At 46.5% G+C, this 132,636-nt stretch overlaps 10 protein-coding genes, 2 long non-coding RNA genes and 1 pseudogene across 22 annotated transcripts; 8 read left to right on the top strand and 5 right to left on the bottom strand.

Moving 5' to 3' along the window:
* Positions 1-9,398: 9,398 nt before the first annotated feature.
* On the top strand, positions 9,399-14,729 carry LOC120702698 (peroxisomal acyl-coenzyme A oxidase 1-like). 2 transcript variants are annotated; one of them, XR_005686503.1, is made up of 15 exons: positions 9,406-9,800; positions 10,621-10,729; positions 10,842-10,903; positions 11,158-11,367; positions 11,518-11,605; positions 11,677-11,839; positions 11,939-12,137; positions 12,303-12,500; positions 12,968-13,099; positions 13,270-13,390; positions 13,471-13,581; positions 13,689-13,758; positions 13,869-14,052; positions 14,138-14,513; positions 14,544-14,729. XR_005686503.1 is itself a non-coding variant. In XM_039986600.1 (14 exons), the coding sequence occupies exons 1-14, from the start codon at positions 9,645-9,647 to the stop codon at positions 14,345-14,347; spliced, it is 2,013 nt and encodes a 670-aa protein (XP_039842534.1). In that variant the 5' UTR covers positions 9,399-9,644; the 3' UTR covers positions 14,348-14,729. The 2 variants fall into 2 exon arrangements, 1 of the variants encoding a protein (XP_039842534.1); XM_039986600.1 differs by having other exon boundaries at positions 9,399-9,800; positions 14,138-14,729.
* Positions 14,730-16,099: 1,370 nt separating this feature from the next.
* On the top strand, positions 16,100-18,024 carry LOC120701798. The gene is made up of 3 exons (XM_039985612.1): positions 16,100-17,305; positions 17,416-17,607; positions 17,716-18,024. The coding sequence occupies exons 1-3, from the start codon at positions 16,100-16,102 to the stop codon at positions 18,022-18,024; spliced, it is 1,707 nt and encodes a 568-aa protein (XP_039841546.1).
* Positions 18,025-31,529: 13,505 nt separating this feature from the next.
* LOC120702697 lies at positions 31,530-34,328 on the top strand. 6 transcript variants are annotated; one of them, XR_005686502.1, is made up of 5 exons: positions 31,530-32,277; positions 32,418-32,491; positions 32,784-32,909; positions 33,052-33,146; positions 33,352-34,328. It is a non-coding gene; the product is annotated as an uncharacterized LOC120702697 (long non-coding RNA). The 6 variants fall into 6 exon arrangements; XR_005686500.1 differs by having other exon boundaries at positions 32,985-33,146; XR_005686501.1 differs by having other exon boundaries at positions 33,009-34,328.
* Positions 34,329-35,174: 846 nt separating this feature from the next.
* Positions 35,175-35,565, top strand: LOC120705008. Its single transcript, XR_005687749.1, has 2 exons — positions 35,175-35,263; positions 35,350-35,565. It is a non-coding gene; the product is annotated as an uncharacterized LOC120705008 (long non-coding RNA).
* Positions 35,566-50,559: 14,994 nt separating this feature from the next.
* LOC120702696 lies at positions 50,560-57,786 on the bottom strand (annotated as a pseudogene).
* Positions 57,787-62,299: 4,513 nt separating this feature from the next.
* Positions 62,300-63,541, bottom strand: LOC120701797. The gene is made up of 2 exons (XM_039985611.1): positions 63,029-63,541; positions 62,300-62,614 (listed from the first exon to the last, which is right to left on the bottom strand). Exons 1-2 carry the CDS (start codon positions 63,539-63,541, stop codon positions 62,300-62,302), a joined length of 828 nt encoding a protein of 275 aa, XP_039841545.1.
* A 4,850-nt stretch (positions 63,542-68,391) lies between these two features.
* LOC120702695 (starch synthase 1, chloroplastic/amyloplastic-like) lies at positions 68,392-75,564 on the top strand. Of its 2 annotated transcripts, none has more exons than XM_039986598.1 (15): positions 68,392-68,725; positions 69,919-70,304; positions 70,782-70,859; positions 70,943-71,067; positions 71,778-71,859; positions 71,950-72,123; positions 72,228-72,309; positions 72,731-72,822; positions 72,929-72,991; positions 73,070-73,159; positions 73,617-73,741; positions 73,857-73,938; positions 74,018-74,070; positions 74,210-74,249; positions 74,950-75,564. In XM_039986598.1, the coding sequence occupies exons 1-15, from the start codon at positions 68,407-68,409 to the stop codon at positions 75,106-75,108; spliced, it is 1,950 nt and encodes a 649-aa protein (XP_039842532.1). In that variant the 5' UTR covers positions 68,392-68,406; the 3' UTR covers positions 75,109-75,564. The 2 variants fall into 2 exon arrangements, with proteins under 2 accessions (XP_039842532.1, XP_039842531.1); XM_039986597.1 differs by having other exon boundaries at positions 73,830-73,938.
* Positions 75,565-76,350: 786 nt separating this feature from the next.
* LOC120702693 lies at positions 76,351-78,106 on the top strand. Its single transcript, XM_039986596.1, has one exon. The coding sequence runs from the start codon at positions 76,436-76,438 to the stop codon at positions 77,957-77,959; it is 1,524 nt and encodes a 507-aa protein (XP_039842530.1). The 5' UTR covers positions 76,351-76,435; the 3' UTR covers positions 77,960-78,106.
* A 3,923-nt stretch (positions 78,107-82,029) lies between these two features.
* LOC120701796 (ethylene-responsive transcription factor 2-like) lies at positions 82,030-82,998 on the bottom strand. Its single transcript, XM_039985609.1, has one exon. The coding sequence runs from the start codon at positions 82,996-82,998 to the stop codon at positions 82,030-82,032; it is 969 nt and encodes a 322-aa protein (XP_039841543.1).
* A 4,900-nt stretch (positions 82,999-87,898) lies between these two features.
* LOC120702692 lies at positions 87,899-92,277 on the top strand. Of its 2 annotated transcripts, XM_039986595.1 has the most exons (6): positions 87,899-88,296; positions 89,082-89,131; positions 90,016-90,174; positions 90,795-90,911; positions 91,785-91,939; positions 92,092-92,277. In XM_039986595.1, the coding sequence occupies exons 1-5, from the start codon at positions 88,050-88,052 to the stop codon at positions 91,917-91,919; spliced, it is 708 nt and encodes a 235-aa protein (XP_039842529.1). In that variant the 5' UTR covers positions 87,899-88,049; the 3' UTR covers positions 91,920-91,939; positions 92,092-92,277. The 2 variants fall into 2 exon arrangements, with proteins under 2 accessions (XP_039842529.1, XP_039842528.1); XM_039986594.1 differs by having other exon boundaries at positions 87,900-88,296; positions 91,785-92,269.
* Positions 92,278-108,998: 16,721 nt separating this feature from the next.
* LOC120702691 (histone H3.2-like) lies at positions 108,999-109,768 on the bottom strand. Its single transcript, XM_039986593.1, has one exon. The coding sequence runs from the start codon at positions 109,588-109,590 to the stop codon at positions 109,180-109,182; it is 411 nt and encodes a 136-aa protein (XP_039842527.1). The 5' UTR covers positions 109,591-109,768; the 3' UTR covers positions 108,999-109,179.
* A 1,040-nt stretch (positions 109,769-110,808) lies between these two features.
* LOC120702690 (villin-5-like) lies at positions 110,809-122,183 on the bottom strand. Of its 3 annotated transcripts, XM_039986590.1 has the most exons (23): positions 122,026-122,183; positions 120,856-120,978; positions 120,213-120,312; positions 118,083-118,151; positions 117,772-118,014; positions 117,519-117,696; positions 117,310-117,442; positions 117,036-117,198; positions 116,554-116,704; positions 116,363-116,463; positions 115,843-115,998; positions 115,471-115,539; positions 115,333-115,401; positions 115,103-115,240; positions 114,871-114,999; positions 114,032-114,179; positions 113,901-113,911; positions 113,673-113,813; positions 113,449-113,574; positions 113,254-113,319; positions 111,823-112,135; positions 111,519-111,724; positions 110,809-111,443 (listed from the first exon to the last, which is right to left on the bottom strand). In XM_039986590.1, exons 2-23 carry the CDS (start codon positions 120,909-120,911, stop codon positions 111,330-111,332), a joined length of 2,880 nt encoding a protein of 959 aa, XP_039842524.1. In that variant the 5' UTR covers positions 120,912-120,978; positions 122,026-122,183; the 3' UTR covers positions 110,809-111,329. The 3 variants fall into 3 exon arrangements, with proteins under 3 accessions (XP_039842524.1, XP_039842525.1, XP_039842526.1); XM_039986591.1 differs by lacking the exon at positions 118,083-118,151; XM_039986592.1 differs by lacking the exons at positions 120,856-120,978; positions 122,026-122,183 and adding an exon at positions 119,476-119,824 and having other exon boundaries at positions 118,083-118,203.
* Positions 122,184-124,727: 2,544 nt separating this feature from the next.
* On the top strand, positions 124,728-125,410 carry LOC120702689 (histone H3.2-like). Its single transcript, XM_039986589.1, has one exon. It carries the CDS (start codon positions 124,792-124,794, stop codon positions 125,200-125,202), a length of 411 nt encoding a protein of 136 aa, XP_039842523.1. The 5' UTR covers positions 124,728-124,791; the 3' UTR covers positions 125,203-125,410.
* Positions 125,411-132,636: the final 7,226 nt, after the last annotated feature.

Raw genomic sequence — 132,636 nt, 5'->3', positions numbered from 1 at the left:
TAAGATTGCTGAATCGTGTGAGGAGGCTTGCAACACCAGCTCCAAAGTCATGCCGCTCAAATGAAAGAGAAACGTTAACGGTCCGGTCAAAGATCTGATGCGAGGGAGGTGTGGTACCCTACTCTTTATGATGTCCACGTCTTCCTCGAATACCTTATCAGAGTTTTTTTAAGAAAAAACAGTGAGGCAGTAGATAACATGTACATTATTATAGAAAAAAAGAAAAGAAATTCATGCACATCCTGCACGTAGAACATATTCAAGTCTAAGAAAGAAGGTATTCGACGGAACAGACTGCTGTATTCATGCAAGGAATGCTTGTAAAATTGCCAATCCTGTGAAATTAATAGTAACGTAAAGTCGGCTATAGATGTACAAGAAAAAAAAACAATCCATTTTCAACTTACAATCGATGTAAATTTAGATTAGTTCAAAGTTTTATGAAACTGTAATATCAAACTTGTACATTTGTTTCTTGAAGTTGACGATTTATAGAGTATCGATTTGAGTTTGGGGTTCAGTACCTTTTCAAAAGAAAAGAAAAGAAAAGAAAAGAAAAGAAAATTGAGTATGGGGAGATAATATAAGTGCCGGGAAACGTACCTTCGGACCGTCAAGAGTCACGTCAAGACATGTGACTGAGCTACAACGCTCGAGGATGATCATGCTACCATTATATTGTTATTGCGCTCACCCCAATTAACGGCTTGGTGACAGAAATTTGACCAGAGATATAGCTTGAGGACACGCACGCACGGCAGGTCTCCATCGACCTTGACGATCCGCCTGGGCGAGCACCCTAGTTGGAACAGCAACGCGAGCTCTTCCAGCCTCGGCGCCGAGACCCTGAGCTCCTTGTGGTACAGCTTGTCTACGTGCAGAACCCGGAGGCGAGGGGTCCTCAGCTCCAGCGCCGCCACGCTGACGTCCTCCACCCACAGCTCCGAGAGCAGCTCAGCTTCGAGCCGCATCCCTTCGCCGGGGTTGGCGAACCGGAGCCTGGCCACGCGCAGCCTCTGCAGAAGCGGGCAGCTCGGCGGCGACACGAGGCGGGCGAAGAGGCGAGCGCCGCGCAGCCGCCGCCGTCCACGATCTTGATCCTCTCGAGCGAGAGGTCCTTGAGCGATGCGAATTTCACGGCGGCGGGGAGCCTGAGTCTCGCGCGGCCTAATCCCAAGCGCATGGTCTCCAGGCTTGCTGGGCTAGGGAGGCCATCGTCAAGGAGCACCACCACTGGCTTCTTCTTGCCGCCGTTGCCGCCATGGTCGTCCTCGCCGTCGCGGTCATAGTACACTCCGAAAATGTTCGTAGGCTCCGGCAGGCGCAGGTCCATGATCAGAGACTTCACCCCGTGCTGAAAAGCGTAGCGGATCCACCGTTGTGCCGCATCGACGGACGCCGACATCAGATGTTCCATCGTGCTGTGCTCGGGCATTGGTTGGTCCAGGTTGAGCTCAGGCTCGGAGTCGTCCGCGGCGCCGTACGAGATATCCAGGCTCTCGACGGCGCAGTCGGATTGGGCACTTCGCCGGAGGAGGATGCCGTCGGCGACGGAGACGAACTGGTCCAAGGCGGCGCGGTGTTCATCGCCGCTGGCTGCCCTGGGCACCGGCCGGGAGGCGAAGCGGGGCGCGGGGGCGCGCGTCCAGAGGCCGAGCCACCGCCGCGAGAGCGCGCCCGTGCGCACGACGTCCCTCGCGTCGCCCACGCGCGCGAGGACGCGGAGGAGCACGTCGTCGTCGAGGCCGCTGATCAGGTCGGCGTCGTCGCCGGACGGGGGTCGCCTCGCTCCTTCCGCGTTGCACGCGTCCTCCTCCGCCGTGGCCATGCGAGACAGAGAGAGATTGGCCGGGTGCCCTCGGTCGACTCCCTTCTCCAGAGGGGATTGATCGGGCGCCCGGCTGGCGGCTAGGGCTTTTGAGTACCGGACGACGGGTTGCTGGAATAATGCTTTGGTTCAGTTTTTTAAAAAAAAAGAAGTTTATTTCTTTCTAGGAACCTTTTTCCCTTTTCCGTAGAGTCTGGAAGAGAGCCTGACGAATCTTCATTTTTTTTTTGCGTGGGAACCTGACGAATCGGTACACAGGGTAAGCAGCTGATCTGGTGTCATCACTCTGAAAAAATCGTTGCAGACAAGACTTCAAGGTATAGATGGGCAAAGGACCGTGCTTAACGAGCAGCTCGAGATATGACCCATTAAGCACGATCCAAAGCATGACACGGTCCAAGTCGTGCCTGGGCTGGCACAGCCTGATGCACTTTAAGTAAAGGAGCCTTACTAATGGAGGAAGCAGCCTACCCACCCTGCTCCCGTTGAGGCGGTAATGTTTTTTGTAGAATGATGTTCTTTTCTAGGCCATATGATAAAAACTTTTATTTGTAAAATAGTGTCCGTCATTATGATCTTAGAACTGGAAACATTGTGCATTAAGCTAAGAACAGTGCATCATCATTTTGAGATTTTGAGTAGATGAAGAATTTTATTTGGCGGGATCTTATATATAGTCATTAGAACATGTGTTTGTAATTGAAAAATTATTATGTTCTATCTGTGCTCACGAATAAGATATATAGTTTTAATTTTTTTCCCAAAAAGAACAGTACCTGTGAACTGTGGTAGAGCTGGTGGAGCGGAGCTGGATTCGTGGAGTAGAGCGGTCTCAAATAGGCCTTTTCAGTTTCTTCAGTTCTCTGTTCCGCACTTTCCTGTTTCTATTCTCATGGGAAGTGCTCTGTTGATTATAATTGTGGGAGTAGATACACTAACTTCAATACCATGTACCATTGCCCATATGCTCAAGGCAGTTCTTTACTTTGAAATTTGCTGTGACGAATCTTAGTGTTGTGCTGATGACAAAAGCTGTAAATTGCCTTGTGCAGTTTAGCTAAGATGTTCAAAGACAATCTAAAAAAAAAGATGTTCAAAGACCATTTGTAGTTGTGTTTGGGAAAATTCATACAGAAACTTGTTCGATCGCCATATATCTCATCAGTTCAGAACAAATAAGCTATTGTTGTGCCAGTAATTCGATTCATTTTCTAGATATTTCAGCACTTTGTTTCACTTGTAGGCCAATATGCTGATCGATCTTGTTACTTAATGTTCACTCCATACTTTAGAACTGTCGCAACACCAATGCATGCTGACTAGTGCCTAACTGTTCGACTGCTTGCTCCCATGCGAATTCAGCGGCTTTGGAGTTGCGGCACCCGGATGTCGATGCACCGTAGAGGAATACCAGAGCAGAGCAAGACTTCCGACAACAAAATCACAGCCCGTATCTTTCCAGATCAGAAGTGTTGCTGCTTCAGCTACATTGAGATGGGAATCGGCTGTACATTTGTTCTAACATCTTCAGAAAACCCAGCTGGCTCAGATATAGGATGTACATCTTTTTGTTCTGATTGCTTGAGAAAACCTACCTGATAATTGGGATACAATGAGATTAGATTCGGCTGTACTTATTCTTTTTTGTTTTTGATAGCTTCAGAGAACTCAGCAGGCCCGGTTTTTGTTACTAATTGTAGGGTAGATCCGTAGGTGTGTTCTGCTGACCTGAAACGTTAACAATTGGCCATTGTATTCAGTGTTGAGAACTTACAAAATTCCTGAAAGCATTATGTGGAAACAAACAATGCTTGAGCATCTTTGCACAGTAACATTGATTTTGCAGTCACCATCTCCATCTCTTTTGTGTGATAACGATAACACGAATATGAATTGCTGCTTACTTTGCGAATCATGGTTGTATTGTGTTGTTTGGTGAATATATCAGACATACAGCTTGAAGGCTTATCTTTCAGTCGTAAATTGACAGTGATGGTTTTATGACTTCATCGCTTGTGTGGTTGAAGGCCTTGATTTAAAGCACTGCGTAGAACTTCATCGATGCAGCGTACAATACATCCACAAACAATGACTGCAAGAGGAGGAACTTTTTTTTTTGCGGTAAGAGGAGAAAGTAAAAGAATTATCTTGCCGGACGGAATGGATTGCCAACCGCAACTTGGTATGAAACAACAGAGATTTTTTTTTTCGAGACGAACGAGTTCTTGCCCTGCAGCTGCAATTGAGCAACTCCCAGCAGGCCAGCTCGATCCGGAAGAACGACACTAGGCAAGAATTAAAAAAAAAAACACCCCAAGCAAGTTGCGACGGCGGCCGCGTCCGGGCACACTGTTGGGCCTTTTCATTTTATATCGGCCCACAATTGCAGGCTTTTGGTCACGGACTTTTCGTGCGAATACACACTAAAAAAATGTGGATTTCGCTAAAAAAACTAAAAAAAATGTGGATTGCAAACTAGACATTCGAATCAAATATAGAATTCCTAACTACCGCTCGAGTAATTTTCGTCTTTACATCTCACTCAATATTTTAACACTGAATCTGGTGTTTCTGTTCAATCAAATAAGATGACACCTTTGTATTTCTCTCGACAAGATCTTTAAAACTAGACCACACTTAATTATATTGGAATATAACTTTTTATAAACATGGAACTTTTTTTTTGCTAAAATGGGACAATTGTTCCAATTTCATAATCAAATTGTTCTATCTTCACAATTAGATTGCTCTAACTAAACATATATGTAAATATAGGTATTGAAGCGTCCCCTCATAAGAGAAGACTTAAATGTGATACAAAACACCAGTCCTAGGAGGCTGATGCCACATTTATTACATCAGACGGTTCAAAACCGTACAAACCTTGGAGGACACTCGATACAGATAATGATAATAACTAACCAAGCTACGACATAACACCAGACCGCAAACCACATAGGGTCTACCACGGGCTCAGAGTACGGCGACAGCGGAGGCATCTCGACAGGGCCGGTTCCACATGCAAGGTTGGGTGTAGAACGATAACCCTACTCGGCGTCGTCTGGTATGAAGTCTGGGTCTTCTTCTGTAAAAAGTAAGAGTGGGGTGAGTACAAACGTACTCAGCAAGTCCAACCACACCCACGGAGGGGGTTATAACATAATAATATGCATAGGTAAATTAAGGATAAGGTTATGGTTTAATTTGCAGAAAAATGACATTTTATGCAGGGGTTTATTTTACGGTAAACCTTTTAGAAATCAGTTTTTGCAGTAACACAGAGTTCAGGTTTTAAAACTGCTACCGGACTCCCCGTCCGTCGTAGCACACGGCACAACTGCCGGATACGATTCCAAAACAACTCACACCAGCCCATCCCAAAGAAACACTAGTTATGTGACCACACCGTAACTCGCCCAATACCGTGGGCACGGACTATTCGAATAGATTCTTAACTCTGCAGAGGTGTGCAACTTTACCCACAAGTAGGATACCACAACTCGAACACCGTCGTGTCGGTGTAGATCCCAACATAGCCATTACCCACCATAGCTAAGTCTGACTAGCCATCACGGGATGCACCAAGGGGTCATTGACCGTTCACTTAGGTATAACCGGGCATAAGTCACTCGGGGCTTATCCTTTTTCCTTAGTCACCCGTTGCTCTCAGCTCTCCTGATGGCTACCACACCAACTAGTGGGATTTATGCTACGCCGTTGCCCATTCAACGGTCGAGTGGTTTGCACGATAGCGGAGTTAGGTGAGATGACACACCAACTCGGTCCTTAGACACGACAAGATGGATATCTCCCTCCTTGCTCTGCCACACAGGCACAAGCACACCAATCGGCATATCACACAGAAATGTCGTCCATCCCGTCTACACTTTCTTTACAAAAACACCACTTTTATCCCAACCCATACGCTCACATTTTCCTTATAAAAAAATCAATTTTATTATGAGTAAAGTCCTAAGCGTTCTAATATCGATTAACGTCCAAGCAAAATCAGACATTAATCTAGGTGGTCAAGGAATGGTTATCACAAATCAAGGGGTGGCTATCCAACCGTGTTTTCATGCAAGCAAAACATATGCAATTTTATAAAACAGGCCATTGGGTTGTGTTTATAAAAACTAGGGCAGAAACATGCATCAAAGGATGGGATTGAACTTGCCGTCTTCAAAGCCTTCGGGGAAGTCTTGTCCTTCGGGCTCGGGGTCGCGGAACGGGTCCTCGTTCACCTGCTCACAGCACTGCTCATCAACGGGTTCTCCTTCGATTACTCCATGGTCTACAGCGCACACAAACAGGCACACAATCAAAACACAGAAAATAAAGATTTGTCGTCGAGCTTGAAACGGGAACACATGAAATATAGAGCATAGAGTACTATTTTTGAATGGTTTCTGAATGGTATGGCCAAAACTGAGTTAAGAGAGGCGTGGCAAAATTTTAGGTTAATCCGGGGTCATTTGGTGCATGAAATGATAGGTCAAAGGAGTGTTCAGGGCCTAAACAGGGTTCTAGGGACCTAATTGTAATTAAGATTAAGTAGGCAGGGGCTTGGTTTATATTTTAGAAACTTCATGGGTCATTCAAAAAGGGTCAGGGGCTTATTTATAACTAAGTTTATATGGTGGGGGTTTGTGTTGAGAATATAACAGAAAGGGGGGTTCTAATTGCAAAAATATCAAGAGGTGGAAGGGTTCTTAAGGAAATAGGAGAAAGGGAGGGTGTTCTGGGCGAAATCGCCCTTCTTCTTCCCCCTTCTCGCGTCCAGAACAGGGGAGGGTGGAGGCGGCGCTTGGCGCCGGCGATTCGGCGGCGTCGGGGCTTGGCGGCGGCTGGGATCGGGGGGAAAAGAGAGAGGGAGCTGCGGTGAGATGATCCCCTGCCTCACCTCGGCCGGAGGTGGCGTGTGGCGGTCCGGCCACGGCGGCCAGCGGCGGCGGTGCTACAAGGCAGGCGGCGGCGGCGCTAGGGGAGCAAAGGAGAAGCTAGGGCGGCGGCGGTGGCTCTGGGTGGTGGATGTGATACTTGGGGATGCTCCGCGGCCCCTTTTATAGGCGGCCAAGGCGGTGGAGGGGTGAGAGCGGGGCGACGGCCGGCGAGGCGGCTCTGAGCGGCGTCAATGGTGTGGGGCGGCGAAGCTCTGTGCGGGCGTCAACGGGGGGTTGAGGCGGGATGCGTGCTGGTGAAGTGACGGTTCGAGGGGCGGCGCTGTGCTTCGTCAATGGCGCCAGTGGACGGCGAGGTGACGCGAGGCGGCGACCGCCGCAGGCGGCACTGTGCCGTGGTCGCCGGCGCTGTGCGCCGGGGCGACGGCGTGCGCGTGCGGGACAGGGCTACGGCTGTCGACGAGACGCGTCGTGGGCAGAAGCGAGCGGGGCCGGACGGCGAGGCGCCGCGCGCGTATGCGTGCGTGCGCGTGCGCGCGACGTTGCTGCGGCGCTGGAGCGGCTCGGCGTGGCGGGTCGGGGTGTGCGGGCTGGGCAGGCGGAGCACGGCCAGGGGGCGCGCGTCGGTGTGCGCCGAGCAGCCGGCCGGGCCGGGCGTGCTGCGTGGCCGGAGCGGGGTCCAAGGGTGGCGTGTCCGGGTGGAGGGCGCGGCCGGGTGGAGCAGGGGGCAGAGGGGGCCGGGTCAAGCGCGTGGCAGAGAAGAAAGGAAGGGGAGAGAGGGAGAGGGAAGGAGAGGGAAAAGAAAAAGAGAAAAAAAGAAAGAGAGAAAAAGGAAAAAGGAGGGAGAGAAATAAAGAGAGGAGAGAGAGAGGCGAGCGCGCCGGCGCCGATCGCGGCCGCGGTCGGCCACGCGTGGCGCCCGGGCGCGCGCGAGCGCGACGCTCGGGTCGAGGGGAAAAACAGGGTGTTGGATACGGGTGTCGGGACAAGTTTTTCGGGAATCGGGAGATCGGAACAGGGAGATTCTCGGAAAGCTGGGGTTAGGGTTTTGAGGAGGGATCGAGCTCAACGACGAGAAACAAACTTAGCGCACGATTTAACTTTGGTGAGTTTTCGGGATGTTACAGGTATATGCAAGTCTAGTCTTGTTTTGAACATCTCACCGTGAAGAACACAACAATGAAAACGCTTTCTAAGTAAAAACGGTTTCTAATTTGATTGTTTGGTTGAAAAGGTCTTCATATTTTTTTTCATTTGGAATTGTATCCCAATTATCAGTCCGTGGGCTGGAGGTCCACCAATTAAGGCCCATATAGATTCCTGTGTATTGGGCCTTAGCGCTTCCTTGGCTAGCGCGGCTTTTGCGATCGCGCGTCTGGCCCGTCAGAGAAGAGGAGAACAGCACCCGTCATGGCCGTGGGGTACGAGACTACGAGCTGCACTCCGAGTGGGCGCACATGAACCGGAGCTTTGCAGGGGTGCACTGGCCGAGTACAGCCAGAGCGATGGAGGCCGGTGCGATGGCGACTGGCGGCTGTAAAGTGTATTGAATGCTGTGGTCTCCTACATGGTGAAAAAAATGTGAGTCCACCAACAAACCACCCGTTGCGACAACGAAGACCGTTATGTGGACAGGTCGCACCCACAACCACATTGCCGGCCAGATCAGACATAAGTGGACGGAGAGGATGTGACTCAAAAAAAAAGTGGACGGAGAGGATAATCTGCGAATATTGAATCTCTCTCTCTAAAAAAAAGCAGCATGAAGCACGTGCCCGTCCAATGCATGTGAAAGTAGTACTTAGCTAGAGGTGCCAATGAGTGATTAGCTAGAGGGGCCAATGAGTATCTTTAGGAGCACCTTCAATCTTTTTTAGTTCAAAATAAGTACAAGTTTTTTAAAATAAAATATTATTTTAGAGAAGTAGTATAAAATTTTGAATTAAAGAAGGTTGGAGGTGCCCCTAAAAATCATCCATTGACACCCCTATACTTAGCCGATATGCGAATAAGTTCTATTTCAGACACGATGTATGTGATTTGGAAAGAGTGAATAAATATGTTTTATCATTAAAAATTCAAACCACGTCTCGGTACAATATATTTGTATCATTTCTAAGGCCCTGTTTAGTTCGCAAAAATGTTTGGGTTTTGACACTGTAACACTTTCGTTGTTATTTGATAAATGATGTCTAATTATGAACTAATTAGACTTAAAAAAATCATCTTGTGCTAATCAATTAGACTGTGTAATTGGTTGTTTTTTCAACTACATTTAATACTCAATGTATGTGTTCGAATATTCGATGTGACGAATACTGTAGAAAATTTTTTAGGAACTAAACAGGACCTAAATATCCAAATCTGCCACTAAAAAGCTCTAGGTAACCGCCCACTATTTGTGAGTTTAGGTGTATGGTAAATCCTTACCGATTGCCCTAGCAATAAAGAACGCAATATACATTTTCACTGGTTTCCACCTAGTATCCTTCAAATTTTAAACTCGTTCGGTTTTCTTCAAATTCGGTAAAAAAAATACCGGACGACTGTGCACATGTGAAATAAAAACACGCACCGACGCACGTGGGTAGAAACAGGCAAAATTGGCAAGGCCGGAGGCCGCGGCCAACTACCACGCGTGAGGCAGGCACCAGGCAGGCGCCCACGGTATTCTTGAATTAAATGGAAAAAAAATTGGGTGTGAAACGACCCCAACAGAAGACGGAGCAGCAGTAGAGTCCTCCACTCTTCCTCCTCCGTCTTCCGCATCGCAATCCTCGCCTCGCCCGCCCATCTTTATTTATCCGCCGGCCGGATTTCCAAAGGGAATCAAGCGAGGCGGCGAGGACGAGCAGTTGGGGGATCGCTGCACCCGGAATTCAGCCAGAGGCTTTGGGACCCGGGCAGGGGCGGAGATGGCCGTGGACCACGCCGCGGCGGAGGTGGACCACCTCGCCGCCGAGAGGGCCGCGGCGCGCTTCGACGTCGAGGCGATGAAGATCGCGTGGGCCGGCTCGCGGCACGCCGTCGACGTCGCCGACCGCATGGCGCGGCTCGTCGCGTCCGATCCGGTAAGCGGTTGCTTCCCTCGATCCCCTTCTTCCTCTTCCCTGATCCCCCCAATCACGCCTGCTGCCGCATAGATCAGAAATTCAGAATCGTATGCGCCGCCTCCGCTCCGCGTCCTGCTGCTTGCTTGCGGCGTCCTGCATCTGGCTAGCTCTGCACTTGCCCCGGCGAGATCCCTCCACCAACTTTTCAGCTCCGCGTTAGTTGACTTCATAGAATCCATGCTTTGCCTTTTCCGTTCACGCTAATTAACTACAACTTTCACTTTGTAAAATAACATGACCCTTTGCATCTGATTTCCCTATATTCTATCTGTGCCAAAGGGGGAAAAGAAGCAATCAAGCAAACGGATTTCGCATACCACGGTTTACCCGCTAAATTCAGCTTTGAACGCGTCACCTCACCCGCTTTTCCTTACATTATTAGGATTTATGAATATTCTTAGCTCCACTGCTGACTACCAATTTTCTCAGTGCTTCCCTATTCTTTATCGTTGGTCATCTCACGATTCTGACTCAGACCATAAACTTTTGTCTTCAACAGTAACTAATGTGTCGGCTTATTCCTTCCTTTTAGATACATGATTGTTTTCCGGTTTCAAACTGGATATTAGGCTCCATGTGTGTTGCCCAAGAAGGCAACAGTAAGATTGTAACAGTCACGCTAAAGGCTAAAATTGAACCAAACGAACACCCACCCTTTGGCTCTATCATGCGTGTGTTCATGACAAGACATTGCATCAAGAAACATGTTGCTTCAGGCAACTATTAAATTCCCTTCTTGACAAGTTTTCACTTACATTTGCACCTGCTTGATGCATAGGTCTTCCGCAAGGATAACAGGACCATGCTCTCCAGGAAGGATTTGTTCAAGGACACTCTAAGAAAAGCAGCCCATGCGTGGAAGCGCATTGTTGAGCTACGTCTTACAGGTCCCAAGTCAACTTATGGATTACCAACCAAAGATCTATATTCTATCGAGCCATATTTCTACATACAACAGCCTAAACTGATGTTCTACTGCCTTCTGTTGTGGATTGACAGAGGAGGAAGCAAGTCTGCTGAGGCAATATGTCGATCAGCCTGGTTATGTTGATCTGCATTGGGTACGACTATCAATTCTTTATTGCATCAAAATATGTTCTGATCATACTATGAGAAGCCTTTGTTGCCCGTGTTGTGTGCTAATGTCTTCTGGAGCTAGTACTAATCCTCAGCATATTGTTCTTGGATTTATGTAAAAAATGGCCTTCCTTTTAATAAGAAACTAAAATAAGGTTCACACTATTGGATAACAGATAGTTGCTTTGAAGAAGCTTCATCTATATTGTTAACTTAAGAAAACTATGACATCTTGCAGGGCATGTTTGTTCCTGCTATAAAAGGGCAAGGAACTGAGGAGCAGCAGAAGAAGTGGTTACCTCTGGCTTACAAGTTCCAAATAATTGGGTGCTATGCTCAGACTGAACTTGGTCACGGCTCAAATGTTCAGGGCCTTGAAACAACTGCTACATTTGATCCAATGACTGATGAATTTGTCATCCACAGTCCAACTCTGACCTCCAGCAAAGTAATTTTTTTATGAATCACCTGCTGTCATATTGACTTATTTAAAGGATTTATTATTTTCCTTTTCCTTTTTTTAATGTTATGTTAGCCATTTATATCTTCTTAAAGATCTTCTGCCACAATTCGTTACATGTTTCCTTCATGTTGGCAGTGGTGGCCTGGTGGCTTGGGGAAAGCTTCCACTCATGCAGTCGTGTACGCTAGGTTGATAACCGAAGGAAAGGACTACGGCATACATGGTAGAGTGTTTGCTTTTTGGTTACCTTTAAGTGCTCTCTTTCTTTGTGACTTATGCATGTCCTGGTTCCAGGTTTCATTGTGCAATTGCGAAGCTTGGAGGATCACTCCCCGCTTCCTGGTGTTACCCTTGGTGATATTGGTGGAAAATTTGGTAGTGGTGCATATAACAGCATGGACAATGGTGTTCTGCGATTTGACCATGTGCGCATCCCAAGGGATCAAATGTTGATGAGGTTTGCCCCTTGGGTTATTATGCTTCGTTCTGTCACTTTATCGATTATTTTTTTAGGCTAACCCTCTTCAAACCTGATGTTATTACCTTTTCTTTCTAGACTTTCACAAGTTACAAGGGAGGGGAAATATGTTCAATCAGATGTTCCAAAGCAGCTGCTTTATGGGACAATGGTTTATGTTCGTCAATCAATTGTGGCAGATGCTTCTAAGGCGTTGTCCCGTGCTGTTTGCATTGCTGTACGATACAGTGCCATTCGAAAGCAGTTTGGCTCTCAAGATGGTGGCCCTGAGACTCAGGTATGTTAATACTGAGCCTTTTGTATTGTCATTTATTCATTTTCTCTGCTAGTTTTTGAACAAATTTGTGAATCAACTGCCAGTGCTACTGCCTACACTTAACATGTATACTTTCTTCATCATTTGGTTATCAACAGGTGACTAATGCATTCAAACTGGTTACAGGTTCTTAATTACAGGACTCAACAAAGCAGACTCTTTCCATTGCTGGCTTCAGCATATGCATTCAGATTTGTGGGTGATTGGCTCAATTGGCTTTACACGGATGTCACTCAGAAACTGGAAGTTAAAGATTATTCAACACTGCAAGAAGCTCATGCCTGTACTGCTGGTTTGAAGGCTGTGACTACATCTGCAACAGCTGTATGTATGATTAATTAATTCCAGTGATTCTTTAGCTGTCCACTTTTTAATGGTTTATTAATGTTTGTACTGGATGGGGTATATTCATTTGTCCTCATTGACTATAATTTACAATTAGTTTGAAGCAGAGTTGGATTAATAATGGTTATTCCCTAGTAGTATAAAGTGGTTTGTAAAACTCTTCCCACTACCAAAAGGGCAAATGTTGCCTTTGTCACTTGGATCTTTCTTAGGTATTAGTAGTTCATAACTCATAAGCTGGAACCACGTGTTACCCAGACTGTCACTTGATACGAATCATTCATTGATTTACCTGTATTCCTGAAGCTCCACTCTATTTTCCAAAAGAGTAAATTCTTGCCTGAAGTTTGAGCCATATGCATGTTCTATAATGGTCTAGTCAGTATGTATAACAAAAGATGTCTGACAATTCATTGTCCTTATGGTAACTCTTCTCTGCTATGCAGGATGCAATTGAAGAATGCAGAAAGCTCTGTGGTGGACATGGTTACTTGAACAGCAGTGGGCTTCCTGAATTGTTTGCCGTCTATGTTCCTGCATGCACTTATGAAGGAGACAATGTTGTTCTGCTTTTGCAGGTTTGTATGGTTCTGATGATACTAATCAACAACAGTACTTTTGGCTACTGTTATTGGTTGAGTATGTGTGGCATGGCATATTGTATTCCATAGAAGCGGTTTTTGCCTTTGCCTCTACTCCATTTTGGCTAATGGTATATTAATAGGCAGCCTTCTGATGGTACCTGCAGGTTGCAAGGATTCTAATGAAGACTGTTTCTCAATTGACCTCTGGAAAACAGCCAGTTGGTACAATGGCCTACATGGGCAAAGTACAACATCTGATGCAATCCAAATGTGCTGTCAAAACAGGTACTCATTTATTCCAGGCATCTTGAGTATAATGCCTGCAACGATGATGGTAATAATTCATGTTTGATGACTCCCAACAGCTGAAGATTGGCTTAACCCTGCTTTCATACAAGAGGCATTTGAAGCTAGGGCTCTCAGGATGGCGGTAAACTGTGCCCAGAACATAGGCCAAGCGTCAAACCAAGAAGAAGGTAGTATTTACATCATACAACATCGCTTTCCTTTTTTTTTCACTAAATTGTACTTGCTCGGTTCTATTTGGAATCAACTGCACTAACAATGATTGTGTGCCTTGCAGGTTTCTATGAGCGGTCCCCAGATTTGCTTGAGGCTGCGGTAGCTCACATTCAATTGATCATTGTAACCAAGTGAGTATTACTTCTTTTTCAACCTTGTTGATGAAACATGTGCCATTCCTTCCATCATCTCTTTAAAAATGGGTGACGATTCATTGCTACTCTTCTAAATGTGGTGCTAGGTTCATCGAGAAGGTACATCAGGACATTCCTGGACATGGAGTGAAGGAACAGCTCCAGAACCTCTGCAATGTTTATGCCCTCTACACACTTCACAAACACCTGGGTGACTTCCTGGCAACTGGGTCCCTCACACCCAAGCAAGGAGCACTGGCAAACGAGCAGCTGGGCAAGCTTTACGCACAGGTATGCTGGTCTCTGTTTATTTCTGCTAGTAGCATTATAGTGACAACAAAGTGTAAGTCGGTTGCTGGATGGTGACCTGCAACAGGTGCGTCCAAATGCTGTTGCGCTGGTGGACGCGTTCAACTACACCGACCACTACCTGGGATCGGTGCTGGGGCGGTACGACGGGAACGTGTACCCAGCACTGTACGAGGAGGCGTGGAAGGACCCTCTGAACGAGACGGTGGTGCCAGAGGGGTACCACGAGTACCTCCGCCCCTTGCTCAAGCAGCAGCTCAAGCTCTCAAGACTCTGATCTTACCGGCAACCTCCAGGAATTCACAATCACCATGGTGGTGGTTCTCGGAGAATCCAGCACTCCCTCCTCTGAATGGATTAAATACCGGGTGAAATAAGCAACTCTCTTCTTTGTCAAAGCCACGAAATATACATGTATACCTTAAGTGAGGATCATATCAGAGGTACATTCGATCAATAAAGAGAAGCGGGAGGTTGAGCGTATCTACTCTGTTGCTAAGTATTCTACGTAGTGTGATTAGTAGAATATGTATATGGACAGGTGCGTGTAGTTGATGAAGTTCCATTTGTTTGCCGGTATCTATTCGTCTTGTCACCAAACAGAGATTAAGGTGGTACCTACAACCTTAATTTGCAAAATTGTTCAAGCATTATTTCCACGTAAAGCTTTCAACAATTATTAAGCCCTGAGTCTTTTTTCAAAAAGGAATAAGTTCTGAATGCCTGTTCAAACACTTGAGGAAGCCACTCGTGCCAGCTGTGTCAGTGCGTGGAACTGTTGCAATTCCCGCCACCCGTTTGAATTCAGTCTCTCGATTCTTTCTAATGCAAGGAGTTTTCTGGTGGCGATTCCACTTGTCTCCTTCCGCTCCAAGGGAGAGGGACCGCGGGATCGCCTTTTGGATGTATATAGGGTAGGTAGTAATCTATCTAGATTTAGGTGTTGCTCGTCGCTGGTGGGGCTAGGGTTTGACAGGGGTTGTTCTTCTACGGTGTGTTTCCTCAGCAAGGCGAAGGCGATGGCGGCTTTGGGGAATAGCTTCTTCTGGCTTCTTTCTCGCCCAGTGGCGTCTTCCTCCCGGTGCCAACGGCGAGGCATGGGAGACTTGTATTGGAGTCCGCAACCGGTACATGTTCTCCTCTATTGGGCGGGGGTGCTACTGGCCTTCTTCTCCAAGGACGCAGAGTTGGCTGTGGGTCTTGTGGCATTGCTTGGCGGCTGGATCTAGCTTGGCCTTCCCTCGGCGACGGCGGTCATTGACGCGAGCTAAGATCCAGGAGCTGGAGGAATTGGGACGCGGCCCCAGTCGATGGGCGAACGCCGACAGCTCTTTCTGCTGCGACTCCGACAAAAGCCAAGGTGGGTGCAATGTAGCTTCTCCAATGCATGGTGGTGTTCGTCGTCTTCTTCGCCGCCTTCGTGAAGTTTGGTTGGAACAACTGTCTTTGTATCTTTTGTGTACGTGTCTGTATTCGTACGTCTTCATGTACGTTGTCCTTACTAATAAGAAATACATATACGTATTATCAAAAAAAAACTCAGCATTACTTACATTATTCAGTTACTGGTTCAGTCGTGAGGATATACTCAAAGCCTGGAAATGGGAGACGTCCAAGTAATTTAGAATAAAGGTTTGTACCCCTCCGTTCCAAATTATTAATTATTTTAGTTTTTTAAATATATTAATTTTGCTATTTCTAGATATAATTTGGGACGGAGAAAGTAGCATGCCAATGGCAATGGCCCTTTCGGAGATGACGAGGCGCAGTAAGGTCTCCTATTCGGAGATGAATCAATCATATCTCCTATTCGGAGATGATCCGGATGAGAACATGCCGGGATTTTTTTTTCGAGGAATACTCCTAGTAGGACTCTAAACACGGAGTACTCCTATATATATAATAACAAGACGTGAACAAGTTTTGAAGTAAAAAAAGATCCAATTCTGAGATCAAGCACGATTCCTGGCGCCTTCCAATTCATAGTGACAAAAGCCCAGCCAAGCCTGTCAGGCCAATAATCTCGCGCATGGATTCCACGGCGGAGGGCGCGCGCGACGCGAAACGAGCGAGACTAACCCCATCCCCACCCGCACCCGGTGACGACGCCGACCTGATCAGCGGCCTCGACGACGACGTGCTCCTCCGCGTCCTCGGCCTGGTGGCGGACGTGCGGGACGCGGCGCGGACGGCCGCGCTCTCGAGGCGGTGGCTCCGCCTGTGGACCCGAGCCCCCGCCCTCCGTTTCGCCTCCCAGCCGGTGCCCAGGGCCGCAGCTAACGCCGCCGAAAGGCGCGCCGCCGTGGACCGGTACGTCGCCTTCGTCAACGGCATCCTCGCCCGGCGCACCACCCAATCCGACGACGGCGCCGCCGCCATCGAGAGCCTGGCGATCTCGTGTAGCAGGGACGACGTATCAATCGGCGGTGCCAACTCTGACCACGATCTGGAACGACGGCTGATGATGGCGGCGTCCGTCGACGCGGCGCGAGGGTGGATCCGGTACGCATTTCAGCACGGGATGAGGTCTCTGATCCTCGACGTGCATCTGATGCCGGTGCGCCCGAGGCTCTGCGGAGAACGCGAGGATGGGGAAGGGGATGACGAGAAGCCGGCGGCGGTGCTTCTTCCCGACGACCTCCCTAGCCCCGCAAGGCTGGAGACTATGCGCCTGTCGTTGGGCGGCGCAAGGCTCCGGCTCTCCTCCGCCACCGTGAAATTCGCATCGCTCAAGGATCTCTCGCTCGAAAGGATCAGGATCGCTGACGGCGGCGGCGCTCGCCTCCTTGCCCGCCTCGTGTCGGCGGCGAGCTGCCCGCACCTGCAGAAGCTGCGCATGAGCAGGCTCCGGTTTCCTAATTTCGGCGGAGAGATGCGGCTCGAAGCCGACGCGCTCTCCGAGCTGTGGGTGGAGGACATGAGCATGATGTCGCTGGAGCTGAGCACTCCTGGCCTCCGGATTCTGCACATAGACGATTGCTACCTCGAGGTGCTTAGCCTCTCAGCTCCGAGGCTGGAACAAGCTGCCTTGTTCTTCGGACAAGGATCAGGATGGCCGCTTCGGTTGTTTCAGGTCGATGGGGATTTGCCGTGCTTGCTGAGCCTCAAGATCTGCATGTGGGCATATCGTGCTCTTGACTTCCATTGCATAGGCGAGCAGAACGATTGCTACACACTCCTCTTGAAGCACTGCAGCCTACGCACACGCCTTGAAGTCACTCTTGGCGGTGGAAAGGTATGAGTTTTTCTTTTCTTTTTGGTTACTTTTGTTGGATTTGCATTTGTTATGATGTTCAATTTCACTGATCTATTGTCTCATTGCTTGTTTTTTTTCACTCTGAGAAGAATAATCTGTCTAAGGAACACGAGGACGTGATAAAAGATAAGGTACCACACCTCCCTCAGATCACATCTCTGACTGTTAATGTTTCTGATGAATTTGAGAGGCATGACTTTGGAGCTGGCGTTGCAAGCCTCCTCACAAGATTCACCAACCTTAGACACCTCAGCCTACATTTACCCTTCTTCGTCACCCTGGTGAGCACCAACTCTAATCTCGTCAATCCTATTTATTTCCCTTTGCTTCAGATAATCAAGCCTGCCTCCAATCTGTTGCACTCTAAACCTATACATACTTTACTGCAGTACTATGATCTAGGTGAAGGATTAGATCTGGAATGTGATCACCCAGACCATTGGGCATCCTATGAGATCTCCATGGCTCACCTGCAGGAAGTAGAGCTTACTGGGTTGACAGGAATTGATTGTGAACTCTGGTTCATGGAAGCCGTGATCGCAAGTGCCAGAAGACTTCGTAAAGCTTCTATAAGTTTCAACACTGAATGTTGGCAGCATGAGTGCAAGATGGATGCATTTGAGCGTATGCTACTTGATGAAGGAATGCGGACTTCCTGTCGTGACAAATTTAAGCTCACCTGTCTTATTAATAAGTGATTAATATACATTTGGTTTCATCCAGTTTTGCTCATTCCATTTTACCACCCACTTAGCTTTTGTAAAGAATATAATATTATAATTTATGCATGCGTTGGCCCATTTGGGATCAGTGCTACTGTGCTAGCAACATAGTTAAGATACCGGAGACAGGTATGGGCCACAGCGATGTTGGGGAGCAATAGCAAGCGGCAGCAGCTAATTGCAGCGCTGCTCATGTAGACTTCCTGGAACTGACACAGTGGTTGCAGTTACCATTTTCATTTTTATTGGTTGATAAATAAATGTTGCTGTTTACCCTCCACGCCTGGCAGCTGTAAAGTCAAAAGTTTTATGAACTTAGTTTTTCCACTTCCGCTATTAGAAAAAGAGGCATTCGTCCACCTCCGGTCAGTACCAGTTGCTTTAAACCCGGTACTAATACCAATTTAGTACCGGTTCTACAGCACAACCTCTCCCCTCCCTGAGATCATTTAGTACCGGTTTTTAACACCACCCAGTACTAAATGACATCATTTAGCACCGGTTGATGTTATAACCCGGTACTAAATAGCTCCGGGGCCTTCGGCCATTTAATATCGGTTTTTAACACCACCCGGTATTAAATGATGGCATTTAGTATCAGATAGTGTTATGGCCCAGTATGTACTAAATAGTCATGGCTCCGTACTAAGGCCTCGTTTAGTTGCGGCGTGTAAATTTTTTGAAATATGATCTTTTCACATTTGAAGTATTAAATATAGACTAATCACAAAATTAATTACAGAACTCGTCTGTAAACTACGAGATGAATTTAATAAACCTAATTAATCCATCATTAGTGCATGATTATTGGAGCAATTTAGTGTCTAATCATGGTCTGATTAGGCTCATTAGATTCGTCTCGTAATTTACAAGCAAACTATGCAATTAGTTGTTTATTTCGTTTAGATTTAATACTTCATGCATGTAAGATTCCCGTTCGATGTGATAGATTTGGATTTTTTTAATTTTTCAAATAAAAAAAGCATAAATGGTCTGCCCCAAATTACTTCAAAGGGATAACATCTTCTATATACTCACATGTGTTTTGTGGGTGGGGTGATAGAAGAGACTATGCACGAGGCCATAGGTCACGGGTTCGAACCTCACGGCGCACGCACATTTATCCAGATATATTTTTTCTAAGTGGTAGTGCATTTAGTACCGGGCGCTGGGACCAGTACTAAATAGAGGACATGCATCTGTGCTGAACATCATCAGCTCTCTGTTTCTTATTTATAAGTAAAAGGTCTAAACCACTCCTATCAACTATAGCCAAATTCTAGATAACCTCCTAAACTATAACTTGATTTTGTTTACCTCCTAAACTATGTCATTTAGTTCATTTTACCCCCATAATATAATTTGTCTTTTTGTTTCTCTATACACAAGTTGAATTTTAATTTCAAATTTTACAGGATAGTAGTGGATATCACAATGCATGTTGAGAACAATGTTATGATTTTTTCATCAATATTTTTCATGTAATTTTGAAATCCAATGATTAATTTATTGTTAATTATCCTAACCTATCAAAATTATGATATATTTTTCTAACATGTTTTATGATGTCTACTATCATGTTGTAAAATTTCAACTTAAAGCTCCACCTATGCATAGAGAAATAAAAAAAGATAAATTGTTTTATGGGGTAATTTTATCCGAAATGCATACTTTGAGGGGTAAAATGAAATAATCTATAATTTAGCGGGTTATCCGAACTTTGGCTATAGTTGAGGGGTTAATTTATACTTTTTTCTTATGAGGAGATTATGCTGAAAACAAGGTACAGCAGACAAGTGTAATATATCTTTTCTTTTGAGATTAAGGACACTGTTGATGGTAACTCTCCGAGAACCTGTTCCTTGCTCGTAAAAGAACAAGTACAATCATGCAGTGAAAGTGATTTTGTTTATGGTTAAATATATGGCCCCTGGTGTCCCTCCTACGCTCACATTTGCACGTGCAGCCCCTGGTGTCCCTCCTACGCTCACATTTGCACGTGCAGTGAGAAGATGGGCTGGGTTTTTTTTTTTTTTTTTGATAACGTGTGGGCTGGTTACTTGGGTTGGGTGTCCAACGGATTCCTCCGAGCTCGCACAACCCACCCTCGCCACTGCTGTGCCCCTTGCCGGCCGGAGCTCGCGTCCACCGCGGCATGCCCTTTGAGCCCGCCGCTGTCCGCCGTTGACCTTGTTGCTCCCTTTGTTGCCAAAGCTGCTCACCGTTGGCCTCGCGGTGCCCTCAAGTTCGTGTCCCGCATGTGCAGCGTACAAGGGAGCGCCGAAGCTGATGCAGGCTTGCGATGCAGCCGCACGTACGTCCCGCAGCGCCACACCTGCGCGCTGCAGCCGCGACCTGCGCATCCGCAGCTGGCCGCCATGGCCTGCACGGATCTCGTCGCTGCCTGGCTACCGCAGCAGCCTGCACTGACCTCGCCTCGCTGCTCGCGCAGAGCTCGTTGCTTCCGCCCGGTGCACGGCTGCACGCACGCGGCTTCAGTTTCGTGCTGCTCTTGTTCCTAAGCGAGAGAGATCCAATCCCATTCGTGATTTTGGGAGTTTGGCGTGCTGCGAGCTGCTGGATTTTGTGAATGTAGTAATTAAGGAGGTGGATTAATTTTGGTGACTTGCTCTGCTATTGCTCAATGGAGCAGATCAACGGAGAAGGAAGAAGACGCGCTGCTTGTTGCTGCTGTTCAGATTTGGATAGAGAGATCGATGGAGAGAGGATTGAGGATGGTTGTGCTTCTTGTTTTGCCGATTAGAAAGAAGAGAGAAGAAATGAGGAGCTGCTACTTTGCTTCACGCGTGCCAAGAGATTAGGGACCCACCTCAGAAAACTATGGGTTGAAAGGTGAAGTTTCTAAAAGAGATGTGTTGCTATATGGTATATATTATATAGACACTTCCTATGGACATTATAGTTGAGACTGCCCTTAACCGTTTCAGATGATAGTTTGCGGTATTATCGCCTGTTGAAATTGGGGAAATTTTTCTTGGCTGGGTCAACCCCTCCATAGTCTCTTCTCTTCGCTTTATCTCTTTCACTTTACACATAGGTCCTTATAACATCACATATTACAATAATAGACCAACTCTCCCCCTCAAGATGGGCTAAAAATATTCAACATGCCCATCTTGTTACATGCCGACTCATTGTCCTTAGTACCTAGACCTTTTTGTGAGACAATCAGCAAGTTACTCACGAGACTTAACATACTTTAATCTTAAGACACCACTGTCCATCTTCTCTTTGATAAAGAACCGGTCAATCTCCACATGCTTCATTCGGTCAAATTGGACCGAATTGTTGGCTATATTGATTGCTGCTACATTATCACAATTGAGCAACATAGTCTCATTCTTCAATACTCGAAGCTCCTTTAAAAGACTCTTGAACCACATCATGTCGCATAAAGCCAAGGCCATTGCCCGGTATTCGGCCTCCGCAGTAGACTGTGATACCACTGCTTGCTTCTTGCTTCTCCATGAAAAAAGGTTACCACCAACAAACACACAATATCCAGATGTGGATCTCCTATCGTCCCTGCAGCTTGCCCAATCAACATCACAATAACCTTCCAGATTCAGGTGTTGATTTGCCATAAACCACAACCCCTTACCAGGAGTTCCTTTCAAGTATCTAAGGATTTGGTACACCACCTCCATATGCCCAGTTCTGGGATCATGCATATACCTGCTTACCACGCTCACCGCATAAGCGATGTCAGGTCTTGTATGAAAAAGGTATATCAATCGGCCAAACAACCTCTGATATCTTTCCTTATCGACAAGGTCTCCTGATTCACCACAAGTTTGGTGATTCCTGTCAATGGGTGAGCCACATGGACGACACCCGAGCATCCCTATCTCTGCCAACAAATCAAGGACATACTTTCTTTGGGAGAGAATAATTCACTTTGATGACCTAGCAATCTCAATCCCAAGAAAGTATCGAAGTGGTCCAAGATCTTTTACCTCAAAGGCTCTACCTAGCCTTTCCTTCAGTTTCTTGATCTCCTCTGTATCATCCCCAGTTATCACTATATCATCAACATATACTGCCAGGATAGTGATCCGAGAGTCCTGATGTCTGTAGAAGACTGTGTGATCTCCATTGCATTGTGAGTACCCCATATCACACACTACCCATCTGAATCTGTCAAACCATGCACTTGGTGACTGCTTCAGGCCATAGAGTGACTTCTTCAGTTTGCACACCTTCCAAAGAGTCTATTCGTTCGCAAACACAGGTGGAATTTTGATATATACCTCTACTTGCAGATCCCCATGAAGAAACGTATTCTTCACATCTAGTTGATGAAGTGGCCAACCAAAGTTGGCTGCACAAGATATCAATGCCCTTACCGTGCCCATTTTTGCTACAGGTTCAAAAGTTTCATCATAGTCGATTCCATATGTTTGACTGCACCCTTTTGCAACCAATCTTGCTTTGTACCTATCCACCTTTTCTTCATGAGTCTGCTTTATCGTGAATACCCACTTACAACCAACTGCTTTTTTTCCTTTCGGGAGAGAAACAAGTTCCCATGTATTGTTCATTTGAAGGTCAAGTAGCTCTTCTTCATTGTATCTTTCCACTTTGGATCCTGTTTAGCACACCTCCAATCCTTCGGAATAGGCACTACTTTTAATGATGCAACAAAGGTTCTATATGCAGGAGAGACGCTAGAGTATGAAACATACTTAGCAATGTCATGTTCATAGCCATAACGAACAAGAAGTTTTCCAGCATTGATTCTATGATCTCTACTTTGTGCAAGGGGTAACTCTACATGTTCAGAGGGGGGAGAAATATTACCAGCTGGGGTTGGTATGCTTGATGGAGAGGAGTCCGAGGAGAGATATGGGACTAGAGCTTAAGCTTGTTCGGGTTGTGGTTGCTCCCCCTGCTTCTTAGTCCTCCTTCGAAAATACAAAATGGGTCACTCCTCCTGCTTCTCATTCACCATCTCCCCCTGCTTCTCATTCACCTTCTCTCCAGTGGGGCACGGGATTGTCCCAACAACTACATCTTCACCATCCTCCATCTCCTCCTGACAGACAATACTTGGACCATCATGATCCCCACTCACACCTCATGAAGCCTCATCTTCCTCTGCACCACCAGCAATCACACCTCCTGAAGCCTCACTGGCAAAATCTCTTGAACCACCAAACTCATTTATAGGACACGAGATTGTCCCAACAACGTGAGTTACACCATCATTCTGCACATCACCATTGTTACCATTCTCATTCCCCTCTTCTCTACTGTCACTCTCAGTGATTGAAGAGAACTCCTCCAAGAATGGATCAAGATCACACTTATTTGTGTAGTATGGTTCTTCCTCGTGGAATGTTACATCCATACTCACAAACAGTCTTTTTCCAATGGGATCCCAACATTTGTATCCCTTTTGTGTAGATGAATAGCCAACAAAGATACACTTCACTGCTTGTGGGTCCAATTTTCCCACTGAAGGCATGTGGTCTCTGACAAAACAAACACAACCAAACACCTTAGGAGGCTCCTTAAACTCTCGACAACCCAACATGAGCTCGGAAGGTGACTTCATGCCAAGTATTCTAGATGGCATGCGATTGATGAGATATGCCGCTGTCACCACAGCCTCACTCCAGAGGTATTTAGGCACATTCATCGGAAACATTAGAGACCTTGCAACCTCCAATAAATGTTGATTCTTCCTCCCAGCTACACCATTTTGCGGTGGAGTACCAGGACAAGTAGTTAGATGTATAGTCCCATGATCAGAAGTGTATGCCCCAAAATCATTGTTCACATACTCCTTTAAATTATCAATGCAGATACTCCGGACCTTTGCATTAAATTGATTTGCGACCGGCTTATGAAAATCTTGGAAGCATAGGAGAACTTCATTCTTACCCTTGATCATATAGATCCATGTCATACAGGTATAACAGTCAATAAAGGTGACAAATCCTTTGAATCCACTTACAGATGTGACTGAACAGGGACCCCAAACATCAGAGTGTATCAACATAAAGGGTTTGCAGCTACAAAGACCAATGTTTGGGTAAACTGATCTTGTATGCTTGCCAAGTTCACATGCATCACATAAAAGTTTACTTCTGTCTACCTTCTTAAACGTATCGGGGTGTAATCTGCTCAAGCTCTCAAAAGGCACATGTCCTAACCGATGATGGAGTAGCAGGATTTCCTTCACATCTCCTTCAACAGCTGTTGTCAATGCTGACTCCTCATGATTGACAAACCACAACCCATTACGCCTAATTCCAGTCCTAATCATTCTCCCAGTCCCCATCTCCTGAAAGACACAAGAGTTTTCACCAAAAGTTACTGTGCACTTGAATTGATCAATGATAGAACTTACAGAAAGAAGATTGACTGGAAATGATAGAACATGCAAGACTGATGAAAGGCAAAGAGATGGTGTACACTCTATAGACCCTACACCATTAATTTATCGGGATGTGCCATCAGCAATTTGAACAGACTCGGAATGAGTATATGGATTGTATGTTTTGAAGGGACTAAACATGCCCGTGACAAGTTTGGATGCTCCCGAATCTATGACCCATTCTATGTGATGCCTATATGATGATGCAAGTGCCTGTGCCTGAGTACCTTCGCCCATGTGGGCGTAGTTGGCGCAATTACTAAAGTTACTGATGGCAGCTGCAGGATCAGCTGTGGTGGCGATAGAAATCTCCTCCTTCTCCTTCACCAAATCATACTCCCTATTCTTCACCAACACCTCAGCCTCCAATTCCTTTTTTTCAGCCAATGCATCCACCAACCTCGCCTCCAATGACTCTGCTATGGCTTCAATCTCCGCCTTCAAAAAACGAACCCTCAATTCCATCTATTTCCTCTTAACACTCAAGGCCTTCAATTCCTCCACCTTTGCCTTCAGTTTGCCCTCCATTTTCATCTCCTCTGCAACTTCTCCACACGGCACACCACCACCTGCTCAATAAACACAACCAGGCTTCTTTCTCCAAAATTCAGCTGCCCAAATATATCAAGTAGCACTTCACCCTTTTTCTTCTTGCGCAGCAGCTTCCTCGAGTCTCCGTGAGGCAGAGTAGCCGTTTAGCACCACCAGCACAAGCTCACGCAAGTTTGTCTCAGCAATCAACACAAGCAGGCAGGAGTCACCTCGTGGCCCTCTGGTTCAAGCACAGCAATCAGCGTCAACACAACAGTAGCCACCCACAGGACCTGCGCCGCCTCACATGCCGCCCGCCCCTAGACTTGCGCTGGCCGCCTCATGCGCTGCCCGCACACCTTGCACCACACGCGCGTTGGCGCCTCCCGCAGGCCACACTCGTCGCCTCACCTGCAGGGCACACACACGGCCGTGCGCCTCCTACGGCCGTGCGCAGCCATGCGTACAGGGCCCGCACGCCTCCTGCACCGCCCGCGCGCAGCATTGCGCCGCCTCGCCTTTGCCGCCGGCACGCGCCTGCGCCGCAGCGACCTCACGCGCCGGCCGCCGCACGAGCTCCGGCAACATCCCTAACTCTAGCTTTGTATACCATGTTGAAATTGGGGAAAATTTTCTTGACTGGGTCAACCCCACCATAGTCCCTTCTCTTCTCTCTGTCTCTTTCACTTTACACATAGGTCCTTATAACATCACATATTACAATAATACACCAACATCGCCTCTAGTGACGTATAGTGGCACCCGGCTCTCATTAAGTTGCATCCAAACTAGAGAAGGGAAATGCAATCCTTTTTCCTTCTCGACGTGGCCTAAGACTAGGGCTAGACGGCTAGCAGCATCTCTAGCGATCTTCCAATAAGGTCCTGTTTGGCAGGGCTCCAAAAGGAGCTCTAGCTCGGGCTCCACGCGGAGTCCTGCCAAACGAGGTGGAGCACCGCGGCTCCGGCGATGGAACCCGGAATTTCCGCTCTCTGGAGCGGGATAGCGGAGATGGAGCCACGAAATCATGGCTCAATGAGGCTCCGCGGAGCTCCTACGGTCATTTGGACTGTGTTGGGGATGAGGATAACGGGTACCCCCAACTAAGCTTTCCGGAGTAATTAAACCGAGAAATAATGTAAGATGGTACGAAATAACCTGGCCCAGGAATACGCTAGGTGGGCCTGGCGGCCCAACATGGGCGGAACAGCCCACTCCCCCCGAAGGGTAACATCTCGCCCGACCCCCGAAGGAGGGGGGCCGACACGACCGATCTCCGAGAGGGAGCTCCGCCTCGCCCGACCCTCCCGAAAGGGTCCCGCTTCGCCCAACCCCCGAGAAGGGGTTCCGCCTCGCCCGACCCTCCCGAAAGGGTTGACTCGGTCCTTAGTCGTGACTCTCCGGGAAATCAGGAGAGTCTTCGGTCAAAAGTTGGTCGCCGGCGTGGCCCCAGAAAGTCAGGGATGTGAACGTCCTCCACTCTTGTACGGAGACAGTGGGCGATGGGTCAGCCCACGCTGTTCGGGCGGAGATGTGGCCTTGCCACTCCGCCTGATGCCATCAACAGTGACAAAGGGACGTGTGCCACGTCAGGATGGGACGGGGTGCCATGCCCCACAGTGGATGATGTGGCTGCTAGGCGGGAATCCCGTCTCCCACGATGCTACAGTGGACACTTTGTCAGGATGAACGGACTAGACACTCCCAACGACTCATGTCAAGATAGGTCAACAGGACCCGCCGTAGAGTTAGTAGGCTGGGGTCGGGAGTCGTCCGACCCCCACGCGCCCTTCTTTTCTCTCTGTGTAGACTCTCACCCCTTGGGATATAAAAGGGGGGGGGACGTACCCCTTGCAGGGGCATCTGAACATTCGCACTCACATCCCACAACCGAACACACACACACACGCACATGCACACACACACACATACACACACACACACACACACACACACACACACACACACACACACACACACACACACACACACACACACACACACACACACACACACACTCACTCACTCACGCACGCAACACAGAGACTTGGGACTCTCGCTCCCTCTTGTAACCCCTACTGCAAAATTTGAATACAAGAGCACAAGAGCTCGAACTGGACGTAGGGACATTCAGCCCGAACCAGTATAAAATCATGTGTCTGTCCTTGTATTACCATCCGTTCCTGTGACGCGCACACAAATTTACTAGCCGGTGATCCGAAACATTGACAGACTACCTTGCCCTCGCTAGGGTCTAGAAAGAGGAGGCGCGGGCAGAGTTCGGCGGCCCGGGCAAACGCCAGGAGCCGGCGGCGCAGGCGGAGCTCGGGAGCCGACGGCGCAGGCGGAGGCCGGTAGGCGGCGGCGCGAGTAGAGGCCGAAAGGCGGCGGCGAGGGCGGAGGGCTGGGAGACGGTGGCGCGGGCAGAGGCGCAATGAGGTGGGCGGTGGAGGTGCAGCGAGTCGATGGAGGTGGCCGGTTGGATAAGGAGAGAGGAAGAAAAAAGAAAAGGGAGAGAAAAAGAAAAGGAGAAGAAAATAGGAAAATAACTAAAAAAAGAAAAAAAATAAAAGGTAAAAGAAAAATATAGGACAAAGCAATTTGGACATTTCACAACCTCAATCTAATATGTGAATCTGTTTTGCCAAACGATTTTCAAAACGGCTCCAGCTCTGCGAAAAAAGCCGCTCCACCATAGGAACCGGAGCTGGAGCCATTTTTGGAAGAGCTACAACTCTGTGAAACAGACCCTAAGTCTCTTCTATCTCCTCTCTTTAATCCTACACATCTGATTATAGGCCAGGTTGGGTAAAAAATACTTTCGTCCGAACCCAGCCCAATCCAACCATCAGGCTGGATTTTTCGATTTGAGCCTGACCAGCCCAATCCGACCAAGTATCTTTTCTTCAGCCTGAACCCTCCCAATCCGACCACCAGACAAGATTTTTCGGTCGGAGCTAATTACCCGACATGTGGCGGGTCAGGCTGGATTGAGTTACGGTTCGGGCTAAACTCAAATTTTTATAATTTTCAAATCGAATTGGGTTTTAGGTTAAAAAATCGGCCCGGAGGTGGCTTGGTTTTTATTGTAAGTCAAAATTTTAGCCCCAGCTTAGCCCATGTATTGATCAGGTCGGATCGGATTCTTTGGGTCACCCAGTCTATGATCAAGTATTCAAGTATATTTAATCATAAATTCTATGGGTAGTCTCTATCTCTACTAAAAAGTTGCAATTGGCGACTCGTACGTCGCCCCCCAGCCCTCCTCCCTTCGTATAACACCCCGGTGTTAATCTTGATGCTAATATCATGTTTAATCACTAATTAAGACTAATCACTGTCATTAGCGCTAATCGAGTTCGCATAGTAACCTTCGTCTTAGCTACGTTCGATCTCGTTTTTCTCCCAAATCCGAGCTTCGAATCAACTTTCGCCCAAAACAAAAGTTGTAGATCTTCTCTTCCTCTACAACTCTTATTTTGGTCAAATCTCAAGTTGTTATATGAAAATTTGAGTTCTGGGAGGTCAAAATTGGGTAAGAATTAGTCAAACAAGTTCATTGTGTTTTCACTGTGCTTCCACTGTGTTGCCGACGCTCATACCGGCGACTGTGGCCGCCGGCGAGTTCCTCCACGCGTCGGCGATCGCTCCCCGAACTCGGCGTGGGCTCGTGCTTATCCCCTCCCGGCGTTCCACTTCGTTTCCCCCTCCCCTTCTTCTTCCTGCTCGAGCTCAAACTGATCCGAGCCCGTGCAGTGCGCCGCCGCTTGCCGCGCCGGCCATAGTTTGCCGTCTCTCGCCTTTTCCTCGCGCCAAAACCTTCCTAGCCCTGCCCCGCACCTGTCCCGCCCCTCCACGAGCTCGATTGAGCCATTCCCCGGCCGAATCGCGCTCGCCATCGCCGGCCGCCATTGCCAACCTCGCCGGAGCTCCGCTCCTCTCGTCGATTCTCCCCTCTCCGGCCACCCTCCGCCCAACCCGAGCCCTCTGTGACCATCCCCGTGCGTCCCTCATCCTTCCCGTTCTTTTCCCCGCGCGAATCCCGTCTCGCCGGCGCGGGAACGTCGCCGCGCCGCCGGTGGCCGCGTTGCATCCGCCGCCGGTGGCCGCGTTGCATCCGCCGCCGCCCGCCCCGGGGCCGCCGGACTCCCATGGCCGCAGGCCAGCTCCGCCCGCCGCCGGCCGGCCGCGCCACAGCCGCGGGAAGCCGCGCTGCCGCCGCGCCAGCCAGGGCTGGCTGTGCGCACGTGCGCGAGCACAAAGCAGAGCAGGGGAGCTGGTTGCTGGGCCTCCCACTGACATGTGGGGCCCAGTCGTCAGCCCTTCTTTTTAGGTTTTGTTTTCAAATTTCATTTATTTATTTCGGCTAAAAATTTTGAAATTGTGTAGAAAAATGCAAACTAAATTTTGTTGGGTTGCTTAGATCAAGATCTTCAGAGGAAAAATACCCATGCATGTGAAATGTCACTTTTGCCCCTGCTAAAATTTTTGTTTGTATTTAAGCTAGTTTATTTTATACCGGTTGTTCTATTGCTCTAAAAATTATGAAATTTATGCAGTAGCTTACTCTTTATGTGAAAAATTTTCAGTAGCTTACTCTTTATGTGAAAAATTTTCAGGTGCATAGCCTATGTGCATGTTTGTGGATCTGTTGTTGTCCAGTTTATTTTGCTAGGGCAAAAATAAATATTTTCTTTTTGCAATAAAAGTTAATAAATTTTTCTTGCATGTGATATCAATGTATCTTCATGCTAGTAAATTTTGTGGCTTTATTCCTGCCTGCAAGTTGAGTTCTTGCACATGTTTCGCTCCTAACCGCAGTTTTCCTTTTTGCGCTGCCAAATAATCTTTCTTTCGGTAATATCATTGCATCATGAACACTTATATCATTTCATTGCACCATTTTAAGTATTGCACTGCATCCTTTTACATACGTGTAGACGCCGCGAACGAAGCCGTCTACGAGCTAGTTGATGAGCCGGTCCAGGAGCCACCAGCAGGAGAGCAGCAGATCGAGGAAGCCGTTGAGCAAGCTCCGGAAGACGTTGTTAACCCCGCTGACTTGCAAGGCAAGCCCCGGAGCATAACCCTTACTTTAAATTTACAAAGTGTTATTAAATTATGTACTTGTGCATTAAGTTTCTAGGAGTTGTATGTAACCCTATATGCATAATCCCTAGATTACTCCAGTGTCTCTACTAGTATGTGCAGGACGATAGCACTGCTACGCGTAAATAAGATTCGGTAGAAGACGGGTGATTTTCTATCACCCGCGAGATATAGGGTTGTTAGTTCAGAAGGTTATGGGAAAAGAGTACTCTATGATTGAAAGTGGAGACCGGGTGGAGAAAAGTTGGACATGACTATGGCATAAAGGAAAAACCGAGACTCCACCTGTGTCGATTGAGGACCGTACCATTATTGGCACTATTGATCGAGGATTGAACAGTACTAACTACATGCCGGGAGTAGGAGGTAGTCGAAACCGGTAAGCTAATTACCTAAATTGCGTCGAACTCTGATTCTCGACGGATGGTGAAGTCGTCCATGGGTTCACCGGGTGTTCGCACGTGCGGGGCTCATCATCCGGGCGTTTGCGGGTTTGATTCAGACTTCGGGGTAATCATGGGAACGGTTGCTCGGTGTGACTCGACGGGGTTGCATTTGGCATGTGAGTTAGGTCCACCTTGTAAGGTTAAATCGGATCGATTCGCCGTGACTCGTAGATATGAGAACCTTGATCTCTCTGTCACATCGTAGTAAAGAAGTGGAATGGGACTGGAATGGAAATGTTGAGTTGTATGTTACTAAAAGATAATATGATCAACCATGTATGCTCTAGAGAAATAGGCGAACCTAGTTTGTAGCTGTCAAATCAATTGAAGCTAAAATATTGAAAGTAAGGATTTAGTATTAGTAGCTTTTCCGCAAAACAACTCCAGAGCCAAAGAGTTTTGCATGTCTAGGTAATGGGCTAAGTATACCCATAGACGAGTAAGTCTTGCTGAGTATTAGAATACTCAGGGTTTTGGTTGTACCCCTTCTGAGCAGGCTGTGTTCCGGAAGACTTCGAGGAGATCTGCGCGTCTTGGATTGGTCAGCCTCTTCCTCCGGGTTGGACTGTCGAGTGGGTCCCGTCTTCTCCGTGAAGTACAGGCAGATTGGCCTCACATCAGTGGGCAAGATGTGAAGCTCGTCTTTTGTCGTCGATGGCAGTTATCGTATTGTATTTTGGGTCTCTGTTTTATTTCCGCTGTGTTTGAACTCTGATGTTTGAAATGTAACCCTGGATTGTAAAACTTTGTTGTAAATTATTTCTGAAGCTTGTGTTAAACTCTGTTGTAAATTAATTTGAACTCTGCTTTTGCTTGTAATCACTTGTGCTCGTCTTTTGTCGAGAGTTCCCGTGTAATCGATCCTAGTTACAGCAGACAGTCTGGGTGTACTGGTTGAGTGCGGAAGTTGTGGTTTAAACTTAAGTTGTTAATTATTACATTTGATCAGTATTATTTGGACTAGTATTATTTGCTGTTCTGTGACACTTCGTCGGTCTGCCTCGCGTGATTTTGCATCCGTCCGATCCCATCAGTCTGCCTCGCGTGATTTTGCAGACGTCCAATCCCACCCGTCGTGCGATCCTGACGCCTCCCCGTCGTCGGCCTGCCGCGAGCGATCGATCAGCAGCCATCCGTTCCTGGTTTCCTCGCAACGAACGGCAGACTGCAATAGTCGTCTCGCACCGCCCCCGCCCTCCCCCAAACCCTAGACAACATCGCTCGTCTGCTGCCGGCGGTCGAGCACGCGCTAAAGCGGCAGCTCTGGGATGGTGAGGTGATCCCGTACGCGACCTGCTGCGCGTGTGCTAGGAGGTGGGCACGGCAAGGACGCACGACGCCGTTCCTGCTGCTACCGTTGGTACATCGCCGCCGGCGTTCCACCCGTCGCCTCCCAGTTCTCCTCCTCAAATCCGGCTGCGTTCCGAGGCAGAGCGCCGCTCCGCCGCTGATCAGCACCAAAATGGAACCCCCCTCAATAGCCTCTCTATTTTCCTCCGCTCAACGCACTCTCCCGTACCCTAAATTTTCTGGATTTTAGGCTGTAGGTGCCGCCGGCCACCATGGCTGTTGCCCGAGGTGCTTGCTTCTCCTTTCAAGCACGAGCATCCCTGGAGTAATCTTCTGCAGGTTACTGAATGTACATCAGTACATCACATTTGATGCTACAATTCCTATGCAGTTGCCAGCTACAATCCACTGGAACATGATGCCAATCTTACCGTCGATGGCATCCTCTAGGTATACAATACTGTCCTCCCATCAGGTGTTTGATAGAATGTTTAAGAGAGATGGAAACTGTTCTCCCCTAACATTTCTTTTTCTATCAATAACTATAGAAAATATATTAAATAATTTCCATTGCTATTGTGGAATTCCAGGGATGAGACTAAAAGGTCATAAACAGGCATGGAAAGCGTCTGATATCAGAGAGATATCAACAGTTGATCTGGAAGTTTGTGCTCTAACACTAACCAAATCTCAGTTGATTTGTTGTCTTATTGACATTAGTCTTAGGCACTTTTATTAATAATTTTGCCTAGAGATTTATCAAGAAGCTTACTATTATCGAATCAACAACATATAGCTAATGTTCAGAAACAATACAATACTTATTGATTGACTACGGCGTGGTGGAAGAAAGAAAAAAATAATCCCACTTTTGTTTCAGTATTGGCTTTAGCAAGATAATAGTCTTGGACTATTGGTTGGTTGTGGACTTGTGTCTGATTCTTGCTCCTGTGCAGTGCTGCAGACGGAGAGGATACACACATGTGCAGGCGTGCAGCTACGACACACCCGTGGGGTCGAGGCTGACTCAAATGACATGGAGTGTAGTTTAGCAGTTTGAGAAAATGCCCAAGTAGTAGTCGGTATAATTGTTGATTTGATATTGTCTTATTGAAAGTTTCAACTAGCATTGATATCGACTACTAATTTTGACATAGATGATTGTTTTGACAAGCTTGCAGTTGATACTGATGACAAACAATCCCATGCTTTCATTGCTTGCAGAGGATGTCAAGCACTTGCATTCGGCAAGTCAATACCTCTTTAAATGGAATTCTCAAGGAATGCAAACCCTTCACTGTTATCTACACCCTTCTATAGTATGTCTCTGCACACATTATCTGCCTATAAAATATGACTGGAAAAGCCTAAAAAGTAATGATACCTACTTGACAACATTTTTCTAGCTTGGGGTTCATGATTTATGTGATTTCAATAATCACTTTTCTAGCATGTAATGGATGTATGTGCACCAAATTGAATATTTATGCTGCTTCTAATTTTGTCACCATTTGTTGTGTGCAGAAATATATGAGGGATTTATGAAGCTGGCTCATCAAACATTTGCCGGTTGGGTTGGGGGGGGGGGGGGAGGTAATAACTTCAGAATATAACAAAAGGTCTTAACCTGTGCAAAGGTCTATTAGCTCTCTATCAGTACTTCAGTAGTAGTGCTTTTACAAAGAGATGATGCAATCATGCTCTAATGCCATAATGTGCCTTAAATATTGTGAGCAGAGGAGAACTTGTTCTTCTGAATTAGGAAACCCTGAACATATTGTTATAATAATGTTTGCACAAGTTACTGTTCTAAAGCAGCCCAACCATATTAATGACATCAAATAGAAAATTGCAAAATTCTTGTTCTTCTGAATTAGGAAGCACTGTGATGCAATGATTTTGATAGAAATTACTGCTATATGTTTGCCAGCACTAACAACTGTAATTTTTCTTTTTGACTGTGTACTAGAGAAATGGAATTGGATTACCATGGAAAGTCATTGTGTTTCGAGTTTGATAATCAGTGTTGATCCAAAAAAATAAAATGAATTTGAATGTTCTATTGTTCTTGTCATCTTTATTTGCAGCAAAACAATAGAAAGCAGCATCTCCCATATTCAAGAATGTTGCCAGACATTGCTCCTGCAATCAATATGCTTGAGTCACATATGTTTACCTTTGCTCAGATTTCAGGAAAACACTCCATCAAACGTTACACAATTTGTCTCCTACAGATTGGTATGTACTCTTTTTAGTTTTTTTTTCAAGTGTGGCATTGAAGTGTTTGTTGTACAATCCACCGCAAGAACCATGTCAATATGGAGTGCTCAATCTCCCAGATAAATGGTGCTGATAAGATTTGGGCAATTATAGAGTGCTTCGTCTCCCAGATTGTGATTTGGTTTTTGTTTATAACTCCTTGAATTGTATAATAGAATAACATGTGTTGTTTGTAACATGTCCTCTTTTACTACAATACATAGTACAAATCTTAGCAACCACTAACATGAGTCTAAGCTTTCACATACACTTATAGTATCAACTCGTTGCTACGAGCAATTTTCTTTGTGTCTACCAAATTGATTTCTCGCCATTAAAATTATAGTGACATTTATATGATCTGTATTGTCCGTAGCAACGCACGGGCACGAACCTAGTATAAATTATGTTGGTTTTAGGGGCTATGCATTTTGATAAAATAATTCGTTCGTAAATGTTGTAAAATTATATTACGCAGAATGAATAATTCTATTTAAGCAAAAATTGCCTCGCGTAAAACGGCCTCCACAGCCCAGCCCGCGTTCTCGGGAGTAGGCCCAGCAGCTCCCCCTTGGAAAACGGCCCAACGGACGGAATGGAACTGAGCGCGCAATTTCAAATTTCAAATTCCCCCCGCGCATCGTCGTGTTCAGCTCCGATAAGATTCTTGCGACGGGATGCCAGGAAGGCCTGAGCAGAGGAGAGGGAAGCGAAGAGAAGGTGGCGGAGTTGACCAACGGAGCAGACGCCGCTGGCAACGATGAAGTTCGAGATGTTTTTTTGACGACGGCGCGGCGACATAGATGCCATGTGAACAGAAAAACGGTGGCGGAGGAACCGAGAGGCAGAAATTGAGAGCGTTGCCAATCATATGGATCCGAAGGTGGGATCAGTCATAGATGCCGGGACTAGCCATGTAGCTGGTAGTTTTGGATGAGTGCTAAATTCATTACTAATCTGAATCGGATGAACTGCGATCTCTACTCTGAAATGTTTGGTTGTCAGTTGCCAGCATTGGTGTATTACACTTTTACATGTGTATTGTAATTGCATTGTGCTTTATTATCCTTAACTGTTACTCTGATGCATTCTGATTGATCTTGTAGCCTTGTAGGTGTCAAAGAAGTTCCTAGTGTCCCATGCGTTGACAGGCAATCAGCATGAAGGACCCTATGAGGTAGAAATTCTGCTATACCAATGCATCGACTGAACTTCAGTTTACGATCACAGCTTGGTCTGACTTGGATTTCTTGTCTGCTGCAGCCAAGAGCTCCTTGAGGCTGTTGAGGAAGAGCGTAATGTGCAAGAAAATCATGCGCGTACAAAAACTATTTTTCGCTATCCTCTAATAGTCTGCTTGAAGATTATGAGGTGTGGTACATGCTGATATTCATTTCGGGAGTGTGCTTCCAGTAATGACAAGTGATGGCACGATTTTGAGGTCTGGAGGAAAATATATTCTACTTTCTACCTTGTTCAGCTATTGCCTTATTGGTTCACTTGTGAGTTGTGAGGATGAAGAGGGGAGAGAGCAGGGCAAGGTGTACGTTGCGAGATGGTTATGTTTGGGCGCCGAGGATGAGGCAGGGGCATTTTAACTTTTCAAGGAAAGTGATGGCCTACTGGTGGAATCGCAAGCGCGGGTCGGTTGCACAACATGTCACCTGTGTACGGTGTACCAGCTTATCAAATTATTGAAATTTGTGGACAATGAATCAAATTATTGGCACTTATTTTTCTGCATTAATGTGACAATATAGTATACTAATATACGAATCGAGTAATTTCTTATGAATTTTCTCAGACATAATCAGAATCCCAGAACACAAGGCAATACTACATGCAGAAACTGCATATTCAGATTCAGAACTGCAGAGGTCTCTGAACATCTAGCATCAGTGTGACACTACGATCTATTGAACATCTGACATGCAGAACATGATTTACAGAACAGCAGTATTCAAGCTACCCTGTTCTCAATTCTCATCGGTGTGATCAATCAACCGAACACCTTTCATGAGCATACGTGCTACTACTCTAATCAGTATAATCAACTAAAGAGGGAAGGCCTTCCATGAGAAGCAACATAACAAGTGCTGAACAAAATACAGAAGAAACTGCATAGTTCTCACCAGGTGATCCAGTAATCAGGACAGTGATTGCTATGGGCTCGTTGTTGCAGGGCAGGTCGACCGCAAGTGGGGTTAGGTACCCCTTGCTGCCTTGGGAAACGCACAAAGTGATGTTGGTGTAGATCTCCTTATTGAGCAAACTGGCCACGGAGAGGGAGTCGGCATGGAGGTAGGACCGTAGGAGGTACGCCCCGTGAATGCGGTCCAGCAGCCGCACGTGCTCCCCATCGAGGAAGAACTCCATCGCCGCTCGGCTGGTTCCAGCCGGAACCGGATCCGCTGACTTTAAGTCAGCCGGACACTGTGGCTGACGTGTGGGCCACGCTCACGTGGAGCCCACACATCAGTGGTCCGAGTCCCGACTCATCCGTTCCAGTTGGGGGAAGGCAGACGGCGGCGAGGGAGCGGGTTTCTTGGCGCTGTCGCTGTTGATGGCCAAAATTGGCAATAGACCAGATCAATCGGTCTGACCGGTCATCCCAGGCGGTCTGACCGGTCTATGATGCTGTAGCCGATCTGGCAGGAGCCGACTGGTAAAAAATCAGTCCGAGTACAATCTGTAAACAGGATATCTTACAGAATAAATCCACTCCACCCTATTAATATAAAGGGTCACGGCCGATTTAGGGATCCAATCGATCAAAACACAAATCAATCTATTACTTTTATCTTCTTTACTTTTATCTCCAAACTCTAACTCTTCCAACCCCTTATCTGTTGTTCTTTCTTCGGCTCTGCGACGTTTGAAGGCATTCTAGGTAACCTGCCGGCCCTAGAATAACCCTACGTGTGACTGCCCTAACGGGGTCCCTCCTGAGCGAGCGTTCCTCGGAATTCGCCGGTTTTCCCAGGTGACCGGTCTGACCGCTCCACCCAGGAAGCACTGCATCGAGCTCTTCCTCGCGCCGTGCGACCGTGCGCATTCGTACGTTGGCCAAGATCGTGTGCCAACATATTTTGGCGACTCCGCTGGGGACGAAAAAGTTATCATCGGCAAATATGGCCGAAGATCAATCTAAGATCGACCCTACGATGAGCTTCCCGAGGACCAGCGCCAAGCTTTGGAGATCAAGCTTAAAGAGAAAGAAGCTGAAGCCAAGACGAAGTTGATCTCATGCTATGGGAAGACTGGACAAGGTGTCGTTCAAAAGGAGAAATTCGTCCAGCCGACTCTCTCATCTACTCCTACGACGGCTGCATCTGCTAAGGTAACAGCCCCTACAAATACAACATCTTCCAATGTTACCATGGATCAAGTTGAGAATTTGTTCGTTGAGCGAGATATGCGATTAGTTAACCTGTTTACTGATAAGTTACTAACATTAGTTGGTAAACAACCAATAATTGATGACATATCGCCTATTTCTACTGTTGAATCTACTGAAATTCCTATCCCTCAATCATCGGCAACATTACCTGTGAATCAACCGCAGTATGGAATGCCAATACATTATTTCAGTGGTAAAACAGTGACGCCAACTAATGTGTTGGTGGCTCGGCAAACATACTCTGATCCAATTGCAAGCGTCCATAGTTCGACTAACTTACGCCGAACGAATGAGTTGGAAAATATTGTACCTCCATATTCCACTCATGCTTATAACATTCCAAAGGTACCTCAGATGTACCATGCCACATATCGGTTCTATCACGGACAAAATGTTTGTCCGATACATGCAACGATGGCAAAATAGGCAGCAACCAGTCAGATCGACCCCATCAACCGGTCAGACCGGTTCACCTCAACCGGTCAGATCGGTCGTGTCGACCGGTCAGACCGGTTCCTCCGGTCATACGACTTCAAACAAGCAAATTTCATCTACTTCTACACACCCAAATTCTTTGGTTAGTCTTGAAAAATTACTTGCTGAGTGTAAGAATGATTTGGCTAAAATGATCAAAGAAAATCTTGGAATAGATGTTAGAGGCAAAACTCAATGTTATCAAAAGTCGTATCCTATTTCTTTTGATACTGTTACTTATCCTGCTGGTTTTAGGTTGCCTTAATTTATTAATTTTAATGGAGAAGATAATAAAAATATTTTTGAGCATATTAGCCAATATTTTGCCCAATTAGGATAAGTTGGTTCTATAAACGAATTGAGAGTTTGTTTGTTTCTTTATCTTTAACTGGTACCGCTTTCTCTTGGTTTAGTTCATTGGCTTCTAACTCCAATACTTCATGGGAACAATTAGAGCAAAAATTTTATGATCACTTCTTTTCTACAAGTTATGAGATTAAGTTGTCCCATTTGACATCGGTTAGTCAAATGCGCGATGAGTCTGTTAATGATTACATTAGAAGATTCGGTGATACAAAAAACTAATGCTTCAATGTGAATCTTGCTGAAAAAGATTTGACAGATTTAGCTTTTAATGGCTTGCGATCTCACATTAAAAAGAAATTAGAGGGTCAAGACTTTTTTTGCTGTTAATCAAGAGCATCAAAGAGCTTTGGTTGTGAAAATACGAAGTAAAGAGTCTCAAGAAAATCATAGGCATCATCGTCCCAATACTCATGCTATTGAGTATCATTCAGATTCTTCGGACGATGAGTCTAAAGAAGTTTATGCCGTTGAATTTGTGTGGTCGCCAAATGACAAGCCAAGTACTTGTTATTTTTTAAAGCCAATTAATAAAATCGGAAGAAAGAGATCAAGTTTACTTTTGATATGTCCAAGTGTGAGGGGATTTTTGATGAATTAGCGAAGCTTGAAAAAATTAAGTTCTCTCATACAATCCCATCAATAGAAGAGTTAAAGCGGCGTGCCTATTGTAAATTTCATAATATTTTTTCTCATGCTACTAATGACTGCAATGTGCTTCATAGAAAGAAACAATCGGCCATAGATGAAGGATAATTGATTCCTCCTTCGATGCAAATTGACCAGAATCCTTTTCCAATGCATATGCATGTGCTCGATTTGAAGAATCCAAAGGTGTTAGTTCGGCCAAGTCAAGACAAATCAACAAAAAGAAAAGAATGTGATCATTGGAGAAGAGAGGCTTGAGAAGAAGATGCTGCAGAACAAGGCTTCCCGAGCTGCAACAAAGAATTCAACACTCGGGGGCAAGGCAAAAAGAAGAAGACCGGCAGCAATCTGACCAGTCAGACCGATTCGTCAAGCGGTCTGACCGGTGTCCAGACCGGTCGGATCGATGCGTCCAGTAAGTCTGGAAATCCTCCACGGTTGAAATTAGAACAAGACTGAGCTTTAAAGAGTTCTTGGCCAAATATGAAAAGGAGGGAGCAACTCAGAATCAGAAGAGACGAAGGACACAAAGGCAAGATCTCATGAGCAATCGGATGTTCGCCCATATCAAGGTAATGGTGCTGACATACCATATTCAGGTCCGATTACTCCATGGTTTTGGCGTATCCTTGCTATTATTACACACCTTTGGATTATAGTAGGATGCATCTGTAATCTTATTACATTCAATATCTTTCTATGTATCCAACTTGTGTATCACCAAGACCGATTGTTACTAATGACAATCTGGTCAAAAGAAATCCTAATTGCAGCAAAGAGAGTGTGGACATAAAGAAAGATTCAAAATACTTACAGTCGAGGTGGTGTTCCTTAGGTTTATCTAACACTCAAAAAAGAAGGTTGCAATGTTTGCGCAAGCAAGAGTTGATGAAGCAACAAGTGGAGGTCAAGCCAGCAGTCATGAAGAAAGTTTGGAGACCAAAACAAAGAGTATCATCGTCAATTTGAAGTAAAGCAAGTCATGACCGATAATTTTTATTGCCCATAGCGCAAAAAAGGTCGATGTATTGTTAATCATTGCCCTTAGACAATTTTGGTCTAGAAGAATGTTTTTTGGCACGCAAGCTTTGCCAAAAAAAGAGGCATATGTTGATGGCCAAAATTAGCAACAGACCAGATCAACCGGTGTGACCGGTCATCCCAGACGGTCTGATCGGTCTGTGATGATATAACCGATCTGGCAGGAGCCGACCGGTCTGACCGGTCCAACTTGGTCTAGAATCTGATGTGATACAAGTCGGGTTGAAAATTTATTTAATCAAAAAATAACGGAAGGTTATTCCGAATCTAAAACAGGCGAAAGATCGTGGGCGGCCGCCGTATAGGTCCCTACCGCCGTAGGTGTTACAGCGCGAAACGAAAATGATCCAGCGCCCAGCCACGCCGCGCATACCCTAAAATCTCGCATCCACGATGGGAAAGAATCCTTTTGATCTCTTGAAGGGTTTATCACCCGCGTCGATTCAGTCTGTTCGTTCATGGGGGATCGCGCGCAGGACGATCATGTCGCCGATCCAATCTCTGCTCGTGATTGGGGATCACTCAAGGTGGTCGGCAACCTTCCTCGCTCCAGCGTACGAGTTTGCAGGCCGCAGATTCTGAGTCAATCCTCAATCGGCATCTGCACCACCTCCTACTGTCCGACACATCAGGTCATCGTCTTCGTGAGGTAAACTCAAACCCTTTTCCTGTATGTGCCCCAACTCTCCCTGGCCAAGCATCCTTTGCATCCCTCCATGTGTGTGTCCCTCTCTCTCTGTCTCTCTACAATATTTTTTCTATAAGATGGATGATATATTAGTTAATCTGATGAGTGATGACAGCTAAAATCTATCCTAGGTTGTGGCACTGTTGTTTTGTTGATTGCAGTTCATGATTCTGGTTAGGATTATAACCGATCTATTATAAGTGTACACTAGTGTTTGCCTTTTTGATATTACAAGTAACGTGCCATGCCAATAATTATTTGATTGGTGAACAATTGAGTTTGGGTGATTTACAATCAATTGTGTAGGTCAACTCAATTCTTATGAGGAGGTAATTGTATACACCTAATTAGAAAATCTGGTCATTAGTAATTGTGGACCTTAGGTGATCCTGTGTTGGCATCAACTTGCTGAAACATATGTAAGCATATGTACTCTTGTTTAAATATAGGAACTAAAAACTGGTGTTGACCCTGGACTTGGTGGTGCTTGGTTGCACAATCATGAATTACACCGAGGGACAAATGATGATCGTCTTTGTAGCCAAAGCGCTACAGATAAATGGGTTAGCAAATAATTATTTGTTTAATAACTCTTGCAATTCTCTTGTTACTAAAATGTGGCTCTTCTTCTTTTTTTGGAAAAGGCACAATATGAAGCAGTAATAGTAAATAAACATGGAGAGCTGAGCATCCTAATTTCGATGCTTCTTTCATCTATGAGTGTGTTGGTAGAATGACACATGGGAAGCTGGGAATTGTTGATGAGTCAATTAGCGTTGCTGAGAAGGAAGGAGTTGAGACAAGGAAGAGAAGTGCACAGCCACACTTTTCTGCTAGAGAGAAGAGACTTGAAAGGGAAAATGAGGAGCTGTGAAAGGAAAATATTGTTCTTCACAAAGTTCAGCATTTTGTGCGGGTAATAATGTGAACTGCTGTTCTAACCATGCATGTTTAAAAAAAGACATGTTGCTGATCTCGAAATGTTAATAGGTATTGGCTGCTATAGGAGAACTGGACTATGATGCACTAGCTCAAGAAACTGCAACTCGCTCAGTAAGTTCATTTCTAAACTTATATGCTAGCACATATATAATCAACATGTTGCTGTAACCATTAGGGACAACTATTTTAACCTCTTATAACTACTAATACAGGTAAGACAAGATCTATTATAATGCATTATTCGCATGATCTATGAATATAGTTTCTAGTCGATGCTTCAAATATATTTCTGCTTTATTGTTTTCATATGCTTTATTGTTTTCTGCTTTATTGTTTTCATACGCGTCGCCCCCGCGTCGGGCGACTCGGGCGGTTCCGACCCCGGCCGCCGCCGCCACCCCTCCCTCCTCCCCCCCCCCCCCCCGCGCCGCCGCCGGAGCCGGCCGCCGGAAGCCCGTGCGGCCCGCCGGGATGGCGGCGGCGTGGCTTCCCCGACTCCTTCCTTCCCTCTCGTGGCGGACGCGGACGCCCATGGAGGGCGGAGGGGCTCGTCGCCGGGCTGCGCGCCGTCGCCGCCGGGGAGGCCGGATCCGGGCCCCCAATGGCCGGATCCGGCGACTGCGCCGGCGGATCTACCGTCGGGGTGGAGCTGGCGCTCGGGGCTGCGCGGATGCGGAGAAGACCGACGCGGGCGGCGCGCGGAGAAGGCCTGCGCGTGAATCTCCTCAACGGCGGTCGGAGCCGCGGGAACGCGTGTGGTGGTGGCCGGTGCCCACGCCCGCGAGTGCGCCGGTGCGGGCGGTGCGGCAGCCGTCGCCGGTGCTCTGCGGCGGCCGGGTGGCTGCGGCCGGCGTGAGACCGAGCCGGCTGCGCGCGCCGGCAGGGCGGCTCGCGGTCAGGGCGCACCGGTGTGGGCGGTGCGGCACCCCTTGGGTGCGGAGGACGGCGGCATGGAGACGAAGCTCGGCGGCGGCTTGGTTTGGTGCTGCGACAGTTGCGTCCCCCGGTTGGGAAGGCCGTGGCAATGGTGTCGGCTCGCTACGGCGAACGCGTGCAGCGGGGCTTCGGAGCTCCGGGCGAAAGCCCTCGCCAGATCCTTTCTGGTGGAATGGCGGCGGCGCCTTCGGGCGTCGCTCTCCCTGTTGAGTGCGTCATTCTGGAGCAAGAATCCTGTTGCACAAGTCTCTGGGTGAAAACCCGGTCCAGCTCCTGGACGAGCGATGGCGGCGCCTGCGGGCGTCGTGACCTCTTTGGAGGCGTCGTCTCTAGAGACACTGTTCGTTCGGCGGCATGGCTGGCCTGCTGCTCGCGGCTACCTCGATCGGCGGTGACAATTTTGTCGCTGGACATGCGAAATGGGGGTTGTCTACCTCACGCCAAGATGTCTGCTCCCCTGTTGGTGGCCGAATGTCATCTCTGGCAGTTGTTCGGCCGCTTGCAGCGTTCCGCGGCGCCTAGTGTTGCGTGGCAACCTCAGTGCGGTGTGGGACAGCGTTGAAGGACGGCGCTTGCGGCGACTACAGCCGGTGATGGCTTGGCCCGCAGCGGATCGCGGCGGTTTGTTCAGCGCAGCTGAGCCTACTGGTGCGGTACAACGTCGGAAGACGGCGCGGGTGACTTTTTCGGTCTTCTTGCTTGCGGGCGGCGTCTTCGTGCGAGGGGAAAGAAACGAGATGATTTCGAACCACGGCGGTGGTCTGGCGGCTTGGTCCAGGTCCCGGGGGGCGGGGCACTTCTTCTTGCTGCCTCGACGGCAATTCCTAAGACGAGTCCGGTGCGTGGTGCCGTGTGGCGGGTTGGAGGTCCCCGCACATGGGAGAGGCGTGCTGAGTGGCGGGTCGGGTCCCCGCGCACGCGAGAGAGGCGTCCAACGGCGGAAGTGGCGAGGCCCCCGCGCGTTGAGTTGCTCCGGACTTGGTGTTTTTCTTGTCGTCGGGCGGCTGAGTTGGGTGCAGCAGCACTGCGGCGTTGGGTCCTGCACGGCAGTGGCCTCTTGGTGCGATGGTGTCTGCCCCTTCTGCTTCTCTATCAATGCCGGAACACTTCAGTGGTTCGATAACCACATGATTGTGATGATGGGTGGAAACTGCGGTTGAGCCTTGTCTCTCTGTCGTCTTGTGGGTAGAGTTGGGCTGTGTTGATGTCCCAATCCAACCGGCCAGTGAGTATAGTTGAGCGGTTACCCGTGTTGACGTCCCAATCCAACCGGGCGAGTTTTTGTTGTTTTTCTTTTCTTTTTGGTTTCCTGCCTATGGCCTCCCAGGGCCGTAGTCTTGTATTTGCTGCTATATCAATAGAAACGCACTCGTCGAGTGCCGTTCGTTCAAAAAAAAATAGAGCTAAAAACAGAAATCATGATCCTTTTCTTTTGAAGGAAAGAATAGTCATCCATAATTTTAATGAAAACAATATAGCAGTAGCAGCCATAACGTTGTATTTATAACTTAAAAGGGATCAACACTTCTTCATTAAAGTACCCTTCAGCATCTCTCTCCTTCAAGCCATGCATGATATGTAGATGAAATGCTCATACACCACCTAAAACTTAATTTCCCAAAATTGCACCATGTTGTCATACTTAACTTAGTGGTACAATGAAAAATAGAACATTACAAATATCTGAATTTCTCTTGTTCAATGCTCTTTACAATTGCAAAAAAAAAGAACAATATTAGTGCTGATCTTCACTCCAATCACTCAAAGATTAGAACTTTATTTTCTCCTAGGTATTTCTGCAAGCATGTCATGTAACAAGTTCGTGATCTACTTTTGGGTCATGCAGGCTGATTCTAAATCAGAAGGTGGGTTGTCAAAAGAGAATGGCAAAGTTGGTCATGATGGAGCTCAAGATGTGAGTATTATAGTTGCCTACTATCTGTTCCCATTGAACCCAAGTGTGCTATGAAATCTAAATTATAAGTTGTAGTTTAAGTGCTTACACATTTATTTTTATAATTTTGACAGCATAGCATTGGTGAAAGAGACTATAGCGATAAGAAGATGATAAGGATTATGGCTATGATGATGAAGAATACAATTGGCATGAAGAAGACATGAGTTTTGAGGAAGAATATAAACGTTGGTGATGAGTTAAGGGCAGTCACTGGTCTTCTTTTTCTGGAGCTGTAGTTTTGAGTTGGATGGCATTGTAGGCCATTTATCCTTTTGTTGTGAACAATATTATCTTAGTGACAAATTTTCATTTGGATATTAGAGGGATATTATGTGCCACTCTCATATAAGTACATACTTCTGTACTATTTGTTTGAATTTGGAAGAATGAGCAGCATTGTCTTTGTTAAAGATGTGTAGATTGTCTTCTTATCATGCTTTTAGTTTCTAGTGGGTATTAAAAGAACTGCAAGCCTAATTAGCTTGCATATGGGGTGATAAAAAGTAGTGTATTTAGATATTTGTTGGTGTAATGAAATTGTCGCACACCTGAAACCTGACAGTCACATGATACAATCAGCTATGCGATAACCAAGCATAGATAAAAACTCTCATATATATGGGTACCCAACAGTGCTTAATCCCCAACAGCCATTAAAGTACTACTGGTAATACATTTCCCAACAGGTTAAATAAACAGTTAAGAAAAATGTGTGTGACAAGAAATCCCGTTGGCAACTCTTATCTGGTCGGCATCTTGATCAACTAATAGCCGACTGTCAACAGTCGGCAACTTACCGTTAGCCATTGAGTTACTGACTGCCCCTCGGCAAAAGGGGGAATGCCCGACCAAGAGTGCCCGACCAGAAGTTGCCGACGGTACACACTCGGCTATTAGTTTTGGTGACAGTGCTAGTTAATGGCCGACGGTTTAATAACCGTTGGCCATTCTTATGATTCTAGTAGTGATCTGTCTACTAGAAGTTTTTCATCATCATGCCCCACTGATTTCCTGACAATATATGGAGAAACGGTAATAGAAGTAGAACTGTGATTTCAGTTTAGGAGCAAAGGTGCAGAGGAAACATCACCAAACAGGAAGGTGGTGAGTACAACAACGATACTGGGCAAAATTGTAAGTTCTGAAACTGAGAAGAGCCAGTTCAAGCACTTCTGATCAGCAAAACGCATCCAGCCTACTACTAGAACCAGGAGTTCATGAGTTTTCTGAAGCAATCAGAGTACAGCCAATTCTCTTCGCCTTGTATCCAAAGCAACGATACATTCGATTTCGGAAGAGATGGACTGTGATGTTGTTGTCAGAAGTCTGCTGTCATATTCCTCTACGCATCAACATCTGGGTACACTAACTCCAGAGCAGCTGAATTCACAAGGGAACAAGAAAAACAATGGCACAATTAGGCACTAGGTAGTATGCACTTTGTTGCAATGCAGCAGTTCAAAATGAGTCATTCTGTACAAGATCAACATAGTATTGGTTAACAAGTGATAAATCAGTAAACACTTTCTATATGAATTTTCTTAATCACAAGTTGAACCCAAAAATCCAAGTACAATATACTACCTGAAGCAACCAATATTCAAAACTCATTATCTAAATAAACATATTCCAAGCTACTGAAGGTCTCCGAACACCTAAGCTAGAGCTAGAGCACACAGTAAGCATGTCACAGTTTCTGTTGTCACCAGTACAGCACTTGTTATTCTATTGAGCATGTCACTTGCAGGAACAATTTTACCGATCTTTTGCAGTAGATTCCAAACATGCATATGAGCAATGGTACACAGTATTCAAGCTAGTAATCTACTCTGGTCTCGTCAATATGATCAACCGAACACTTTTCATGAGAAGAGGATCGGAACAGATAACAAGTACTGAACAAAATACAGAAGAAACTGCATAGTTCTCACCGGGTGATCCAGTAATGAGGACAATGATCGCTATGGGCTCGTTGTTGCAGGGGAGGTCGACCAAAAGTGGGGTTAGGCGCCCCTTGCTGCCTGGCGAGACGCACAAAGTAATGTTGGTGTGAATCTCCTTATTGAGCAAACTGGCCAGTGTGGCCCTCAACTGAAAGCATGACCTCCCTTTGAACTCAAAAGTCCTAAAGGAGTTGGAGCTGTATTCCCCATTGTAGTCCGTCATCACATAGAACACCCTCCTCGTGAAGCCAAGCGTCCCGGCTGGAGTCTGTTCAGTAAGATGGAACAGTCGTGTTCAATAACCAAAGAAGAAGCTTCATCGTCGCAATTCGCACACACCAAATGTCCCATGGAGAGGGGGAAGGCGAGCTCACCAGTGAAGCAGGAGGAAGAACTGGCGGCACAGTTTTGGGGGGAATGAGCTCGACTGTCCACAGCTCCTACCTTCTTCCGGTTCCTTGATCGGCGCCTGTGTTGAGGTACAATTTATGGCGACCATGTCGCAAACGAACCATGCCGTCTGTCCCCGCCCGGATGGCCTCCCATAGGACGTCTTCCTGCCCCGAGGACATGTAGACGCCTAGGGTCAGGCGGTGGCGCCCGGGCTGGGGCCAGAGCACGAGGTACCGGCCGTAGGCGGCGCTATGGAGTAGGACGTAGCTCTTGCCGTCGCGCTGGACCCTGTGGACCTGCCACGCCGTGTTGATGGAGGCGCGGCGCGCGGCAAGGGAAACGCCCCACCCGTCCTCCTCAGCGCTGAGAAACAATCCGTCGACGTGGCTCTTAAGCCGGATGTGCGACCGGTCGGGGAAGAGCTCCATCCCCTGCGCTCCAAACTGTTGCCATGGAGACCAAAAGAAATTGATTAAACTGAATACAAGTCGCGATGAGAACAAGATATTCAGACTTCAGACCAGATAACCATCCCTTTCCCCTCAAAAACAACTCACGAATCCTAATTGCGACCCCTTTCCCCTCAAAAATAACTGACGAATCCTATTCCTAATTGTGGTCTGACAAAGAACCTGCAGCTAGATCATAAAGAACACCAATGGTAATGTTGCAGAACCCTCATGTTCAAGAATTACTCTATGAAGTTGAACAGATCAGATGCCAAGGACAAAGAGTACAAAAACCAAGAATCACTCGCTTCTCCCAGGCAACAGATCAGATTTGGAGGGGACGACGAGAGGGGACGGCGAGCTCACCGGATTTGGAGGCGGAAGCCTTGGCGGCGCCAGCCTTGGGGGGATGGCCACCACCTTCCAAAGCAGCATCGTGTTCTGGTTGTTCACGTCGTCCGCGGAGACGCAAGAGCTCCACCCGCGGAACCTTCCGTTTGCCCGCAGGAACTTGCTTGACGCGTGGCGCAGGCGGACGGCGTGGTCCTCGACGCCGACGGCCTTCCAGAGGACGTCGTCCTGTCCTGGGGTGTTGTGGTCTTGTGGATGCTCTGAAAGACCCGTCGGCCGCGGCAGCCGCGCGGGGCCGGGTCGTTGGAGACCGCGAGGTACTTGCCGTAGGCGGCGGCGTGGAGGATGAAGTAGTCGCGGTCGCCGTGCTGCAGGCGGCGGACCTGCCACGCGGTGTTCGGGGACTCGCGGCGCGAGGTGAGGGAGACGCCCCGCCCGTCCTCGTCGGCGTGGAGGAACGTGCCGTGCGCAGGGCTCCGCAGCCGCAAGTGCGCCCGGTCGGGGAGGAGCTCCATCTCCGCTCCTGCAGTCCTGCTGCGGTAACTGAATGAACAAATCTGAATTCACGTTGCAGACAGAGACAGCATAATAGGCAGAATTCAGTAACTAACAGCTTCGGTAAGAAAGGAGGAAAATCTAGCACAAACATACGCTGCTATTTCTAGCTCCCTGAAGAATCCAATCATCAAGTTTCAGTAGATTCAGCAAATTGGCTAAAAAAACTGGGAAGACCCAATTGATTTCGTGAACCCTACTCCGACCAAATGAATGCGATCAGGAGTTGAGAGGAGAGGGACGGCGAGCTCACCGGAACTGGAGCTGGAAAGAATGGCGGCCTCCGCCTCGGGGGAATGACCTCGACCGCCCAATGCGCGCGCCGGGTGTCTAGGTTGTCGCTGTCCCCGGCGACGCCGACGAAGGACGTGTCGTCCCTGCCGTGGCGCAGGAGGACGTCGTCACCCTCGTCCCCCGCCGCCCTGACGGCCACCCAGAGGACGTCGTCCTGGTCCGGGTCGTCGAAGGCGCGCAGGACGGGGTGGCCGCCGTGGCCCTGCGGCGCGGGCGCGGGCGCGGGCCGGGCCCAGAGCGCGAGGTACCGGCCGTAGGCGGCGCTGCGGAGGAGCACGTAGGCGGCGCCGCCGCGCGCGAGGCGGTGCACGCCCCACGCCGCGCTCAGCGCCGCGCGCTGCGGGCTCGTGGTGACGCCCCGCCCGTCCTCGTCGGCGTGGAGGTACGTGCCGTGGAGGCGGCTCCACAGCCGCACGTGCGCCCCGTCGGGGAAGAGCTCCATCGATCGCCGGCCCGGCGGCTCGCTGCTGCTGCTGCTGCTGCTGCTGCTGCCGGGGCGGAGGCGGACGGTGGCGTGGGAGCGGCGGCGGCGCTGTTGCAATGCGGAGGAGGGTGGGAGAGGAGCGAGCAGAGCAGAGCAGAGCAGGTGGTCGTTGCGCGGCGGTTACGTTTCGGCGCCGAGGCGACGCAATTCGAGGCGGCGGGGCTCTGGCGGTGGACTCGCGGGCGCAGGGGCTCCTGGCAACCGACTGGTGGGGCCAGTCAGCCATGCTGCCACTGGCTTGTGGGGCCATGGACGGTGGAGTCGCTTCCTTCCTCGTTCCCAACTCGCTTCGCGAACTTGTTTGGAACTGCTGATCTGCCAGATCAAATCAGTGCTGCAGACGAAAGTGCCTTCCCTGCTGTCAACTGGAAAACCGAATACTGATATTGGAAAGGGGCAGGGTGTAAAATGTATATGTATGCTTTACGGTTTGTCATCTAATTGTTACATGTTCTTCTTGCCCATGCATATATGTTTTTGGTTCAGAAATTTTCATGAAAAAAATAACTCTAAGAAAACACGATACTCTAAAAGTAAGTTGATGCGTTTTTCTGTTATTCACACGCAACCGGTTGTTGATGAGCTCGAATTCTACTTTTTTTTTTAACGGTTGTTGCTAGGGGTGAAAGTGGTGTGGATAATTTCCGCATCCGATCCAAATTTTGAGAATATGGAGAATGGTTTAGATATCCATGTGGAATTGTGGATACAGATAATCCAAATTCATTTACACATGAATGAGGCATAAGATATTGCATTGCAAAAATCCAACAAAAATGGTTTGTTCAATAATTGGAAGCGGAATATCCAAGTATTATAAGAGGATTTTCCTACTATATACTATGACCCAGTTTGTTTTAGCTTATGGCCGATTTTGAAGTCTCGATTTTGAAAAATATATAAGTCATCTGACTTTTAGATTTTGTAAAATTGAGCTTTCAAAATTGGTCAGAAGCTAAAACAAACAGGACCTATTATTCATTAAGGATTGGCTTATTAATTTGTTTTTTGTTACTTGTTCAATTTGTCGAGGCGCCAACAATGTAATATTACACTTGAGCTTCTTAGATGTAAGTCTCAAACTTGTGAAGTATGCTTTTTTGTGGTTGTTTAGTTGCTAGCTTTAATAGACCATGAATATAAGTATTTTATTTCATATTAATTCTTCCTTTCTAGCTTTACTTTGTAAATTATTAAGCACCTAAAAATCCTATATAGAAATGCACATTATCCAAGTCCACATCCTGTCCAACTTCGTACCATCTCGATTATCTGATAAAATCCGCATCCAGGCAATATCTACTCCGCACCAAATCTGAGTATCAGACAAAAGATAAGCAGATTATAAAAAGGATATTGTCCGTTTCAATCCATTTTCATTCCTAGTTGTTGCATTTTTTTCAGCCAATTTTTTTATCTGTACTGTATTTTTTTTAACATCCGAGTGATAATTGTTATTTCCTTCACCCAAATTTGCGTTTACCAAAGTTGCTATCTGGCATGATTTCATTGGCTAGAAAAATTGACTGAAACCATAACAAAAAAAAATGGCAAGTCATGAAACAAAATTATATTCAATACCCACTGGATCTACCAGCAGGAAGCATCTTTAGTTAAGCACATGATCGCATTACAGAATCGCAGAGTATCTGGTCTGAAAATGAAACGCACAAATATCTATAAACCTCAGGTAACAATGAGCTAGAGATCGCATACGACATTTGCTCAAGATCTATGAACAAAATTGAATTTCTGCTACCACGAGACTTGATGCCACAACAATGTAATGAGCTAGTGATCGCATACGACATTTGCTCAAGATCTATGAACACAATTGAATTTCTGCTACCATAAGACTTGATTGGCACAACAATGTGAAGAAAGGGCATTTAAGGGGCCAGTTCAGAATTCCCTCTTCTATCCTCCTCCTTGAGCGTGCAAGGGACAAGTTCAAAAATCCCTCTTGTCTACTTCCTCTTCTTGACTGTTGGGAGAGGCCTGGCCCAGGCGGCAAGTGAATGGCATATCAAGCCCTATAGACCCGCACGGCTGGAGTCGTTGTTCTATCCTGTCCTTGTCGTTTCCACAAACAAACTTACGACCCATGGGCCCCGTTTAGTTCCCAAAAATTTTCACCCAAAAATTTTCACCTCCCCTTTAAACACATGTATGAAGCACTAAATGTAATTAAATAACAAAACTAATTACACAGTTTGGATGTACACGACGAGACGAATCTTTTGAGACTAATTAGTGCATGATTAGCCATAAGTGCTACAGTAACCCACATGTGCGAATGATGCGGTCAAAGGCTTCAAAAGATTCGTCTCGCGGTTTCCAAGTGAGTTCTGAAATTAGTTTTTTAATTAGTGTTCGAAAAACCCTTCCGACATCTAATCAAACATTGACGTGACACTCAAAAATTTTCACCAAAACAAACTAAACGCGCCGATGGGGTGCAAAATGTCCAAGTGACCACGACAGAACGGGCAGCTCCTCCTGTACCTGCCAAGAGGCTCTTCTGCAACCATGCATGCATGTTAACATCAATCGAATCATACTGACCAGCTAATAAAGAAAAAGAATCACGTAGATACATACTGATGATGGTGCATGCTTCGACAATGGGAATTGGGACCGGAAATAATGGCAGGTCCAAGAAGATGGAGCTGCTGCTGGATGGCTTCTCAGCTTTTGGGACTGAAAATGACACATCTGAGAAGACGGAGCTGCTGCTGGGTGGCTTCTCAGCTCCTGGGACAGGATATGGCAGGTTTGAGCAGACAGAGCTGCTGCCAGGTGGCTTGTAGTGCACCTCGGCAAAGAAGCGCTTGATCTTTTTGCTCTTGCGGAAGCGAGCCCAGAAGTTGACGTGGAACCACATCTGTCCCTTGAAACGCACACTGTCTGCCATCAGAGGCTTCACAGCGTCAAACTCTTCACCCTGCAGGCAGAGATCGATTATATACATCATGTCATGCAGCTCAGGGCAGGAAAAAATTGTGAGAAAATTGATAAGTACTAATTGAATTACTACTCGAATGAAGTGAACTGGACATACTGGGTGTTTGACATTGTAATGGTGGAGAGCGTAGCGGGCATGATGGATGATGGAGGCGTCACGCTCACTGCATCCAATGCAATTAGGAAATTTGATTGATTAGTTGTTCATTCAATGTACGCACATAAATACATGTATAGAGCCACTCTGCTCCATTGTTGGTGCAAACACTTCTCCACCTTTAACCATATCATGAACAAAATTGGAGCTGATGGGTAATCTCACACACCTTTCCATAACTCAATTCTCCAGACACAATAAAAGAGCTTCATTTTAGTCACATTAAGCTTGTGGTTGTTGTGCAAGAATCATAAGGGCAATTGGCTTTCACCCAGTCAGATGCAATATTATCATGTATAGAACTTTACAACTTTATTCCTTATGGTTTTCTCAATTGGTGCATGAAAAAGACAAGGCATAAAGCATGTCTGAGACTGATATCAGTCTCACTTCAACTGCAGTTGTTACAACACGGGCAAACAAAATCAGAGTTAATATGAAATTCCCATACTCAAGAGACAGCAGTTCTTCATTTGAAGTTGAAGCTGAGGGGGCACAAATTCATCAAGACGGGACAACACTTTGTTTGGGTTGCAACTCTCAAAGGCAACCTTACAATGGCTGTAAATAGATCTACCTATGCTATATGCAAGTGGATAATGCATAATTAAACTTAATTGCAGTCTTAACACACCATAGCACAAGATCTTTAAATACTGCTTTCTTCTAGGTCTAGTAGTAGTGGTGATCTGCCATTATTGGTTTCAAAGCAAGGGACATGGTGCATGAAAGTATCTGACCCCTGTGCTAGTTTGTGTGTGCGGGTGTTTGGTGTTTTTTTTTCCTGTGCGCGTCAGCATGTGTGTGTGAGGGGCAGGGTTCTCCTTTTCGTTTTTGCACCGAATCCCGCCATCCGGCGGAAACAGAATTTCGGGCGAAATTTCGCGAAATTTCGGTAATTTCGACCGAAAAGTAATTTTGAATTTGAAAAACGAAATTTCGTTGCATTCCGGCCGAAATTTCGGTTTTGTTGACCGAAATTTCGGTTTTGTCACCGTAAAATGATGCAAATTAACAGAAAATGATGTGTATATATGGAAAAATTGAAAATTTTGGCAAAATTTCCCCTGATTATGTGTATATTGACAGTTTATAATGCATAACATATATATAACTCCACAAAACAATGACAAATACACCATTTAACACATAACTCATGTCCAAAGTCCACACATACAACATAATACATCCAAAGTCCATTAGAATTATTACACATAACTCATGTCCAAAGTCCACACATAGAACGCAATATATCCAAAGTCCATTAGAATTATTACAATCCAAAAATACAACAGAGGCAAAGGCATAGTCCAGAATAATCCTTGTAGCATATTCTCTGCATTTAAATATTTATGTGAAATAAATTGAATAAGTAGAGGAAGCAAAACGTATAGATAAGTTCTGTTGATAGGATAAGTACCTGCATTCTTCAGTCCTCAAATCTCTCTCCCGGTGGTCCCTCATACGGCTCGTCTGTTGGTGGCAAATACACGTACGTAGGTGGGTGATATTGCAACTGTGGAGCTCCATATGGTAGGTAGCCGTGATAATCCAAATAAGGCAATGCTGCAACTACCTGCGGAAGTGGCGGGTTCACCACCCCTAGTGGTGGCCACAGAAAGCCCCCTGCAGGGGGAGAAGTACTGTAAGGGTTGTAGTACTGACCACTGGAGGCAGAGTTGGAGCTATCTTCATCATATGCAAGTGGGGCCTGTCGACCATGTCGACGTGTCGATGTTGTTTGTCGTTGTGAAGTAGGTGCTCCATGATATGTATCTTGTGTTGCATGGGTGAAGTCCTCCTCCCCAGTGAACCTTATACTAGGAGATATACGATAACCACCACTTTCGTTGCCATCATTGCCATCACCTTCACTGCTACTGGAATCATCATCATCATCATCATCATCATCATCATCATCATCACCAATGTCCTCACCACCACTAGGCTCAGGTGTGGTATCGTCACTACCTAATTCATCCTCAGTGCGTGATTTCTTTCCTTTTCTCATTTCGGGACCAATCTTAGTCTTCCTTTTTCCCAGATGTGTGTCCCCAATTGTTTCTTCGGCCCATGTCTCCACATCTTCATCGTGACCATGAGAAGAGCCTATGTCAGTGAACATCTGGCTCGACAATGGAGTGTCAGTGAAGTCTGAGTCTTCATCAAATATTGGGTCTCCATTGGACCTTGATTGCTTCATCCAATCTTGAATTGCTGATGACTGCCGGTACAAAGAAAGATCCATGAAACTACTAACTGGATCATAGTCATATGGATCGACCCCTCTAGTAGCACGTTGCATTCCACTTGACCAACTCTCCACCGATGGCTTCCCTCATCATGCTGTGTAAACTGTTGGAGTTGTAGAGCCAGCTGCAAATTCGTTGCGCGCTTCGAATACAAGCATCATGCTCCGGCCACTTCCCTATGTCCTTCAGCATAAGGTTGATGGTATGGGCAAGGCAAGGCTGCCATGCAATGGTAGGGAACTCGTGACAGAGAATTTTGCAGGCTTTTTTTAGTTCGAACCATTATCCGTGACAAGCTGAACCACATTGTGAGGCTCCACTTTCATGACCACTGCTCGTATCTCCTGCACAACATTGCCAATGTGATATGCGTATGGTACTATATTTTATGCCAAGGTGAGAACAATGCATCGATACATGGACTTACCTTCAACAAGTATTGATGGTCCTGTATTTTGTCGGACGCATTGATGGACTTCAAGAAATACATGGTGCCACCGCTATACACCAAGAAATTAATGACCGAATTACGCATAGGCCCCGTCCACGAATCACACATGATCGTGACTCCACATTCATCCCACTCGTTCTTCCACTTCTCTATCTCTTTCTCTATCTCCTTCACATTCTCATCCAAATATTTTCCATCTATCTCCCTCCCTGATGGTATTTTGATTCCAACACCTGCGGTCATAGAAGAGAAAGCATTAAGATCACAATGAAGGATATGTAATGTAGCTCAAAATATACATTGTTACCTTGTTTCTGGGTCTCCACGATCGCAGCTTTAAAGTATGGGTCATCGACTTTCCGGCCGGGAATACCGACAGCATGGCACGCCTTCGCACATGCCCTCCCTAGAAGCTCTCTTGATGTCCTCCCCTTGACAGTCCATGGGCCGGTATCAATCCTTTGCTGTCGTGGAGCACTGCTCAAACCTAGGTGGTAGTCCCTAACCCTCTCGGGGACTTGTGACTGACTCCTTCTGAACATCGAAGGTTGTGGTCCACCACTGCCTCCAACACCACCACTTATAGATCCAGAAGCAGCTCCAGATCCGCCACCCCTCTCGTATCGTGGCCCAGCTTGCTGCATAAAATCATACTCTTGGCGAGACTGGTGTAAGGCAGCCTGTAGCTCTGCATCCTCGTCGTGCCCCTGGCCACCCTCCTCCTCTAGGTCAGTGTGCCGCCCCCTTGCTGCTTGGTCCCTCAGCACTCTTTCTCGGGCCCTTGCTTTTGCTCTAACCTTGTTCCTGTCCAACTGCTCACTAAAGAATTGTTTAACTTCGGTCGGAACCGAAGGGCAGTCCTTCACATCTTTCCCCCTATGTGCCAAATGCTCTTTGAACCGTGTTGCTCCTCCCCCACGCTTCTCCTCCCTGCAATACTTGCATTTGAAACCACCCCCGACCTTTTGGCCATGCTCCCACACTACGTCTGGCATTATCCTACAATTACAGAAAAATAGCATGGTGTAAGTTCATGAATATCACATAGTATCTACAATTCGTGCTCTTTTTCATCATACAAACTAGCACGGTGTAAGTTCATGAATCGGCTATTAAATTCATCACTAATATTCAATACAACTCATATCCAAAATGTTTGAATGATTTTTTCTATACATTCCATGCCAAATCAACTAACAAATCCTAACATTTCCTCTAACCCTAGCTTCCCCATTTCCTCTAACTAGCATGAAGTTCATCACATATCAGCAGTAACTAACTTAGATCAACATCAACAAGCATCACCATCGCAAAATACCCTCTCATACCTTTCTTTCCCGGAGCCAGCACCGAAATCCGGACAGAAGTAGCGGTTTTTCGCCGGTAAGACAGCGAAATCCGGTCGGGATGCAGCAGTATGCCGCCGCGCCTTCCCAGCAGCGGGATCCTCTACATTCCGGCAGAAATCCGGTGTTTTTCCGCCGAAATTTCGGTGCTACGCGGCGAAATCTACTGCTGGCGGCGGCGGAAGGGCGGAGGGATGAAGGGGAAAAGAGAGGAGAGCGAGGAAGGCACTGGAAGAGTGACGAGTTGCGTCGGGGCGGACCCAGGTGAGTTGGGTAGGTTAAAACGCTTAACGGGTTTATTATTGGTTAACGGGTCCGAAACCATTTAGTGATTTTAACCAACCAAATCAACTTATTTTTCAATTATTTCAAGTGCTAATTGCTCAGAAAAACACCTAGTTTTTTATCATATTTTTTACATATTTTTTACAATTTTTTTTGAATTTTTGAATTTTGAAACGAAATTTACCGAAATTCCACTTCCCGGTAACTACCGAAAACGAAAAAAATACCGAAATTTCGGCGAAATTTCACCGAAATTTTAAACCTTGGTGAGGGGGGTGTTTACCTTTCTGAATGCAGGGATGGTGGTAGGAGAATTCTTCTTCTTCCACTTCAGGATGCGCCCGTGCTCCCGCAGATAGCTCTGCAACCGTACCTGCTCCTCACCGGAGAGCTCTGGAAGCAGGTCCTCCAATGCTGGTGCTGTCCACGGCTCCCATCCAAACGTCCAATCTTCTGCCGACCCCACCATTATATTGATTTGGCAATACACACCCAAACCCAGTCAATGTGATCTGCAGAAGGAATTTTGTCATTATTTTTTTGCAAAGGAACTTCAAAACAATTCGCTGTAGTGTATATTAGCAATGGCATTAGGTAATAAATCTAGTACAAAAGTACTGGCCCACTGCAGACAAAGTTTCATGCGCATTAAGAAGGGTGTCATATCAGCATTTTAGATGATGTGGCAATAGATTAATGATCAGAGAGGTGAAATGAGTTTCATCTAGATGAGATGAAACCATGTATGCGCTGTTTCCAACATCTGTCTCTTGCATGTGTTGCCTATGAAGCATCAAAATGAAACAATGCATTATGTGGACTATTTCATCCATCAATTGAATGTGTTGGTGTTTATGTGGCACTAACTATTGGAAACACAAAAATGAAACCTCCCATTGGGATTATCTAGTAGTAGAATGACAGGCAAACATGCCTGCGGTGCCGTGAGCCAACTGGACAGGGATGGATCCGTGGGTCTTCCACCATTAATAAAGGGCCATTCCCCGAGCAAACTTCCCTCTTAACCAAAATCTTCACAGGTTCCTGACTTGCCTTCTCCGAAACCGTGCGGCTTTGAGGTACCAGGTAAGAGGAAGATAAGAGGAAGAGAGGTTACCCCGGCCTGTGGGCGTCGGTCGGTGTCGTGGCGGCGGAATCCCGGCGCCAGGCAGTAGGCGATCCGACGTTGAGGCCAAAGAGAATCCGGCGGCCCGGCGTCTGCGTGAGCGAAGGAGATGAGAACAGAGGGGTGGCGGTGGGGGCCGTCCAAACCGTCTGAGAGCCAAACCCTAGCGCGGGCGGAGGCTAGAGGCGGCGTGCGTCGCGTTGGGGGCAGGGTTTAACTTTTCGGCGGAATTTCGCCGAAATTTCGGTTTTTTTTTTCGTTTCCGCTAGTTACCGGGATCCGAAATTTCGGTATTTTTCGATATATTTTATTTCAAAATTCAACAAATTTCGTCCAAAATCCACCGAAATTTCGGAACGAAATTTCATTTCCGCTAAACATCGGGATTTCATCGAAAAACGAAATGGTTAACCCTGGTTGGGGGACGGGGATCCGAATGCAACGCCCGGGAGTTTTTTTTAGGATGCAACGGCCGGGAGTTGGGAGGGTATGGGATGCGGGCAGTTTGTTATCCGATGGCAGATGCAGGTTAATAACTCCAACTTGAGGCCCTGTTTCCTCTCCAAAAAAAAAGTTTGAGGCTCTGTTGATTTTTGGTGGACAGGTGGCCCAAATCAAACGAGCAACGCTTCAAGGATCAAGCCCATGAACTAAGGGCGTGTTTAGTTTCAAACTTTAAAATTTCAAAAAATTTATAAATCGCTTGCATGATGTATTAAATGTAGTCGGAAAAAAAGATTGCATTACACAAATAGACTGTAAATCGCAAGACGAATCTAATGAACCTAATTAGGCCGTGATTATACACTAAATTGCTACAGTAAACATACTCTAATGATGAATTAATTAGACTCATTAGATTTGTCTCGTAGTTTACTGACGAGTTTTGTAATTAGTTTTGCGATTAGTCTATATTTAGTACTTCAAATATGAAAAAAATCCCTTTCAAAATTCTAAAAATGGGAAACTAAACACGGCCTGAAAGGACGTTGGTTTTCCAATGGTTAAAAGTTTTTTTTAGTGTCTCATAATATCTGATTCGTATTAAAGAAACCAATTCTAATGATTAAATTAAGAGATGGCAATGGATCCTCCTAAAAAAATAAAGAAAGAGATGGCAATGGATACTAGACCGAAATTTTTATCTCATTTGGTTCAACATAGTGCATACTATTATTTTATTTTTTTATGATCTTATACTCGTATAAAGACATGATCATTCGAATTATTGAACTTTGTAGTTTTATTATCTCCAATACTATTATGCAATGAACTTTACAATTTAACACACGGGTACTAATACGTATCCGATACTTACACCAACATTATCCATAGCAACGCACATGTATAATTGCCTAGTTTATATAAACTGTTCATATTGCTCTTTCCGTATTTATATGAGCCATGATTTGTTACTCGTTATATTCATCATATTGTCGAAAATTAAAGCATGGTTCATCATGAGAAGAATATATATATATAGTCTATTCTACACACAGGGTGGTGAATAGTGTTCAACAGACCGGAGTAAAATTCTCATGATATTTACTGCTGCAACAGAAGATTTTGCTACAATAAATACACAATAATGTGTCACGTCATAATTTTCTGCCCACTTTCAGTGCACATTAAATACCCATTCTCTTTTCCCCTTATTTCTCTCACATACCTGGTTGCAACCTTCCTTTTTTTTATAAAGTACTACATACAATCATAATTCTTGATTTATGGTGTGTGGTTGGAATACATTTTTCCGTTAATGCACTTAAAATATATGGAATATAACTTGTAAGCTTAATTTGTAGTTCTTTAGTACTAAAATTACTGCAATCAAGTTAATGTGTTTGGAGTATATGGTACAAGTGCCGAGAAGTTTGAGCATGATATGTGGGAGCCTTTTATTTGAGTTGGTCCCATGTGACCGGACTTTGAATTCCAAGAACTGCAATTGAGTATTGATATTAGTAGTAATATTATCAATATCAAAGAGTATTATCATAAAATTAGAGAAGTAATAACAACATAAACAGCTTCTCTATCATTAGATCAATGTCATAATTAATTTTACTCCTCAAAATTTGGTAAATTAATCCTAGATATTACATGTCTAATTTTTCTAAGAACAAAGGAGTATTTTGTAAATAAATAATTTCTAAAATTGTGTTGATATAGATGAATGGATTAATTGCCAAGTAAGGAATAATATTGTGGAACAAGGAATGATTGTCCATATACACAAGAAATAAAAATTGAGACCAAAGGAATCTGTGTGTTGTCTGAGTCCATCACGTGGTTTTTACATATTCTGTAATCATGTTACAAAATTTTACGATTGCAGCATAGAGCACGCAGGTTTTTATGGTCTTGGAGGCTTGCTGGACCTCCGCCTAGAAGCGCCGCCACAGACGAACCACTAGGTTTACTTCCACAATGCTATCACTAATGAACCACTACTTTTTACTTCTACACCATCCACTTTATACTCCATCCACAACCCACGTAACTGTAACCTAGCTTTTTACTTTCACATATTGCAGTTTATACTCCATCGGACATTTCAAGCAAAAGCGCCTCGCTATGATGCGATGATTGCGCCCCTGTTTTACAGGTCAAACAATGCTAAAATAACATACAAGACATTCAAGCTGTATTAATTATTTTAGGCCCGCGTCAAATGACGATATTATGACCAGACCCACAACAAACCACATTAAAAGCCAATCAAACACTATATTTTAGTGCCGTCTCAATCAAAAACTAAATGTTACTACCAACTTAAGCATTAACCATAATTTATGTTGTTGGGCGTTGAATATTATTCAACACCCGGGATGCTAAATAGACAAGTCATATATATATCATTGGCAAGATTGATGACAAGGGCAGGAACAATGTATGTAGGGATATTACCGGATTTATACGTATTCCAAATTAAATATGCATCGGATTTATCCGTTGGGTTTGCGTTGCCATTCCAAATTCGTTGGGTGCGTGGTGACCGGTCAAAGCTCTAGACACTGACATGTGGGTCCGCATGGTGATTGGACTTTGGAGTCCGACTGGGTGCGATCGAGTTCGAGTCGGACACAAACAAGAAGCGATCATATAACCAAACAGCCTCGTCACTTCTCGGCAGCACAATCTTTGCAAATTTCTCAATCTTCTCGGTCTCGGAAGCAAACTCTTGCGAGAAGATGACCAGGCAGCGCAGTTCAACTCGTTCCGTTCTCCTCTCCGACGAGTCGTCTCGCCTCCTGCTGCGAGCTCAGAGCTTCGCGAGCACGAGGCCGACGAGCCCGACGGCGGCGGCCGGGGTGACGGCGGCGCCGAAGAAGGCGCACAGGAAGCTGGGCACGGTCTTCCGGTGCCCGATCTGCAAGCGCTGCGAGAGCGTCGAGTGCCGGATCGACCCCAAGCGCAAGTGCGCCGAGGCCTCGTGCTGGGCCTGCGAAGCGAGCCACCGCACCGCCGCCGACGCGCTGACAGAGCCCATCGACGTCTACTGCGAGTGGATCGACGAGCGGCGGCGCGCCAACGAGGGCGGCGGCGTCCGCAGGGACTACGATGGCTGACTCGTGAGAGGCTCGGAGCGTAGCTTGGTCAAACATGGTGCCGACTGCCGAGGAAGTCCAGAGCTTTTCGGATCCATGGCGCGGCGGCAGCACCGAGGGCGAGGAAGCAGCTAAGGCACCCAATCTTGATGATACGGCATTGCATTGCCAGAGTGAAGAAACAGTTTTTCTTTGCGACCACGTCTGAGCACGTTTTTTATTAAGAGAGAAAAAGAGTGAAGAAACAGTATCACAATAAGAACTAGCAACATACATTCTTGGTATCATCCAATAGAGATAGAGACGAACATAGTACTACAACTGCAAACAATATCACTGTGCAAAATTCGTTCTAGCATCACTTTCACATCATACTTGCAGCACTTCGTCCGTTGTTTGCTGAGTTTTCTGGGACTATATACAAACGAGAAAAAAGACCGTGAATTCTAATGTCGTTGTATCCAAGGAGGGATACTTTTGATTTCTGAAGAGATGGGTTGCGAAGCTGCTGTCTGAAGTCCAGCTCGCATGTGCCTCTACGGTGAATCAACATCCGGATACCGCAACTCCTCATTAGCTGAATTCAAAGGCAACATGCAAGATAATTAGGAAGCTAGCATGTCTAGCAGTGAGTTTTTTTTTTGCAACAGATTTTCACAAGGCTAATGTTCAGGACTTCAGATTTCAGTGCGCTATGTCCAAGTTAGACAACTCAAGTGGGTTCAGAGTATTGGAAATTTTAAGTGTCTGAACATTCACTAAAAGAAACAAATCTAGACCATTTTTAACAGCCACTGAAAATACTTGAAATGCAACAATAGTACAGAGCTTATTCCATTCGACTGTTTCTGCTTATCTGCAGTACCAGTCCTTTTCGGTGTTAATCCTAAGTTCCTAACCAAACTAACTATAACGATTCTCAAGCACAATTCGTGCAGCAAATATTTCATTGGTTTCCTTAGGCAGAAAATTCAAAATTTTGAAGTTCTCTGAACATATGGGCTATATTACACAGTGAGCAAGTTTCAGTTCCTACTGTCATCAGCATGGTACTGTTGGTATTCTGAACATCTGCAATGCAGCAACAATGCAAATTCAGAAGGACAGGGCTGCTGGCGGCATATGAGCTATGGTACACCGTACATAGTAAGCCATCAGTATATCTAGTCATTGAAAACTGCAAAGTTCTTACCTGGTGTCCAGGTGGTGAGGACGACGATGTCCATTGGCTCCTCGCTGCGAGGCAGGTCGATGACCAGAGGGGTCAGCCGCCCGTAGAAGCCAGGCCGCACGCACAGTGTGATGTCGAAGGAGATCTCCTCGTCGGCATGGCGCGCCACCTCGGCCCTCAGGTTGTACAAGGACCGGCCGTAGAACTCGAACGAGGCCCAGCCTAGCTCGTCGAATTTCCCGTGGTCGTCGGCCCACACGTACCGGATTGTCCGCTTGCGGCAGAAGAGGCCTACTAGATTCTGCTGCTACGGAACAATGGTGCTTAGCGAAACGAAAACAAATTGACGAACTGGTAACTGAATCAGCAAATTCTGAATACACATGCATGATAACAAAATGTTCAGACAACCATCCTTAACTGTGATGTGGTTAAAATAGCTAGAATGATCCAAACAGAACATACATCATGGGAAAAACTACAACGGCGATGTCATAGGATTTATCATGATCCGACGTAGATCATCGAATAGCATACAGATATATTCAGAAATAAATCAGAAATCACAATTGTTAAGGGGCCTGCATTGTTGCGAGATTTTCGAATTCATTCATCGGTGCCCCCAAAGTGCAGCGTTCGATGCTCGAATTGGTGGGTTCCAAGCCCTGGCCCGTGCAAATCAGTGAGAGGAATGCCAAGGAGGATGGTATGGCGAGCTCACCAGAGCAGGTGTGGCAGGGCCTGGAACTGGAAGGACGGGCGGCGCTGGTCTAGCGGGGATGGCCTCGACCGTCCAACGCATCATCGAACTCCGGTTGCCGTACTCGTCGACGGCGACGCCGGCGGCGCGCCAGATGCGGCACCTGACGTCGGCACGGAGGAGGCGGTAGGAGAAGTGGCGCACGAGGACGACGTCGTCGGTCCCGTCCCCCGCCGTGACGGCCTTCCACACGATGGCGTCCAGCCCCGGCGCGTCGTAGTCGCTCTGGACGGCGCGGTGGCCCGGCGGCGCCTTCTCCGGCGAGAGCGCGAGGTACCGCCCATAGGCGGCGCCCTGGAGCAAGACGTACGCGCTCCCATGGCGCGCGACGCGCTGGACCCTCCACGCGGCGTTCAGCGACGCGCGGGCGCGCGGGCGCAGGGAGACGCCGGCCCCGTCCTCGTCGGCGTGGAGGTACCCGCCGGTCGCGCGGCTGCGCAGCCGCACGTGGACGCCGTCGGAGAAGAACTCCATCGCTGGCCGTTGGCGTGCGCGACACGGGTGGCCGTTGCGGCGGTTTGGGCGACGCGACGCGCCACGGCGAGGGCGGGGCATTTCAAAGGAGACGGGGCCTCTCCATCTCCTGGGTTCGCGAGAGTATGTCGGTTGCTGCCTTGCTGGCATACTAGTGGAGCCACCTTCCACTGGCAGGTGGGGTCATTACGGGCCCGGGTGCTTGAGGACCAATCAAAGCTCTAGCCAATGACATGTGGGGCCACGGATGGTGATTGGAGTCCGACTGGGCACGATCGAGTTCGAGTCGGACACAAACAAGAAGCGATCATATAACCAACATCCCTCGGCACTACTCAGCAGAACAATCTTTTCGTCGGAAGGCCGAAGGCAACATCTTGGGAGAAGATCAGAAGACGATGGCTAGGCAGCGCAGTTCAACCCGTTCCGTTCTCCTTTCCGACGAGTCGTCTCGCCTCCTGCTGCGAGCTCAGAGCTTCACCACCGCGGGATCCACCGGGGCGACGAGCCCGAGGACGCCGGAGGTGGCGCCGGCGCCGAAGGAGGCGCACAGGAAGCTGGGCACGGTCTTCCGGTGCCCGATCTGCAAGCGCGGCGAGAGCGTCGAGTGCCGGATCGACCTCAAGCGCAAGGCTGCCGAGGCGTCGTGCTGGGCCTGCGAGGCGAGCTACGCCACCGCCGCGGACGCGCTGACCGAGCCCAACGACGTCTACAGGGACTACGAGCGGCGGCGCGCCAACGAGGGCGGCGGCGTCCGCAGGGACTACGACGGCGACGCATGATGGCTGACGCGTGAGAGGCTGGGACCAGCGCGCGTCCCGCAGCGGATCGGAGTCGCTTCCAGAGCGTGAGATCCGTCAGCTCGGTCAGACATGGTGCAGACGAAAACCAGGAGCTCTTCCGATCCACGGCGGTGGCGCCGTGAGGAAGGCAGCCAAGTTTGATACTGTAAAACTGCACATGAACTATGTTGGTCGTTGGAGTTGGACACATATCCAATGCAGTGAAGTTTTTTTTGAATGGTCACATCGAGCATCCCCATCTGAATTGTATTTTCAAGTTGTGTGGCAAATTAGATCAAAAGTCTCATTTTTAAGAAAAATGAGACAAAATCTCATAGCTCGGTTAATTTGGAAAACTGGGCTAAAATTTCAACATCAACCTAACTAAACTAGGCCTAAACTAGCACCAAGCTCGAGCACCGACTTAGCATAACCACGATTAGAAAAACACCACACCTAGAGTTGGTAATGGATTATGGCCCTAGTGGCCTCTTTACAGCCCAACAAGATTTTTAAATTTTTTAACTCAAAATTGTATAAGATTATAGCACAGCTAGAAGTGGTAATGAGTCATGGCCCTAGTGGCCTCTTCACAGCCCAACAAAAACCTTAAATTTTTTAGCTCAAAATTATATAAGATTAGAGTCCAGTCCTTTTAGGACCCGGCCCTTAGATTTTCTAGTTCAAAATTTTGGGCCCTTTACCACCCATGAGCCCAACCCTTTTAGGGTCTGGTCCTTAGATTTTCTAATTCAAAATCTTGAGCCCTTTACCATCCCTAACCACACCGCAGCATATATATGGGTGAAACTGTGGCACAACCACTAAAAGGAACAACGAGAGTAGCCACCGTGATCACGCGTATAGCCATCACCGGCGTTAGGAAGCTAGGGTATAGTCGTTTGAAGGTGCTGTTGAGAGAAACATATTGGATTCGGTTTTGGGCGCTACTACAAAAAGAAGAGGAAAGGCCGCCGGTGTTAGAGGGGTGTCGCGCCCTTGAGTGCCTTGTTATGGAAATCTTCACATCGAATGGATGGTCATTTAGTAATCGGATTGTTTGTGTTTAAGCATGTTTTAATCTCTCTCTTTTTTGCTACTCAGTTTCATTTTTTTCGGACGCATTGTGTGGTGTGGTTGTGTTTTCGAACAGCTATATGTATCAATCAATACAAATGCTAGAATATGCTTAATATATTCTCTTATCTAAAAAAATCGTGGTGGAATCTTACAGCGATAGTCCGCTGCAAATCTAGTCATCTCATAATCTCATTATGCAACATATACACATTGGAATCTTACTACGAAGATGAAAATCGTTCAAATTTTGAATTCGAGGCTTCGAGCTCCCCGGATGCTGCTGGTTGGGGCCTTGGGGGCTGGGGCGTTGGGCGGGCGCGGGTCGGTTGCTACTTGCTGTTGCTGGCAAGGTTAACCTAACCGGTGGGAACCGGTCCGGTTTGACCGGTTACCGGTCAAACCGGTCCGGTCCGGTTCCGGTTCCGGCCGGTACCCAACCGGCCAAAATTCAAATTTTAAATTTGAATTCAAAAAATGAAAAATTCCCAAAAAATTCCTAAAAATACTTCAAGGTGTGATGAATCTAATGGTGTCAAATTTTCTTAAAAATTCATTCATTTAGTATAGTTTGTGAGAATTTAAAGTTAAATCAAAAAAGAAAAAGAAAAAAATGGGTCGGCCCATGAAGGCCCACCGATCAAACCGGTCAAACCGGCCGGTAAACCGGTCAAACCGGTCGGTAAACCGGTAAAACCGGCCGGTAAACCGGTTGCACGGGAGCGTTTGAATTTCAAACCGGTCAAACCGACCGGTAAACCGGTAAAACCGGCCGGTAAACCGGTCAAACCGGCCGGTAAACCGGTCGGAACCGGTTGCACGGGAAAATTTGAATTTATTTGAATTTGGATTTGAATTCAACCGGTTTCCACCGGTTACCGGCCTAACCGGTCCGGTAAACCGGTACCGGAGGGCGGCGGTAACTGGTTTCCGGTTGGGAAATAAAACCCTGGTTGCGGGTACGGTGTGGTTTCACACTGTCACTTCCACTGACATTTTGTCTTTATCTCAGTTTGATGAAAAAAGCTAGTCAGGCGTTGGGCGGGCGCGGGTCGTCGTTGTTCACTTTTCTCTCTTCTCTCAGTTTGATGAAAAAAGCTAAGTCTAGTTGAATCTAATTTATCGATACGATGAAGACTAAAACTATGCACATAGAAATGTACTTTTTTTTGTTATTGTTGTCATTTTGTCTTTCTCTATATGTAAGTATGCCATTACTGATACGTGCAGGTTGTTAGCCACTGGCTAGTACTCCCTCCGTTCTAAATTATAAGACACTCCAAAAATCTTGGAGAGTCAAGCAATCTCAAGTTTGATCAAAATTATAGAAAGAAATATAAAAATTTATGATATCAAATTGATGTACTATGAAAATATAACTAATAAAGAATCTAATGGTACTTAGTTTATATAATAAATATTATTATTCTGTTATATAAATTTGGTCAAACATAAAAAATTTTGACTCTTCAAAATTGTTGGAATATCTTATAATTTGAAACGGGTGGAGTAATAGCCACCGTGATCACATTCACAATGAAAAATCAGCTATCCTCTTTTCTCATCCGCCTACCTCGGCTGCAGGAGCGCTGGGAACTCCATAAATCTATTAGAATTCCCTCTCTATCTATGAAATCTCACTCTTCTTCTAGACATAACGAATTGGTACGGTATATCCATACCATGATAACTCGAATTCGGACAAAAAAGCTTCACGCATGTATTCAGTTTGGACAGTGGCATCCTACTTCAAAGCGTGTGAGACCGAACTCATTCGTGTATCGCTTCTACTCTCACACCAACAATGTATATCTAATTGCGCTACAATACATAATAGCTAAAAGTCTATGCTGTGACATTGAATTCACACTTTTGTTTTTTCTAGATGAATTTTGGTTCATCGTCCCTTCTTTTCCTTCTATTATCGTTCTCATTCACCGTTAAAAAAAAAGCAATGAAGTAGAAATAAAAATGTATTGCAAGCTCATGTACTTAAAGGCTGACACAACTTTTCGCCTAGTTAGAATATCTCCGTTTTGCAACTGCATGCTACCAAATTACGATTTTTCAAGTCCCCGAAACAATTTGAATGCGCTCTGACCTTGAGATTCTCCGTGTGAAATTATTGCCACTTTGAGATGAATTATCATTGCTTCGAAAGGAAAAAAGAAATGGGTAAACTGTGTTTGATGCATAAGCAAAATGACTAGCTACGTACAGACCAAGGTAGAGCAAGACTGCAAGAGCATCGGTTTGCCGTGTGCCTGTGTTGCGTGAGCATTGGTAGGGTGCCGACCGACCCACCAGCACTGGCGACACCCTATTGCCCCTTGAAAGCCCACGACCTCTCAACCACAAGATGTACTAGTCAGATCGAAACGCCCACAATTCACGTCCCTCCTGCCACGGAATGACGGAACCCGCACGCAGGCCCAAGCCAAGGACTGAAGGACAGGGAAGAGCACATGCAGCGGGCCTTCTATTTCTCCCGAAGACACGAAAAGCTCCCGTCTCCGTCTCCGAGCGCGACACCCGCTCACGAGCCCCCGGTGAATCAGTGAATCAGCCAGCCGTTCCTTCCTCCCCACACGCGGCCACGCCCCGCCGCCACTGAAAGCGCTCCGACCCCGTCCCGTCCGTCCGTCCGCTGCGTCTCCCGTGCACGCTCCGTGTGGCTGGCAGCCTGGCGCCACGCCGCCACTGAAAGCGCTCCGCCCCCGTCCCGTCCGTCCGTCCGCTGCGTCTCCCGTGCACGCTCCGTGTGGCTGGCAGCCTGGCGCCACCCCACCTGTCCACCACCTCCCTCTCACCCCCCGGCGGCGATCCGTTTTTGCTGTGTGCTTCAAACCAAAAACCCCTCCTCGCCTCCCATCCCTCGCCACACGCCGCGAGAGAAGAGAAGAGACGACACGAGACGCGCCCCCGCCCCCGCGCCCGCAGCCTCCTCGCTCTCCCCCGCGCGCGATCCCCACGCACGCACGCCCGCCCCCGGCCTCCCCGCTGCAGATGGCGACGCCGGCCGTGGGCGCCGCGTGCCTCCTCCTCGCGCGGGCCGCCGGGGCCCCGGGGCCCAGGCGGGGCGGCGGCGGCGGCGACCAGGCGCGCCCGCGGCGGCCCCAGCGGGCGGTGCGCCGCCGCTGCGTCGCGGAGCTCAGCAGGGAGGGCCCCGCGCCGCGCCCGATGCCGCAGCTGGCGCCACCGCTCGTGCCCGGCTCCCTCGCGCCGCCGCGCGACGAGCCCGAGCCCGCGCGGGAGCCGGCGTCGACGCCGCCGCCCGTGCCCGACGGCGGCCTGGGGGACCTCGATCTCGGCCTCGAACTGGAAGGTAAGAGCGGCGCGTCCAAATCCTGTTGTTCGCTTCTCATCGACATGTGTGTTCAGATCGCTGCTGATCGGTTCGTTCAGCGCGAAATGCGCCTGAGAGGTTTGGTAATTTCGTGATGAATTGATGGCAATTAGTATTGATCGAGTATGCATGATTACTAGTAGCATGTGAAAAAAAAAACTCGAAACCCGCATTTGAGCCCACCCGTGGCGACTATGCGGCGTCTGTATTGGATCATGAGACGATGGGGTTCAGCCGTTCAGGGTGGAGTGTCGATACCTCGGTATGATGCAGGCGCTGCAGAGGTTGGCCGTGCACGTGGTTTAGATCTGAGCAGACATAACATAGATATTTTAGTAGGAAGAGGGATGGGGCTGACTCAGCCACTCGGGTCTCGGTGACACATATGTCCTTGCAAGTAGAGCGAAATTGGCATGTTTGTCTCTTCCTTGGCTTGGTGATGCGATTGTAACCTGTGTTGCAAGTAGTTGCAAACCACGGAATATCCTAGCAGAACCTTTGGGTGTCATATCAGTCTGCCAGAAGCTGATGTTACCGAATCAGCAGCCCTCAGTGTTTTACCGAAACACTGAGACTGAGAGTGGATCAGTGGAATGACCAAATCTTAGTTGATAGAAATCAGAAAGGACTTTCAGCGGAGATGTGCTATATGTTTAGTAGCAAAAGAAAATAAAAAAACTCAGAATTTATCTTAGCGTCCTTAGATTATTAATATTTTGTCAGATACAATATTCTAGAAGAGCCATAGCACCTTCTAGTTAGTCACATGGTGCTTTCACTGGACTACTAGTTCCAATTTGGTACGAATCTATTCTTTTGGGGCCTTGCTTGATACTTATTGATACGCTGTTGGCCCACCTTGCTCTCTTCCTAGGACCACAACTCTTCTTTGTTTCCTTGCGTATACTAAACACACTGTCTGACCACATGATCGAATTTAGGAAAATAGTTCCTTCAAGAAAAAAAGAATTTAGGAAACTAGTGAGCATCTGGCAACCTGAATTTGTCATTTAGCTGAGAACAGAATGTTGGTAGAACCATTATTATTCACTCGTAGACTTGTTTTGGTATGATGGAACAAGAACCCATATTGTTGTTTCTACTTGACACTCTGCTAATATTTCCTCTACTCTGATCTTAAGAAATATTTGAATCCTTCATTCCGCATACAGAGATTGCTGAAAATTCCATCAACAACACAGTAGTTGTGGAAAGTGAGCAAGACTCTAAGATCATGGTTGGAAAGGAGCAAGAATCTGAGATCATGGTTGGGAAGGAGCAAGCTCGAGCTAAAGTAACACATAGCATTGTCTTTGTAACTGGTGAAGCTTCTCCTTATGCAAAGTCAGGGGGTCTAGGAGATGTTTGTGGTTCACTACCTGTTGCTCTTGCTGCTCGTGGTCACCGTGTGATGGTTGTAATGCCAAGATATTTAAATGGTACCTCTGACAAAAATTACGCGAATGCATTTTACACCAAGAAGCACATTCGGATTCCATGCTTTGGTGGTGATCATGAAGTAACCTTTTTCCATGAGTATAGAGATTCTGTTGATTGGGTAAGTATTATATCACCTTATTGTTTCTGAGTAGAATTAATAACTTGCTACCTTTGTCTGTAAGATTGCGCTGATTTTTAGTCATGCGAGTTTCTTGACATGTACATGTTCTAATGTTACTTTAGTACTTAATGTTATTGATTAAGATAATGAGGGTTCCAAAATGCTATGATGTGTACATGAAATTAGCACACTTGTGCCTCTGGTCCTAAAGTCTTATGCATCTGTGGTCTTGCATTTGTGTTGGCAAACATGATACTGACTAAAGACAACATTAGAAATAGGTATTAATGAATAATGATATGCTCGAGGTAGCAGGAAACTTTCAAAGGTGGGGAAGATCATGTTTGTTGATTGCCACTATTTGCAGGAGTGTCTAGTTAATACATGCCATGTCTTTCATCTTATTGCAATTGGTGATGAAGAATGTGTTTGGGCTATTTTTTTCGATTCATGCTAATTATGCCATTTGTTTAGGTGTTTGTTGACCATCCCTCGTATCACAGACCTGGAAATCTGTATGGAGATAAGTTTGGTGCTTATGGTGATAATCAGGTAAGAAGCTTGTTACATTAATCTCCTATTTGATCTTTTTAAGTTTCTATCACAAACTTGATCAAGTGATATATGTCTTGCAGTTCAGATACACACTCCTTTGCTATGCTGCATGTGAGGCTCCTTTGGTCCTTGAATTGGGAGGGTATATTTACGGACAGAATTGCATGTTTGTTGTGAACGATTGGCATGCCAGCCTTGTGCCAGTGTATGTTGTGGATCTTCTCATCTAAATCCTGCAAACCTACACCTTTATTCATTGTCCTCGAAGCTCTATTTTTCAATGCATGCCATATTCAGTTAACATTCATTGATTTTCCCCTCCTATCAGTTCTGCAACATTTTCAGGATTAAATAGTAATTTAGTGCAGCAATATTTTTTAAATAGTTAATTATGTATTCAACTTACTATTGTAATGCTAGTTCTTAGCCTATCAGACTATCAGTTACAACTTACAAATACTCTGAACCATGCCTTTTACTTTGAAACAGGAAGACATGGTTCGGATAGCAGTCATGTGTCATTGCACGTGATATCTGTGAAATGACAATCATTTAATTTCTAGAGACTAATTTATGGGTAAACAGTAAAACATGGTCCTTTTATGTGTGACCAATAAAGGCTTGCACAACACCAAGCATACACAATGAACAGAAGAGTTGAGTAGTAGTCTTGCATCATGTTATTCTCATACAAAAGAGTTCACATGATACTTATTTCTTTTGATGCGTTTGCTCATGGTTTTCTCCTTACTGTGAGTTATCTGTATCACTTTGAAGTGTGGTTTTAGATGCATGCCTTTTGTGCTCTGCTGTTTTCCCTTTTTTTTTATTGTTCCCTTCAATTGGCTTCACAAATGCTAAATTAGCTTCCATTATGTAACCACTATAGTCCTAACATTGATTTTTTTTCCCCAGCCTTCTTGCTGCAAAATATAGACCATTTGGTGTTTATAAAGACTCCCGCAGCATTCTAGTAATACATAATTTAGCACATCAGGTTTGAGCTTACCAATTTGCAATTTGCATAGTCTGTATACAATCTGACAGTGCAGTTCACTCAGCACCGTATATCTTTTCATTCTGGTAGGGTGTGGAGCCTGCAAGCACATATCCTGACCTGGGGTTGCCACCTGAATGGTATGGAGCTCTGGAGTGGGTATTCCCTGAATGGGCAAGGAGGCATGCCCTTGACAAGGGTGAGGCGGTTAATTTTTTGAAAGGTGCAGTTGTGACAGCAGATCGAATTGTGACTGTCAGTAAGGTGATATTACACATAGCAATTTTATGTAAATAATTTTTACAAGATATTATTCCTTCAATCTGCTGTCGCCTATCTTCCACTTTTCATCTACGTTTCATTTACAGGGTTATTCATGGGAGGTCACAACTGCTGAAGGTGGACAAGGCCTTGATGAGCTGTTAAGTTCCAGGAAGAGTGTGTTAAACGGTAACAATATTCATGTTAACTTATTTGCTCTTCAACTGTTTCGTGGAACTTATTTTTTTTAAAAAAAACTGTTTCGAGAAACAACCGAGTGGGATGATAAGAATTACTCGCTCCGATCACAAATAAGTAATTCTTTTGGGGTTGTCTTAAGTCAATCATTCCAAAGTTTAATTACAAGTTACTTTCTATGTGTTGAATTTAGAATTTCTGAAAATGATACGAGTAGAATCCTCTAGAAATGTAGCTCCACAAAAGTAATACCTCTGCTATCCTCTTGAAATGTAGCTCCACAAAAGTAATACTTTTGCTACGTTTTATAAATATTTTATTAGCCAAATTTGTGTTTTGGAAACCCTTTTTGTGTTCAGGCGTCACTTATTTGTGATTGGAGGGAGTAATTTGTTATGGCTTTACTCTGCAGGAATTGTAAATGGAATTGACATTAATGATTGGAACCCTGCCACGGATGAACATATCCCTTATCATTATTCTGCTGATGATCTATCTGGAAAGGTATGGTAACACTTGGGATAACTGCCTCCTATGTTCGTTCTCTTCCTCCCATTTCTCAAATTTCTCTCGTTCACTAATCCTTTGTATCCTTGCATTGTTGTTTTAGGCCAAATGTAAAGCTGCATTGCAGAAGGAGCTGGGTTTACCTATAAGGCCTGATGTTCCTCTGGTTAGATACCAATGCTTCACACATCATTTTTTTTGCTCAAAAAAATATAGTGGATTCATTTATTAGCTTGATTTACAGATTGGCTTCATTGGAAGATTGGATTATCAGAAAGGAATTGATCTCATTAAACTTATCATGCCAAACCTCATGCGGGAAGACATTCAATTTGTAAGCACTGACTTTTTTCTGTGACAGTTAGCTCAAAACTGAGTCAAACATTCAGTTTCTGACAAACTATTGTAATGTCCTTGCGCAGAATTGCTTTCTGCATTCCAGTCCTCTCTTGTCAACTTGATTTTTTATGTATGCTTACAAATGGCGCTAACAAGTTCTTGCAGAAGAAAAATTTATAAAAAAGAGGGTTATTGTTCCCTATGGATTCAACATGTTTCTTTCGGAAACACTGAATTACATTTCACATGCATGCATGTGCGCACGCTTAGAAACAGTATCTCAACGATAGCTGTGTATTGGAGAAACTAGATCCATGTCCTTATTCTTCTCCTGACTCCTGAATTCTTTTTCTTCTTCTTTCAACTGAAGACTGATGAAGGATAGGCATGAGTTACCTTATGCCTAAAATTAGAGTTAGTTGACAAATGATTTTTTTTATTGTTTAATGTAGGTCATGCTTGGATCTGGTGACCAAGAGCTTGAAGACTGGATGAGATCTACAGAGTCGAACTTCAGGGATAAATTTCGTGGATGGGTTGGATTTAGTGTTCCGGTTTCCCACCGAATAACTGCAGGGTACACAAACAACCCTTGCCAAAGAACTCACTTGCCATCTCATAACAAATACAATTTTTGAGATACTGATATCTACCTTTTTGTACAGCTGCGATATATTGTTAATGCCGTCCAGGTTCGAACCTTGTGGTCTGAATCAGCTATATGCTATGCAGTATGGTACAGTTCCTGTTGTCCATGCAACTGGGGGGCTTAGAGTAAGACAATTATCCTTTAATAATTTCTTGTAATATCAGTACCAAGGCAGAATGTTCACCTTTTTCTTTCATTGAACAGGACACAGTGGAAAACTTCAACCCTTTTGGTGATAATGGAGAGCAGGGTACAGGGTAAGTAGTTATCCATTTTAGAGTATTTGCAGGCTCTTCCCCTTCTTGCGTGGAATCAATTGTATGCTTACAATGGTTTCTGTAGCTTGCTCCTTTCACCAATGAACTAATCAAGTTTCACTGAATACACACTTTACAGGTGGGCGTTCGCACCCCTAACAACGGAAAACATGCTGTGGGTGAGTTTCCGTTAAACTTGAATCCTGTTAGTAATGTCCTCGTCCGTTGTACCTTAATGGCTCTTTTTGTGTACTAAACATTGATGAAGTCGGTTGAGTTAACATCATCAGTCTAGTTGATTCCACTGATGACATGTGTAACTGGATTTACGGGAAAAGGTGCTTGATTCTGGTATCTTGTTAGTATATGGGAAGTTGTACTTAGTGGGAAATGAAGCCCTAAAAAGTATAGTTCAATATGAATGCAGCAGCTACCCCTCACCCTTTTGGTTCAACACTGCTAACTTGTGCCAGGTGCATGTGCATTACATGTTTGATACATGCTTCTGACGTGCAAATAGAGATTTCTTTTTGTTTGATTAAAACTTCCACTCAATCACGTTTCACCTCAATCAATGTAGTTACTACTCTGTCCAGAATGTTATATGTGTACTAATTAATTGCTTTGACCTTGAATAATATGTTATAGAACCAAGCCTGGAAACTATCAGTTACGAAAGCTGCAAGTTTCTTCTAAGACAATTGAGAGTAGTGTTGAGAATTTATGCACCCTAGGCTTCAGGATTCATTTGTTTACTGTTTTATTAAAATGCAGTGCCTATTTTTTCTCTTGACCCCAGCAATAGTAAAACAAACCACTGTTATAATGGGGCAAAACATTTCACAATTGGTATTTTGACACTTTAACGATCTATTGCAGACATTGCGAACTGCGATTTCTACATATAGAGAACACAAATCTTCCTGGGAGGGACTCATGAAGCGGGGCATGTCAAAAGACTTCACATGGGACCATGCTGCGGAGCAATATGAACAAATCTTCCAGTGGGCCTTTATCGATCAACCTTATGTCCGATAAAAGAGGGAAGCACAAGTAGCATCTTGTTGAAGATCTTCGGTTCTTCATCCTTCCATAAGCAGAAGGATGAGTGAAAAACCCTGTACATACATGGAACTATGGAAGCAGACCGGCTGTGTACACCCTCCACTGTTTAGGTCAGCCTTGCGGCCCCTGCTGCTGTGGCTGGTTTGTCTCAAAGGACGTAATGCAGTGCCAACTCCAGATGAATGACAGTTTTGAAGAATAAGGAGGATGCTGGAAACGGTCCCGCGCAGCAGCCTCCGGATGGTACATATGAAATCAACTGTGGATTCTGTTTGTTACATCACTCGCTGTTTTCTTAAGATTGTTGCTCATGACATGCCCTTTGCATGTAAGGGTTCATAGCTTTTGACCCTTTAGAGAACCATACCTCGTTTTTCTTGATGAACTACTTGACGAAAGGGCCCTCTTGTGCGTGCTCGTTCTTGACCATTCGCTGAAGGTAGTCATTGCTGATGGCTACATCTTTCAGTGTCAATGTTGCCCGTGCATCGGAAGCGTAGTCGTGATTTGTGAATGTGTTGGTATCGAATAATCTTGTAAAGCGCAAGGCCGTTCATCTGGTGTGCCGTGTGTCCACGGGCACGGGCTTTTGCATGCTTTGGGAGGTTTATTATCCTTGGCGTGACAACACCCTGTCCGCTTGGCCATTAACATTCGGAAAAAGGTCACGGCCTACGGCCTACGCCGCTACGCGAGCATTGGAGCCCAGGGCACCACGCCTAGAGAGTCTAGCGGGGAAACTTGCAGGGACCTCCATTCCGGACCAGCACATCAGTTTTGGGATCGATCCCTGATCGTCTTGCTTGTCCATCCAGATTCCTTAACAACCTGTTAAAGAAGAAACGCACGTTTTGAAATTTCACCTCACTTTGTCCGTTTGACGTGCTTTTTTTTCTGACACGCCGTATGAGGTCTGCCCAAAACTACCGCATTTCCATCCGCAATGATGAATCCATGGTGCGTGCTTGGTGGACAAGGATACAAGTGGGCAGACCCAGGAGGCCAGGATCAGCCTACTTGGGTCCCCAACAGACAGTCTCATTCCTCCCTGTCACGTAAGCTGCTTGCCTGCCTGCCTGCCTGCCTCTGATCACGCCAAGCAAGGGATTACTGGCGAACTCGGGAACAATACAACAGCATTGTCCCCACCCCACGGCCCTTGCAAAAGCCCTATATAAATAAACCCCACCACGCCAAGTCACCAAAACCATCGAGGCATCGAGCGATCGCCCATTCGCCCCGGCCCGTAAGCCCGCCACCACCTGCAAGGCTGCGAAGGCCAGCCGGAGCTAGAGCGAAGATGATCGCAACAATCGAAACGCCCGCGCCAGCAGATCCCGGGCGCGTGCCGGAGGCGCCCACGGCCGCAGAGCTCGGGCTCGCGCCAGGCGACGTGGCCCGCCCCCTCGCACCCCGGCCGGCGCCGCTGCCGTACCAGGCGATGCTGGGGTCGACGGCGTACGAGCGGATGCGCGCGGAGCACCCCGCGGAGTTCGCGCCGGCAAGCGTCTTCTTCACGCACGACCCGCGCAGCGCCGTCGACCGCCGGAACAGCTTCCGGGTCAAGGCCGCGCTCGTCTACGAGGCCGTCACGGGCCACCACGTCGACGACCACATGCAGCGCGCCGGCAGCCTCCTCCTCGCCCTCGCCATGGAATGCCATGCTAGGATCCAGGCACTGGCGGCCACCGGTGATGCAGGAGCAGGAGGTGCTCCGCCGGAGGGCGGGGATGCTCCTCCGAGTCCTGCAAACCCGGCCGCCAAGGGAGGCAAAAGCAACCCGCCGGCGGAGGTCACCGACGAGGGCCTGGACGAGACGCAGAAGCGAGTGGTCGACGGCGTCTTCCTCGTCGTCGGCTTCCTGCCCAAGCTCAAGGAGGCGATCGCCAGGAGCGCCGACCGCGACGGCGTCGACGAGAGCTTCAAGTCGCGGCACATGCAGGACATCGTCACGGACGTGGTCAAGCTCGAGAACCAGCTCCCGCTGCGGGACCTGCTCGATGTGGCCGCCGTCGCAGAGGCCGCCGTCGCGGCGACGGTCGCCCGCGACGAGTTCAAGGACGTCCGGGACTCCATTGCCGGTGGCGGCGAGTACAAGCTGCCCTTCAGCAAGGAAAGCTTCGGCGACGACGTGGTCCACGGCTTCTGCTGGTACTACTCGCCGTTCGCTTCCTCGAACAAGGCGGCGGCGGCGAGCCCGTTCAAGGACGTGGCCGCTGACGAGGACATGGCGACGAGCACGCTGCTCGACTGCCTGCACCTGAGCGTGGTGAGGCCGCCGCACGGCGCGGGCGTGAGCGCCACCGGCCGGCCGGCTCGCATGCCCACGGCGCGGGAGCTCCGGCGGTCGGGGGTCCGGCTCCAGGCCGCCGAGAACGGCCGCGCCGAGGTCGAGTTCGCGCAGCCAACGGTGCGGCTGCCGGCGCTGGTGCACGACTTCAAGCTGGCCACGGTGGCCCGGAACCTGCTGGCGCGGGAGTACGAGGGGCAGAGCAAGCCGGTGACGCGCTACTTCCAGATGCTGAACGAGCTCGCGGAGGACGCCGCCGACGTCCGCATCCTCCGGCGCGCCGGCGTGGTCCGCGGCGGGTCGTCCGGCGGCGCGCAGGAGGTGCACGGGCTGATCAAGAGCATCGACGGCCACGCGACGTACCCGTCCGTGTACATGGCCATGGACCGGGAGATCGAGAAGGTGAAGCGGTACCACGACCAGAGGATGACGAGCTTCCTCGTCCGCAACCGCCCCGGCGTGATCTGGGCCTCGTCGGTGGCCGCCCTCTCGGTGGTCGCCATCGTCGCCGCGAGGAGGAATCGGCAGGGGTGAAGCGAGGAGCACAAACCAGTATACGCATGCAGCTAAAAACGGAGTTGCCACGTACGTATGTGCATGTACATAGATTGTAACTTGATGTGTTGTAAAGCGTATTTCATCATGATATAAAAGGCAATAAAGTCCAAATGTGCTCGAACAGCAAACAAATTGTGCACCCTTCGATCTTAGGATTTTTGAGATACTACATGCAACTCTAATCCGATAATCGGCCTTGATGCCGGAGAAATAGTTGACACAAAAAAGTGGTGCACGACGTTATCACGAAATGACAAAAAGTGTTTCAAATAAAAATAATTCAAGAAGGTTTTTTCAAGCAAAAGTTTTCTAGAAAGAGCAAACATTTATTTTTAACAAAAAAAGGCTTGTAACGAAGTTCTCTATAAACAATGTTTTCCAATAATAAAAAATTTTCTAAAACCATGAAAATAAGTTATAGGAAAAAATTTCCAAATCATTTCATGAAAAAATTGTATGCAATAAAGTTTCCAAAAAACACTTTCCAATGAATTTCATGAAAACAAACTTTTTCCCATTGATGTTTTCAAGAAAAAGGAAGTGTCTCCACATCAGTCGATTGATAATCTGTCAATCACCGGTTTCCACCATTGATTATTTGTCTAACGAGTGTGGCTACGTGGTCCTGCTTTGAATGTTGCGCACCGTTAAGGTATAAAACAGGCGCTCTTGTTACTAGACCCATTCCGTGAGAGGCGGCCCAACAAGAGTGTCATTACTCTTACCGGCCCAATTATGAAGTCACGTGATATTGAGCATACAGTAATACTATAACGAACAGATGTATCTTTTTTAGGCAACTTAGTAAAAAACAAAAAAATTAATATGACATATAAAATAATAACTAGATACATTTTTTCAGACAACTAGATACATTTATCAGGAACTACTAGAATACAAGTAAAAACCAAAAGGAAAAACAATGGATAAAAACATGTTATGTTTTTTCTAACTTCAGTAAAACAATTGAAAAATAAACAACAAAGAAAAAGAAAGACATAAATTTAGGCAGACAAAAATACAAACAAAACTCACATAAAAATAATAAAATGTATTCTAATAAGGAAAAATAAAACACAAATAAAAATACAAACCATTTTTTAGGTTGACAAGAATAAAATATTAAAGATGTTTTTTTGACTGACTAGAATATAAACAAAAACTCACTTGAAAAAAGCAAATAAAAACATGTTTTTTGCATCTTGAGTATAAACAAAAATAACAAAATAAACAGAAGAAATAAAAAAATTACAGATATTTTATTTGATCTGATTAGAATACAAACAAAAATCACAAAAAGAACAAATAAAAAACACTGTGACATGTGACATGTTGAGTGCCGGACACCATTAGACCTGGACAAACGTCGGGTCGGGTCGGGTTCGGGTCGGGTCAAGGTCAGGTCACGGGTCGCATAGGACGGCCCGCGCCCGACCCGTACCTATCACCGAGTCGGGTCGGGTTGGCCCGTGCACCCTGCGCGGGCGTGTCGGGTCGGGTTTTTTCGGGTTGGGTCGGGTTTTTTGGCCTTTGGGTCGGGTTTTTCGGGTTGGGTCGGGTTTTGGGTCAAAAATCACGGCCTGTGCCCGGCCCGTTGATTGTTGCGGGTCAAAAAATACGGCCCGCGCCCACCCGCCACGTAGCTCGGGTCGGGTCGGGTTTTTTTCGGGCGGGTTGGGTCGGGTTGTTCGGGTCGGGTGACCCATGCCCAGGTCTAGACACCATAGAGCAGCAAAAGAAACAGATTACCTGACAACATCCTACTAAAACTGAGACCAAATGGCTAAATGGATTACAAAGGGTGAGCTCGCGCATGATAGAATGTGAGCCGCATCCCGAGGTCCTCCTTGCTAGGGCCATCGCGACGAGCTCCTCGCCCTCTCTGTATTCTGTCGATAGAAAAAAAAAAAGAAGAACGGAAAGGAGGATATGAAGGGTCGTGGTGCTGCTCACCTGCTAACATGTAAATGGGCACAGAATCCCACAACAGAGGACCTGCCTGATTACAGCAACGTAATATCGACCGTCCAGAGCATATGCAAGAAACCACGTCGTTGATTGCCGAATAAGCAAAATATCAATCGCTTGACAAGGAGCAAATCTCAAAGAAAAATTGGAAAGGTAAAATAAAAGGTATAGTGCGGGCTATGGCAAAGCAATGTCTGCACGGAAATGTCAGGAGTCATGCGTGTGATTGGCATGCAAACTATTACATAAGGCGGAACATTTTTTTATATTGCTGGAATGATTGTTCCAGCATCAAAAAATTGTTCTGCATTCAAAAAAAATGTTCCATACAAAAAATCACTCAAGTTTGATCTTGTTTTCAATACTTCGTCGCAAGGAGTGGTGCTATCGGATTTCGATTTGGATAATAATTTTGGAAAATATGACTGTGTGACACCTTAACTACCAGTCACACATGTGACTCCTAATAGCTTGCCTCCGCCTTATGAATCCAGTCGTTGCCAAGTGATGCTCATTATTGTGCACCAGGGTTCTGCCTGCTCGCATGGTTCCAGCCGAGCCTATGTTGGGAAATGAATCGGATTGCGAAAGAGCACAACACAGCTGTCGTTGCGCGCAGGTGGCGAGAACGATAGCGACAAATTAGTGTGGAAGCAAAAGGGAAACGTATGGAAGGAAGGTTAAGGCGCTCTTGGTACTACAGCTCCAACAACGGCTCTAGATAGAGCTGTGCCAAACGTAATGCATGAAAACCGCCTTCACTACTATAGCACTTTGGAGCTGATTTTCTCTCTCCTCTTCCTCCCCCTCACAAGACCAGAAGAAGCCAGTGGAGCCACATATATTGTCTCCACTGGCTCCAGCTCCCGTTTGTTACGGTGGTGGAGCTGGATCCAGCTGAAACTACTCTACCAAAGGGGATCTGGAAGTGCTCCAACGCACGTGTGGATTGAGGAGGAAGTTTTAGGATGGAGTGCACCGTCGAGTCTGAACAGGTAGTACAAACGTGTGCGTGGGCCCTCACGTTTCAGTAACTCATGCCATGCGTGTACATGGCTAGGCAAACCGCGCACGAGTGGGATCCTCGTGCGCTAGAGCGTGCAAATGCATCGCTATGATCTGTATATCCAGTTCTTGTAACTTGATGCGTCATAAGGCGTCTACATGCCCTTACCGGGATTGTAGCATATAGAACAATGCACAAGTTCAGCAAAACCAATAAGTTGCATTATCATATATATATATATATATATATATATATATATATATATATATATATATATATATATTTCAGATCAACATCTAGTAAAAAAGTATTTCAAAATTCAAATTCAGTGGCAGCAGCAAGTGAATTACTTGGTGGCTTGAGAATTGCAAAACTATCAACATAATCCACAAAGCTTGGGCTTTGGGAGAGATGGGCATACTACTGCTGAAGCTGAAGCTTCAATATGTGCCCAGTCAAGCTACCTTGAGAGTCGGCCATGCAGACGCTAGCAGGCAAGTCGCGTCCAATCAAACACTAGACAAGTACTAGTCCAGGCTCCAAGGCCTGCCCCATGAGCTTGGTTTGTGCCGAAATCAAAGGGACCGAGCCTCTCGTCCAAGCACAACCCCCAACGGACCCAGAAGTGAATCGCTGGCGCCTAAATCGGATGCCAAAATCTTCGTCAGCGATGGGCTGCGCGCGATTTTCTGAAGCAACAGGATGGCGATCGATTTGAAGGAGCTTCGCCGAACAAAAAGCGCACACGAACTGGTTACAGTACAATTTCGGGGATTTTTTTTCTCAATAAGATCGATCCGGAGCTGTCTAATGCAACATGAACACACTGAATACATGTACTGAATCACTACCCAACACACACTGAACGAATGAGAAGAGAGAGAGAGAGAGAGAGAGAGAGAGAGAGAGAGAGAGAGAGAGAGAGAGAGAGAGAGAGAGAGAGAGAGAGAGAGAGAGAGAGAGAGAGAGAGAGATGTTGACGCGAGAGTTTTAGAATGGAGGAAAAAGAATACCATTTGGCTCCATACATACAAGGCAAATGACAAAACTTTCGGCGGCCGGGGGAGGCTGATCATTCAGCGGCGAAGAAGTCGTCGCCGATGTCGCTGAAGCAGCAGCCGCCCGCGTCCGGCCACAGCGGGAGGTCGCCGAGGTCGAGCGCGGCGTCGCCGGCGAGGTGGTCGAGCCGCGGCGCGGCGTGGTCCTCGAACATGACGCCCAAGGCCGGGTCGCCGAAAGGGGCGGTGATGATGCCGGGGAGCGGGAACACCTCCTCATCGAGCTGCGGCAGGAGCGCGTCGGCGGAGATCGGGGAGGGCTCTTCCTTGGCGGTGGAATCGGCGGCGTCCGTCGTGGGCTTCAGCGCCAGAGGGGCCGCCGCGGCGTCCGTCTCGCCCGGCATTGCGCGGAGGACGGAGACCGGCGAGCCCAGCAGCTGGGACTCGTCGCTGGACTCCTCGGCGGAGGAGATGTCGGCCACGCCGAGGCGCGCCGCGGGAATGGCGCGCGGCGACGGTGGCGCGAGAACCGGCGTTGGCGGCGCTTCCGAGAAGTTGGTCGTCGCCGATGGCCCGCGGAGGCGGCGGGCCTCGCTGTCGTACTTCCTGGCGGCCTCCTCCGCGGTGTCGAACGTGCCCAGCCAAATCCGCTCGCCCTTGTACGGGTCGCGGATCTCCGCCGCGTACTTCCCCCACGGCCGCCTCCGCACGCCCCTGTACCTCGTCTCCGCCGCCGGAACCCCCGGCGATTTCCTCTTGCCGCCGCCGGAAGCAGCGACTCTCCCGGCGGGCGCCGGGGCCGGCGTGATGACCTTGCAAGGCGCTCGATGCTCCACCACGCGGATCTCCCTGACAAACTTGCGCACTCCCCGCGGCGCGGCACCGGCGGCGCCCGCCTCGTCTCCGGAGGAGTCCGTGGCGTCACGATCGTCCCACAAGACGCGAACAAGTTTGCGGATCGTGGTCGGCTCGGGCACCGGCTCCTGGTTCATCTTCCGCTGCCTCATCGCCGCCGCCCTGTGGGCCATAGCTGCTTCCACCATTGCTCGGTCTCAGCGACTTGTGGAGAACGAAGCGGAGAGAGGGGGAGAGGGAGATGACCAGGGTTGAGGAGGCGAGGAGGTGAGACTAGATATAGTAGATGAGACATGCGAGTCGTTAAGACTCGAGAGAAGGAAGGAGAGAGGGAAATCATTGAGATTTTGACGAAAAAAATTAGGATCCGAGGTTTAATTTGGCAAACAGCCTAATCATAAAGGGTTTGCTAGGCTAGGCTATCTCTTCATTAATACATTGCCATTTATACTGATATTTCTCTCCTCGCAAAATCTTTCCTTTGTTTGTTTGAATGCGTTTTCAGAAACAAATTCGGGGGAAAACGTGATTCATAAAAAATGAGTCTCAAATTTAGTCAAACATAGGCCCACATGTAAGAGATGCATTGCATAAAAAATGAACGCGTTCACTTTGAACATTTGGAAAATAATTACAGGGATCGAGCTGTAGTAGGCCAGCAGGGGTAACTACGGTGCAAATGACATCTGGGGCCAGATGGGTCCATGTACTGGAGATGGCATCAATGATTGGCAGCTCATCACTTTTGTTTACTTCTTCATTTCCTTCCAAATTTGTTTATATACTTTGGTAGTGAGCCGCTCCGTATGAATGTGACGTTTAGATTTCAAGGTTTTAGAAAATAATAGCATGCCAATAACAAGTATTGAGAATTGTGGCGCCTATTGAATTTTTTTTTGGAGTGTTGGAAATATGAAGAGCCCGATATGCTTTATGGCAGAAGATTTCAAGTTTTTTTATTAAATAAAGTAGATGGAAAACTTGGTGTCAAATTTTCAGCATTTCCAATTGAAAAACTCATTTCAGTATTAAGTTGAAAAGCTCAATCTTTGTTCATGTAAACTTCATTTCATCAACTAATGATGAAACTGTTTTATCGTCTTGTTATTTCATAGAAAAATTTAACAATATAAAATTTTGCATGACTAATCGAATAATAGATCTTGTATCACTTGCCATTTATGTAAGTTTTGCTAGATGTCTTCTAAACCGTTGCATATTTATAAAAATACGATGCTAGATTTTATTTAAAAGTTTTCCTTTTTGCACAAATTTATGCGAATTTGTAAGAGCTCATCATTATATATATATTTTTAAAAAAACTAAATAAATAATGTTGAGCTGCATAATATGATAACAATAGCCTATGCCGGTTATATGTTGACCTGATTTGTGTGCTGCCATCTCGTGGACCTACATCTACTCACACGTATGCACCCCTAGTGGCGTTACGAGTAACGGATTAAGGTTCTGTTTGGTTTTCATCAATCTGAGCTCTACCATCACGTGACTTGGCGAAGCTTTTTTGCTGCTCCGATCTTGCCCACACATCCATTTAAGTGCTCAGGTACGATCGCGGAAAAAAAAAATCTTGCCCACGCATGGGCATGAAAATGAATTGGTGTGGGCGTGTTGCCACGTGGGAGAGCCAATTTTCAACCCGGAACTAAAGAACGGCCCAAGCTGCGTAGGTATGCCAACTTTCAGCGGTGAATCAAAGTTGACCTAAAAGAACCTGAAGCTGTGTGAATTACTTGGTTATAACTTATAAGATGGTTGGGACCTCACCATAACTATCACTCTTAGTGTTTTTTTTAGTATTCTCCTGCATAGTAGTGCTTGCTAGTGAAATCTAGTGCACACCCTATGGTTTGCCATAACATACATTAATTGGTATATTTTAACCATGTCAAAAATCATGTGCATATCATGAGGAACACCATGAATTCATGGTTTTCATGCGAAAAATCTTGCATTAGAAGCAGGGTCGGTCCTTGAAGCACCATCCTATTCTCCAAGCATGAGTTTCAGCACAAGCAAGTTACATGACTTTTCAGAGAAGGGAGCGAATTAAAAGTTGCATCAAATAAAACCGAAGGGTTTAGCAGCAATCAAATACTACGATCGGATGAACTGAAACGGCCAAAAGTCTGACAACGAGGAATCGGCACTCTGCAGAGATCAAGACAGAACAGGGAGTACGAAGCGACGAGTCACATAAAATGTTTTATTCATATAACCACATTTTTTTCAGAATAATTGGCCGCCCCAGGAGAGAAACGAACAGACCCCAAGCATGTCCGGTCTTGTCCATTGCCGAGAGCCCGAGACGAAATGGGCCACATCGCACAGCAGGGATGTTTGGTGAGATGCACTAGCTGCTCATTTTTCTTTTCGTGCTCACGGAAAAGGACAATTTTTTGCTTTTTGCCCCGCTAATTAAAAAAATTAGGAGGATGCTGTCATCATGTACATCACAGTCGTTGCTACACAGTAGTGGTATAGTTTAGAACTGACGTGGCCAGCCACGTTTGGATCTTCTCTGTCGCTCGTATTACCCAAGGGCTTGTCTGCCGGGCACGTTACGTTGATGCTCGAACTGGGCAGGAAAAAAAAAAGATAAACCGGTTTGGTTAGGATTTACAGTACAAACCAGTGTGCTCAAGCAAGCGTTTCGAATGCAGAATTCATCTCGTTTTTATGTATACATTGGTTTGAGTCAATGAGTTTGATGAGTTGTAAGATTATTCAGATTAGAAAGAGCGCTGCACAAGCACCGAGCTCTTGATCGATCCGACTTGTCAGTGATCAGCAATAACAAAAACAAAAAGTTAACGGCGATTGAGTAGGGTATGTAGGGCTAAACTCCAAATCACAAGCCTTTTGAGTTTTGCCACCACAGGATTTTTAAACCTGCTGCGGCCACTGCTCGTGACCATCAACTCGGGTCAATTTCTAAGCTGATGCGATCCGACTGAGTAAAACCCCACCCCGAGCCTGTGACCAATCCCAACTGCCACTCCCGTATCCGCAGCGGCCGACGCGCGCCCCGGGACAGCGGAAAAACCAAGCCTGGCGGGCGCCAGGGCCGAGCCAGCCGCGTCGCCGTCGCCGTCGTCGGCACCACGAGCCGACGCGAGCCGCAGCGGAGCGGATCCCTGGAGATGCCGAGCCGCGGTGCGGGGGGCGGTAGCGGACGAGGCGAGACAGCGAGAGAGCCGGCCGCTGCAGGAGCGGCCGCCGCAACGGACAAGGGCGGGAGGCGTCGGGGCGGGGGTGGGGGAGGGGGAATTTAATCGGAAAGGCGGGCGCTGTCGCGACGCTGCTGCCCCCGGACGCGACGGCGGCCGCGGGTGGTGGTGGCGACGATGGCGACGCGCCGGGTCCGGAGGGGCCCCGGCGGCCAGTGGGGTGCGTACTAGTTTAAGGAAAGACGGCGGCGGATCTTGTTCTTGCCGGCCGACGCGAGTGGTTGACTGCTGCTGGCTACTGTTATCTGGGAACCAAACCAATGGCCGATTACTGCTGCTACTGTTATTCTGAATTTCTGATCGCAGTTTGTTTGTGCACCTTCAAAAGTTGCCAATGGTGATCTCCACGGGCTGCGATCTCAGACGATCTGTTCTCAGTGTTCAGGCTAGCGGAACGCACGAACTCGTTATGCGTGACGCGTCAGTTGTCAGCTGTGTCACTCACCAACGGCGATCAAAAATCTCAAGAGCCACCAGCCAAGCCATCCACCCGCCGCAAGCAAAACGGGCAAGAGCCCTGTCCGCGGCGAACCGTCGCTGACTTTTCTCATCGTCGTCATCCCGCTCCCGCGAGCCACGCGGATCGCGCGCGAGCGCGCGAATTGCGTCAAAAAAAAAAAGATCGCGCGCGAATTGGCGGCAAATTTGGCCCGGTCCGTCTCCAAAGCGTGCCGTCCGTACATCATAAAAAGCCCAGCACGTCCAAAGCCCACACATGCCGAGGGCCTGGCAGGTCAAGCGGCCCGACCGGCCCAATATCTGGATCGCTGCTGAGGGCCTGGGCCTGGTAGCCGGAGCGGCCCGCGCGGCCCAAGCAGCTGGATCGCTTCGCCGCGAGCCCGGCCGCGGCCGTCTCGCCTCCTTCGCCACCAGGCCCAGGCCCCCATCGTGATGCCGCTCGCTCCTACCTCCTCATCCTTTTCGTCGAGTAATTCTCCCCCTTTCCCACTTTGTACGCATATCCGATCGATTCATCCGTTGAAGGATCGTTCCTTCCGTCCCTTTCTATGCTACAGTCGCTTGGGGGCGAAAAGGAGACGACCGTCTTTTCCGGCGGCGATTTCGCCGGCTCTTTCTTTCTCCGGCCGCCGGATAGGCGCCGGAGAGGGAGGGGAGCCGGGAAATCGCCGCGCGGATGTATATAGATTAGGTAGCTTCTCACCTAGGTCTAGGTTGTGCGCTCCGGCGGGTGTCGGAGGTGCTAGGGTTTGCCGGAGGCATCATCGGTGCTAGGGAATAAGTTCCTTCGACCTCGTCCCTGCTGCAGCGGCGCTTTCTCCGGCGCTAGTGTGAGGTCTGTGAATGTGGTGTCTAGGAGTTCACCGGCGGCTTGTTGGCCCATGTGGGAGGTATGTTCGCCGGACTTTTGTTCTGCAGATGCAGAGATGGCTGTGGATTTGGTGCAAGCTTGGAGAGTGGAGCGGACTCGTTCTTCCCGCGGCGGCTCCGGTCATCGGCGGCGAGTTTGGCTCCAAGGTTGTCGGAGCTGGGGGCGTGTCCCCGACCGATGGATCTACGGCATTGCCTTCATGTCGTCTAAGGCGAGTGTCTTCTGCGGTTCCTCTCAAAGCCAGGCGGCGATGGAGCTCCTTTCGACCTGGGGGTGGTGGCTACGGCGTCGGGCGGCTGGCGGTGGTGGCGGTCGTCGCCAGTTTCCGAAAGCTTCAGTGTGCGGAGGTCCTAGGGATTTGTTTGTAATTTCTTTGTTTGTCAGGGTCCTCTGTGCAAATATGGTGGTACAGCTGTCCTCTGTACCCTATCTCACTGTATCTGTATGTGTATGGTCCTTTGTACTGTATCCTTAACTCTAATACAGGTACGGTTAAGTCAAAAAAAAAAACACGGCTCCGGGTCGGCGTCCTCCTCCTAGTCCTCTCCGAGTTTTTCCACCCGAGCCGCGTGATCCGACCTCGCTCTCGCCGGAGCGCGCTCCCACTTCCCACGCCTGCTCCAGCGACCAGTCCCGCCGCCCGCGTCGCACGGCCGAGATGGAGTACGACTTCCGGGGCCGCCCGGGCTCGGGATCCTACGGCGCGCCCCCGGGGGCCGCGCCCGGCGGCGGCGGGGGCGGCACGTCGCTCTACCCGCGCGTCGGCCAGCCCTCCCACGGAGGGGGAGGGGCCGGGACCGCGTCGCCGCGGGCCGCGCCCTACCACCACGGGCACGGGAGCGGCTCCGGGTCCTCGGCCCCCATCGTGACGCCGCTCGCTCCAACCTCCTCCTCCTCTTCCTCGAGTAATTCTCCCCCCTTTCCCACTTTGTACGCGTATCCGATCGATTCACAGTTGGCTGGTCATGGTCCCGGAGCGGAGAGAGCGGAGAGCTGCACGCTATGTGCTCGTCGAATGCAGCGTGGTGATAGTTACTCGGCCCACTGAATTGAATGGTTTCTGGTGGGCAGATCTCTTGTTGGTTTGGGTTCTAATTGGTAGGGATCATGATGTGGGAACTGATAAAATCTAGCCCTGAAACTGGCTGACTGTGGCACTTGCCTTTGTCCATCTTTAGATATCTCCAAGTTGGACTCCTTCCTAGGGACTGCTGGGAGGTTGAATGCCATCAAATTCGAATGATATATGAGCTATATTGAATTGCATGTTATATTTGTGTTGCGACGGAGCTTGGTTGGGTTGGTTGTCACTATTGCAACTTAGTTGCCCACTAAGGCATGGATTTGTTTCGATCATGATCATGTATGGACTTGTAGGTGTTTGCGTGTGTTGTTTTCGTATGTGTGTTTGCATATTCTACGTGTTCAGCTTAGAACTGGCAAGGAGTGCAACAACATCAGGTGCCAAATGCTTATGAGATGGTTCTGTAATATTGAGACAGTGGGATCGTGTTATTCACTTGCCTAGACACATGGATGTATTGTAATTACTTGACATAGCCAAGTAGGGTAACATTGGTGATTGCGTTTCTATATTTTACTGTTCCCATCTTGCAAGAAATGAATAAACTGTTAGTGTGGTCTGTAATAACAGTTTGTTTTCTAATAATACTGTTTTCTTATTGTGCAGAAGTGGGCATACACATTGCGATAAAGCCTGAATTCCGCATTACCCCTCCTGTGAGTAGTTTAATTATTACTGAATTACATTTTTCTTTGTTCTCAGGAGCTACTAATCTGTTCTCAGATACAAAAATGTTGCTCCAGTGTGATTAAATTTTGCCTAGCCGTTAGACAAATGTTGGCATCCTGTTAATTCATATGTAAATGTGGAAATTTTCAACTGTTGATATCCAACAAGATATTTGTTTTCTATAAAAATGATCCAATTTTGTCTGTTAATTTTTGTCTTCATTGAGGCATTCCATGGCAGGGAATTTACAGTAATTGAATGGTTTGTCATTATTGATTTGTTGCGAGTCACCTTTAGCTGTCAAGTGACCATCTTCTTGATCTTGTTGATCTGAGCACCATTAGCAAACCTTACTAGTTATTTATTTCTTGATGGGCATGCCAACTCTTTCTGCAAGACAATAACCCTCTCTGCTAGCCCTTTGTCGATAGCAAATGCAACTTATTCCTTGATGAGCGTAATTGGGATGGAAATATGTTTAAACAATACAACAAAGTGATATTTGTGCTGATATTTCTGTTTTCACTAGAAAATTTGCTGATGGCTTTTGTTAATATTGTGCAGCCATAGCTTTAGTAGGTTTTTATAATCTTGGTGTTAAAAGCCTTATAGGTTGTACTCAAGTTGAAATGTACGGGGATTCAATTCATACTGTGTGGGTTCCAACAAAGTTTTGTACTGTATATGGGGCCTATCTAGTATTTTATTTTTTTCTGTTCCTAGAAATGCACTCAGCCATTCTTCAAGATTCTATTCATTCATTGAGAAAACCTTGTTAGTTATGTGACATTAGGTGTGTGCCATTCGCTCTTTCCTCGTTCACATGATGATTTGGGAATTCATGATTTTCTAATTACTGTTACCTTTTCAGCCTCAATTGCCACCACAGATGGTAGAAATTCCTCGTAGCACCTTCAACTTTGATTTTGAGTATGAGAGAAGGATTCTTGCTGAGGCAGAGAAGGAGAACCCCAACTGGAGTAAGTTTGTGGTAGAAAGACAGGCACCACTGCCTGTGCCACAGCAGCAGGCAAGTTACATACCTCCTACCTCTGTCTTTCATATATCAGTAATCCTTACATGGTTACCATCAGATCAAGTTTTATCTGGTTCCTTGCTGAAAAAGGGTCTTAAGTTGTTTATGGACTTGTTTTTGGTTATTACTATTGGCTTAACTGCAAGCTTTCCTTATGTAACTAATGCCCACTATTATATACTAAGCTTTGCCCTCCCACCATTCCTCCACCCTGTCAATGTTGTTGATGGATTGGTTTGTTGTATGTCGCTAATCGAAAGACTAGAAGATATTAACTTGCTCATTGAAGCAACAATAAATTGATACTACAAATCAGTAAATCACGCATGTGAACATTCAACCTAGTCTGCCTGAACATTTAACGTTAAATTAACGGAGTGATGAGCCACGTGATTTAGGCACAGTTTATATGATGCTGCATTACTTTGATTCTGTTCTTTTGTTTTTTTAGTCCTGTTGTGTCGGACATTTTGGTGAAATTTTGATATTACAATCTTGCGATTTCATTTTAGCTTCCTAGCCTCATGGTTGTATTATGGATTGTGCATGCCAAGCAGATGTTTAATACAAATTCTATTGATTGAATAAGTGACATTCCCATTTTCCTTTTGCAGGCTAGACCAGCATCTTCAGGGTCAGGGGATCCAGTTGTGGACAAGTATGTCGCCATGGGGCTTGGGCGTGAAGCTGTCTCATTTGCCGTGTTGAATTATGGAGATAATCCAGCGAAGGCATGTTATTTTCCTCCTGTTGTATTTTTCTTAATATTTATTTCAGCACCAGTAATCATTGAAAAAGTAGCTCTCTAGTCTCTACACAAGTAGAAGGTCGAACCACTACACCACTATTCCTGATAGGGAGTGTTACAGTCCCAGTCTGATGGCTAAAATTTCTTTAATGACAATAAATATGTATATCTTATCTCTATTCAAATCTGCGGGTAATTAAATCCACCTGTTCATGTTTCATGTGCTATCTATTTTTTCCCAAGACTATGGTTGCTTTCCTGTCCTGTTAATATTATTTTTTAAATGGATGTTTCAAGAGATAAACCACTGAAATATTATTATGAGCAGATTTGCAATCAGCATTGTTCTTTTAGTCTTTTGGGGGTTTACGTTGCTCATTCGTTGTTCATGATGATCAACTGTCATTCACCAGTATTGCTCACATCAATTATAATGTTCTTGTAGAACTTGATATGCTGAGCATGTTTTTGACATGTACAGCTCAGAAAAGTTCTGGTTGGCACTTGAGCAAATTTACACTACAAAAATAATAAACTCAGAACATACAAGGTGTTTTTTTCCCTGGTATGTATGAGAAAAGAAGCGTATGCCTTCTACTGCAAAGCTGATTTTCTACATTGAAGAAATTTTTTCTGTTTGCACATAAGCGATAACTTTTCATTTTGGTAATTGCGCATAAGTGGGAGTACATGGGCAAACGAAATAATTTGACATGTAAAAATAGTTTAAGCTGGTAATTAGTTTGCTTTATGTGTGCCGATTTTTCTGTTTGTTCATTTAACGGGTTATTTTCCTTTGCTGTTGCTGCATGCCCATCAAACTGACTAGTATCTCACCTCTCTCTTGTGTACCCAGGTGAAGGAGTTCGTGAAATCGTACAACATCCTCCACGAGATGGGCTTCACATCACCAAACGTTCCCGAGCTGCTGGCGATCCACGACAACGACCCTGACAAGGTCATCCAGCGCCTGCTCTCGTCGCCGTCCTGATTGGAACCACATACTACCCAGACGCCTCGCGTACTCGTATATGTATACCACATCCATGTACAGCCCTGCCCTACGCTGGCAACCATCATACTATGCAAACCGCATGTTTGTGCGGTTACGTGCCTTCTACTTCAATCTACGTGTTGGCTGCCGCTAGCCTTTTGAACCGAGTGACATGGTTTGTATGTTGTACCCCTTAATCTGTTTGGTGTTTTTATTTCTTTCTTTTTCCACTATTTGTCTCGTTTCTGAATCGTTTTCTCTGCCTAAAGGACAACAGTATGATTTTTCTCTGCCTAAAGGACAACAGGATGATTGCTGAATGTGAATGATGATTCCGAGTTTATGGATTGGCTATCGAGTTCATTTTCGCAGTATCTTCCTCGCGCATCTTTGCGTCCGCTGCCGTCTGCCGAGCGTCTCCCTCGCCTCGTAAAGCTCCAGAGCGACGGACGAGGCGACTCAACTTTTCTCAGATTCGCTGTCCCGGACGGTTCCTGAGTGAGGATGACGATTTTGTTAAGCTCGGGTGGTATCCAGTATCCGTCTTCCCAGCGACGTCATGTCGTCATGCAGTTTCTCCCGCTAACATGCCGCGCGTCCGATCCGAGCGAGAAGCCGTGCGCTCCCTCCTGGACGATGCTGGCTGTGTCAAACTCTGCCATGAAAGGCCACGAGAGCTTTTCCCCATGAGATTTCTTCGGTTTTGCCCCACGAGCTCGGCGTACCGGCCGCGGCGGACGAATTAAGCCCGTGGGCGGCCTCGCTGGGCGGTTCAACGCCTGGACCAGCCCCTCCCTCGCATCCAGTATCCAGATCAACCAGATGGAGGAGTTCAAGGACAGAGTGATCGGCTCCGACGACAGTGGTATGACAAAAAGCTTAAGCACTCTGTCACTTGCAATCAGGTAGCCGAAAATTTCAGAGAATGATCTCTGAACTTCTGACGGGATAGGTTCAGGGAAGCGATAGATAGCCACAGGTTCAGATCTAAAGGTGGATGACGCTTGTACGTGCAGGAGATAGGGCATGATTGTTGCGTGACAGTGGTGATCTTTTTCACCCCCTTGTGGTAACTACAAGTAGTAACACTTATACGTGCACTGTTACGATTGTCTACAGAGATGGCATCATAGGCGTGGCAATGCTAAATTTTGATGATCCCACTGAACAGCAAATACTTGGTGATTTCAAAATTATGGCTTGCTGAAGGAGACACTTGCTGAATGTTTTGTAACACTTATACGTGCACACTGTTACGATTGTCTATAGAGATGGCATCATAGGCATGGCAATGCTAAATTTTGATGATTCCCCTGAGCAGCAAATACTTGCTGATTTCAAAATTATGGCTTGCTGAAGGAGACACTTGCTGTATGTTTTGCAGGCCAGCTCCCTCCTGATATCTTTGATCATGCTCGTTATACAATTGACATGACAAATGATTTCACCTCAACCCTAGGATCCCTTGGAGTTGAAACAGTCAAGCAAAGTGATCATGTAAGGTAGTGAAAAAGATAGCTTAAAAAATGAAGTGATCAGAAGGGTTGGGAGTAAGTTAACTTAATCATAAGAATTGGGGAGTAAGTTAAGTTAACGAAGCCTTTGGCCTACTCAATTTGTTTTTCAGGATCTGTATAACGTCGGAGCCCGTGACTTCATGGTGTTCAACATGGCGCCAATAGGATGCTACCCGGCATTCCTCACGGGGCTTCCACATAGCAGCCATGACTTGGACGAATTTGGATGCATGAAAACATACAATAGTGGAGTAGTCTACTGCAATGGAACTACTGAACAACAGTTTGGATGAGGTCAGGAAGAAGCTGCAGGACGCGTCGATTGTATATGTCGACAAGCATGCTGTCACACTTGAGCTGTGCAGACATCCTGATGCTCATGGTACGCTGTCTCATAATCTGTGCAGCACCTAATCAGGATATAAATCAATTTTTTCATTTCCAAACTTGATTCATATTCATATGCAACAATACACACCTAATAGATCTTGTCATTATCAGGGCTGAAGTATGGGACTAAGGCTTACTGCGGATACGGAGGTGGAGCTTACAACTTTGACCAAAATGTTTACTGCGGCAACAGCAAGTCAATGAACGGCCAAACTGTAACCACGGCAGCTTGTGGAGATCCGCAGAACTACGTGAGCTGGGACGGAATCCATGCCACCGAAGCAGCAAACAAGATCATAGCATCTGCAGTCAATGACGCATGCATGAAGTATTAAATAAAGTTGAAAAAATAACTAATTACGTAGTTTAAGTGATTAGCACGAGATGAATTTTTTAAGCCTAATTAGTCTATGATTGGACATTATTTGTCAAGTAACAACGAAATGTGCTACAGTATCAAAATCCAAACTTTTTCACTAACTAAACACACCCTAAAACTGTACTAAACAAGAATACATGGTCTCCTATAAGCAACAAAATAAAAAAATCTATCAAAAGTTAAATGAGAACATCTTATACCTCTCGGAGTTTCAGCAAATAGCTCAGATCTTTCGTCGTCAACGTGAAATATAGGGCAGGCTAATTGGCGTGCTGGTACAATGATGGCGATTGGCGAGCAAGCATGCCAGGGGGCGCCAACCGTAAGGATCAACACAAGGTGACCAAGTAAACATCCGAATGCATGAATGCAGGCAAGAAAAAAATCCATAAAATATATGAATGGATAACATTAGCTTACCTCTACAAATTTATGTGCACCATTGCATCCAGCGACTAAACGATCAGCATAGCTTAATTCACACCTCTAGGGCTGGCTTCTAGCAGGACAGGGGCCCTGGTGACCTCTAAGGGCAATGGTCATCGGTGACCTCCTGGACAATGGGTGCTAGTGCCGACAACCATGCAATGTGCGATGCTAGGAGGGGTAGGGATAACGGGGAACGCTGGCAGCAACGACCAAGGAAATGCGGATGATGTGGGACGTCGGTGACCTAAGATATGATTTCAATGCCCTAATGAACAACACCTTCTGCCTAACCAACAACATAAAATTGCTATCACAACAAACACTGCAATATAGGCAGGAGGTCAGGCCTTGGCGTTGGATGCGATGTCCTGTTGCTCTTGTGGCACCAGATGCTTGGCACATCTTTAGCCCCCTTCCAATCGGCGGAGGAGTCCTGTCTTGGAAGAAGAAATCAGATGGTAACAGTTTCTTGGCGCGACAGTGCCAACAGTGGGGTGAATGATTAACCCTAGAGGTGTATGGTCTTATAGGTGTCATGATGGAAGGTAGGAAGACATCATGCTTTTGAAAAAGCTTCCTGCGGCAATTAGGGAACCCGCAATTAGACCCTTGATTGACTGATAGGGATATCTTTATTTAGTATGGAAACAATTTATACTACTTAGATCTCTGAATGCACATGGTTCCTGTATCTCTAAATGCGCATGGTTTTCTGAAACCTTAGATCTCTCTTTAAAATCAACAAGTTCCTATATTTTTGAATGCGCCAAATCAATAATATAGGATAGCAGAAAATTCCTAAGGTTCCCACTAGCCGCCCCACTTTGGACCACTGAAGATGCCATAAAGTCTATTTCAGATGTGGAAATTTTTGCAGTACTATGTTGTAGAATATTAATTCTGGACTTGATATCTGTAACACCCCTATGTTAATCAAGATGCTAATCGCATGCTTAGTCACTAATCATGGCTAAGCAATGTCATTAGCGCTAATCAAGTTGCATAGAGTTCATCGACTTAGCCGTGTTCGACTACGTTTTTCTCCCTGATCCGAGCCTCAAATCAAGTTTCGCCTAAACTCAAAGTTGTAGATCTTTTATTCCTTTACAACTTTTATTTTGGTCAAATTTCAAGTTCCCATATGAAATTTTGAGTTCTGGATGATCAAAATCGGGTCAAAATTTGGTCAAAATGGATCACTGTACTACACTGCTCGTTACTGTGCTCGTACGCGAGCCCATACCGGCGACCGGCACACCGCCGGCGACCTCCACGCGTCGCGCGTACCGGCGAACCTCGCCCTCCGCGCACCGCCCTTATCCGCTCGCGAAGCCTATCCGTTTCCCCTCCCCTTCATCTTCTTCCTCGAGCTCACGCCGAGCCAAGCCGAGCAGAGCCCGCTGCCGGTGCCGCGCCGACCAACTCTCGCCGTCCCAGCCCAATTCCACTCGCCCAGAGCTGCTCCACCTCGCCCTCCACCTCCTCCGCCCATCCCCGAACTCGGCCGAGCCCTACCCCGGCCGAATCGGCCCCTCCGCCGCCGACCCGCCATTGTTGGCCGCCGGAGCTCCGCCCCTTCACGTCGATCTCCTACTTGCGGCCCCCATTTTTTTCGAGTGACCACTCAAATCGACGGTATGTGATCCGGTGAAGCTCATGCTCCTCTTCGTTTCGTGTGTTCGTCGAGTTTCCACGCGCGTTCCCAGCCATGCCGCCGCGCCCGCTGCCGTCGCACGCCACGGGCTGCCCCTGCGCGGCCCTGGGCCGAGCCTCCACGCGCGTCGACACCGGCCGGCCGCACTGGTGCTCGCCCCTCCCCACAGCGCCACCGCTTGGCCCTGTGCTGGCCGGAGCCACAGCGCCGCCGCCGCACGCCATAGCCACCGCCGCCCCCCTAGGCCGCCGTCGAGACCCCTCCTCTGGCCTCCATCCTCACGAATCGACCCGCCCAACAGCTTTTACTCCCTCCACTGAATCTCACCGGCCAAGCCCCGCCGCCTTCCCCTCGCCGGAGTGGCGCCGCCGCGGCGCAGGGCCGCCGCTGGCTGCCGTGGACCGGCCACCTCCGGGGCACCTCCTTGCACTCCAAACCCACCTACGGGTTCGCGCCGATCCCCTCTTCCTCCTCCCCCGCGGGGCCCCCCACCGCCGGCGAGCTCCCTCGCCGGAAACGGCCAGCGCCGCCCCTCCCCTATTCCCAAATCCGGCCAAGTGCCAAATTGCGAGCCCCCAAATCTTTATAGGGGTCTATCTGCAAAAGTTCATTTCCTTTTTAGTTTAAAAAACAGTGAACTTTGGAAAATCATAGTAAATCATAGAAAAATCAGAAAAGTACAAACTAAAATTTGTTGGATTCCTTGTCCGAAGATCTACAACTTTCCTTACAGGTTGATATTGAGTTTCTAAATAGTTTTTGCTCTAGTTTAAATGTTAGTTTAAGTGGTTGCAAGTTTTGAAAATGCCTAGTAAATAGTAGAAAAATGGTAAAAATGTAAAACTAGTTGGGTTAGCTTTGTTTTGGCATGTAGAACTTAGAAAAAAAATATTTAACCTATTTTTTGTTTAATGTTTTTATGATGTATTGATTTAATCATGGTTAATGCTTGTTTACGCTAGTCTATTTAATATCTGCAGTTCTAGAAGTCGAAAAATGATGAAATTTATGCAGTAGCTTACTCTTTGCATGCCTAGTTCAGTATAAAAATTTCATATCCAGAAGCTATGTGCATGCTTGTAAATCTGTTTTTGTTTAGTTTGTCTTGTTGAGGCTAAAATAAATGCTTTATGTTATCAATAAATGTTGGTTAATTGTTTTTACACTCCTTGTCAGTAGATTATCATGCTAGTAAAATGCAGTTACCAGTTTATGACTGCAAGTTAAGTTTTTTTACTTTTGTTTGGTTCCTAGTGTTAGTTTTCCTTGTATATATGGTTTCTAAGAAATGCTTTTCTGCATGTTAAATTCAGAAAAATTTGTGATCATATTTAAATCTTGTTAACTCATTTGGGATCATATGTGGTTTGCTTTATATCGCTTGGTTCAATTTACCTTTCATGTTCCTGCATTAGGATCAAAAAATGGTTCATTTTCAAACAACTCGGTTCTACTGCTTGCAATAGTTTGACTTAAATTAATTCATGAACCATGCTTGCTGTGCTTACTATCTCTATAATAGAGCTATGAGTTACCACTTTTGGTTGTTCAGTTTTGCTTAGACTAGTAGAAAGGCTTTTGTAACTTGTTAGTTGAATAAATTGTCCTAATTGCTCTTTCTTGCTTTATGTCTTGCTTAGCCTCCTTTAAATAAGTTAGTAATACTTCTTGTAGGAAACACTTCAGGCTAAACAAATTGAATGAACTCTCATGTTGTAGCACCAACCCTTTTGCCTTTTGAGCTTGTTTGTTGTGTTTACTCGTTAAATGATTGCACAGTCATGTCTTTTTTTTAATCGCATTACATTGCATTACATTGCATTGCATCATCAGCACCCATGCAATTGTGACCTTAAACTTGCCTTTGTATGCTTTTTAAATGCATCCTGTGGTGTTTTTCTTATGTTCATGCACTCACCTCGTTGCATATCATTTAGGTACGCTAGATGTACAACGTGTGGACGTGGAGCATGTGCTGACGGAACCGAACCACAAGACGGTGTTGGGTGGACGCATCCTAAGAAAGAAGGACCCGCTGGAGCAACCGAAGACCCGGCTCAAAGTCCGAAGGGCCCAAGACCTTGTTAGTACTAAAACTTAGTATTACCCTAGGCAAGCCCCGGAGTATAACCCTTAATTTCAGTATTCAATGTTTATTATATAATTTTTGTGCATTTACGTTTCTAGGAGTTGATTGGAACCGTAGATGCATGATCCCTAGGTTTCCTCAGTTACTCTACTAGTGACAGGTCGTTAGTATTGCAATGCTTAATTAGGACTCGGTAGAAGTCGAGTGATTCCTGTCACTCGCGAGTTATAGGTCCTTGTTACTTATGGCAAAGTGGTTTGAGAAGGAATTAATGAGGAAGGAAAAATGGAGACCAGGCGGAGATGAAGTTGATTATGGATATGGAATGGATGAAAAATAAACCTCCGCCTGTGTCGATTAAGGACCGTACCATTGTTGGCACTATTGATCAAGGATTGAACAATACTAACCACATGCCAGAAGTAGGAGGTAGTCGAAACCGGTAAGCTGTAGACCTGATTTACAACGATAGCTTGAACTGCGACCTGCTACTCTGGGAGTGGAATGATGCCGGGTGTTGGAGTGTATGCCACCTCCGGGTTCTCTAGGAGTTCACCGAGAGGGGCCCTTCACCCAGGTTTTGGCAGGTGTGGTTCAGGTGTCATGGTAATGACGAGAACAGTTGATGAGTGTAGCCCGGCGTGGTTTGCATGTGTCGTGTGAGTTAGGTCCACCTTGCAAGGTTAAATCGGATCGATTCGCCGTGACTCGCGGTTATGAGAGCCTTGATCTCTCTGTCACATCTAGTAAACAAGTGGAACGAGAATGGTAATGTGGTGAGATATATTTATGATATGCTTGGAAAATATAATGTGATATACCATGTTTGCTCTAGATGTTCAGACAAATCTAGTTGGTACTTGATAAACTTAATTTGAGCTAAAATATTGAAAGTAAGGATCCACTACAAAAATAAACTCCAGAGCCAAAAAGCTTTGCATGTCTAGATAGTGGGCTAAGTATACCCATGTCGGGTAAGTCTTGCTGAGTATTAGTATACTCAGGGTTTGTTGTTATCTTGTTTTTCAGGTGTAACTGCTGCTGGTTAGAGCTAACCAGGACTCACATCGGTGGGCTCGATGTGACGTCCTCACGTCATCGTAGTTATCGTTGTTTTTCTAAACTAAATCTCTATTTAATTTCCGCTGCATTTTGAACTCTGATATTTTACGTAAACTTGTTTGAAAAACTCCGCATTGTAAATTACTTTGAGAACTTTTATCTGCTTGTAATCATCTGTGCTCGTCTTCGTGCGAGACTTCCAGTGTTTTTCGATCCTTAACCCGACAGACGACCGGATTACACTGTTTTAAGTGCGTGATGACTTGATTAACTATTAAGATGATAGTTAGCGCACTTAAGCTGGTTTAATTTGGGCGGTTCTGCTACAATATCCCAATACACATCGAATGCATGCACTGAATACACATATTGATATTCTCACATGTATCAATTCAAGTTTTCATGTATTGTTCTCATTTTCTTATTCGTACAGCATCAGCTAAAACCTTCACATGGAAGAAGAATTGATGCAATCAAATGTAGTCTTTCGAATGGGAAAATTTCGTTTAACAGTAGCGCCCTGAATGGAGGAAAGTGCGTGATTGATTTCCTTGAGTAATTTAACGGTGGTTTTCATAAGACCAGAAAGTACAAGGTGAGACTAATTCAGAATAGTGGATAACTGCAAGATATAAATTATAATTGTGCTATTAGGATTTAGTTATGCTTTTGCATAGTATTATGTGCGTAGGTTGATGGTTCTGTCACTTCCCTAACGTGGGAAATAATGTGCAAGTTCTTAGTTGCAACTGTTGTTTCCAATATATTAATAGTGGTGATGTGGAAGCAGTTATCAGAAAGCAGATACAAAGGGAATGTTCTCCTGTGCCCATATAATACAAACTCACTGCTGAGGTCCACCCAAGCAACCAAACCATCCCGAATGTAACAAGTGGATCAAATGAAGTTTCAGTTTGGTCTGATGACAAAAATTCATTGGAGCGGAAGGTGTTGTTCAAAATGTAAGTATATAATATTTATTAAGTACTATAAATTTTGTGCCATGATTCATATATTGACGATTAGAATGGATTCTTACTTGCGGTAAGTGAGAGGTCTTAGGCTTAGTGTGGCTTAGCGGAGATAGGTGGGCAATTGTTTGATAGAGGATGATGCAAGGGAGATACACATATTTTTATTTTCCTATTTTCAAGAAATATGCAACACAAATGTTTTTTTTTTAAAAATAAGGGAAACATCAACTCTTCATTATTTGTTTTAGATCAGTCAGAAGAACATAAATAAATGAGCACTCGCCAATGTGCCAACTCTATATGGGGGACTCAAATCTTTATTCACCATAACTTATTACAACACAAGAGTCTACACTCTTTATTCGTCATCTCCTACTTGTGTCCTCTTATGTCATGTATTGCAAGACGGGAGAAGAGCACCTCTATTTATAGGACTCTATGGCTCATATGCTTTTTCTATGTGTCCATCTTCTACACACATTTTTACAAAATATTTTAACTCTAGAATTTTCCTAATACTTATCTAACCATACAAATATATAGTTTCTAAAGTATTTCACATTTCACCATGAAGCATGTCAATCATGGTTCATGCATACTCTCTAATCATCTAGGATTTTCTCAAGAGTATGCATTGCTATTTTCAACAAAGTACAATTTAGTCCCTTCAAGTATAGCCAAAGTCTGAATAACCCCCTAAACTATAATATGGTTCAATTTACCTCTAACTGTGCCATTTAGTTCATTTCACACCATAAAATAATTTGTATTTTTTCTCCATACAAAAGTTGAATTTTAATTTTAAAATTTGCAGGACATCTATATTTTCTCATCGTTGTTTTTCATATAATATTAAACTCCCATGATTAATTTATTATGAAATATTCTAACATATCAAAATAATGATAAAAATATGATGTATTTTTCTAATATGTGTTATGATGTTTGCTATCATCTTATAAAATTTCAACTTAAAACAACATCTATTTATGGAGAAATGAAAAAGATAAATTGTATTAGGAGGTAATTTGAACTAAAATATAAAGTTTGGGGGGTAAAATGAACAAAATGATTATTTAGGGCGTTATTCAGACTTTGGTTATACTTACGGGAGCAATTTGAACATTTTTCATCAACAAACTATGTGCATGCACAAAATGGTATTTAGTTTTTGTGACAGGACCTGGAGTTTACATGTTGCAAGAAACCTGTTTGCACTAACATGGATTTTTAATGGGGGCGGCCTAATTTACAGTGGCCCGTAAACTTTGTTCCGTACACTCGATTTCTTTTATCCTAAGAGCATGTGTCCGGTCCCCACGGTTCTTAGAGTCCGGCACCCTCACAGCACCTCTGTCTCTCCCCACTCCAGTAAAACAATCTACCATGACATATTTATATACTATAAAAATCAAACCTAACTTATACAAATAAAAAAATTAACTAAACTTATACAAACAATTTTGAACAGAACTTTGAGAAAAAATTAAGAGGAGCTCTAAACAGAAAAATTTCGTGAAAAAATTTGGACTAGAATATTTTGAGATCGATAAATTTTGGAAGGAAGATCGTGGTGCAAAATTTTGTAAAAGAAAATTTTTGGAGCTAAAAAACTTCAAACAAAAGATTTTGAGTTAGAGAACTTGGAAATAAATGTTTGACACAAAATTTCAAAGACAACAAAAAATCAAAGAAATAAAAAAATTAAACCGGGAAGGGCACGCCGCATGGACATATCCTGGGTAGCTGTCGTGCGGCCAGGGTTCACCAAACCGGTGGGAACCGGTCCGGTTTGCCGGTAACCGGCCCGGTACCGGCCCAAATTAAAAATTCAAATTTTAATTCAAAAAAATAAAAAATTCCCAAAAAATTCCTAAAAATACTTCAAGGTGCGACGAATCTAATAGTGTCAAATTTTCTCAAAAATTCATTCATTTAGTATAGTTTGTGGGGATTTGAAGTTAAACAAAAAAACGTGCATATAAAAGTATACAAATACAATGTAAAAGTAGTACAAAAGAGGGTTGGATGGTTCATTTAGACTAAAATATGTTATACAAATATTTATTTAGTATACTTTGTGGGCATTTGAATTTAAACCAAAAAAAGAAAAAAAATTGAATTTGCCCGGTTACCAGTCAAACCGGCCGGTAAACCGGTCCAACCGACTGGTATACCGGTCCGAACCGGTTGAACGGCGAAATTTGAATTTAAATTTGAATTCCACCGGTTCCGACAGGTAACCGGCCAAACCGGACCGGTATACCGGTACCGGAGCCCGGCGGTTTGGCCGGACCGGTCGGAAATTAAAACCCTGCGTGCTGCCCACTGACCCCCACGTGCACGGGCACTCGGGGCAGCACGTCGACTGCCGCGAGCGGTCGACCGCAAAATCAGTATCGGGTTTTTAATGTCATGTCTGTAGTTTGAGGATAGTTCAACTCTTGAAGTTGCATATTATCGATGGGGTGATGTCCATTCGTGCAATACCAAGGTAGCTGTGACATGCGTAGCGTGGAATCCCCTGGTAAAATTTCCCTCTAATTATTTGGTTACATCAATGTTTCTTCCCTAAAAACATGCCTGATCGCTGATCGGATTCCCCATCCAACATGTCAGGATACCAAAATTTTGGCATCTGCAGGTGTTGATGGCGTGGTCATCCTGTGGCAGTTGCTTGACTCCACACTATCCTTTGACACAAGATACTACTCTTGCCTCAGCGAAAGTGCTTGACTCCACTTAGGCTGTCCGCAGTGGATACTCCACCGCGAACTGCATGCAACATGGAGTATCGATATGGAGTAAAAACGAGCTGCAGCGGCGTCCGGTAAACCGGACGGTAAGATTCCGCTCGCGCCCCCGCACGGCAAATGTGGCGCGGTAGCGATTGTTCGCCATGCGCGGACGTGGTGCGGGGCCCGCGCGGACACGCGCCATCCGAACCGCTCGTGCTCCGCCTGGACTGCTGCCGCCACCGCAGGTCCCCCCGGATCCCGCCGCCGTGGCCGTCGTGAGGGAGGAAGAAAGGCGCGCGGCGCACGGTCTCCGCGAGGAAGAGGGGCGCACGGCCGCGAGCTCGAGGCCGGCGGAGCTCCGCCCGGGGCCATGGTCTGCTCCGCCCGAGGCCGGCCTGCGCACGCCACCGCCTCGCCGCCATGCGCGCCACCGCCTGCTTGTCGGGGACCGCGTCCCGGTCGCCCACCACTTGGCCCCGCCGGCGAGGGGGCGCCGCGAGGACGCGCGGCAGGGGCGCCCACTACCTTGTCCCACCGACGAGGAGCCGCTGCTGCTGCGAGGGATGCCGGACGCGGCCGCAACGTGCGTCGGTGAGCGGGGAGGAGGCCGGCCGCACGCGCAGGGCCCGGCCTCGCCCACCGCCGTGACCTCCATGGCGGAGGGGCGCGGAGCTCGGCGCCACGAGGCCCGCCGCCGCCAGGGGCAGGGCCCCGCCGCGCCATCGCGAGGCCAGCCGCGCGCGCACGCCCCCTGCTCCACCCGGGCGGGCTGCTCCGGCCGCACGCGCTCCGCTGCAGCTCCTCCCGCGCCTGCCCCAGCCGGAGAGCCGCCCGTCCACGTCGATCAGCGCACACTTGAACTCCAGCAATGCCGTTGCCGCCTCCTCGGCCCCCGCCTCCGCCGATACAAGGGCGGCGAGGAAGAAGACCGCCGCCGGGAGCAAGAACCGCGCCACAGGCGACGCCATTGCCGTCCGAGTCTAAAACGCGGCGAGGAGCTCCGGACGAAGCACCAGCAGCCGGAGCCTGGCATGGCGGCGTCCTAGCGAGGCGCTCACTAGGACGACAGGAAGGGGCAGGAGCAACGCGGCATGGACGAGACAGGCAATGCCCTTGCTCGCCTCGCCGCTGCCGCTTCCACTGCCGCTGCCACTTCTGCCGCGGCCGTGCCCTTGCTCGCCTCGCCGCCGGCTGCCAAGATCTGTCGTGCTCCGCCGCGTGTGGACTGCCATCCCGCGCGGGCCTCCACTAGCGCCGCCACCGCGCGCCCCTGCCCTGCTGCACGAGCTCGCTGGCCGCGCCGGAGAGGGAGGTGCAAGGAGGGTGGCGCCGCCGGCGGGAGAGCGCTGGCGAGGGGGCGGCGTGCCTGCGGCTGCGTGTAGGGGAGGATAGAGAGAGAACGGGGAGGGAGAGAGGGTGCCCGGGGGTAACGAAAGGACCCCGGATGTCGTCCAGAGGGGGTGAATAGGCGTTTCAATAAAATTTATAAATTACAACACTTAAAACAAATTATCAGCCAATGACCGGTCAGACCGGCAAGCAGACCGGTCAGACCGGTCTAACACTTAGATGCTGAACAAACAAACCAATCGGTCAGACCGGTTGGTGTGACCGGTTTTACCGATCACACGCAGAACCTGCACAATATCAGAGTTTCTCCTCTCCTCGAGCTCTAGCACTAATACAACTTGGTGTAGTGTTCCTGCAGGTGAATATAGATATAATGCAATTCCCTGCATATACAGAAATAACACACCAAAGTAGATCGATGCGGAATTATAAAACAAATGCTAGAACTCAAAATAGTGAGGCAAACCATAAAAGAGACACAAGGATTTATTTTCCAAAGTTCAGATTCACCACTGTGAATCCTACGTCTTCGTTGAGGAACTCGTTGGGTGTGAGTCTCTTTCAACTCGATCCCTTGAGTTGAGTCTCTTTCAACCACTTCCCCGATTCCACTATCTTGATCCTTTCTACCAAGGGGGCAAGATTACGCCCGCACAAACTTGCCGCTGCTCACCATAACATTGGGAGCTAGCCGACGACACCTAGCCGTCTAGGAGGCAATCCTCCAAGAGTAACAAATGCAATCTTAAAAGGTTTGACGGAATCAAGTGCGCTCAAGGTATGGTTGCTCACTTGCTGCTCAAATTGAAGCTCTCACAATGCTCAACAATCTCACACACGCTCAATCTTTCAACCCAATCCAAAGATATGTAATCTAATAAACTCAACTCACAAAAAGTGTTGGGGAGAACTAGCTGGTCAAGAAATTGCTTAAGGAAGCTCAAGAGAAGCCAAAGAACCAGCAGCCCACGCAAGAGGGGGCTAAGGGGTATAAATACCCCGCTTCCAAAAATTAGCCGTTGCTACTGTCAGTGCAGACCGGTCAGACAGGTCCCCAAGACTGGTCAGACCGGTCTGTTTAAACTAACTAGCCGTTACACCCAGACCAGAGAAGCCCAAACCCAATATTAGTTGCTCCACTCGGTCCACCAAGTCAACACTTGATCATCCAAGTAGCACAAAGTTAGCTCTTAGAGGTTTTCTCTCAGGATTCTCACTTAGGGTGATCTATGAGCACTTTTGACAGAGTCAAACAATCAATGTTGCATCCCTCTTAATAGTACATACCTATACTCAAGATTAAATATCAAACACATTTCAACCACTTGAGTCTTGAAATGTTTCAGTTTTGCTATACTTTAATTTTCTTCAACTTCGGGATTTCAACATTGCATAACATTCTTTTGAGCAAATCCATACTTGAGCTAGTGACTTAGAGCTCCAAATTATTTTGCAAAACTGTCCTTGAATACTCTAGTCACTCTAATAAATTATTTGATCCATTGCATTGCTTCTCCCAACAAGACTTGGATATGATACTTCGAACACCCCACGGATACTAGCACTTCACCTTAACACTTGCACATATGGTAAGCCGTCGCTTCACCAAAGCTTGCTTAGTCCCTCGCACTAGTCATCTCGGTTGGTTTCTTCATCACTTACCCTTGTCATGTTAAGCTAAACTTTGCACATCAAAAATGAATTCCATATTTCATTCTTGTATCTTCATTTCTTGTCTTGATTTGTAATCATGAACTTTTGATCCTTTTAGAAAAGGCAAACCTCACTTTGACAAGCCATATTTAGAAATCATTGAATAACGCATGAGCACTTGTTTCTATCTTTGTTCATAATGTGCTTGTCTTGCTTTGTATTCATGAATGATAACCATATATATATATATATATATATATATATATATATATATATATATATATATATATATATATATATATCATGATTGTATGTCTTCTACTTTTGCTTTACTCCATGAAGCCCTGCACCAATACTTTCAACAATTTTATATCTCAAATATTCTTCAAATATATCATGCCATGAATAGAAACCATATGTTGTCACTGCATGAATACTTGTTTCACATTTCTCATCACAATATGCTTGACTTTGTCCAATAAACTCTCTTTTATTTGATTCCTTGATATATGAGTCAATACACGAATTGATATATATACAAATAAATTTCTGCTCATGATATCTCAAATAAAGCATTAGTCTTTTAATCATGTTGTCATTCAATTCACCAAAACTCATTAGAGGCCTAGATGCACTTACAGGTAAAAAAATCTGATGATGTGGGCCCTTCTGCTAGTAGTTGGTATAGAGTGGAGATATAGAGAATGAACGGGTACAGCGAAACTGGATATAGAGGATAGAATCTTGATGATCAGATAAAAATATTTCTTTTAGAGAATAAATTTGAAATACCACGAGTGCAGATAGTCTTAATGGCTATAAGTGTACCTACCTCATGACAGCAATGCATCTGGTTAAATTTTCGCAAGTTATTGTGGCAACCCACTTAATTAAGCTTATATGTGGATTTTGCGGACTGCCGCTTGCATCAATGGTAACGAGGCGGAGAAGCTGTCACGGCGGAGTTCAAGGAAATCTTCCACGCTGACGTGATGACCGGCCACATGCTGACATGCATACCCACATTACAAGTTGATCGCCATAAGCCCATCAACAAATGAACACGCACTCTCAGCTTTCGATTCTAATGCATCTGATGACCACAATGGCAATGCATCAGATGATACTTTAAGGTCTCGTTTAGTTTTTCAGTTTAAATCATAAGTCCCGTCACATTGCATATTTACACATCAATTAAAAGTACAAAATATAAATTTATTACAAAATTAATTTTATAAATTGTGACTTAATCACGATACGAATCTATTAAGTTTAATTAGTTCATAATTTAATCACTAATTACAACAGTAACCGTCCACTAATTGTATATTAATTATATTTAATAGATTCATCTAGAGCCCTAATTGCAACTTACAGTATGCAAATAGTTTTATATTAAATTGGTATATGAGAATTCAAACTAACATCCAAATATTCGAGTGAAAGCGACTTAAAAAATCAAGAGGACGAGGAGCTCAGCTCAGCGTCACCGAGACGGGCGGGCAAAGCCTCGGCGCGGCGCTCGTCGACATCGCCGCGAACGGCTACAACGTGGCGCCGGCCGCGCGCCGCGGGGATGGCCGCCTGCGCCCAGTCACCGCCTTCGCGTTCGCCTGCCCGCGCGTCAGTGGCTCCGGCTTCAAGAAGCGGTTCGACGCCGTCTCCGGGCTCCGGCTCCTCCGCGTCCTCGACGCCCGCGACATCGTGCCCAGGTACCTGGCCGTGTTCTACCACGACGTCGGCGCCGAGCTGGCGATCGCCCCGTACCTGAGGAGCCCCGGGCACGAGCGGGCCTGGCACAACCTCAAGGTGTACCTGCACGGCGGCGCGGCGCGGGCGGCGGCGGAGGGTTCGTGCTCGCAGTGGCGCTGGTGATCATAGCATCTGCAGTAATTAGTGGCTCCTATTCGTATCCACCCTCGAAGCTCTGCAGCCCATAAACTGATCACAGAATCATTCAGTCAGACTTAGTAACTATTTGACGAAACCATGCTATCACTCACAAAATGTTTCAGCAAAAGATGACAAATAGTACTAGTACAGAGACTACAGAGATGTCTCGGTAAATTAGGAGACTTGACTCCAATTTTTAAATAAAGAATAAAAACTCGCTGTTTCAGTTTTACAGGATCGCCACAGGTTTACTTTTAGATTAATGTATATTACAAAGTTCAGATTTCAGATCACAGAATCACTTAAATGCAAAACTTGCAATTGCTGCAGACAAATCCCCAACTTTCTGATTTGTAAGAACCACTTGGTCCTGCTGTTCAGACAAACTCACATATTCAGAATTAGCAATGGCCTCACCAGTCACCGCCTCAGAATCAAACTGATGGATCATTCTAACACCATGTACTAACCAACCAAAATCCTACATAAAGGTCATCAGTCACAACTTAAATTGAGCACGAGTACAAAACAGAAAATCGAGTTCAAATAGATCACTTCAATTGCAAACTCAACCAATAGACGAGATCTCCCAACAGACACAGCATCCACCATTGCCATTTGCCAACTCATAGCAAACATACAGTAGGGAACTGCAGTCCATAACTTAAATTTACAGCAGGTGAAGCAATGCCATGTCATTGTCTCTCTTGAACTAGATCCCTACAGGTTGCACAGATTCAGATCACAGCATCAGACCTAACTAAATACAATATTTGTAAATAAATTCAATCTTTTCATTCACCAATCTGTTCAAAATTGGAACAGCCGCATCCAAATCTCAGCCAAATCCAAACAACCATTCTAAGCACATGGACCATTTTCAAGCATGGATTCAGAGAACCTACACAAAAATCAGTACTGACAATTCCAAAGAACAAACTTAGAAGATTGATGATAAAGTAGATCACTTCCACTGAATTTCTCCACTAATAGTTATAGTAATCCATTGATAGCGTCAACACAAAGCAGGAAGCAAATAACTGAAGAACAACGCAACACCTAGAACACAACGACAGCAGCCTAAACACCTAGCACTAGCAGTAGCAATCAAGCGCGGCGAGCGAGGCGCCTAGGCGCGCTCCCCGCGGATGCGGCGGGCTAGCTGGATGTCCTTGGGCATGATGGTGACGCGCTTGGCGTGGATGGTGCAGAGGTTGGTGTCCTCGAAGAGCCCGACGAGGTAGGCCTCCGCGGCCTCCTGCAGCGCGGCGACCGCCGAGGACTGGAAGCGGAGGTCGGTCTTGAAGTCCTGCGCGATCTCGCGGACCAGGCGCTGGAAGGGGAGCTTGCGGATGAGCAGCTCCGTGCTCTTCTGGTACTTGCGGATCTCGCGGAGCGCGACGGTGCCCGGGCGGAAGCGGTGCGGCTTCTTCACGCCGCCGGTCGCCGGGGCCGACTTGCGCGCCGCCTTCGTCGCCAGCTGCTTCCGCGGCGCCTTGCCGCCGGTGGACTTGCGCGCCGTCTGCTTCGTGCGGGCCATCGGGTTGGGGTGCGGAGGGGGTGGCGGTGGCGGCGACGGTGATCTGGGCTCGAAAACACGGGAGGGGCGCGGGAATTTCTGAGAGAATTCTTGGTGCGGTAGTGTTGGGGGATCGGGTGGGTTTAAGTAGCGGTGGGATTTGGGGAATCTTGGCGCGCGGGGTTTGAATTTTTGTGGTTTTGGGCGAAAACTTGGGCGGTTTGTGGAGAACTGGAGGCTGGAGGGAATGGGCGCTTCGATTCGAACAGTTTTGGATTGGTTTGCGGATGCGGTAGCCTGCATGCTCTAGCTTGCCAGGCTGCTGCCATGCAAAGGCCCAGTATTTGGTTGCCTGCGCGCGAGCAGCATGGTCGAGCAGAGAAATTGATTGGTTACTGGGCATATGAGGGGACCTTGCACCGCTGCTCTCTACTCTCATGCAGCGTGGGCGCTCGCGCCAGCCTGGCTCGCCAGAAACGCTGATTTCTATGTTTCTCGCGAGCCTGGCTCACGACCTCATTTCTCATTTTGCATCCGAGCAGCCAGGCTCGAGATCCTGTGCAATCATCCAATCAAGGCGCGGTGGCATGCGGCGAGTTTGGTTTGGGCTCATGCAACCAACCAATCACGGGGAAGCGCGGGCGGCCGGGCGCTGGCGCGACCGCTTGGGAGGCGGGGATGAACTGGGGTTCGGGGAGCCGTCGGATCTGGGTGGATCGGACGGCAGGGGTGCCTGCTGGTGGGTTGCCACGGATCGCGATCCGCGTGTGTATCTCGCGCTGTTCGTCCGTCTGCCCGCTCCATTTTGGTTCGTCTGTGGTCTGGCTGCTCGTGTGTTAAATTTCATACGAATTTTACAAAAAAAAATGCAAGGAATCAGTTCAGATCTCGCGGGATTCAGGAAACAAAATACTGCATTCTGAAATAGGTTATCTTGCCATTGTACTAAATCCTAGGGTTTTGTAATCGAGTGAGGGGACTGCAATTGAATTACGGGATCTGTTGTGTTCAAATTTAGTTTTTCTTTGAAATCTAACGAAATTTAAAACGAAACTCCTAACTAGGATCTGTTGTGTTCATCCTTGTATGAAGAGTGAACCGACTAGAATCTGACTAAGTGGTGGTCGATCCAAAAATATCGAGTTCTGACAAATGACCCAGGAATAGTTCAAGCATGTTAACACTTTTGGTCACCACGGAACAACAATACAGCATATAACTTTCATGAAGTATGTCATATAACTTTCATGAAGTATGTCTCAGATATTCAACAAGCTCTATAAAATATAATATAATTTACACGCGGAAATAAACTGTATTGATCAAAGGTAACGTTGTTGTGACTTTACAGTGCCGGCACTCTGCTGTACACACTTCTTGCTCCCTCAAACTGCAACTCATCTCAAAACCGAAAAAGAACACAGGAAGACAGTTGATACAAAAAAAAATGCAAGCCTCAGAATCAAACCTGTGTGACCCTTGAATCAATGGAGGGCACTTGACCAAAAAAAAAAAAGAAGAAGAAGTAAACTCACGCCAATGAATTGAAGGAATAAAAGAAACATAGCAAAACAAACTCAAGCTAGGAAAAAGGGGACTGATCCAGGACAATGTGAGAATTGATGTGTCATTGCAGATGGTGATTGCATTCTGCAAAACTCAGTTGCCATGGGCTATTGAGGCCTAGAACCGAATTACTTTCACCGAATGGCTATTTGACCCGAGGATTAAATGAGATATTCGAAGCTTTGCTGACCAAACTAAAAAAGTTGAAGATCAATCTTTAGCCTGTTCTGCTTCCACTTTGGAAGCTTGCTGAATGCCTCTTTTGTCATCCCAAACTTCTCTTTGAATTCAGCCGAAGATAAGTAGGTCTGCATCAAATTAAAAATAATGTCATCATTACCTTCTTCTGAGAACAAGAGAATACTGTGAGATCAGAAAATCACCTCTCTCCTCGTGACATCAATTTCAGTAACAGGATCAGCAGCTGTGGTCTTCAGACGTTCATATGGGTAAATTGGAAGGCCCTCGTCATCTTCCGGCTCGTTTTCTTTTGCATCTTCATTTATGGTCAGAGATTCAACTCTATTGTTCATGGCACCAGCATCTTTAGCATCTTCCACTTGTTTTGGCTTCTCTGACTCAGAGCCATCTTAATTTGCATAGAATTTTCAGATAACAAGTAAGCAACAGTTAATTTAGTTTTCTATTTTCAAGCAGAATTTTTGCCTGAGTACTTATATCACATACCTTTTATTGATTCTGGTGTGGGGGTCTGAGTAGGGCGATCTGAAGAACCAGCCAGAGCCGCAATTGCAGATGACTTGGAAGAAGTATTCGACGAATCAGGTGTAAGAGATTTTGGGTAAAGTTTCTTAACTACAGGTGGAGTGGAAAGATTTCTGTTGCTTGAACTTTCAAAGTTAGCAGCCAATGCAGTGAATGCTGGAGATCTTCCCCTAACACGGACACGCTCAGGGCTAAAGGACATGCTTCTGGAGCGCTGAGATTTATCTTGTGTCGTACTCCTTCCTGAATACACAGGTGTTCGTCGTCTTGGTTTCTGACAACAAATGAGAATCAGCATAAGTTATATCATTTATGTAAATATAAGGGTTCAGCAATAATATGGATCAATCATATAGCTACGGCAAAACAAGGGAAGATGCAACCATAGAAAAAGGGCTGTACTGAACAATTTGCATTGCAAAAAATACATGACAGAAGCAAGGTTCGAAAAAGCGCGATTAAGCGCGGTTAAGCGCTGAGCGGAGGGTCAGTGCGTCGCTTAGCAGCTAAGCGCTCAATTAAGCGTGGCGCCTCCCTGATCTGCTCTGCTGCCCGCCCCGCCCTTCCCCCGCCGCTGCCAGGCCGCCTGCTCTGCTCTGCAGCCCGCCCCGGCCCTCCCCCGCCGCCGCCCGGCCGCCTGCTCTGCTCTGCCCGCCCCGCCAGGCCGCCTGCTCTGCTTTCCTGATCTGCTGCCCGCCCCGCCAACCCCCGCCTGCAGGGGAGCAGCACAGCACAGCAGGGGAGGGGAGCACACGGAGGGGAGCAGCACAGCACAGCAGCACAGCAGGGGAGCACAACAGCACAGCAGGGGAGGGGAGCACACGAAGGGGAGCAGCATAGCACAGCAGCACAGCAGGGCAGCAGGGGAGCAGCACTTCAGGGGAGCACAGCACAGCAGCACTTAAGAAACTAATTATTTTGTTGCACTTTGTGTAGGTACACCTGCTCTCAAGAAAAGAAGAGGACAAGAGACAAGAAATTACTGCTGTAAGACACCTATCCCCTTTTTTAAGCTATATAATTAGATTTTTAACAATATTAGCAAAAACGCTTAATCGCGCGTAATAACGCTTAAGCACGCTTAAGCTTTTTCACGGCTCGAGCGCGCGCTCAGCTCGTAGCGCTTTTTTGAACCTTGGACAGAAGAAATGACAGGCTATTCCGATCAAATAGTTTGGTGTTGATTGATATGAGAAGCAACAGTTGACGGTGAAAGTTTCATATACAACTAAAGAAACACAGGCATGTGCACCAAAGAACATGAAAAACTGGATATCACACAGAGAAAGATAAATAATGTTCTATTGTGGAGAAATGTTTGCGAGAGATGCAGTTCACAGACATATTAGCATGGAGAACTATTATAAAATCATTAGGTTCCGGGCATCTTACATCCAATGCTGGAGCACCTCCACCTTTTACTATTGCAAGTTTCCTCTGGTATGAATTCCCATGCATCTGAAAACAGAAGGAAGAGATGAACTATTAAACAAGGGATTGTTCATGCTGTTCTCTTACTGTATAGACCACAAACTGTTCATATATTCAAGAAAAAAACAAGGTCAAACCTATGGCTAATCTACTTACCAGTGATTTCGCTGAATCCCAGGTGAAGAACCTAGTGAAAAAGGGAGGCTCACTCCCTTCGGTAACAGTGAAAATCGGTGTTTCACGGGCAAGGTTTTCCATAAGGAAATCAAGCACGACAAATTTCTGGTAAAGACGTAAAGCAGTAGCAAGTGAGAATGGTAATGGAAGAAGAAAACAATATATTGCTTCTAAAGCTGCTGCATAGAAATAAAAATTATTACCTCCCCAATATCCAAAGCTTGTAACCTCACTTTAACATCCACCTGTTGACCAACCCAAACAAATATGCTCGTGTGACAGTCCAGAATGAAAACATCTTCTGTCATTAGATCATCTTGAGTAAAGTGGTGTATTTCCTTGACCTGCTCAATAGACTCAAATATAAATTTTGAATGTAAAACAGGTAGAGTACGGCATAACATACTAAAGTACAGTTTTAATGTGCTAACCTTCAAATTGCCTTTATGGACCCCAACAGGTTAGGAACATTAAAAGAGAACAGCGGAAAGAGATCAGTATGTATTTAAACCTTAACGTGGATAACTTCCTATCGAGACTATGAATCTACATTATTGATTACCTTTTGACAGGACGCATGAGAAAAGATGGGGATCACTTTCAAGTTCTCGCACCATTTTTTGGCTTGAATACTCGGATTTTCCTCCTAGTAAGCTCCAAATTTGGTCTGTTTCTGACCCTTCCTTTTGTGACCTAGACTGCGTATTTGGCTGTACAATGTACAAAGGCATGGAAGAAAACTTAAGCCAAAAAAAGGCATAATAGAATATACCGAGCTGCACAAGTACTCATAATAAAAAAAAACTTCTCATAATGACTTGCGAGTATGAACAATGGAAGTTCAGCTTATATCATCCTGAATATTCCTGATGAAATACAAGAAAAGTGCCAGAAAACAACAGAGCTATCAGCTCCCAACATTTCCCAGTGGAGCTGGGAATCGACTGACTGATCCCAATGTACATTTTACTGAGTTTGTCCATTTCCCATATTGTTAAACCCGGCCAATTTAAAACAACGATGACTTCTTAAGTTTGACTAAGGATAAATAAGACACATAAATCAATATTTGAGATGGTTTTTGCCAGCAGCAGGCTGGTGAGTGTGGTACCAAAGATAGTCCAGCTGGACCAATCTCCATAACCACCAGAAGCCAACTGGACGATAGTAATGGCAGGCCTGCTACAATCTAGGTAAGGCATAGCCTGTTAATTACCATTTCCCCCTTCTAACAGGCTCAGATTTTACAGCGCAAATTTTGTGCAGAATCCAAGCCAACAATCAAATGTAGGTAGTCAAAATTATGATTAAATAAATATACACAAAAATTAGAAAGGTTGAATAGTTACAACTATACAATCAGATTTATTAAATATCTCAAAAGGGATGATAGTTCCACACCTTAATTACATCAAGTTGCCTCTCCATTAACTCTTGATCCAATGCAGTGGTCAGATTACCAGCCCAAGTGAACACAGTGTTTCCATCATGGAGAATGTAACAATAGGATGAATTCAATGATGAGGCCACCTGAGAATAGAGAACAGAGATAATATATGACCGGTAAGGAAGATGTTATAATATTAACTGTGGTCAGATATACCTTGGGGAATAAAAATGCACTGTTACTTACAGGTTCAACCTGAATTGCTTGCATGTTTTCTGGTCCTGAACCTTGAATTCGGAAGAGTGCAAGCCCCTCTTCAGAATAACTATCATCATCAATACCATTTTCAGCAATAAATTTCTTGTATCCAGAGCTAAGACCACCCTACAATGGAAATTGAGATGGTAAGACTACTGCTATGTTAAACCCAAACTAGTAATACCAATAAAACTGAAGGCCATTAAATGCATGTAAACCTTAAACACTTGCAAGCTTTGAAATATCACAAAGAATTGGACCGGTTCTTTCCCCTCATACAGGCGCGCCTGAATGAAAACAAATATACATTAGAGATGACAGATAAAAATTCCATATAAAGAAAATCGCTGAGTTACCTGGACAGCCTGAAACTTAGCAGATTCAACCATCTTGCTTGCAAGTGAAACTGCCGTAACCCTATCCTCCTGGACAAGAATTGAGATCCTTTAATGTTGATGTGGACTTAACAAGTATAACTGAAGATTACATAATCAACAAGCATAAGGTTATTCAGAATCTCCCTACTATGCACAAACAACATAGATAACATTTTTTTATTTTAGTTCGTAAAGAAGAACATGAAATAGCTATGGACTTCAAAGATGAATAGATGACTTGACTAAAACCAAGCAACTATGGGCTAGAAAGTCGAGAGATATTGATACAAGCATCAGCCAAGTTCAAAAAAAAAATCGCAGCCAAAATTGATTTTCTGCAAACTCTATTACCTCAACACTCTTTTTCCCAAACCAAGTTCCAATAAGACATTCCTCTTTATCATCTCCAGCATACGTGTACTGAAATATGTAGCAATCGCCAGTGTAAAATTTGGATTGGTCAGAGGATGAGAGAAGTGCCTTGTCTTTATCATTTACACGCCACACCTATCAAATATAGAGGAAAAAAAACATAAGTCAGAAGACTATTTCAATATGCATATGGAAGATAAAAATTGAAGTGGATCATATACAGCATAAGAATGCATTAAACATTTAGCCTTGTGTATTGAAGTATAAACCAACTTCTGCTCTCAAAGTGAATTTCTAGCTACCTAGCTTGCATGCGTTTTCCAAACCATTATCTGCACAATGCTTGCCCTGCCCACATATGTTTTAAGCATACAAATTACAAGATCTTGGAAGACAACTGCTATGGGAATGTTTGCAAATCCAAACTTGAGAAGGGGAAAACCCTAAAAAATGACGAGGTACAAAAGATGAAGCTAATAAAAAAAAAGTGCAGAAATACCTGCAGGTTGCCAGTGCAATCAATATAGGACTGAGGTTCTTCTTTTGCAGGAGCAGCTTTCATCAAACCCTTAACATTTAAGCCCTGGCGTTTGAGTAGAGCTTCATGAAGAACATAGTTGATCAAATTGTGAAGGGTGGAAAACATTTGATAAATTATAAAAGAGGAAAATTGAAGGCATTAGTAATAACCTGCCACTTTGCCTCTTCCATCCTCAGATGATAACTTCAAGTCAGGTGTCTGCGGCCACTCTTTAAATTTTGATTTGAACATAACAGTCTCAAATCCTTCAATCACTTTGATGATGTGTGTTTTTGTTCGGTTTGAATCAGAGAGCAATTTCTACATAGGCAATTAAGCAAATAAATAGTGAACATCGAAACAACATATAGTTCAATACATGTATTTCTAATATGTGTCAGAAAGATAAAACAATGTAACATCTCTCTAAATACTTCTCATCAGCATGAATAAGTACCAAACATCTAAAGGATAGAGGAATAATAGATCTAATAAGCAGTCTAAAAAACTGAAGGAACCCTATGCCATATTACAAAATAAATGGACGCATCAGGAAGTGTCAGCATGACTCCTCACCATTTTCAAATAGTGCAACCTGATGTTTATAAGAATACAACGAAAAAAGATAATGAACTAGCTGAACAAATATTACCTCAGCAGCTTCACTAGCACCCTTTCTCTCCTGCAGGGATGTAGTTCTGCCCATCCAAACATACAATTCAGCACCACAGTCTAAGAAGTAGCACTTGTTTGTCTGGAGTAATTCATGTGCCAAGGATTCGTAGTTCACTGGCTCCAGTTTTCCTTGGTCAAAACTGAAAAGTAAACACTTTATAAATTACTAACTGATTTCAAGTAGATACCATTGTAGTTGGCAATCAAACAGCAGGAGCTTCCATTTATGGAATAAAACCTCAGCCAACTACCATAGCAATTTGATGGCAGTTTCCTCATGTTTCTCATTGCCTTCTGCAGGTGCCCTCCTTGGAAGAGGAGCAAAGCCACCGAAAAAACCCCAGAACTCACCAGCTTCCGCATCAGCCATCATTCTACCATCCTCTAAGAAAAAAATGCAAACAGTCATATATAGGTACTTTAGTTCCCGATACCACAAGAGGTGAATATAGATGCTCACCAACAGATGCAATTTCACACTTCCCCTCGTGAAATGTATCTTTGATGTACTGTACAACTTCAAGAGCTTTTGCTCGCTCTTGGATGGATGAGTTTGAGCCATTGAACTGGAAAATTTTGGACTTCGTATCCAGAATAAATATGTCATCATGATTAAGGGACGATCGAGCAAAAGGAACCTGGTTGTAGACTGGAAACTCTTATTAACATAATAATAGCCATGTTTAAATTAAGAAGACATGCTGATAGCTTGCCTCTTTAACGTGAACGACGTGCTTCCCATGGCAGACATATAAGCGAGTCTCATGATCCTGGTCGTTGACATCAACATGCTTGAATCCAGATGACACTCCTCCTGGCCGTGGCATGATGCATGGCCTAAAATAGGATAGGAATTTCTCTGTTTCATTGCCTTGTACTTCTCGGTACTGAACAGCACGTCCGCCAAGGGCAGCATCAAGCTCTACTGTTAAAATTGCAGCAGTTCCAGCTTCATCCTACCATGGATAAAAATGGATTCAATAACCTTACGAAACAGTATCACCAAATGATATGAGAAATATACCTGACTAGTATCTTTACCAATCCAGTAATGGATATCATGGCGAAGAGAACCATTTTTCAAGGCTGTTGTCTGTAAGAAGGGAAAACATGTGAAAAAAAAATACTTGCATGTCTTGAGCATATGTTATGAACCTTGGTTCATTTGGGGACAGGGAGGATAACCATTGCCAAGAAGATGGCCGGGCAAAGTCGGCGTGGGGGGAGACTAGAGTATTTAAGGGATTTGGATTGTTTGTTCTTTCTTCCTTCCTTTCTCAAAAGAGATACAACCCCATCCTTATGTAGATGGGCTGACTTGACCCTTAAGAAACCAATCTCTAAATTTAAGGAAATAACAAACTAATCTAATCTAATCTTTCCTAATATCTGGACCCTATTACTGTTCACGGCGTGAACAGTACTTCCTACCCATGACATCTCCCCCCTCCTTCGAAGACAGCTTGCCCTCGAGCTGTGGTGGTCTGGTGGAGGCCATGGTTCCAACCCTTCATAGTCCCCTGGTAGCTCGGACATGCACGTGATGCTTATTTCTCCTGGATCCCATGGAAAACCACCAAACTTGCCTGCAGCCATCCAGAGCCAAAACCAAGAATGTACAGATCTACTAACGTGGAGCAAAACGACGACTGGAGGCTCCATGCGGATGGTTGTCGGAGTGGCTCCACCCGTGATTGCCCCCCTGCGCAGAATGATGTCCTGCTGCTCCGAGCAGATGGCCAGCGGCACCACAAGCATGAGTCCTCCGACGTTGTTGTCCCTGCGCGGAACGATGGCCAGCGGCTCCCAGCAGGCCACTGACGTGCCGATTTGAAGGAGCGGCGCCGCCACCTCCGACGGCTGGAGACAGGTGCAATTTGTTCGCTTGGTCCCGCGTAGAAGCCGCGCCCGCTGTCGTGCGAGGAATCCACGTACCGCCGCCTGTAACCGCACCGCCGCATCTTTACGCCGCAAGCTCTCCTTCAACTTCAAGAGTACGGTTTGGATCTGTGCACAACAATCCAGTATGTCGACACACAAATCCTTCGCCGAAGCTAATGGATCACCGGCAGCAGAAGCCATGGAATCAGATCGAAACCAAAGCTCTCTGATACCAGATGTTATGAACCTTGGTTCATTTGGGGACAGGGAGGATAACCATTGCCAAGAAGATGGCCGGGCAAAGTCGGCGTGGGGGGAGACTAGAGTATTTAAGGGATTTGGATTGTTTGTTCTTTCTTCCTTCCTTTCTCAAAAGAGATACAACCCCATCCTTATGTAGATGGGCTGACTTGACCCTTAAGAAACCAATCTCTAAATTTAAGGAAATAACAAACTAATCTAATCTAATCTTTCCTAATATCTGGACCCTATTACTGTTCACGGCGTGAACAGTACTTCCTACCCATGACAGCATAATCCAACTGAATCCCCAAGCATACAAAATAACAGAAAAATAGTGCTACCATATCCATATGGCAAGAAAAGAGCTTAAATATTTATTACGGTTTATTAACCGTGAGATGCACTACAAAAAATAGGGTTACCGAATTTACAGTAGCATGGAACTATAGCAAGTAATAATTTTCTTTACAAAAAAGCATTTAACTATTTATTGCTCATAACCTCAATACACCCAGTTTTGTGAACCGGAGTTTACTGAACCAAACCTTCTTTGTATGCTTGCTGAAGTTTTACTATTAAAAAAATCTTCTGCTTCAGTGTAAACTGAAGTTTTACAATAACAACTTTCTGCATATAATCCCTCTGACAAAAAAATTAAATTCCAAGTAAAATTAACTTCGACCTAAAGTATAACTTGAAAAAATTTAAGTAATAGTTTGCATGTAAAAATGGTTCAATAATACAGGAGTACTTCAGCTGGACCTCCATGTTACTGTTAACTTTTGTTAGTCTATATGCAATTCTTCTATCAGCCATTTTCATCTGTTAGTCTCCACAGACTGTATAACATGATTAGTTCTACAAAAACACTCAATGCACAATATCAGAACTCTACAGCAATTCTCATCCAATATTCAGATGTTTAAAAGTACATTTATCCCATAGAAAAAACTGTGAAAAAAATTCACAGATAACAGGAAGATATTAGAGGGGAGGAAGCCATGAGCCTAAAGATTGTGCACTTTGGTACCTTCAAGATAATGTAAGAATCGCCCATGAAAAACTTCCCATATGAAGATGCAGGGATAGGAACGGGCTTGAAATTCTCAATACGCCATATTTCCAAGCCGCTGCAAGGTATTAAGGATAACGGAGGCCATTCATGGACCAAGACCAAAAGCATAATGGAGTTGTAGACAAATTTCCAATGGTGAATTTGAGATCAAGTGCATGCTCCCTAAATATTTGATGAGCTAAACTTTGGGAATCTCTACGATAGCTTATTGATTGCCATTTAGTTATAAAAAAATGCATGCACCGACTTCTCCTGTGTGTTAGATTTATAGAACTTGCCAAGATGGCATATCCCAGGGAAGTTCATTTATCTACACAGTCGCATTACAAATTAGTAATTACATAAATTCATATCAAATAGGCACCACATTTTCTCCTCTACAAGCCCCGTTTGTGATATAAAAATGGTAACCACCACGTCAAAACTGAGTGTCTGAGCGTTTAATATTCTTGTATGATACCCGCGAAACACCACACGTCATTGCCCAAAATCACTAACCAATACCCTAGGAAAGATATTGGACCAACAAGAAGATAAAGCAAAAAAAAATGAAATTTCATAAAGACGGCATGAAATAAACGAAGGCCTGAAAGGATACTCTTTTTGTCCAGAGCCACGGAAGGCTGGGTCCAGGTCCTTCATAGAAACTGACATCTTCAATTTTATAAACAGCCCTTGCCTAATTCGGTAATTATTCCTTCAAAGGAGATTTAAAAGGATGCTGCGAACAAAAAAAAACCCAAAGGGAATGATAGTAAGCAAATAAACAAAAAAAATGATCTCCGTTCTGAGAAAACTAAATTAGGCAGTTTAACTGATGTGAATAAAACTTAAACATAACAATTCCATCTGAGCATCAAGGTTAAGTACGAGACACTTTAAATGGTAGAATTACTACTGATATGAAAGTAACAAAATCGGCGCACGTCCATCATACAATTATATCCTTAACTGTAATCTGCAACCAACAACTAAATAGGCATACTAATATATTTCCCTATTGAGAATTTATATGTTCATGCAGGAAAGGTCGCAGGTGAACTTAGGATCAAGAACTACGATTCTGTGCCATGGTTCTAGTTACAAGTTGCATAAAGAAGAATTACTTCAGATTCTGTGCCATGGTTCTAGTTACAAGTTGCATAAAGAAGAATCACTTCAGACGATAGAATGAATGCTACTGTGAATAGGCATACTCTGAAATCATATCCTTGGCGACAACTTATAACAGATAACATAGACTGCGGACAAGATGCAGTATGCTATGTATTTCCATATCAAGAAATACACAGCAGTGTATCAATACGTGGCCTACGAGGCTCGCATGCAGCGCTTGTCGCTGAGTGACTGCAGAACTAATCTACCAGAAGGCCCATAACCCAAGTACCCAGCACAGCCAACCATTACTTCTCCTGACTCCTATCCCGCCAGCTCGAATTCCACAGCTGAGCTGTTTAGTGCTAAAACAGTACGCTAAGCATTGCAAACAAGTAAAAAATTCTCCCAAACTACTTCGGAACAAGCTAAAGGGAGCGAGCGCCGAGCAGCTCCGCACCGTCAAGGCGCAAATCTGGATCAAAGAGGCCAGCAGGGGCGGACCCAGTATAGGACATGGGCGTGCACATGTACACCCGATAATTTTTGCAAAAACATCGAAGTTTAGCAGGCAAAACACATGGTCAGATCCGAGTACAGATAGCATACATCGGGGTTTGGGTGTTCGATTTCGCGCAGCAGGAAGGAAAGGGAAGGGAATAGGCGGACATACCTCCCTGATGCTCGTCGGCGTCGAATCGCCCGACGAAGACCTGGCCAAGGGTGGCCGCTCGCCCTGTCGTCGCCGACTCGCCGCTCGGAAAGAGAACCCGGGAGGCGGTATGAAGCGGAGAAAGGAAAAGCAAAGCAGCGGAGGAAAGAAGAAGCAACGCGCACTCGGGGCCATTCTGGGAAAACATTCAGTGCGGCAGGGGCTGGGATGCAAACTTTCCTTTTTCTTCTTTTTTCTTTTGGACAGGAAAACTTTTATTTTCTTTTTGCTATATATATTGAGCTACTTGTAAGGTTCGAATGTTTTCTTTTCTTCTTTTTTTGGATAAAAACTTAAACATGGTGCCTTATTATATATGAAATAGAATATATTGCTAAGCAAGGGTGCTACGCGTAAATAGAAGCTAGAATACTACAGGCCAGCTAGGGTGGCAAATGATGGACTGAAGCGTGCGTGCCACTAAACAACGTCTCTTTTAGATTCTTTTTTTAATAAAAAAATGTCACAAAATTCAAATACAGCTCCAACACTGCTGTTCTCATGCCACATAAGCTGATAAGCCAACGGCCATGACGTGGAGTCAAAACCTGAAGGCACGGTTGTGCCAACCCAAGATTAAAATTTTTATCCAAGTGTATTTGACTTAGACCACCACATATAATTTTGGAGGTACTTATCATTTTATTTTTGGGTATATTTTGGCTTGAGAGCATATTTGGGGCAGTGTCATGCAAGTCTCCTCATTAAAACTTTTGACCTCCATCTGATACGAGGGACCAGCACTTGAGTCGCTGTCAAATGTGTCATGTGCTCACGTCAGGCGGCCGGTTAGTGCTCTAAGCAGTTTCATTTGGGAGGCTTAACTAAAGCTACAAAGGCGCGGTGGAAGCACTTGGTTCCACCCGGAAAGTTTGTAGGGTAATGTGTTTTGATTCTTTGATCATTTGCTCATTCATCGCTAACACGTTTGGGGGACCATGAGACACCTATCATGTGTACTCTAGTGTGGGATTATGGGCTGGCAAAGCACATCTTTTCTCGCCCCGGGTCCTATCCTACTACCGCCATTTTTTTTTTGAATCGTACTACCGCCATGTATTTGATGCTCTGTCTTTCGACAGGAAGCCTAAGCAGATTTCCAGCTAAACACAAGAACAGCTGGAAAAATTGCCTAGAGATGCAATTCGATTTTGAAACGCTGATTTTGTGAAATATAGTACACACTCAATGCAAATACCCACACACATCACACGTTCGTTATAAGACGCCTCGAATAGACCGAGCTGGTGATCTCAAGATTTGAGAACTCAACAGTGCACGCGTTGCAATCGACGCATATATCATCTACCGCTGAAAAATAATTAGTTGTTAACACAAGCACCGTGTAAAGTTACACTCGGCCATATAAATATTAGCCCAAATTCAATTGCTTCACTACATTGACCCAAATTTATAAAATTTTTTGCCTCGTGTTTGACAAGTAAATTGAGTTTTGGCTCACTAGTAATTATGCTTTGGGCCTTTCAATTTTTATGGAATTACGAGGTTTTGCCTCACACATGGTAAGGATCACTTCTTGAATAGTAAAATGTGATCCATTTATTTCAAGAAAAAAGGTGATTCAGCGAAGTAATTAAGTTCTAACTCGAATCCAGAGTATCACTAATGAAGTTTGAATATCGAGAAAATTCAATTCTATTAAGATCTATCGTAAGACAAGATAGATTACAACAAAGGTAGCCAAAACATGTCAGTTAGGTACAACAGATGTTGCCAATTGAGCTGCTTGATCATGGAGGCAAGGCATGACATATAGGCTACAACTTGATGGCTGTATGCGCTAATGATGGCGCATTGTCCTTTTTTGAATTCATATGTTCAAACTATTAAAATAACTTTTAACTGAACACAAATTAACCCGTCCAGCTATAAGCCTACAAAGTTTCAACCGTTCTTCTCTAATTGCATCCTCCCCGGGTTTGTCAGACCATAACCTCTTCTATTGGATCTCCTTGTTTTCCTTTCCGTGTGGCTCTCCCTCCTCCATCGCTTCCTCCAACAGAGAGCATCACATGGAGCCTCGAGTTTGGAGTGCATAGCCAAGAGGTGTGAAGTCTCCTTTGTTCGCGGCATCACAGTTTGACACATGTATGTTGCTTGGTTCCTCTTGATTTTCTTCAAGTTTAGCTAGTACAACGACGTTGCCGTTCTCTTCTTTCTCACTTTGTGCGCCCCTTGTGCTTGGATTTCTTGTAAATCATTGGTACCCTATGCTTATGAGTAACAACGTGAGTATCGAAAGCAATTTTTTAATACAAGTAATGCGATAGCCATGGAACGTCCATAGTGTCAAAAATTGGAGTCCTGCTGTTTTCTTTTGCAGTTGCAATAGCAGCTCGCAAGAGTGGCCGTAGCAGAGGAGCCTTCAGTTCCCACGCAAAGGATCTGCCAGCTCTTTCTCAAAAAACAAAAAGATCTGCCAGCTGGCGGCGTGACAATGGCTGGCGCCCACCGCCCACGGATCGCGATCCGCGTGACGCCTCCAAAATCGAATCTCTACCCTCCGTTCAAACGCAATCCGACGGCGCCCACCCCACGTCCTCCCCGCGCCCAGCCAAATTCCAAACAAAAATTTTCCGCGCCGCGAGCAGCAAATCCACCCGCCTCCTATTTATATACCTTCCTCGTCTCGCCCCCAATTCCCCGCCGCAAACCAAGCACCCGCCGCGTTTCCAGTTCAAACCTCCAATCCTCCCCGGCGGCGAGATGGCCCGCACGAAGCAGACGGCGCGCAAGTCCACCGGCGGCAAGGCGCCGCAGAAGCAGCTGGCGACGAAGGCGGCGCGCAAGTCGCCCCCGGCGACCGGCGGCGTGAAGAAGCCGCACCGCTTCCGCCCGGGCACCGTCGCGCTCCGGGAGATCCGCAAGTACCAGAAGAGCACGGAGCTGCTCATCCGCAAGCTTCCCTTCCAGCGCCTGGTCCGCGAGATCGCGCAGGACTTCAAGACCGACCTGCGGTTCCAGTCCTCGGCCGTCGCCGCGCTGCAGGAGGCCGCGGAGGCCTACCTCGTCGGGCTCTTCGAGGACACCAACCTCTGCGCCATCCACGCCAAGCGCGTCACCATCATGCCCAAGGACATCCAGCTCGCACGCCGCATCCGCGGGGAGCGCGCCTAGGCTGGTCGCCGGTGACGACCTAGATCTGGATGCTGCTAGTAGCTAGTTCAAGTGAGAGGATGCTGTAGCTTGTAGTGCCTGCCAGATGAGGTTAACCTCTGGTTGTTATCAATGGGAAATTCCTAGACTGGGTGCCAATTCTCTCTCACGCACCTCCCTTCTGCTGATTGGGCGTTTCTGAATTTACCATTGGCTTGGTTTCTTCTGACCTGCCTGTGTGTATGTTCTTCTGTTCTGTTCCCTGAGGAAAATCCTGGTGGTGCTCCCAACGTTTCTCGATCTTGAAGTCGGCCCAGCTGGAATTTTTTTATTTTTAACCTTTTTTTAATAATATTTTAAGTTTAACCCGTATTGGTTTTTATTTGCAGCGGGTAGCCCGTTTGGTCGCGCCAGGCCGCATGGCGCAACAGATAGCCTCTATCGCGCCAGTGCATGTGGCGCGACAGTGTGACCACACTGGCGGCCCGAGCCAGCGCAGCGCCGCGACGGCGATGACGTGGCCCTCCCTGTCGCGCCACATGCACTGGCGCGACAAGCCTGTCGCGCCATGCGGGATGGCGCGACAAGGCCAATGTCCTGTGCCCGCGCCGGCCTCCTCCCCCCACTCTCCCTTTCTTTCCCTCACGCCTCCCCGCCCAGAGCTCGTCCAGGGGTCGCCGCCGGCCGCCGCCCCCCCAAGATCCCCCCAAATCCGGCCTTTTGGGGGGGAGTTGGGGGAAACGTTCCCCACCCTTCCCCGAAGGTATTGCTCCCATTTTTTCCTCCTTTATCCGTGCACATTTGTAGATATTAGGGATTCTTGGTGATTAGGGTTGGGTTTTGGATTTGAAAAATCATGTCGTAGTTGATATTTTTCTCATGATTAGAGCTTTAGATGATGCGTAGATGGTACTCTGCTCTCGATTTGGACGTGAGGTAGTACGTGCATGCATCGATTAATATGATTTCTAGGATTGATTAGTGGGGATGGTAATATGGCTTTCACTAATGGATACTAGGCACCGTTAAGAATTATTTGTGTAGTTCATCTAGATTGGTGTTACCATAGCCATCTATTAGCATTGCTACCTGGTCCAAATCCTAGTATGAGGACAAGTAGAGTTTTGAGAGAGAAACAAATACTTGGAGTTGAGCTTATTAAATTTGCGGTCAGGTTCGTAAAAATCGGATCATCTTTGTCATGGTTGGTTAAAGATCCATCTAGTTGTTCTTAGGATAAGTTGCAAGCTCATGTGATGTAATACTTGTAATATTGTTTCAAGATCCAAGGGTTGTATAAGTGATGAAGGTACTCCGATTTTTTTTTAGATGGACGAATTAGTTCGGGTTTTTCATGGTGGTATGGTTAAGAAAACTGGAGAGTTTGAGAATATGGTAGAGGATATCGAACTGTTCGATAGTCCTCCATTGTTAAAGGATTTGGTAGACCGGGTGGTTTCCAAACATTCATGTGGAATTGATGAAATATCTCTAAGGGGTAGATTTGATTGTGGTAAAACTAGAGCACATTATGTTTTGATGACATTGGAATCTGAGATGCATTGGAGAAAGTATAAGGATATAGTAGCTCGTGCAAATGTGGTTTGTTTAGAGGTGGTTGTTGAAATAACCCGTAGAACAAGATTAGAAGAACCAGTTGGGATAGTAGATGAAGTTCAATTTCGTATTGAGAATATAACTCAAGAGTTAACTCTTGTAGAAGATGTCCCAAATCTCACTTGTGCTAGTGAATTTGTTGCGGACTATGATATGGTCGTTGCTTGCGATCATTTCGACAGTGGTACCTTCGAGGAGGAGGATGAGAGGGGTGCTGGAGAGGATGATGATGTTTCTTTAGATTCAGAGGACAATGAATACGATAGTAGTGATGATGAGGACGATGCTGAAGCCACTGGGGAAGAAGAACCGGAGGGTAATGCTAGGGCGCCCCAAGCAGAGCAGTAAAATGATGATGGCGACGGATCCAGCCCTAGTCATGAGGACATAAGTGGTGATGAGGAGTGTAGGGATGGGGCAATGGGTCGAGCTGTTAATAATGCTGAGGCACGATTTAGTTATACCGCTGAAGAGTTGTGCATGATGAAGCTAGCCCATGTTGAAGTCCCGGCGGTTTCAAATGATAAGGATCTTAGTAGGATCCATAGAGCAATTTGTGACTTATATGTCTTTGAAAGCGAGTCTGTAATTGATAGTGACAGTCCAAAGATTCGCAAGGGCATGAAGTTCAATTCACTTCTAGAGTTGCAGTTTTTCTTAGCTGATTATGCAGTGCGTCATCATCGTCCATTTAATGTGGTTCATTCGGACAAGAGCGTACGGTACGATGTGCTATGCAAGCAGGGGTGCCTATGGGGTGTATGGGCACGGATTGTTAGGGGCACGGGTCAGTGGAAAATCACCAAAGTCAGACAGCCTCACACATGTGCATCGTCCAGACCGAAGCAAGTTCACGCACAGTGCACGGCACGTTACCTAGCACATCGCATTCTTGGTATTTTTCGGAAGGACAGCGACACATACGTTCCTTCGCTTATGGAGTCAATTTTCGGCATGTGTTCTTACCGGGTGAAGTACTCGAAAGCTTGGTGTGCAAAACAGCATGCTACAGCTCTTTGCTGGGGAGATTGGCTTGAGTCATATGCAAAGATGCCCAGAGTCTTGACGGGCATGTCTCTATACAATCCAGGGATTACATGGTTCGTACACACGGAAAACATGATGCTTCCTCACAATGGAGTGTACAAACATGTTTTACAAAAGGGTGTTCTGGTGCTTTCCCCAGTGTGCTGAATCATTCCAGCATTGTCGACCTGTTGTGACATCCTGAAAATTCACTAAACAAATCATGCGCTAAGTTGTTTTTCGTTGAGCTCGACTTCCCTTAAACCCTGAACCCTAATCCCCAGAACCTCCCCCGAACAACCCGACACCCGACTTCATTTCGCGTCCCATCCATTTTTTTTCTATCCGACGCGATGCGCCGCGACCGGACGCCGCGAATCCCGCCCCCTCCTTTTTCCTCTCTCCCCTCCGACCACGTGCCCCACCTCCCGCGGCCGCACGCCACGCGTGGCCGACCACGCCCGCGGTCGCCGCTGGCGAGCACCGCCCCCTCCTCCTTTTTTCTCTCTCTCTCCCCCTTTTTCCCATTTTTTTCTTTTTCTATTTTCTTTTCCTTTTTCCCTTCACCCTTTTTCCTTTTCTTTCTTTTCTTCCCTCCCTTCCCTCCTTCCTCTCTTTCTTCCCCGTCGCGCCACCCCTCACGCCCTTCCTCCCAGCCCGGCCCGCCTGCCCTGCGCACGCCTCACCTCCCTCCCGCACGCGCCGGCCACGCCCCGCAGCCGCCCGTGCGCCCGTGCCCCCGACCTGCCCAGCGTCCACGCCGCTCGGCCTGCCCACGTGCGCGCACGCACGGCGCTCGGCCCGACCGCGCGCGTACGCGCTCTCTGCGCCCAGTGCCCCGAGCCGTGGCACGCGCCGCGCCACGCCACCGCCCGCTCGCCCGCGCGCGCTCCCAGCCCGCGCACCACCCCCGGCCCGCGACGCCGCCACGACGCGGCCGCTCGCTCGCGCGCCACCCGCCCGCGCCACGACACGCCGCGCGCCCCGCCGAGCCAGTCCGCGCACGCGGACCGCGTGCCCGGAGCGCCGCCGTGACACCCGCCGCTGCCAGCCTGCCGCTCCCGCGCACCACCGCCTCGCCGCCTGCGCCACCCCGCTGCGTCCCGCCCCGCTTGCGCGCACGCACGCACGGAGCACAGGGTTGTGGGCGAACGTGTCAGGCCGCAGCGACGTGAGCTCCGCCGAGCCCACGTGCACGCCTGGCCGCGCCGCGCGCCGCCCGCCGCTGCCCCGCACAGCGCCGCCCTGTGCTCGCCTGTGCCGCTGCCGAGCCGTCGCATCGGCCCGCCCTCGACGCACCCGCTGCTCCGCGACGCGCAAGAATGGCCGGAGCGCCATAACTCCGCCCCGCCCCGCTCGCCGGACGCACCTACCGGCCGCCACCGGCTCACCCTACCCCCACCGCCTCTTTTCTCCTATAAAAGGGGCCCCGAGCTCCCCGGCCAGCTCCACAACCCCACCCGCCGGCCCTAGCCCCCTCTCCTAACCTGCAGCGCCGCCGCCGCAGCCATTCCCGCCCGCCGCCGCCGACCCACGCCGCCCCGCCTCTGCGCGCCATCCTAGCCCGAGGTGAGGCCGGGATCCCCTCCAGGGCGTCACCCCTCCCCTTTCCCCTCACCCCCGGCCGCCGCCCAAGTTCAGCGCGCCCGAATCGGGCCGCCGCCGGCGAGCCGACGCGCCTCCCCTGTTTCCCAGCGTGGGAGGGAGGAAGGGGATGGCGATTATGCCAAAAACCCCTCCCCTTTTCCTTTATTTCTTAAAGAAACATTCCACTCTTTTGCCTTTTTGCAGAAACACCCCCACCTTTAGTATATTTGCAAATAAACCCTCTTCCAGTATAACTTAACCTCAAATATACCCCTGACCTCTCCAGAATAACCCAAAAGCTTTCAAAAAATTACAAACAGATCCCTGCCTACTTAAGATTATTTGCAACCAGGCCCCTGGCCCCTTAACCAACCCACGAACCTTTATAAAACCTATCATTTTATGTACCAAACGAGCTCTAATTAACCCGAAACTTTTACCACGCCACTCATAATCAAATCTTGGCCATGCCATTAGGGAGACACTAAAAAATGCCACTTCTATCTCCATATTTTATGTGATTCCGATTCGAGCTCAACGTTAGATCTTGTTTTGATTGGATGCTTGTTATGTGTGCTGTAGACCGCGGAGTGAACGAAGGAGAGCCCGTCAACGAGCAGTACTGTGAGCAGGAGAACGAGGATCAGTTCCGCGACCCCGAGCCCGAAGGACAGGACTTCCCCGAAGGCTTCGAAGACGGCAAGTTCAATCCCATCCTTTGATGCATGTTTCTGTCCTAGTTTTTATAAACACAACCCAATGGCCTGTTTTATAAACTGTATATGTTTTACTTGCATGAAAACACGGTTGGATAGCCACCCCCTTGATTTGTGATGACCATTCCTTGACCACCTAGATTAATGTCTGATTTTGTTTGGACGTTAATCGATATTAGAATGCTTAGGACTTTACTCATAATACTATTTGATTTATAAAGAAAATGTGTGCGTGTGGGAAGGGAAAAAAAATGTGGATTTTCGAAAGATGAGTATGGGCGAGATGGACGGCATTTCTGTGCGATTTGCCGATTGGTGTGCTTATGCCTGTGTGGCAAGGCAAAGAAGGGAGATATCCATCTTGTCGCGTCTAAGGACCGAGTTGGTGTGTCATCTCACCTAACTCCACTATCGTGCAAACCACTCGACCGTTGAATGGGCAACGGCGTAGCATAAATCCCACTAGTTGGTGTGATAGCCATCAGGAGAGCTGAGAGCAACGGGTGTCTAAGGAGAAGGGATAAGCCTCGAGTGACTTATGCCCGGTTATACCTAAGTGAACGGTCAATGACCCCTTGGTGCATCCCGTGATGGCTAGTCAGGCTTAGCTATGGTGGGTAATGGCTATGTTGGGATCTACACCGACACGACGGTGTTCGAGTTGTGGTATCCTACTTGTGGGTAAAATTGCACACCTCTGCAGAGTTAAGAATCTATTCGAATAGTCCGTGCCCACGGTATTGGGCGAGTTATGGTGTGGTCACATAACTAGTGTTTCCTTGGGATGGGCTGGTGTGAGTTGTTTTGGGAATTGGTTCCGGCAGTGGTGCCGTGTGCTACGGCGGACGGGGAGTCCGGTAGCAGTTTAAAATTTGGAAACTCCGTGCTACTTCTGAAATTGATTTTCATAAAGGCTCTCTTTAAAATAAACCCCTGCATGAAATATCATTTTTCCGCAAATTAAACCGTAACCTTATCCTTGCTTTACCAATGCATATTATTCTGATATAAACCCCCCCTCCGTGGGTGTGTTTGGACTTGCTGAGTACGTTTGTACTCACCCCACTCTTACTTTTTACAGAAGAAGATCCAGACTTCGTGCCAGACGACGCCGAGTAGGGTTACCGTTCTACACCCAACCTTGCCTGTGGAACCGGCCCTGTTGAGATGCCTCCGCTGTCGCAGTACTCTGAGCCCGTAGTAGACCCTATGTGGTTTGCAGTCTGGTGTTATGTCGTAGCCTGGTTAATTATTATTATCATATGTATCGAGTGTCCGCCAAGGTTTGTAAGGTTTTGAACCATCTGATGTAATAAATGTGGCATCAGCCTCCTGGGACTGATGTTTTGTATCACATTTTAGTCTTCTCTTATGAGGGGACGCTTCATGTGGTATCAGAGCCGTAGGTTGGCCGTAGGACGTGACCCTAGGAGCGAAACCCATTTTCAGGACCTTTCACCTTAGGACTTTTCGATCCTTAATCCTTTCCTCACACAAATACTTACCCTTGGTTCTTGCCCTGTTCCAGATGGCTGACAATGGATGGATCGGCGGAATCTGTTTCGCAGAGCCCGGCCTTCCTAAGCTGTTGATACTCAGCCTGGAACGCATTGGAGTTGTGGATCCGCCAGAGTTTCTCTATCGGGAGTACGACTCCAAGGGTACTCTTCGGTGTGACCTGATGATCTTCATAGCAAGAAGCACCCGCTACCCTGATGTGGACCCTTGGTTCATCTCCACCACTGGTTTCCGCTTCCCGGATACCTATCGGAAAGCCGCCCGTAAAGCCCTGCGACGGCTCCGAGTGATCTACAAGCATCACCTTCAGCGGACTCCTATGGGATTTTTCCCGCCGACTGAAGGAAGAGGACGCACATGGATTGCCAGGATGAGAGGACTTGGAAGAGAAGAAGAAGACCTAGAAGACACGGTCTCTCACTTATCCATCTATCTCACCGGCCTGGATGAGCTCTATCGTGAGCAAGCAGCACAACTGAAGCAGCAGGTCCACAGAGCAGAAAAAGCAACCCAGGAGATGGAGCAACAACGGGCGAGGACTTTCCATGCCGAGTATTCCCTAGCCGCCCTCCAGGTCCAAATGGATGAAAAAGAGGAAGAACTGGAAGAACAGCGGGCAAGAGCCACACGCGCCGAGAACTCGCTAGCCGCTCTCCAGGCTCAGTTGCAGAGATACGAGGCTCGCTGGGGAATAGGTGGATGGATAGAGGAAGACGAAGAAGAGGAAGAACCCATGGAAACCCATTGGGACGTTGGCGCTCAGACTGAAGAAGAAGAACCCGAAGAAACCCACTGGGATAAAGGAACTCAGACCGAGGATGATGTGATGGATCAGCACCTCCCACTGAAGAAGCGCTCCTTTAGAATTGAGGAAGAATCCCCATGATAGGAGTAGTCTCTAAGCTAGAACCCTTGCTCAAATAATCATGTACCCATGAAGTTGTACCCCACCATGATGCCATAAATAAAAACCATCTACCCCTTTGTGTAC

Source organism: Panicum virgatum, chromosome 4K (genome assembly GCF_016808335.1).
Source record: "Panicum virgatum strain AP13 chromosome 4K, P.virgatum_v5, whole genome shotgun sequence".
Classification (NCBI taxonomy): Eukaryota; Viridiplantae; Streptophyta; class Magnoliopsida; order Poales; family Poaceae; genus Panicum; species Panicum virgatum.
This window is presented reverse-complemented; position numbering and strand designations above follow the sequence as displayed.

What these genes read in the sequence shown, in the direction of transcription:
- LOC120702698 (XM_039986600.1), top strand. Translation starts at nt 9,645, where the DNA reads ATGGCCGTGGACCACGCCGCGGCGGAGGTGGACCACCTCGCCGCCGAG. An exon ending in CAAATGTGCTGTCAAAACAG is followed by an intron (nt 13,391 to 13,470) that starts GTACTCATTTAT and finishes GACTCCCAACAG; the next exon opens with CTGAAGATTGGCTTAACCCT. An exon ending in AGCGTCAAACCAAGAAGAAG is followed by an intron (nt 13,582 to 13,688) that starts GTAGTATTTACA and finishes TGTGCCTTGCAG; the next exon opens with GTTTCTATGAGCGGTCCCCA.
- LOC120701796 (XM_039985609.1), bottom strand. Translation starts at nt 82,998, where the DNA reads ATGGTGGAAGCAGCTATGGCCCACAGGGCGGCGGCGATGAGGCAGCGG.
- LOC120701797 (XM_039985611.1), bottom strand. Translation starts at nt 63,541, where the DNA reads ATGGAGTTCTTCTCCGACGGCGTCCACGTGCGGCTGCGCAGCCGCGCG. An exon ending in GCCCTGCCACACCTGCTCTG is followed by an intron (nt 62,615 to 63,028) that starts GTGAGCTCGCCA and finishes ATTGTTCCGTAG; the next exon opens with CAGCAGAATCTAGTAGGCCT.
- LOC120702692 (XM_039986595.1), top strand. Translation starts at nt 88,050, where the DNA reads ATGGAGTACGACTTCCGGGGCCGCCCGGGCTCGGGATCCTACGGCGCG. An exon ending in AATTCCGCATTACCCCTCCT is followed by an intron (nt 89,132 to 90,015) that starts GTGAGTAGTTTA and finishes TTACCTTTTCAG; the next exon opens with CCTCAATTGCCACCACAGAT. An exon ending in TGCCTGTGCCACAGCAGCAG is followed by an intron (nt 90,175 to 90,794) that starts GCAAGTTACATA and finishes TTCCTTTTGCAG; the next exon opens with GCTAGACCAGCATCTTCAGG.
- LOC120702693 (XM_039986596.1), top strand. Translation starts at nt 76,436, where the DNA reads ATGATCGCAACAATCGAAACGCCCGCGCCAGCAGATCCCGGGCGCGTG.
- LOC120702690 (XM_039986590.1), bottom strand. Translation starts at nt 120,911, where the DNA reads ATGTCAGTTTCTATGAAGGACCTGGACCCAGCCTTCCGTGGCTCTGGA. An exon ending in GGCAACTTGATGTAATTAAG is followed by an intron (nt 114,180 to 114,870) that starts GTGTGGAACTAT and finishes TACATTGTACAG; the next exon opens with CCAAATACGCAGTCTAGGTC. An exon ending in AAGCTTTGGATATTGGGGAG is followed by an intron (nt 113,575 to 113,672) that starts GTAATAATTTTT and finishes CGTCTTTACCAG; the next exon opens with AAATTTGTCGTGCTTGATTT.
- LOC120702689 (XM_039986589.1), top strand. Translation starts at nt 124,792, where the DNA reads ATGGCCCGCACGAAGCAGACGGCGCGCAAGTCCACCGGCGGCAAGGCG.
- LOC120702695 (XM_039986597.1), top strand. Translation starts at nt 68,407, where the DNA reads ATGGCGACGCCGGCCGTGGGCGCCGCGTGCCTCCTCCTCGCGCGGGCC. An exon ending in GTGCTTATGGTGATAATCAG is followed by an intron (nt 70,860 to 70,942) that starts GTAAGAAGCTTG and finishes TATGTCTTGCAG; the next exon opens with TTCAGATACACACTCCTTTG. An exon ending in CTGATGATCTATCTGGAAAG is followed by an intron (nt 72,823 to 72,928) that starts GTATGGTAACAC and finishes TTGTTGTTTTAG; the next exon opens with GCCAAATGTAAAGCTGCATT.
- LOC120701798 (XM_039985612.1), top strand. Translation starts at nt 16,100, where the DNA reads ATGGATTCCACGGCGGAGGGCGCGCGCGACGCGAAACGAGCGAGACTA. An exon ending in TCACTCTTGGCGGTGGAAAG is followed by an intron (nt 17,306 to 17,415) that starts GTATGAGTTTTT and finishes CACTCTGAGAAG; the next exon opens with AATAATCTGTCTAAGGAACA. An exon ending in TACCCTTCTTCGTCACCCTG is followed by an intron (nt 17,608 to 17,715) that starts GTGAGCACCAAC and finishes ACTTTACTGCAG; the next exon opens with TACTATGATCTAGGTGAAGG.
- LOC120702691 (XM_039986593.1), bottom strand. Translation starts at nt 109,590, where the DNA reads ATGGCCCGCACGAAGCAGACGGCGCGCAAGTCCACCGGCGGCAAGGCG.